The following is a 124,119-nucleotide window of genomic DNA, read 5'->3' as shown; positions in this document are numbered from 1 at the left end:
TGATGTATTAATTTTTTAATTTTATTTTCCTCAAGTAGATAATGATAAAATAAACTTCTCTATAAAATTTTAGAATTTTTGGAGGTCTAGGGAATTTCTGGTGTATTTCTGAAATTAAATTCAGAAATGAGTTTAGGCTGAAATATTAGTGCTAGTTGATTGCTATCAGAAATCAGTCGACTGGTAATACTGTTCATCAAAGATGGAATGACTCTGTGAGGTTGATTCGATGAGGGCAGTCGACTGGGACTATGTCAGTTGACTGAGACAGGTTGAAACTATTTTTAGCAATAGAAAATGACCAAAGGGATGATATACATGTATGTAATCATATGAGGGATTAATACATAATGATTATCATCATTAGAGATATTAGAGTCCAATAATTGAGATATTGTTGGAGCACTTTTTGATGTATGGCAAAGGGGGAGAAGTTTAGATTTAAGTGAGAAATCTAAATACCTTTGTAAGGAATCCTAGCTTAAGGGGGAGCTTAGGTGAAGGGAGAGCCAAGGATTAGGTTCCATTATATATGCATGAGTAGATTGCATATTTATTTATATATGTATTGTTTCTATATTATTTTCCTAATTTAAACGATTGCCAAACATCAAAAAGGTGAAGATTGTCGGAGCAATCGATGTACCCTTAGGTTTTGATGATCGGACAAAGGGTTTAAGTTAGGGTTTGCATCTGTATTTGATATGCACTATTGAGTGTGCATGTGACAAGTGCGAAGGAAAGTCCAAGTGTGATCTTGACAAAGGTGAAGTCCAAGTATGGGAGTCTTGACAGTGTAAGTCCAAGCTTGAGGCTTGGTCATGTAAGTCCAAATATGACTTGGCAAATGAAGACCCGACAATAAGGATAAGCCCAAATGAAGCTCTTGAAGGCAAGGCATGAAGAATAAGGAATTATTTGAGGGATGCAAGGTTGATGGAGGGGCTTAGAAGGCAAGGTCAAGGTTGTGCTAGTAAAGGAATATCTGACAGTGTGAAGTATATAGGATTTTTATCTTGATTTCTCACTACATTCGACCCACTTTTGCATGTATAATTTGAGATAATTTGATTTTATACTATATTTTTCATATTTTATTATTCCTAGATACTGTTTTTATGTATTTTGGATGATAGGAGCGAAGAATGGAGCGTAAAGGAGGGCAAAAAGACCAAGCCAAGGAGTTCTGCCCAGCCACGGGTGACCATGCCCAGTGGCACGGCTCGTGGCAGGTTCGACTGCCTCGCCACGGGCGACCGTGCCTAGTGGCACAGTCTGTGGTGGGCTTTGCTGCCATGTCACGGGTGGTCGTGTTTAGTGGCATCACCCATGGCAGGTTTGGTTTCCACGCCACGAGTGGCCATGCCCAACAGCATGAGTCGTGCCCAACAGCATGGATCATGCCCAATGGATCTGCGCCTCAGCACCCGACATGAGCGATCGTGCCCAGTAGCACGGCCCATGTCGGACATCGTCTTTTGTGCCTATAAAAGGGGAATTTGCCCGATTTGTAAGGGGATCGTGATCTAGGGTAGTCGAAGGACCTCAAGAAGGCAAAGAAGGCGTCTTGAAGATGAGGAGAAGCCATCCATGCACAAAGGAGCAATCAGGAGAGGATAGGAGACAGATTCATCGAGCGATCTAAGCATTTCTTCCTCTTCTCTATTTTCTGTACATTCGTACTATTTGATTGAGATTGTTAATCATGTTGGCTCATATGGGGTAACTTCAATTTGATTGAGATTGTTAATCATGTTGGCTCATATGGGGTAACTTCTATGAAGTTGTTAATCATCTTCTCTATTTTGGATTCTAGGGTTAGGGAGTAACTTCTATGTGATGTAAACACTTTTCTTTGATCTATGCATGCTTCTTATCTTATTTCTATGAAGTTTTGTGATTGTGGTCTAGATCTACTATTTTAACATAATCTTTATGCCAAAAGCATAAGATTTGAATCCTACGAGGGTTTGGGGATGAAATGAAAGGAAAACTCAACTCTCCAACCTATAAAAAACTGAGACATGAAGAATCGGATAGGATAGTGCAATCCGGTTTGCCGCAAGGAACCCTAGGCAATCGTAGAGCTTAATGGATCAATCCTAATTCGTTATAGATAATGGTTAGGATTGATATGCAGTTGTAGAAGTAAAAGTTTATATCGAATATCATAGGATTGTCTACCTACACAAGCTAATATTGAGGATGAGAATTGTGACATAGGTTAAGTGTTTGTTAGCATGGAGGTGAAACCGAAATCCTATGATCATTCTCTCTATCTGTCTTTCCTCTGTCTTCTTGCCCTAATTATGTTCTATCTTCTTGTCTAGATCACATTTTATCTTCTTATTATGCTCTATCTGAATTCTCTCTCTTTCACCCTCTTTGTTTCCCTCTCATCTTTAGATTCTGATTTGCATTCATGACAACTCACACTTTTGATTTGGTCTAGACTGTTAAGTTGATTTGTAGACTAGTAGTCGATCACCAGTCCTTGTGGATTCGATCTTATTATTACTTGACAACATCTCCGTGCATTTACGGATTTTCCCACACATCAGTTCGCCTTTTGATTCTTCCCTGCGTCTCGTGGGATATGAAGATGCACAGTTAGTGTCATAATCATGTATGCTTAATAAGGTTGGATTATGGATCAACATATCATGCAATAAAGACAAACGATTAGATATATAAAAATAGCATAAATAATACATCAGACTACTCCCTCATCCTAGAATTAAGACTACTACTCCATGGAGATGAATTTACAACCAAAAGATTAGAAGAAGACATTCCACAACTCAAAATCAAAGAGAAAAAAAAAGAAGAGAATGCTTAGGCATGTGTGTCGTTGTCTTCGGAAGATCTCCAAACTTTATGGTGGATGGAAACTCCGATAACTCCTTGGAAATGATTCTCCTAGGGTTTCCTATCACGGAGAAACACCTCCTCCCCTAAACAAGCGCCTTTGGGCCTTTTGTAGCCCTCCAAACGTGACCAAATATGTTAGACCCTTCCAAAAATACTGAGGTGTTGGCTACGAGCCATAGTCATGCTGGGAGATAGGGGGGCACGACCATGCTGGTTTTAAAGATATTGCCATGACCAGATTGTGTGTCTTTAGAATTTCTTCTCGGTGATTGCAAGGTGGCACAATCGTGCTAGGGAGCACGACTTGCCTATGAGAGTTGCTGGAGGCTAAGTCGTTGCTCCATTTCACTTCAAATTACACTTGAAAGAATTTGCCAGTGTCATGGGAGATGACCAGAGCATGTTCCTTGCTATGAACTCTCTTTCCAAGGTTTTTACTCCAATTTTGCATCTTGTCATTCAACAAGTGCAAAGAACAGTTCTTCGAATTAAAAGAGTGAAAATAATACAAATGAGATGAAAGCATGCAAAATATGCTCATATGATAAAACAAAATTATGCAAAATAATAACAAAAACTATATATGAAACATACACATCAGAAATCTAAAAGCATGTATTCACCTCTCTAGCTACAACCAATGGTCCTAACAGATAGCAGTTAGTTGATGGATGAGACAATTGTACAATTGATTCAGGTCAAAATGCCAATCAATATAATATTTATATTGAAGGACCAATCTACTAGGCAATCGACAGGTACATCAACAGTTGACTAGAAATTATAATGTCAATTGATTGATGCCAAACTAATAAACCAAAAAGGAGACACTGAGTGGATAAATTTGTAGCAACATTTAAATTCTTAGACACTACAATAGAGCAGTAGACTGATCAATGGATTCTAGACTCAGGTAGAAGCTTATAAAAGCAAGTTTTTAGGAGGTTTCTATAACTGAGGATCCTTGGAAAAGTGTTGTTGCATCTAGAACTTTCAATGAGCAATCCAAAGACAAAGTAAAGCAAGATCTTAGTTATGTAAAGTATATTTGTTTGTATCATTTTATTTTGCTTATATATTTCATTTGAATTGTTATAAGAATATATTATTGTAAGAGATTTTTTCACCTCTAGAACTATCCAAAGAGGAGGAAAGATAATAGCAATTCTGAGAGACGTGATCCACCTATGGATCATAGGAGGTGGAGTAGGAATTGGGAGGTTTCAAACAATGTAAATCCTCATGTGTATGGTATTGCTCTTATTTATGTTTCAGTTTTGAGTTATAATTTACATATTTGAGCGTAAAAACTCAAGTCATAGATGAACATGAAAGCAAAGTCGACAAGCATCTATTCACCCCCTCTACATGCATCTATAGTCCCAACAAGTTGCAAAGATCAAGCCACATTATTATGCAACTAAAATCATGATATATTAGATCTTAGTGCATGATAGATATCATTAAGATAGAAAATCCCATGCTCTCAGAGTTAATTTTATATAGTGTCATTCTAAGAATGAAAATGTAGAATGAGGGAATTGGAGAAAGAGAATTAAGTCTTGAGCTCCAGGGTTGATACTCTAGAGCGTACCATTAGGAAATAACAAAGGGATCTAAGAAATGAAACTTAGGTCTAGGAAGGAAAAAACCATCTAAGGATAATAAAAGTTTGGGACACAAGCCTAAGTCCAAGACGATGTGCCAATCTACCATAGGATTCCCTTTGGCTATGGAAAAAAGTCAACGAAGCCTCTAAGCCTAGGAGTAGCAGCAAAGTTATAAGGAAGGTTTTCCCTAGAGTTAATCTTAATGATACCACAAAGGTCAAGGTTTCCAAAAAGCCTAGAAGGATAATTAGGATGACATTTATCCCTAGTAAGCACCTAATAAACTTAAGGAGATCCAAAGGTATTATATTCCTATGAATTTAATTCCTTCACATTAAATAAGTATAGGATGTGTCAATTAGCATTAGAAGCCTAGTTATCCTAGGCATGGTAAAATTTGCATTTTAGAGTAGTAAACAAGCTTAAAAATTAAACAAACTAATCCTGATGCTTTTATAGTGCATCAAGTGAGTTGAGTGAGTGGTGTACTCAATTTGAGAATAATTGACACACTAGGATTATATCATGCATTTGGATGGATTATAAGCTAGCTAGAAAGGTTTAAGTTTATGGCTAAAAATACATAAAGATAAATCAAGCTTAGGGTTCCATAGGTTATGTCAAAATTTGGGATTTTGGCACACTAGAGCGAGTCAACACTTTGTGTCACATAATTTAGTATTTGACACTTTATTAAAAAAATTAGTGTATACATTGTATTGTTTATGTACCATGTCGTGCTATACATATTTCTATGTGTTTAACTCTTGGCATGCTTCTATGTGCTTACACTACAAAAAAAAAAAAAAAAAAAAAACAACATGTAAATAACGATAAAATTCTCGATTGAATTAAATTCAGTCGATGATTATTGACTGAATAAATATTAGTCGGAAAAATACCGACTAAATTAAATTCAGTCAGTGCTTTCCGACTGAATTAAATTTAGTCAGTATTTACTGACTGAATAAAATATTCAGTCGGCAAATCCTTTAATGGGTTCGGATTGCATTTACAAGTGTTGTTGTTTACCGACGGAATGTTAGTTCCGTCGGTAACTATCGACGGAATGCTAGTTCCGTCGATAACTACCGACGGAATTACCAATTCTAGTCCTTAAAATAAATAATGCCTATATAATTTTTTTAAAAATATATATATATATATAATTATTTGAGTTTATGAATTTGGTTGATCGGTTAAATTGTTCAATTTAAAAACACCGGTTGTTAATTTTCTTGAATTTATCAAAAATATTAATTCTTAGATTTTAAATAGTAATATTATAAGCAATACTTTAATTAAACTTAATATAAATGATATTTGCAAAATTTAGACTTATTCACAATTTAAATTTTTTAATTTAAAATATACGTTAAATATAGTTTAATATATCCTATAAATTATTAAACAATCATTAGTAAAGATTTGTATTTCTAATATTTATTGAATCTTTTAAATATATACTTAAAATATTTTTAGTAAATGAATATAATCGAATAACTACATATTATTGCTTAATTTAAATTTGAAAAGATAAAAGATTTAATTAAATAACCATTTTTGTATAATTTTCTCATATTATTTACACATATAAACAGAATCAAGTATACTTGATCCAAAATGATCCTTTTTTATTTATAGATTGAATTACCTAATATTTATAAATATTTATCTTTCAGATTGCTGTTTATATCTTACATATGCATTTAAAACCTTGCTTATCAATAATTTTTTATTAATAATTTAATTTAAATGTAATTTTTTTAATAATTTTTGAATATGTATGATAATATTATTGAAAGAAATTTAATTTTATTATTCTGTGGAAGATAAAAAAAAATAAGGTGATTTATAATTTATTTATTTTTAATATGAAATTTAGATGAACAATGAATATTTAACTATTTTTATGTAATTTTATTTTAAAATATCAGATATATAAACACACTAAAATATATTTCACTAATTCTATTTAAGATATCTTAATTTAAAATAAAGATAACGTTATCCAAACCCAATGATCCCTATATTCTAGCATACATTTTAGGACCTTTATCCAGCATAATCCGTTTATTAATAGTTAATTAATAATTAGATTTTTTAATTGCATAACTAGACTTTAACTTTAAAAATATAATAAATTCTTTAAAACTTTACAAATAACATTTGATGGAGTTTAAGTAGTTAGAGATATTTACTAGGTCACCTTGTTATATATATATATATATATATGATCGACACAAAGTGTTGTAGCTTTGCTCTTCTTTCTCTTTTTTGATAGAGAAGATTAATATCAACAAAGTGCTGATCGTTGTGTTCTTCGACATCTCTCTTCCTTAAATTGAGTGTGTTTTTTACCCTTAATATACTTCTTCTTCTTCTTTTTTTTCATGTTTTTAATAATTGCACAGTTATTTTCTTTCTTTTTGTTGTTGTTGTTGTTGTTATTTTTTGTTATTGCCATCAGAATCTTGATTTTTTGTAGGGTTTTGTTCTTAATTTTAGTTCACAATTTTTTTTTTATAAATTGATTTTTAGAAGTTGCAGCTTCTGCAAGATCAGTGATTCATCAGTACGTGATGGAAGATTTCAATCCCTCAATGTATTATGATGATTATGATCTAGTGGAAACTTTACAGCTTTGGCAACTCAATGACCAAAGTGCGATCGAAAGAATGGTGAGTTTATCGGATATTCCTCCGGTTCTTGAGAATCAAGTAGCAGGTGTAGGTTTCACTTCTAATGGAGCAGACCTTCACATGGGCATACCTCCACCCTTAGACCGCTCCTTACCTGCAAACTACTTCGATTTTCAGACATCTGACCTGATATCCTATTCGAATCATGATGCATGTAAGGTAAAATTCCAGAAATTGCATGTATCATTTGTTATTTCAGAAACAAATAGCTAGTTTGTTCATTATTTACTTTTTTGTAGGTTTATGCTCAACCTACTGGGCATGAGGGTCTTCTTGATTCGGTATCGGTTGCTATGTCTTATGATTGTGTTGTAGTTTGAGTATAGTTGCAAATAGTTTGTTCATTCTGATTATTGTTTTTTCTTTTTGTAGGAAAATGCAAACCTTCCCGATTCAAATTATGTTCATGACGATCTTCTTGAATTGGTATCGCTTGTTATGTCTTTAGATTGTGTTATAGTTTGTGTATAGTTGTTTTTAATATTTGTTATTTCAAAATCAAATAGTTTGTTCGAACGATGGGGTTTGAAGAATTTCTTGAATCGGTATGCTTGCTCTGTCTTTAGATTGTGTTGTAGTTTGTGTATAATTGTTTTTATATTTGTTATTTCAAAAACAAATAGTTTGTTCATTCTAATTATTGTTTTTTCCTTTTTTAGGATAATGCAATCCTTCCCACTTTAGATTATGTTCAAGCGATGGGGTATGAGGATCTTATTGAACCGGTATCACTTGCGATGTCTTTAGATTGTGTTATAGTTTGTGTATAGTTGTTTTTAATATTTGTTATTTCAAAAACAAATAGTTTGTTCATTCTGATTATTATTTTTTCTTCTTGTAGGATAATGCAATCCTTCCCACTTCAGATTATGTTCAAGCCACGGGGTCTAAGGATCTCCTTGAATCGGTATTGCTAATTGCTACATATGTCTTTAGATTGTGTTGTAATTTATATATAGTTGTTTTTGAAAAAGCTTAAATGTTTGATTGTTGAACAGAAAAATCATGCAATCTCTATGATTATTCCATCGGAAAGGACACAAGATAAAGAAGCCAAGGATGTTATCGATGAAAATCAGGAAAGAAATAATGCTAGTTTGGTGCTAAGTGATCATTCTAAGCCAGTTAAGCTTGTGGCCGTTATCGCTAAGCCACCACCGAGGCAAGTTAAGGCAAAGAATCCACCCTCGGACGGACACAATTGGAGGAAGTATGGGCAGAAACATGTGAAAAACAGCGAGTTCCTGAGGAGCTACTACAGATGCACACATCCAATTTGCAAAGTGACCAAGAAGGTCGAATACTCTACCGAAGGCCATGTCGCGGAAATAATCTATAAGGGCTCACATAAGCACCCTAAAGCTAACCCCTCTTGCAATCATGCAAGTAATTGTTTAACAAAACAAATGGCCATAAATGATTATAGCTCACACAAAAGGTTAGTCACCAACAAATTTTAATATGTGCTTCTTTCTTACTTTGTTCATGGAATTCTTATATGATCTTGTTCAATTGTTTTAGGAACCTTGATAATGTCAAAATGAGCTCATATGCTAGATCCGCTTGCCAACCAAAATATACAATTTTGATAGAAAGTTACGATGAAGTTGCCTTGGATGATGGATTTCATTGGCGAAAGTACGGGCAAAGGTTGTTAAAGGAAACTCAAATCCAAGGTAACTATTTAAGGATTGAGTAAACTAAAAATGTCGTTCTTATATTTCGGCTATGGAAAAGATGATTGATTCTAATTTTGGATGTCGCAGTTCTTATGTTTCGGCTATGGAAAAGATGATTGATTCTAATTTTGGATGTCGCAGGAGTTACTACAGGTGTACTTATCCTGAATGCATGGTGAGGAAGCACATAGAGCGGGCACCGAATGACTAGGGTCGGACCTGAGCACAGTCCCAAGAGTCAACTGTCTCAGGGCCCATCATCTTAGGGGGCCCATTAGTTGGAGCAAAATAGAGGGTCTTTGTAATAATCATGCTACACTTTTCAGGACTTAATTATAATTTTAAAAACTTTATGTAAAAGTGTAAAATGATAAGTTAACCCTATTTCCCCTTCTTCTTCCACAGGTTCTCGATTTTTCATTTCCCCTGCCGCCAGCAACTAACACCGTCAGTCCGCACTGCTGCTGTCGTTCCGCGTCGGTCCGCACTGCTACTGTCGTTCCGCGTCGCCGACTTGCCGTTGTTCCACGAAGCCACCTGTGATGCTTCTCCTCCCCTTACAGCCTTTCTATTGCAGTCTCTTGTCGGTTGTTGCCCTCTATCAAAATTTTTGAACAAGGAAGCATCGATCGAGGCTCAACATTCAACAATTGCTAGTTCGCTACCTAAGTTGTTGAGTGCTGACTTGTTGTTCACATCATTGTTGACATTTCTTTCTTTCCCATTCATCGATTCTAATCATTCAGTGTAACTGTGCTGTCTGTGCAAGGTTCGTATCTTCTCTAGTGACTAGTGGGTTTGAATTTGATGATGTTTCTTTCAATCTGGGGTTTTAATACTATAACCCTATTTCTCTTATTGCAGAAATCAGAATTTGCTTTTGCAGAATTTGTTGTGTTTGGATTAAAGCTTCTAGCACAAAATTAAAGATTAGAGCTTCAATTTCTCTTTACCTAAGGTTCGATAAGGTATGAGACACAAGATTAAAGTTTCCATTTGTAGCTTTCAATGTCGCTGGATTTTTTTTTTTTTTGATTTTGTCTTGGTGATTAAGATTATTAGTAAGAATCGGAATCTTGTTTATATCTTGCATATTTGGTTACAGTTAACTAAGCGGAGCATAATATAGGCAAAAATATCAAATTGGAAATTCTTCCCTTGAGATAGGTTTTTCTTGTAGTTAATATAATTTCTTAGAAAAATTTTGACAACATAAGACTATAAGAGTTTTAATATTTGGATAATTCTTACACATTTTTTAGGTAAAATATATAATTAATGGCTTCCAATACCAAACATCTATCTGGCTATCAGAAAAGAAAGAGAAAGCAAAAGGAAGAAGCATTAATTCAAAGTCAAGCAGGAAATATTGATAAATATGTTTCTAGTAACAAGAGAATGATGGTAGAAGAAACAATTGATAATCCAACGAATGTGGAACAAGAGAATGAAAACAACATTCATGTTGAAGAACTTGATCAATCTTTGGATATAGAATTGATTCAAACCCTCAATGTAAATGAATCGAATGATGAAGATGATGTGGATGTGGTTAATAATCAATCTGAAAATCAAGAGACTTTGTTTCCACTTAATGTTGATGATCCAGCAAATTGGGATAAGATTGATCAAAATATTCGGGATTTTTTAGCTGAAAGGGGTTCAAGTAGAGTTGATGGTGTTTTGTTTCCTAAGGACAATAATGGTAGGCATTTGATGCATCACATTACAAGAGATTACTACCTAATGGCGAAAAAGAAGATAGAAAGTGGCTTGTGTATTCAATTTCTTCCGACAAAGTATTTTGCTTCTGTTGCAAATTATTCAAAACTCAAAGTACCATGTACAAAATTGGTCAATTGGCTAATGAAGGGTACAAAGATTGGCATAGCTTGAGTCGTAGTCTGAAAAATCATGAAGCAAGTAAGGAACATATTGATTGTATGATTAACTGGATTGAATTGGAGAAAAGGTTGGAAAAAAATAAGACAATTGATGATAGTATACAAGTAGAAATCAACAAAGAGAAGGAGCATTGGAGACAACTATTAAAGAGGATAATTGTTATTGTGCATAGATTGGCAAAAAAATAACTTGGCATTTCGAGGAGATTATGAGAAAATTTATGCTGAAAACAATGGTAATTTTTTGCAAATGATTGAAATGATAACGGAGTTTGATCCAATAATGAAAGAACACATTCGTCGGATACAATCAAGTGAAACTCATTATACACATCTTGGTCCTAAAATCCAAAATGAGTTGATACAGATGCTAGCACATGAAGTGAAAAAATCAATCATTGCAAAAGTTAAAAAGGCCAAATATTATGCGGTTATACTAGATTGTACTCCAGATGCAGGTCATAAGGAACAAATGTCCCTTGTAATACGATGATTCAGCAACCTCTGCAGTGATATAAGAATATTGGGTTGAATTTTTGAAGGTAGATGATACATCAAGGCATGGACTTTTTACTGAGTTAAAAATTGTGTTGAAAAATCTTGGACTTAATCTTGATGATATAAGAGGCCAAGGATATGACAATGGATCAAATATGAAAGGAAAACATAATGGAGTGCAGAGAAGATTATTAGATATTAACCCTAGAACATTCTATACTCCTTGTGGATGTCACAGCCTAAATTTGGCATTATGTGATATTGCGAATTGTTGTCCTCAAGCTATGTCATTTTTTGGAGTAATACAACGGATATATAAATTGTTCTCATTTTCTACCAAGCGATGGAAAATTTTCAAATATCACGTGGAAGGTTTAACACTTAAGTCATTGTCACAAACCCGTTGGGAAAGTCACGTTGAAAGTGTGAGACCGATAAAAGAACAAATTTCAAAGATAAGAGATGCTTTACTTGACTTAGCAGACATGAGTGATGATCCAACAGGAAAGAGTGAGGCTGAGTCTTTAGCAACACATGATCTTGAAAATTTTGAATTCTTGGTTGGTTTGGTAATTTGGTATAAGTTGTTGCATTCAGTAAATATTGTAAGCAAGATTCTTCAAGCTGAAGATGTAGATATTGATGTTGCTATTAAACATATAAAGGGTCTTATGTTGAATTTTGAAGAATATAGAGAACATGGATTTGAAAAGGCTGTTAATGAAGCTAAACAAATGGCAAATGAATTGGGAATTGAAGCTTCATTCAAGGAAAAACGTATTATTAGAAGAAAAAATAATTTGATGAAACTATTACAAATGAAGTAACACAATCAGCGGAGGAATCTTTCAGAGTTAACTACTTTCTCTTTTTGATTGATCAAGGGTATTCTTCTCTACAAAGTTGGTTTGAACAATTTAAAAAGTATGAAGAAACTTTTGGGTTTTTATTCAGTTTGGAGAAATTAAAGTGTGTTGATGATGATAATTTGTTAAGATCTTGTGAAAATCTTGAACAATGTTTAAAGCATAATGACAATTCTGATATTGATGGACATGAGTTATTCATGGAGTTAACTCTTTTGAAACATTCTTTACCAACAGAAGCAAAAAAGAGCAATAGATGTGTTGAATCATCTCAAAGATGTGGATGGTTGTTATCCGAATGCTTATTGCTTACAGAATTTTGTTGACTATACCAGTTGTACAGTTGCAACTGCCGAAAGAAGTTTCTCGAAGTTGAAATTAATAAAAAATTATCTTCGATCAACTATGTCACAAGAAAGATTGAACGGGCTGGCCATGCTATCAATTGAGAAGAAAATTGTGGAATATCTTGATTACTCATGCTTAATTGATATTTTTGCATGAAAAATGACAAGACGTGTTATATTTAAGTGAGTATTGGTAATATCTATAATTTATTATTGTTTAACTAAATTACATATATTGTATATACAATTTCAAATTAATATTTTGCTTTGTATTTTGTAGGTCTTAATGAAGAATACTTTTGATTAAGAAAAATTAATTGCAGGGGCCTAATTTTGAAACTTCGACTCAGGCCTACGAAAACTCAGGTGCAGCCCTGTGAATGACAACAAGCAAGTGTTGACAACCTATGAAGGTCGCCATAAGCATGAAATTCCCGCGGCAAGATACAATATGAACAACAATTTGAATCAAGTAGTGACACCTTCCTTGCATTTGGGAGGACCAAGAGTATCGTCGAGCCATCACAATCAAGTGCTAGAGGCAAGAGTTGAGGCACCAACAATGGCAAACCAAGAAAGGTTCACCGGATTTGAATTCCCTAATCTTCTCAACATGACCCCGCGGAGAACATTTAGTGCAGAACAATGGGCTTCGCCTAATGTCTCTTTTGGGTCCACCATTATGCCTTTTGCGGGCCTCCATGGGCCTCCTCTCGTCAATTCAGGGATGGTAATGACCATAATGTCAAAGGTAGAAGGCACTTAAGAGCACGGTGCTTCCTCCTCGATTGCACAATTTTCTTTACAAGCTAATTGACAACAAAAGATAAAATCATCACCGCAATGGCTCTTCCAAAGTGAACCTCCACTGTCTGAAAGGGAGGTATATCAAGAAGGCCCCCCACCTTTACAAGCTAGTATTCCTATAGGTTATCAGTCGATGGTGGCAATGGTGTCATCTCAACCACGTCAAATATAACTTAATTTATCTATAAAAAGTCAGTTTTTTTTAGATTTTAATCAAAATTCTAACCGAGCAAGACACCTATGATTTTAAAATAGCATATCCGAATTATAAGGAATATCATAGAAGCCACAAGTGCTAAATTTGTACCCTACAAATTTTGATTTGTACTAGTTAGAGTATGTAAATAAATTGCGATCCAAACAATAAATGCCCAAGTTTCCGGGGTGCCAACTCTAATTCGATAACTGCTCCACAAAGATTTCCTATGTATATGTGCCAGGACAATTTAGAGATAAACTAGACAAAAAGGGAATCCATTGTTTCTTCATAGGATATGGATCCTTTCAAAAAGATTAATATATATGTTTTAACCCTATTACTAAACAAAATACGCAAAAAAAAATGTTATATTTGTAGAAAATGAATTCTCCTTTGCATATTTAAATAAAGTAGAAGTATCTTCAAAAAAAAAGGAAGCCTAGGAGCTTTGATGAGGCCAATGAATACCTAAGCATGGCGAAAGACAATTCAAGAAGAGCTAGATGCTCTTACCAAAAATAATACTTGGAAAATAACAACCCTTCCTAAGGGAAAGAAGTCAGTGAAGTGCAAATAATAGGTTTGTAAAACAAAGCATAAAAGTGATGATTCAATTGATCGCTATTATAGTTAGATTTGTAGTTAAAGTATTCATCCAAACCTATGGAGTGGAGTACAGAAGGACCTTTGCTAGCATAGCAAAAATGAACACCATAAAGGAAGCTAGTGTCATGCCCCGAGGGAATCTCTGTCCGAAGAAATTTCGACAGCACCTCCCCTGTACGGGTGACAATCTGAAGCACTTCTACAGACATAATATACCTCAACCACATGCGGCTGGAATCATAACAATAAAAGAAAATAAACACCACGCAGTTAATATCAAATTCAGCCTCTGGCTGACACAACCACGCAGTTAAAAGTAAAGCAGCCCACTCGGCTATACCAAAACCAAAACACAACAAAAACTGACAGAAACCAAATACAACCAAACACAAAACTGCTAGTCTGCTAGGCTTACACAACCAACAACATAACACCCGGAAACAAAATCAGAACACAAATCGAAATACAGAAATTTCATACACCAAGATAAAACAACAGAAAGGCAGCGATATGTCTTCTGATGTGACGCGGGGACCAGCAGACAGGATGCTCCAAGCGACACCATAAATAACCTGGTACCTGAAAAGATAGTGTCCACGGGGGTGAGTTCAACAACTCAGCGAATACCAATAGACATGCCTAGTAAGATATATCTAACAACAATAAACATGGAATACAACTTCCGAATAATATATAGGAAATATACAAAACTGAAAAGTAACCAAGGAAGCTGTACTCACCAGGAACTCCTATCCTGAACTAAAGGGTCATCAAATCGATACGCAGTATGTCTCCTGTATGCATGCCAAACAAATGCATCCACAAAAATGCAGCATATAAGTGCAGCAAACACAAACACAAACAAATAAAAGCAATCAATGCATGTGATGACCGTGCACTCTAACATCACTGCTCCTGAACAGTGACCGAGTGGACGGAATGTTGTCGGAGTACTCCTGTCCTGTGACCCCAAATCATAAATGGGGGAGCTCAATGCTCTCATCTCCCGGTACACGATGACGGGGAGGAAATCTCTGCCGGCTACCACGTTGAGTCACCTGACCAACGGAGCCAAACAGAATCCACCATCTGCCGGCTACCACGCTGCTACACTAAATGCCAGCGGAGCCAAACAGAGCGGAACTGACTGCCGGCTACCACACTGAGTCATATGACCAACGGAGCCAAACTGTAAAATACCGGAAATAGGCGAATATGAATAAGGGAATTTTCCGGAATTTTTGGACATTTTTCGGGAATTTTTCGGAGCTTGTACGGACGAGTTAACGGGGATAAAAACGGGGCCCAGAAAAGTCTGTTTGGGTTACCCCATTTAAGTGAGGAAAAGTTGATTTTTACTTTTCTTTTTAAATTCCTTTTCTTTTAATTCTTTTTCCTTTATTCCTCACTTCCTCGCCGAAACCCCCCTGCCCTCATCCGCTCTTCTCCTCTTCTCTGCCGCCGCGCCCACTCTCTGCCCTAACCGTCGGCCGGCGGTTCCACCTCTCCGAGAGCACAAAACGCCGGCCACTTCTTCTCCCTCTCCTCCTCTCCTCTGCTGGAGCCCTAGCACCGCCGCCCGACCGCCTGCCCGAGCCAAACTCCTCTTCTCTGCTTGCCCTAGCCACCCGACGCCGAGCCACTGCCGTCGGCGACGCACAGAGCAGCGCCGGTCATCTTCCTCCTTTCTCCCAAGTCCGACTTCTCTGTGCCCTTCTTCCTCTCTGCCGCGTCTCGGCACAGCGCCGATCGCCTCTCCCTCCGCTCGGAGCAGCGCTGCCGCCGGCCTTCCTCAGCCCTAGAGCTTTCCCTCCGATCGTCGAGCAGAGCTTCTGCCCTAGCCGAGCCCTGCTAAAGTTGTGCCCTTGCACTGCCGGCAGCCGGCCACTTTGCCCTAGATTGCCGGAATTCAGAAGATAGGTAAGGAAATTTAGGTATTTTTGGTTGGAGGCTCAGATTTACAGAGTATTGGGTGCTGCCCTAATTGATATTATAGGGTATTTAATTGTTGTTGTGGATTTTATTTTGATCCTGGTAGTGTGGAGGATTTTTCAGCAGCAAGCAACCTTTCACCGCAGTCATTTGGATTGTGAACTGAGGTAAGGTTTAGGGTTTTACTTTAATCATGTTGTTGCTGATTGATAGATAGGATTAGGTAGTTTGGAATTGATCTAATGGTGGATTGGGGATTAGGTAACTAACCCTAATTTATCGTTAGACTTTATTTAGAGAAGTTGATGATTATTATTTAGGGTTTTGCCCTAAATGGTTTTAAGGGTTTATTTAGCAATTCATTCAAATTTTAGCTAAATAAAAATGTATTTATTGGATACAGGACTTTGACGCGAGACGAGTATCTCGATGTCGGATTTGGACATTCCTATTGGAGGCGGGTACTTTTGACTTATGTCATTTGATATGCTTAGTAATTAAATTAACATGTTGTATTAATTGTGTTTCTTATCTGTTTCGGTTAATCACTACCCAAATCTTACATGCTTGATTGATTGATTGGTTTTGCATCTCAGGTATATTTTACCTGTTTGTACATGCTTATAGGGGGAGTGATATGCCATGCTTGACCATGTTCAGGACCTAGGTTTTTATACCTTCTGTGTACCTTTGATTCGATATGATTCGTTGACCTAGGGTGCACTTTTCTATATATATGGATTAGGTCAGGATGTTTATATGGTTATTGCCATGCATCATTTGCATGATTGCATGCTGTGCGATAGTCCGCTCCATTATTGTTGAGCACATCGCCAGTTACATGGATCTGCACACACCACCACTCATGGGTTAGTGGTCGATTCAGGATGAGTGTGTTGCAGCAGGGACTCTGTTAGGCACCGTTGGTCCGCTCATGGGTAGTGTGACACAACGTGTTATCCGGCAGGGATTCCTCCCCGTCTTTGAGTACCGGGAGTTGAGAGCATTGCGCTCCCCCATCTATGATTTGGGGTAGGAGGATGGAGTAGTGACGACAGAGTGCACGGTTGTCACAGCCCTACCCACTCGGCCTCACTTTTGTATGAGATGATCGATTGGCGTCAGGGGTGACCAGGACGCATCATTGGCATCATATGCATGATGCATTTATTGCTTGTGTTTGTGTTTGTTGCATTTATATGCTGCATATTGTTTGGATACCTATGTTTGACATGCATACAGGATTCCTTATCCCTCGGACTGTTTGACCTTATACTCAGGACCTGGTTAGTACAGTATTCTCCTGTTTATTTCAGATGCATTCTTATCTTTCTTATCAGGAGACTGTACGCATGATTAGTGCTAGGTGTTGTTTCTTTACTTTGCATATCAACTGTACCTGCTGAGTGTTGGACTCACCCCGCCTCCATTGTTGTTATTTTCAGGTTGATGCTGTCAGGAGGGAGTTCCAGTCGCTAGTCCCCACTGCACGTAGTGCTACTCCGCTGCTGGTTTTTGAGTTGTTTCATTTTAGCTTTTCGCTATCAGACTTTATTTTAGTTTTGTTTTGGACTTACATATGGATATTGTATGGAATCTTTCCGTTAGATGGACCTTTGATATGATTTGGATTTTATTCTACTATATGCCTGCCTGACGGCAGAAGAGGTGGGTTCGTCGGTTTTGAGCTTTACGAGTGTAGTGGAGTAGGGTGGATTTCGAGTCAGAGTTTTATTGTTTTGTTTACTATTTTATTAACTGCGTGGTTGTGACAGCCAGAGGCTGAATACTTATATAAACTGCGTGGTGATTGGTTTTATTTACTGTTATTATTCCAGCCGCCTGTGGCTGAGGTATTTATGTATGTAGAAAGTTTCAGATTGTCCGTCGTACAGGGGAGATGCTGCCGAAATTTCTTCGGACAGGGACTCCTCTGGGGCGTGACACAAACAGCAAAACCGCCACACACCTGCCTGATATACCACTAAACCATGAGTGGGGGTGTGTGCAGTACATGTAACTGGCGATGGGCTCAACCATAGTGGAGCCGACAATCGCACAGCATGCAATCATGATGCATGTCACTATACATAGCAAAAACTGATCAACATAACCATATCCATATATATACAAAATGGGTACTGTAAAAGCGATGATCACATACCAAAATCTAGAGTACACAGGTCAGATAGAATATCAAAACATATGTCTCGAACATAACAAGTATGGTATATCCTGATCAGCATAGAAAAATCCATATATATATAATATGGGTACCACAGTATCAATAGGTCAAATCCACGGATCCAGGATATACAAGTCCTCTAAGGTATAACAACCTAGATCCTAAACATATTCCCCTTCCATAACATATGTACCAACTATATACACAGATCAAAGAATCAAGGTCTAGGTACACGAATCATATATGATATACAAATAGAGGTACTCAAATCTGGTATGGCACAAAAACCTAAGTATCAGATAATTTAGATACACATGCCAGAAACAAAAATCCAGAACTTAATCCTAACCTCAGTAAAGCATGGCATGTCACTCTAGAAACTAAGATACTCATGGCAATAAGATACTCATGGCAACAAATCACGAGATATAAGCATGGACACATCACAGGCGACAAACCTAACATGCTATGGATATCAAACAGTGACATACCAAAGGCAAACATGTTCATTGCTTGTAGTTATAAAATACTATGCATATCCAAATGACAATATCATAAAAGATAAGTCAAGAGGTGCCCGCCTCCAATGTAGATCGTGTTGTATGCCCTCAAATTAGAGCTCTTGTCTCAACTCAAAAACCCAAAACAAACATCCAACTTCCTTCCTCACAACCTTGATAGTTGATCCACATCACACAACTCTGCAGAAAAGAACCTTACTGTTGGAATCAACGAATCAAGAACAAGATCAAGCAATGGAATTTATGGATCAAACATCAACCCAACTCACCTTTTGATTTAGCCGGAGAAGTGTTGCCTCAGCCTGTAGCTCCCTGTTGGAGCAAATCTACTGTTGGAGTAAGGTAACTAGCCCTACAAGAAGTTACGGCCAGAACTATGTTGCCGACACTGCAAACAAAACTACCATCAGGGACATCCATCTCAGTCAATACCACATCCATAAGTTCGGAGCTCGTACGAATCAAGAACGCAACCAACTGACTTACCCAATTTCACATGCTTGAATTGTGCCGATGCTAGGACACCGGAGATGCCAACACACAGTGATCTAGAGCTAGATCAGAAAGAGGCGACCCGACGACAACTCTATGACACTATCAGAAGCATGGCTGTCGAGAGCCCCATGGGTACCTGCGGCCAAAAGTGGAAATCCAACAATGGCAACAAGCAGATCAAAGCGAGGATGCGCAAGAAAGAGGAAATCTAGGGCACAGGAGGAAATCGACAACCCTACCTCAACCGGCGGTGTCTCGACCGGAGCAGGCGGCGGTGGAGACAACTAGGGCCCCGGTGCTAGGCAGAGGGGAGGTGGCGCCCGACGACAAGGTGGCGCTCGGTGCCGTCGCTCAGCGAAAAGGAAGAGAAGATGAAGAGGAGGGCTCGGCCGCAGAGGGAAAAGGCGTCGCTAGGGCACGCGAGGAAGGGAAAGAAGGAACTGCCTCGGAGCGATTTTGGGTGCGGCGTCGGGGAGGCATCGGGTAAGAGCACAGCGCAAGGAAGAGAATCCGTGCGGCGCCGGCGGTTAGGGCAGGAGAGTCGAGCGCGAGGAGAGCTCGGGTGCGCAAGTTCGGCGAGAGAGATGAGGGAATCGGCGAGGATGAGAGGAAATAAAGGAAAAAAGAAAAAGGAATATAAAATAAACATTTCCTCGCTTAAATGGGTCGCCTAAACAGGCTTTTCCCGGACCCCGTTTTCATCCCCGTTAACTCGTTCGTACGAGTTCCGAAAAATTCCCGAAAAATTTTCAAAAATTTCGAAAAATTCCCTTATTAATATTTCTCTATTTTCCAGTATTTTACAGCTAGCCTACACACCAGAAGGATGTGAAGAATATCTTCTTATAAGGGGAGCTAGAAGAAGAGATTTATATGCATCTGTCACGAGAACTCCACCGAAGTTAGAAAGGACAAGTGTGTAGGCTAAAGAAACCAATCTATGGACTCAAATAATCCCCTCAAGCATGATACTACATAAAACTTAATTTTGAACTTTTTAATAACAACTTTAAAAGTGCAATAGTGATTCCTCTCTATTCAATAAGATTGATAATGGGAAAATCACTATTGTCCTTATATACGTTGATATCATTTTTTACTAGGAGTGATGTGAACTTAGGGGCGGACTGTGAGGAATATAGAGGATGAGCATAATCACTGTTGCTACAATAGGAGTGATATAAACCATATAGATCAACTTAGGAATTTTCTTAAAGCTAGTTTTGAAGTTAAGGATTTAGGACTACTAATGTATTTTCTAGGAATAGAACTTGACTACTCTCACAAGGGTTGGATTCTATCCCAAAGAAAGTATGCTTGATCTCTTAACAGGAAACGTGTAGACTTGGAGCAGGACCAGCTAGTAGCCCCATGTACATCTAATAAAGGAAAAGATAATGACAAGTTGTTCATAAATTTGCAGAGATACCATAGGCTCATTGGGAGTCTTATTTACCTAACAATTATCAAACCTGAATAGGCATCCTCACTAAAGCCTTGCCAAGGAAAAAATGACTCGACTGTTAGGGTATCTGTAAGGATAGGCTTAGCGCATGTGAGAGGGCCGATTATAAGGACTTCTTTAGATGCCTCGACTGTTAGAGCCAAGTGCAACGACGGGATTGACCATTAGGGAGATTGCAGACACAAGGATGGTCAGATGGTGTGTCCAGTTGACATTGGAAGATATCTAAATGAATTAAGATTGACTAGACAACTAACATTGGTTAAAGTTTAACAGACATTAGTAGACATAGAAATATTAACATGTTAATAGAGTTGACAAAAGAAAAGGTCAAGTGAATCAAGATTGACTAAACATTTAATAGTAAAGAAATTCACCGTTTAGTGAAATGTAAGATTGCATTGCATGACTAGATCGAAGTGGTGAATAGGTGTGTGTGATTTTCTTTTCGTTTGATTTTATTATTCTAACAAATAGATATACTCTAAAAAATCATTAGAGTCCACTCATACTTTATCATGGCCATTTTCCTCAATTTTTAATAAATCCACTGAAGGATGCTATTGGAGCTTCCTAATGCTTTAACGCGACTAAATAATTCAAATTTAAATTTTAGTTAACTTTTGAATGTGAATATAAAATACCTAAATGACAAAAAAGAAGTTCGAGCTAGTTGGAAAAGCCCCTAGACGAACGCAAAGGTACACATGAATAGCACTACAAACCCCCAGAAAAGATTCTGCAATACATTTGGTAGCGCGTGACAAAATCAAAGACAGTGGTAGCCCGATCAAATTGGTCTCTTACGTGGGGTCTTGGGTTCTGCTATGTTTCCAACTTTAAAACCATCACCCCACCTATAAGTAGTTCGGATTTTTTTGTCCCAAAAGATCTTTGTCCTCATGTCCCTTTATCGATCGGACGGTCATGACATCCTTAAGATATGTGTGGTATTCTCGTGATATGTAAAGCATCATTAAGAAGTAATTTATCCCGTCCGATCGACAAGAAGACACAGGGACAGAGATATTTCTGAATAGAGGAACTGAACTCACCTATGAGACATAATAATCAAGGAGCCTCCGAGACGAGTTGCCCCGTTGTTCCATACTACAATAGAATGTACAGTAGTATTTTTGGAGGTGACCGCTTCCTTGATTTTGTTATACACAGTCGAATGTACAGTACATTCTCGTTTGAATATTTAAGGGTGTTTTGAATGATTTTGGGATGTTACTGAGATATAATTCTTTCCTCAGTCGGCTGACTATTATTATTATTATTATTATTATTATTATTATTATTATTATTATTATTATTTTTTGGCCATATTTTTAGCTACTTGAGTCTAGATACATTCATGTCCCTGTGAGATATTCAGTTGATTAGAAAGTGATAAATTTATCACAATGTACAAAGATTAATTCCCGACGGATGCATATCTTTTTAAAAAACTCTTTTAGTTACTTGAGCAATAAGTTATTATTTACCTCTCTTCACACAACGTGAGGACGAATTGTGAAGAACACCTGAGTAAACATAATTGTCTTTTCATACCATACATCTCACAAATACTTAAAATAACTTAACTATATCTTGACTATTTTTTAGTGTATATTTTTAAATACATATACATCGCAATGTAGAAGACTATTAGGTTGAGTTTTGTTAGGGGTAATGTAAAGTCTGTAATGTAATAAAATTTATAATATAATATAATTAATATTACATTAATATGTTGGTGAAAGAGTTGTATACTATATATAATATTTGATTATAATGATGATTATATTCTTTTGTCTTGTTTTCATTATTTTTTTTATAAGTAATGTAATTCATATTATTATAAAATGATAAAAATATACCTTTGTCGTCACCACCGGTGGTTGGTGGCGACAAGCGGCAAGCAGCACCGATGCCTAATGGAAGAGGTGACGACCGACTATCAATTGCCCACAGCCAACAACGGCCGACAGCAGTCGGCAGCAACGATGTCAGCAATCAGTTGGTGTAGGAAATAAACTAGGGATATATTTGATATTTAAATTTTAGTTAAATATTGAGCTTGAAATATAATTGGCTCACATGGTGTTGGCCTTATAATCTAGATTACAAAATTTTACTATCTTTGTAATCCATATTACATTATATTATAACTTTAAAATTTTATCAAATAAAGTAATCAATATTATAATATAATCTTGATTACATTACAAAGTTGATTACCCCTCACTAAATTAAACGCGGCTAAAGTTCAACTTTTATATATTTAAATACTTAGTGATATGATTACATATGTAGTAATTTTGATCCTTGCAAATACATGATTTTTTTTAAAAGAAAATGGTATAGTAATTTTATTCAAAATGATTTTTATTTTATAATTTTTATATTCTTTAATTTATATTTATAGTAGTTTTTAAAAAATTTTAATAAAATTTATATTATGTTATTATTATTTTTAAATATAATTTTTATACATTTTAAATTTATAACTTGTATAAGAATTTTTATAAAAATTACTATATGGGACCTTCTTTCGATCATAAATCAAAAAGTATGCCTTAAAGATGGATACCTTTTTTTATTTATATAAAAATCAAAAGATATTCCAAATTATATAAATAGTTGAAAGGATGTCTCTTTTAAAAAAAATCACTTTCGGAGAATATTTTTATTTTCAATGTTACTGTAGTATCTATGACTAGCTATTATAATGTGTAGCATCTACAAATAATGTTTTAGAGCATCCATATCAGATACTCTATTCAAATATTTTACTTTAAATTTTGGATAAGGTAGCTAAAAATTCTTTGCATCAGCTATCCTATCGATTCCCTAAATTATGTATTTATGAATAGTACTTCTCTAAATTTAGGGAATGTATTTCATTCCCTAAACATTATAGAGGAAAGAGAAAAAATAGGGAAGCTGATATATGATGTATTAAAAAGTGGATATCCAAATTTAATAAAGTAATTTTTTTACCCTAAATTATATATTTTGGATAGAGAAACTGATGTGGATGATCTTAGTAGCTACTCTATACCTAATACAATGTCTAATAATTAATATAATACTGTTGTAGTATTATAATAACTATTTAGTAACTTCTATCATTGTTGTAAAATGATTTTAATCAATTTAAAATGATTTTGATAAATTTTAATAATTTTAACCTAGTTGATAATAAGTATTTTGATATAATAGAATTCAGTGTTTAGAATTTAAGATTTTAAAGTTTAGAATTGAGCTATAACTATATAATTTATGTAATTCTGTAGTAATTGTTTAGTATTTTTTATAATAATAATTTTAAAGTGATTTTGATCAATTTAAAATTATTTTGATAAACTTTAAATAATTTTAGCTAGTTGGTAAATATTATTTTAATATAATAATATTTTGTGTATAATATTTTTGATTAAAATGAAATAATCAAAATTTCCATATTATAATAGTTACATGTTATAGTAACTATTGTGTAGTTGCTACATAGTAACTACCACACTTTCTAGTAATTATCAAGTAGTTATTGCAACGATAAAATAAAGGATATTTTATATATAAAATATTTGATGGAAGTCCTTTTAACTTTTTTTTTTAAAAAAAAACTCTTCTGATTAATTACATAATTTAGAAATCTTTTTTGATTTTTTATGTTGGTGCATTCGTTCTCAGGTCAAGGTTGATCAGTTTGACTAAGCTCGAGTTGATTTGAGCTTGAGTTTCGATGTCTAACAATGTTTGAGAAAAAAGTCAATTAGGTCAAGGGAGGACAGAATACTTGACTGGAAAAATCCTAATTGAAGGTTAGGTAACGAAAAACTCTAACGAAAGGTTATACAACAGAAAATCCTCGAGGTTAGGTAAGATGATGAAAGACCTAGTGGGGCGAAGTAGTGAAAGATTTGGTTGGAAATTAGACAATGGAAGTCCTAGAGAGCTAAATAGTGGAAGACTTAGTTGGGAACTAAACAATGAATGTCCTAGCAGAGAAAAGTTCAAGTGAGTCATGAAAGATCATATACTTGGCACGAGAATGTAAGTCAAAGTAGGTTATAGAGAGTCGGACACTTGGCACGAGAAGTAAAGCCAAGTAGTCCATGGAGGACTGGACACTTGGCACCTGTGGAAGTCCAAGTGGATGGAGGATCAGACACTTGGCATGAGATGGAAAGTGCAAATGGGTCAAAAGTTGACCGGGCACTTGGTGAAGAAGTCCTAACAGATTAAAGTTGATCGGATGCTAGGCAACGAGAAGTCCTAACAAGTCATGGATGACTGGATATCAAACAAAGGAAGTCCTGGTAAGTTGTGGTCAACCGAATACTAGGCAAGATACAAATTCAGTTTGGATAAAGGTTGAAATTAGGGTTAATGATTGCCAGGAAGTGGAATCGATTAAAAAACCCTAAACTCGGAATTTCATGTTTGTATACTCGAATCAATTGGTCTGATCAATTGAGCAATGCTAATCAACTGAGGCAATCGATTGACAGCTATTTTACGAGGTAATAAAAAGTTACTGAATCGATTCAACCTTGTCAATTGATTGGCCTAATTGATTCAACCTTATCAATCGATTAGGCTAATCGATTGACAATGGTTTCTCTGTGAATAGAAGGGTTTTGAATCGATTGAGACAATCGATTGGTAGGAGTTTCGTGAGGAAAGAGAAGCTTGCCGAATCGATTGGTCTAATCAATTAAGCTTTGTCAATCAATTTGGTTAATCGATTAAAGACAGTTTCACGAGATAACAGAAAGCCTTGGAATCAATTGAAACAATCAATTAGAGATTAATATCGGTATAACTCACCAATCGATTGATCAGAAAAATGGTTGATCTGACGTAATAATCGATTAGAGGTAATACCAATCAATTAAGAGACATTTTCCTACTAAAAAGAACCCTAGAAAATGGGAGTTCGTAGACATTTAAAGATGTCGATTCTTGAGAAGTTAGAAGCGAAGTGCTGCTAGATTTCTAACTGATCAAAAGGTATTTCCAAGTAATAAGATAACAAGCTAAGCAAGATCTCATTGTAAAGTGTTTACTTTCATTTTTGCTGTTGTATTTTGTTGTGCTTATTATGTTCTTGTGAGAACAAGTGTACGAGGTTCTTCGTCTCCTGAAAGTTTCCAAGGAGATATTCATAGTGAAATTATGAGTATAAAGAGTGGATCTTTAGATTAACCATCTCAAAAAGATGGATATTAAATAAAGAGCTATGATACACTCAAGGAAAAATCTCAATGAAATGTTCAAGGATAAATAATAAATTCATGACCTACCATTTCACTTTTTATGGACCTCATCATTTTATGTGTCTATCTTTGAGCATATCATTTTTCTTAAATAAAATTCAAATATTAACATTACAAAGGATTCAAGTTTCTACTTACACTCAAAATAAAAAAAAATGAAGCAAACTATTCACCATTCTCTAGCTCATATCCTAACATTTTGCTCATAAATTATTTTTTTCCAAATTTAATTTTAAAACAACATGCTGGAAAATTTTATTATTAAATATAACTATTATTAATTGAATTATGATTTTAATTCATTATACATAATTTTCAAAGCCTCCTAGTTATAGTTTTCAAATATCTTATTCAGTGTGCTCCAGAACATGCTCCATCGATAGGGTTTCAAACCGCGGCGCGGCGGTGAGGCGGAGCTATGTGGTGGAGATCTAGAGCGAAGGCTTCTCTTCTCCGAATATTGATTCGACGACCATCGCCGATCTATTCGACCCAGGTCTGTCTCCAAACCCTGCCTCTGATCCCTCCTCCTCCTCCCTCACCCGCATGGATCCGCCCCGTCGACGCCCGCCTCCCCACGCTCCGATTCTTCTCTTCGGCACAGCAATGTGAAGATGTTGGGAAGGGCTCCTCCGAGCTGGGGATTAAGACAGGCGAGAATAGCGAAGCGGACGAAAGCCTTAACCGTTTGTGGAAAGAGAACATCGACGACGACGATACCTCTGATATTTTCGCGGACGAGAAGTTCGAAGAAGCGGCCGAGAATGAGTGCGACGTCGTTGCTGACGTCGATCTGGAGCAGGTTGAGAAGGTCAGATCCCTTCTTGGTGGTACTTCGCAAGATTCCTTGGAAACAAGATTGGATCAGATTGACGTGAGATTGAGTGCCGAGCTAGTGGCGTTGGTGCTTCAGACGCCGGATGTCGTACCTCAAAATCTGATTAACTTCTTCACATGGGCTTGGAAGAGTGAAGAGTCAGTCAGATCATCAAGGACGGTGGAAATTCTTGTCGACGCTGTCAGTGGTTCTACTGAGCTTAGCAAAATGGATGCGTACAAGTTGTGGGATTTGGTTAAGGAAATCGGGACGAATAAGTCGGTGCTGAATACTTCAATTCTTAATCAATTGATTTCTTTGTTTGGGAGATTGCAGAAACCTAGGGCTGGTCTCGAAGTGTTCAACAAGTTCAGCGACTTTGGTTGTTACCCGGATGGGAATACATACTGCTTGACAATTGCTGCCCTTGGCACACGATCCTTGTTTAACACTGCCTGGCCTGTTTGTGAGAAGATGCTTACCTCTGAAGACCTCCCTGATGGTGAGAATATTGGGAAGATAATTACTTTCCTATGTAAAGGGAAAAAAGCAAAGGAGGCTCATCTGCTTTACCTGATGGCTCGGCAGAAAGAGATGTTACTGCCAAGTTCTTGCTTAGATATTCTGGTCAGGAGTCTTTCCACAAAGGACGAAACGTTGCAAATGGCTCTAGAGTTGCTAAACAACTATCCTAAGGAATATGTAAGGAATGCCAATGCTATTTTTGCTTTAGTAATTAAAGGCTTATGCAGAGCTAAACAACCTCAGGAGGCCAAAAAGTTATTACTTAGGATGGTTCATTCAGGCCCACCACCTGGAACTGCTGTGTTTAATTATGTCATCACTGCTCTTTCAAAGGGAGGAGAAATGGAGGATGCCGTTTCTCTGATGAATTTAATTAAAGAAAGAGGATTGCTACCGGATATATACACTTACAGTGTTATCATGAGTGGCTTTGCAGAAGGTGGCCTGATGGACGAGGCCTATCAAATCTATCGCGAAGCCAAGAAGAAGCATTCTAAGCTTAGTCGTGTCACATATCACATACTTATACGCGGTTATTGCAAGATGGAGGAGTATGAGAAGGCTCTTAAATGCGTGAGGGAAATGAAAGAGGATGGAGTACAACCAAATTCAGACGAGTACAGCAAACTAATACGATCGTTGTGCGTTAAGGCTCTTGATTGGCGCACAGCTGAAAAGCTTCTGGAAGAGATGAAAGAGAGTGGCTTGTTCCTTAAGGATGCAACACGCAGCCTCATTTCTGCAGTCAAGGAATTGGAAGAGGAAGCAAAATCTGAATCTGTCCGCGATGAAGTGTAATTTATTCCTGATCCTTGTTTAGATAATGTAGTACCTAGTTCTGATTTCATCATCAAAGCAATATCAAGTTTTGGCTTGGGAAGGAGACAGTGGAATCTCATAAAATAATAATGCCTTTTCTCTTTATCATATGAGCTGACATACATTACAGACTGAGATTATTGTTTTTGTCATGGTTTGTATTTGAATTTGCATTTCATCCTTGATAAGAGCAATTATTCTGTGAATGTCTCTTCCTGCAGGAAATACTTGTTTAAAACCGTTATTCGAACTTGGTTGGTATTCCTGCATAACATGCCAGGAGCTGGCCTCATCATTTCCATGTAAATGTGCTATTGAAGTGCAGTTATGTGGGTATATTTTTTTGTTATGCACAGGAACACTCCCTACCTAAATTGGTGCTATATAGCGCCCTCTCTTTTTGCATATGTTTGTTAGATCCTAATCGGATTATAGCATCTTTCTCCCAGTCAGTTAGAAGTCAGTTAAGTCGTGGCACAGTTGTTACTGCTAGTCAATGTGCAATGGAGGGAATGCTGGACAGATTAGGTATGTTGACATTTCAGTTGCTAATGTAGTAATGTTAATATGGAGGCTTTACTAAGATATTTAGTCATGTACTTGTTCTCTAACTGCTAATTGGTTCTATGCGCTATGACTTTGTGTTGGCTAAATTGTTTTTTTTTTTCCTTCAGTTTTTAAATCAACCAATTTGCTGCAGGATACCATAGTAAAGTAGTTTTGAAATATCAATTCCAGTGTATACTCTCATTGATTTTTTTTAGTTGGCATTATATTCAACTATGCCGACTAATCCGGAGGATGGCCGGTCTCTCCACGGAAGTTTCGGCTTGATTTTTTATCCCCTAAATGTATTCGAGCCTATGCATGTTTTTTCTTATAATCTCGGTAAGAGACTAATATCCATCAAAAGATTTTTATGTTTTGATCTAGTATTCTTGTAATTGGTTATTTATTTATTTATTTTAATAATTTAATTTTTGAACCAATTAATTCTAGAGATGGTCAGTGTCGTAGTTATATTTACAGTGCGTCGTAGTTAAGATTCTCCGTTTAGATGCTTAGTGAATCATTTAAAGAGTCTAGATGCGGTATCATTTTTTGAGAAAAAAATAATTGTTTTTTTTAAATATATCACAGGTTCGAATCCTGGAAATAGCCTCTTGTAAAAGTAGGATAAGATTGCGTACAATGAATCCTTTTTCGGGATTCCGTTTGATGGGAGCTTCGTGCACCGAGCTACCCTTTTTTACCTTAAAATTTGATGATAATCTGTCGATAGCACATCATCTGTCGGTTAAAAAGTTCTACATGATATGACTACATCCCTCATACCTTAAAATATTTTTGGTCCATAAAATGCTACATTTAAGAAATTTTGATAGTAAAAAATAGTTACATTAATCCCAGATGCTTGTGTCCATCACAGTCTATTTTCAGATTATGTAAAAAGAGGTCACTAAGTGAGAATTTTTGTTCAAAGGTATGTGTTAGTTAGAAATTAATTTATTGTCCCATTATAACAAAGTTGATATTTTTTAGCTAATAGGACATTCCGTGGGATGCCTCTATGATATTCACATGAATACCTCCTTCGTTCGTCTCATGAATGTAGCCTTCAGAGAAGAACTGTCTTTGTGGTGCTAGCCACACAAGATGATTCGACCAAGAGGAGGAAAAAGAAAAATTAAAATTTCTTCTCACGAAAAGAATTCTAAAAGTCTTTGATACTCACCAAAAGAATACCAAAGGTTTGTGTCTTTTGGTCAAATTAATCTTTATTAATATTTATTAATCTAAAATGGTTGGGTTTAGTTTATTGAATTAATCATTAACTTAATAAATCAATTCATATCTATTAACCCAATAAGCATAATCATCTTATAATTGATTCTTAGAGCTAATACTAATAAGTTAGATATCTGGTGCCAATAAAAAAAAATTAAAAATTATTTTGATCCCCCGGGGCTTGGCGCAAGGGTAAGACGGTACCGATGCCCATTAGAAGACCACAATTCGATCCTCTACTAGAGTATGTCAGCGTTGAATTTGCTAGAAAAACTTGGGCTATCGGCCATGGGCTAAGTATCCATCCAAGGAAATAGCTCATTAGTTTGTCTTCACAAGTAGAAATACTCACTTTAGCATCAGAGCGATTTTACAGGGACAGTGAAGACCATGATGATCGGCTCCTGGAGCACTACCATGGCATTTCCAAGATTTATCCTTAGGAATTGGTGAAAAACTTTTGTGAGTCTAGACCGATTTCTTTCAGGACTAGTCAAGTCGTAAGAATGAGAAAATTGGGTTATATAAAAACAATATTTTGTTGGTTTACATTATTCTCATAAAAAACATGTATCGCTACGTTAGTAGCTCTCTCGTGATTGCCCTATGTCATTGAAGAGAGATTTTAACATGAACCTAAATTGACAAGTACATGAGAATATTTAAAGATGATGAAATCCCATGTCAAATTTTGATCTTCCGAACACTATAATTATTATCTCATTTACTTATAGTCTTGGTTTACATGATTCTCGTGATTTAATTTTGGTTGGATAGTAGTCTTCACATGTTGCTGATCACATATAAGAAATTCGGACCTCTTCTTTCTGTTTTAATAATTTTAATATATTTTTTGATCATTTGAAGCGATTTGAATAAGTTTAAATAATTTAATAAATTTATAAAGAACTTTTAATATAAAATATGTATTATATTTTTGATAAATTATATTAATATATTTAATATATTGCAATAATTAGTAATTGTTATAATAATATTTTCAATAAGGATACACTGAGATGAGAAATATATTGATATATTATTTGAACGTTTTTATATAAAAAAGGTGCCTTTTGATCATTTTGATCTCTATAAATTAATCTCATAATTTACAAATCATTTTTTACTACCATTAAAAAAACAAAGCAAAATAGAAGTGTTTTTTTTTAATTGCTTACCAGACTACCTATAAGAGTGCAAGTGCTTTAAGGCTATTGTTACAATAAAATGTGATAATTCTCATCCCATACGATTACAAAGGGAGGTAAATTACATGAGACTTCGTTAATACAGTGATCATTTGCATAGAGTCAAGTGACTTGTGATGTATTTTGCATACATCGAGAATTGATGCATAAACCTATTGTCAACCTATTTAAGATGACATTAATACCTTATATCTTAACCATCACACTGCTCTGAGACGACATTAAACTTATTGTGCAATTGTTGGGTGCCTAATTTTCTTCTTCTACTCAAGTTAATTCAAATAAAATTATATAATAAAATTTATATTTCTTATATAGTTAGAAGAGGAGGAAGGGGCTACTGTGTGACATGATCACATATTTAAATCGTGAAAATAGTTTCTTATAAAATGCAAAAACTGTGTATAATAGATTTAATATGTTCTGATCCTAAATTATTCGTTTTTAATCATTAATAAGTAATAGAGAAATATATAGAAACATATCTGAATCTATAACGATTAATAATCTTTTTGAATCATGCGATTGATTTTCCAGACTTTTTCTCTACGCCCTATCCAATGATGGGATTCATAAGAGAGTAGAAGAGATAACTTTCTTGTTATCTTTTGAATTTCTATTTTAGTCTATCATAAAAATATAAATTACACAAGAATTCTATACATTAAAGGATCGTACCCTGTCAAATACACCAAAGCCCAAATATTCAAACCTTTGTTGATCACTAGTAATTAGGCTTAACCTAATGACAACCCACAATATATAATTATTTCACATATAAGATCACTATTGAATTAAGGATCTAATAATCTCCTACTTGTACTATATGTGTAATCTTATAATTATGTTATACAAAAATAATTGTACAAGCTCAAATTTATTATCATTATTAAAATGTATCTATAATCAATTTGGTCCATCAACCATATCAACATAGGAACAAATCACATTTATCATAACTCAACTCATTAATGGTCACATATGTCGACACAATTGAAAGACATGGATCATGATATGACAGTTTAGTAAGAAAATTTCATGCAATATAATCTTGTCTATTTTCTACAAAAATAAGATTTTTTTTTAGAAAATAACCTAAAAAATATAATAAATTGAAATACCAAAAGAAACTCCATAACAGAAAAGCATTCGAAATTATAAACTCACTAAAATCGAACGTCATCTAAAGACATGACACTTATACGAGCAATGTGCTCATGAAAACTTTGAGTGGCATACCTTTAGTAAGTGAATCCATAATCATGAAGTTTGTTCTGATATACTTTGTAGACTATTGTCAATTCTGAATTCTTTCTTTCGCAACTAACAACTTAATATCTATATGCTTTGATTTCATTGAACTCCTATTATTGTTGGAATATAGAACTGTTGACTTATTATCACAAAAATAACTTAAGTGGTCTATCAATATTATCCACCATGCATAGCTCTGTGATAAAATTTCATAATCATATTCCCTAATTCGATGTTTCATAACATGCTATGAACTCTATTTCTATGGTAGAAAAGATCATAAGAGACTGTTTTACACTCTTGAATTCCAAGATATAGCTCCCCTAGCTGGAAGGTACTGTGCATAGCATAAGATAAATTCCATATTATATTGACATCTAACAAAATCGGAGTCAATATACCCAAAGATGATAAATTTCATATTATCTTGACATCTAACAAAATCAGAGTCAATATACCCAAAGATCTCGAGTTGATTTGACCTTCGATAGGTAAACATGTAATTTTTTGTTCTGTATAAGTATCATAAGATCTGTTTAGTTACTCCAATAGTTTAATCCTGAATTTCTCAAGTATCTATCCAACATCTCTATAATGTACGCAATATTTGTGATGTACAAACTTTAACATACATTAGATTCTCTATTGCTAATGCATAAGGAATTCTTTGCATCTCTTTTTCCTTAAAATCATTCTTAGAGCATTGATTGAAGCTAAATTTATCTCCTTTTGTCATAGAAGTATCACTTGGTTAATAATCCTCCATGTCATATTATTTGAGAACCTTCAATCTTGGTGTATTTGTATTCTTAATACAAAAGAGGCGTCCTCAAGATCTTTCATCTCAAAATTCTTAGTTAGAAATCACTTTGTCATGTGCAATAAGCATATATCATGGTTGACAGGTAAACTGCCATCAACATATAAGACCAAGAAAATATGCTTGTTCCCATAGAACTTATCGTATATACAATCATCAATCAAATTCATCTCAAAATCAAATGATATCATCACTTGATAAAACTTAAAATATCATTGTCAAGATACTTGCTTAAGCCTGTAGGTGAATTTCTTAAGTTTGCAAACTATATTATTTGGATTTCCTGTCATAAAGTTTTTTGGTTCCACCATAGATCGTCTCATTAATGTCGTCATTGAGGAAGTCTTTACATTCATCTGATATGACTTGAGATTAAAATATCTTAAAAGAGTCTTTCAAAGAAATCGATGTGACCGTTTCTCATTATAGTTGTTGTTTTCTTTTTGTGTAAAGCCCTTTGTGATAAAATAAGTCTTGTACCTCTTCACATTGCCTTTAAAATCCCTCTTGGTTTTAAATATTGATTTGCAACAATGGGTTTCTCACCTTCCGGCAATAGGATAAATCCTTGATGTCATTATCTTTCATAGACTTCATCTCTTTATTCATAATATTAATCTACTACTTAGAATTAGAAATTTGCATGACTTGATGAAAATTGATTAGACCATCTTCGATCACTCCAATGTGAACATCATGTTCTTGAAGAAATATAATGTAATCATTTACCACTTCACTTGTTTATTTAGTGGATCTCCTTAGCGGCATAGGTTTTTGAGGTGGTAAAAATTATTCTTCTAGAATAGTTTCTTGAATGGAAGGTTCTCCAATGGTGTCTTGATCTATTATATCTTGCACATGATTAAGAATAGAATGTTGATCGAATTCAATAACACTTCAGTGAAATCAGCATATTAATTTTCATAAACAAAGTCTCTAACCATATCTCCTCCTGTAAACTCAATATTCTCAAAGAACTAAATATTTTCTGACTTAGAATTGACTTAGTAGTGGGATTATAAAACTTTTAGCCCCTTGATCTCTTAGAGTACTCGATAAAACAACAACTCACTGATCTTGAGTCTAATTTCCTTTCATTAGGCTTATAAGGTCGTGCATCAATTGGACATCCCCAAACATGTAAATACTTTAAACTAGACTTTTTGCCCATCCAAAATTCATAAGAGATTTTACTAGTTGTTTTAGTTAGAACCCTATTAAGGATATATGTTACAGTCTTAAGCACTTCTCCCTATAGTGATTATGGTAAGGTAGAGTGACAAATTATGCTCTTCACCATATCTTTAAGCATCCTATTTTGCCTTTTAGTGACATCATTCATAGTGGATGAACTAATATGGTGTACTATGGGATGATATTACATTCCTTTAAGAATTTAGCAAAAGGTCCTAGACATTATTCACATGAACCATAATATCTAACATAATATTTACTATCATGTTCTGATATGATACTTTTGATTCTTTTGTTGAATTGAATATCAACTTAGCCTTATAATTTTTAATATGTCCCTTGATTTTTCATTAATGAGATATAGATAGTCATCTATGAATATTATAAAATATTGTTGATCAGTCTAAGTGGTAAAAGGTGAATACGTTCATCCCCAATGCCCTTGCCAGACTGTCCCAGGACCAACACAGAGGAGGTAAATCACGGTGATTGAGAAGGTAAGTAACAGGTGGGGTGAGTTTACACGGATTGCGGGGATTTACATCTCGCCAATCCTGAGATTTGACCCCAAGACCTCATGTGACAATCAACCTGCCACTTACCAACTCAGCTAAGCCCATGAGGACGTTATTGACCAGTTCAACCAATTATAGAAAATGGTCAATAAATATCTATATGTATAAGTTCTAAGAAATCTGAAGTCTTGTTGACTTCAAATATCTTTTTATTGGTTTCTTTCCCCTTCATATACTTAATATAATCATCTAAATCTGCAAAATTCAACCAATTATAGGAAATGGTCAATAAATATCTATATGTATAAGTTCTAAGAAATCTGAAGTCTTGTTGACTTCAAATATCTTTTTATTGGTTTCTTTCCCCTTCATATAGTTAATATAATCATCTAAATATGCAAAATTCAAGGGGTCTAGAATTTCATCTAACACCAATCTCTTTATTCTCTGTTTGGAGATATGACCAAATTTCTTATGTCATAATGTAGTCGAATTCTCATTGGTTAATTTTCTCTTTATACCTCATGTACTTAATTGTAGGGATTCATTAAATGAAGTAATAATATCAATCAAGTAAAAGTTATCATAAACAGATAAAGAATCGGTTGCGACCAATTTTGAATTATGAAACTAACTAAAATTTTCTTTTTTTAAAATGAATAAGAATAACCAAACTTATCTAAAGTAGATAAAAAAAAAATCAAATTTTGTCAAAAGATGATACAATAAATGTTGCATCAAGGTTCAAATAAAAACCAATCTTATGTTAACAAAAGGTAGCCTAATAACCATAGTCATTTATTTAATAATTTAAGGCTCTCATAATTTAAATGCTCATGCCTCATATGCCAAAGCATTGAATCATTTATAACTTCATATTTTAAAATCAGATTTTCTTTATGAGACATGCACATTGGGACACTCTATTTGATGTCATAGGTACTATAGTTATCGTTTGATCCCTTTCAATGTCAATAATTCTGCATTTATCCCTATCAAATGTGAGCATATAAACATTTCCAACCGTTTGACCCACACTCAACAAGTTTTGAGATAATTCAGGAACATAAAGTATATATTTTCACGATGATATCATCTTATCCTTCCACCTTCACATACTTTCCATCTCTAAGTTTCACTTTAGATTTAAAGGAATCCAAGCAAACAAAATTAGACTTTATACTTGTCATATGATGACATCACCTTTATCAAGGTATAATATGTCTCGATCTTCTTGCGTACTCATGCAAAAGTAGAACAATTGTTTTAGGATTCATCATTTCCAATGAAGTTGGCTTGATTTTTCTACTTCTTTGAGCAATTGCTGCAAAGATGGTCAGATTCTTCAGTCATTACATTATCTAAACCAATAGTCTTTAGTTTCATGATTGCTCTTTTTGCATATGTGACATTATTTGAAATCTTTATTACTAGATTGATTTTTCTTCCCCTCTTTGGCTTTTGATTTGCCTCTTGAATTGGAATTTCGATGATGATACTTTGGCCGTCTTGGTCAGTCTTCATTCTTTCTTTCTATCACATTCATTTTGGATTAGAGAGCCATTCTAATGATTCCTATATATCTAGTCATTCTATTCTCATGAGCTTCAAGGTAATCATTAGTTCATACATGATGAGTTTAGACAAGTCTTTAGATTCCTCAATGACAATAACATGTTGAAATTTTTGTGGTAAAATCTTTAAAATTTTATCAACTATGTTCCTTTATTTTTCTATAGTATCACCACAATTTCTAATCAAATTATCTATCTAAGCAACTTTTGAAAAAAAAAAAATACTGTACCTTTTCAGTTTCTTTTATGGATAAATATTCAAATTGGTATAGAGAGTCCATAGTTTGATGGCAATGATTTTTGTATCTTGAAATTCTTTGTTTAGAACTTCCCAAGCATCCTTGGCCTTTTTTAAGCTAAAAATGATAGGACAAATTGACTAATTGCTCAATCCTGGTTGGATGTATCATTTGCATCCTTTTGACATTCTCTCTATATTAACTTTGTTAAGCATTTGTCCATGAGTTGCTGTTGGTGGTTCCTCCTACTTTGTCCAATTACTTTCCAAAAATTTGAAAAATGTTTCCATTGAAAAATGTTTTCATCTACTTCAATAATCATAGTGCTCTCCATCAAAATTAGAACTTAACTTGGAGAGTATTATAAGAGGATATTGGCCATAGAAAAGGAAACTATATTGAGGCTTTGATATCACTGATAGATTGAAGTAAAGAACAGTAAAAAACATAAAAATAGAAATCAAAATCTAATGGATTATCTCATATTAAGCAAATATGTGACGTAGCCACTACAATCTTATAAATACATTATAAATAATTATAGAATGACATTAATTATTGATCATCATTTACAAGGTTCGTTTTTTTTTTCACACATCCGCTTTAATTCTCATGCATAGGCATTATTAATTCTGAACATGCATGCATATTCATTAATTCTGAAAAGCAACTTTTAACAGTTCTACTGGAAGGACGATTGTTTCCATCCCCCGAATTCTTCCTCCCCAAACTCCAGAGATCGGTTTTCCTGCAGTTGAGAAGTATAGATGAATGATAAATTTGAGTCAGTTATGCTAAAATATTTTGCTTATGATCATACAAGGAATAATCTATTTAGGATATTTTTGTTTGATACGAGGATAATTGAGCAACCACATCATTTGGGCTATATCAAGAACTTAATTATTCTTAAAAAAATTGCAATTTCCGGTCATTTGTTTGCTTTGTTTAAAAAATTTCATTTTATCCATCGGATCATATTTTATTTTATTTTGCCAAACCTATCATCATCATCATCCTCATCAAACCATTAAAGCTACATTTGGTTAGGCATAATATAATCAATCTTGTAATGAAATAAACTTTATAATGTAATGTAATCTTGATTATATTACTATGTTTGATAATGTAATATATGTAATATTTGATTATAAGGATAATTACATTTTTTTGTTTAATGTCTAATATTTTTTATAAGAAATATAATTCGTATTATTATAAAATGATAAAAATATCCCACGACGTTGGTACTAGTAACAGCGACGTTGGTGGTGACTAGCGTCGGCGGTGACAGAAGCGACGTCGGTGACCGATTGACACCGAAAATGGACTAGAGATATATTTGACATTTAAATTTTAGTTAAATGGTAACCTTGTAATGTAATCGGATTTCATGATGTTGACCTTGTAATCTAAATTACAAAACTTTATTACCTTTTATAATCTAGATTATATTACATTACAACTTTAAAATTGTACCAAACAAAGTAATCAATATTGTAATGTAATCTTGATTATATTACAAGGCAGATTATCTCCTACAAAATATAACCTAAGTTATTGAACATAGCCGAGCCGATAACCATATGATAGATTTACAGTAAACCACTAATTTGAGTTTCAAGCCCGTGTGAAAAAGATTACGATTACATTATGTTATGCAAAGAAGGGGGCGACACCTCTCAACCTCTAACGCGCCGAAGAGGAAGAGAGAAAAGAGATCGCGCGGAGCAACAAGACAAAAACACACAAAAGGAGAGCAAACACGAGAAAGGAGAAGAAGATAAAGAAGAAGAGTTACCGTGGTTCAACGGCGTGCCTAATCCAAAAAAAAAGATTGAAGCTTTATTAGAATTCTCTCTATATAAGAGAATCACATTACATAATTCTTGTGATTGTTGTTTTACAATAGGTTTACAATGATGCCTATAAATAATACATAAACTCCATACCCGGTAAAATCATAACAGAATTTTGTTATGAAAAATCGTAACAGAATTCTGTTATATAAAATTATAACAGAATTTTATTATAAAAAATCTTAACAGATTTTTCTTCCATAGCATCCATCGCATTGACTTTCATCCAAATATGAGTCACACGTCAATAATCTCCACCTTGGCGAATATTCACCCCTTCGAAGAACACGAGTATCTGAATACAGCTCCACTTGGATCTCTGGGTCTGGGCTTCCTTCCTCTAGCATTTAGAGATATGAATTACGTTCTAGCAATGCTTGAATTTCTCTGTGGTCACTGGCTTTGTCAGCATGTCTGCAGTATGAACCTTCTCAAGTTGAATTTCCCCAGAAGCAATCAACTCTCTGATCTTGTGAAACCTCATATCAATGTGCTTGGTTCTCGCATGATACATCTGATTCTTCGCCAAATAGATAGCACTCTGACTATCACATAACAACTTGACTCCACCTTGTTGAACACCCAGTTCTCTGACCAACCCTGTAAGCCATAAAGCTTCCTTCACTGCTTCAACTGTTGTCATGTATTCTGACTCCGTAGTAGACAATGCAATAATAGATTGTATCATAGATTTCCAACAAATAGGTCCTCCTACGTGAACACGTATCTTGTAGTAGACCTCCTGTTATCTAAATCTCCTACATAGTCCGCATCTACGTATCCAGCAACTGAAGGATCTTCCGGTTATCTAATGAACATGATGTCATAATCAGTTGTATTTCTCAAGTATCTGAAAATCTACTTTGTTGCATCCCAATGTGGTCGACTAGGATTTGAGAGAAACTTGCTTACCATACTAACTGCTTGCGCCAAATCTGGTCTCGTACAAACCATGGAATACATCAGACAACTAACTACATTGGCATAAGGAACCTTGATATCTCTTGGATCTCGTCATCCGTCTTTGAACACTGTGTACTGGATAACTTGAAGTGACGTGCCAGGGGTGTGCTCACCGACTTTGCATTTTTCATATTAAACTTATCCGGCACCTTCTTCACATAACTACGTTGAGACAACTATAATCTCCCTGCAACTCTATTCATGTGAATTTACATCTCAAGAATCTTCTTGGCCTCTCCCAAATCTTTCATGTCAAATTCCTTGCTCAATAGCCTCTTCAATTTATCAACCTCTTTCATTTTCTTCGCAACAATGAACATATCATCTACATATAGTAGTAAAAAATCAGTGATTCATCTTCAAGGATCTTCACATATATGCAACAATTCTACTTACATCTCCTATATCCGTTTTGAATCATGTATAAATCAAAACATTTGTATCATTGCATAGGAGATTGTTTCAATCCATAGAGTGATTTCTTCAACTTGCAAACTAACTGCTCTTGTCCGGGCTGACTAAATCCATTAGGTTGTGAAATAAAAATCTGCTCCTCCAAATTTCCATGAAGAAATGTCATCTTTACATCCATTTGCTTCAGCTGCAAATCGTGATATGCCACCAAAGCTAACACCGCTCTAATTGACGTATGTCTTACCACTGGAGAGAAAATGTCTTCATAGTTAATCCTCTTTCTCTATGAATACCCCTTTGCTACCAACCGAGCCTTAAACTTCACTTCTTCTCCCTCTGACATTGCTTCTTTCTTCTTGAATATCCACTTGCACCCTATAGCTTTCTCTCCTTCAGGAAGTTCCACTAGATCCCACGTTTGGTTCTTATGCAACGACTCCATCTCCTCTGTTATAGCACCCGTCCACCTATCCTTCTCAGAGCTGTGTATCATCTCCTAAAAATATGTAAGGTCTCCGCTACTAGTGATAAGCGCATAAGATACCAAGTCTTTGAATCCGTATCTAGTAGATGGTTTTATGACTCGTCTCATTCTGCCACCAGCTAAGTGTGATGCTCCGTGTGCGCTGAGCTAGAATCATCGGAGTATGAGTCTCTAGCTCCACCTGCATAACATCTCTCCATGTTACTTTGTGGTGTTTCCTTTCCTTCTTCCTGAGTACGTTGTAGGATAGTTTTCTCGTTAAACACCACATCTCTGCTGATCACCATCTTGTTTGCCTTAGGATCCCAAAGCTTGAAGTTTTTAACTCCTTTTTGATACCCAAGAAAAATGCACTGCTTTGACTTCACATCCAGCTTTAATTTTTTCTCACTAGATATGTGCATATAGGTTAGACATCCAAAAACTCGAAGATGAAAGTAATCTACTTGATTCCCTGTATATACTTCCTCTGATACTTAACCTTTTAGTGTTGTCCTTGGTGATCTATTAATAAGATAACATGTCATGTTAACCGCTCATGCCCAAAAATTCTTTGCAAGCCCCTGCATTCAGTCTGAGACATCTTACCTTCTCAATAATTATCCTGTTCAACCTTTCCGCTACCTTGTTTTGCTGAGGTGTCCTGTGAACCGAGAAATGCCTCATTATCCCATACTGTTCACAAAATTCCTGAAACTTTGAATCTTTGTGCTCAGTCTCATTGTCTGACCTAAAGCATTTGATCTTTCTTCCGGTCTGGTTTTCCACTTCAATTTTCCACAATTTAAACTTTGCAAAAGTTTCTAACATGTGACGCATAAAGCATACCCAGACCTTTCGTAAGAAATCATCAGTAAAACTCACAAAATATCAGTGCCCTTCCACGTGATGCTACACTGGTTGGTCCCGGAGATCCGTATGTATGTAATCCAGAATCCCCTCCGTCTTATTTGTTTCCGTCTTGAATTGCACTTTGCTCTATTTCCCAAGAGCACAGAATTTGCAGAATTCAAGTTTGCATGTCTTGACACCCTTCAACAAATCTCTCTTGTGAAGTTCTAACATCCCACGTTCAGCCATATGTCCTAGCCGCATATGCCACAAGATTGTACTGTCTGATTCAAACTCCACCGAGGCGACTCCACCTACAACTGTAATCCCTATCAACTTGTAGATGTTTCCTACTACCTTTTGTCCTTTTATTATCATCAGAGCTCCCTTGCTGACCTTCATCACCCCGCTCACTGATTTGTAATTACAATCAATATCATCCAGTGTGCCTAGTGAGATCAAGTTCTTCCTTAGCTCTGGTATATATCTGACATTACATAAAGTTCTGATCACACCATCAAACATCTTGATTCTGACGTTCTCTATGCCGATAACTTTGCATGATGCATCATTTCCCATCAACACTAAACCAGAATCCACTTGCCCTCTAGGTGTTAAAGCAATCCTGGTTTGGAGTCACATGATATGAACATGCAGATTCTAAAATCCATGCATCTATCAGCTGCTCCGAACTCGACATAACTGATAGCATATCTACATTACCGTTTTCTGATTTTCTTTTTCAACTATATTTACAGAGTTTGTCAAACTACCTTTATTCTCTGCAACATGTTTCTTTATCTCTGGACAATCTCTCTTGATATAACCTTTGCCTCCACACTTGTAACACGTGATCACCTTCTTCCTTCTCGATTTAGAACGAGCTTTATTATTGTTACCCGATCCATGTCAAGATTTGCTCCTACCACGTTCTTGGTTGCTATTTACCAAAAGTTCTTTTCTCCGAGAAACTTCATCGTTTGTTTTCTTCCTTTGGTGAAAATCTAGCAACACACTTGTGATATCCTCCAATTTAAGAGTTTCCTTATCCCACATCAAAGTAGTAACTAAATTCTCGTACATAGGAGATGAAGGTAGAGAATTCAACAACATCAACGCCTATCCTCGTCTTTGATCTTCACATCAACCTGCTTCAAATCGCTCACAATAATTTGATTGAATATGTTGATGTGTTGCCTCATATCGGTTTCTTTTGTCATCTTCGGTCCGAATAATTTCTGTTTAAGATACAGTTTGTTTGTCAATTACTTTGACATGTACTAGCTTTCCAGCTTTTACCAAACTGCTATCGATGACTCCTCGCCCATGACATGGTACATCACATCATCTGTAAGACAAAACCTGATTGTTGCTACTGCCTTCGCCTGAAGTTCTTCCCAATCTGATCTCTCCATGTTTTCTGATTTCCTTTCTCCTAGTGCATTCATCATGCCTTGTCGCACCAACAAGTCCTTGACTCTTCTTTGTCATAGTCCGAAGTTTCCGGTTTCGTTAAACTTCACCATATCAAACTTCGCAGAAGTCGTCCCCGACATGTTAAAGAAATCCGTCAAAACTTGTAGCTTTGATACTAATTGTTGCACAAAGAAGGAGGCAACACCTCTCAACCTCTAACGTGCCGAAGAAGAGGAAGAGAGAAAAGAGATTGTGTGGAGCAACAAGACAAAAACGCACAAAAGAAGAGCAAACATGAGAAAGGAGAAGAAGAAGAGTTACCGTGGTTCGACGGCATGCCTACTCCCAAAAAAAAAAAACTGAAGTTTTATTAGAATTCTCTCTAGAAAAAGAATCACATTACATGATTCTTGTAATTGTTGTTTTACAATAGGTTTACAATGATCTCTATAAATAATGCATAAACCCCAGACCCGATAAAATAATAACAGAATTTTGTTATGAAAAATCACAACAAAATTCTATTATGAAAAATTGTAACAGAATTCTGTTATATAAAATCGTAATAAAATTTTATTATGAAAAATCTTAACAGATTTTTCTTCAACAGCATCTATCGCATTGATCTTCATCTAAATATGAGTCACCCGTCACCACATTATGCATACACAATTAGTGTTAACATCCATCTGGACCTAAAGTCCACGGCAAATAAATAGGACAAGAATAACTTGATGATGATGATCAAGCCATATATGTTCATTGAGTTCTATGTAAAGTTACATCATTAGTAAAATTCAAATATCCTCGTGGGGTGCCCAGTTGGTTAAAGGGTGGCAGATTTACTATAATGGGACAGAGATCAAATCTCGATAGATGCATGCCCTAGAAAACTCCTCTCACCCACTGACCATTAAAAAAACTCCTCTCACCCCTTAACCACTTAGTGGTCGACTATAAGCTGACTCCGTGATTTTCCTCCCTTCACAAAATCTTATGGGCGGACTCTGAGGGGCGCCTAGTAATCACTTTTTTACTACAATTAGAAAAATTCAAATCAATTAAATAACTTTTATTAACAAAAAAATATTATCGTCTTTCCATACACCCTTCTAATCTAATTCATTCAACTCATTTAATTATATAATGTCGTGGTCGCCTTTATATATATGTTTCGACCAAGTCTTTCATTTTATGGAGCTAAACCTATATTGTATTCTATAATCTCCCACTAAAGTTCTTACACTTTGCTCACTCGATTCCTCTTTCTGGTGAAACTTTAGAGTATAAGTGAACAAGGACTCTGACTCTATGAAGCCAGTTATACATGAAAGGATTAATCAAATGAGCAAAATGAAACTTGGAACAAAATTATGCCCTTCTACTTGAAGTGATGACATCTGTATATTTGACAAGTTTTATGTTCTACAAAACAACTACACAGGAAATGAAGTTGGCAGGGTCTGAAATTTATTACCACTGGGGTGAAAGTGAGCCCGACTTTGATTTGTCCACAATACTCCTGATCTTTGACCACATTGTAAATGGTCGGGGGGATACTTCCTTCGACAAAAACTGGATCCAAGGGAATCCTGGAAAATCACTCAAGAGAAACAAAGGAAACTGAACGAATGACAACTCGTCTGGTTATACAAACATAAAGAGCATATATGGTTCTATAATAAATCATTCCAACCTACTAATAATCATTGAAATTGTCATAGTTTTAAAGCAGTCTTACCTTTTCATTATTTGTTCAACTAGAAAATTACATAGATAAAGAAGACTCACTTTGCTTCTCCTACAAAATCATCACTTGAAAAAGTATCCTTGTCGAAAAGCTTAATGGTAAGGTTGGTGACACTGTCTGAAACAGTAAAAACAAATGTCTCATTCCATTCAGGTTCACTTCCAGCACCTGTATAAACAATTGGAGTCCCAATATTAGTCAAAGAAAATATGAAATGCTAAGAATCAAATTCTGCATAGCTTAGAGATTCATTCAGATTTCACTTGCATGATTTTTAGGTGCAGTTGTTTTACTGCTCCAGCCATATTCCATCACTAAACTACATGTTTCCATATCATGCAGGAGTATACTGGATAACTAGGTGGTGAGATCTATGTTACACATGACCCGAGTACGAGTATTACAATTCCTTGCATCCTACTCAATAGAGCATTCAACATCTAGAGCCCCTAACCTTTGGAGCATGTATATAATGACCAAAAAAGATCTGGTCATTTGGAGTTCAAACGGACTATTTAATCCTCCCTTTTTTCCCTATCTTATTCCAACGCTCCTTGCTCAAACTTATCTCTTTATGGTCTTTAAAATTGTACAAACTTCATCCGTGCCAAAGACATCTTGCATTTGACATACAAGGGCAGACCATTCCTCAAAGGGAAAACAACCTTTATCCATGCGAAGTCATGATTTTCAGTAAGCACTTTAGATATAGGCCTCAACAAAAAGGACAATTCTCACACTTCATGATAAATAAGGTAGGCATGTGCATGTTGAGGGTGTTACCATGGGAGTGGACCTGTTGAATGAATTCTATATTAGCTTGGTTGACACAACCTAACCTAGCAAGGAGAACAAGTATACAGATCCCAAGAAATCAGTTAAATATAAATTCCTTCTAGGACCAATTGCAATTCATTTATGATACTTCTCATTCCTACTAATTAAATCCTAAACCACCCCTGGTTATAGCTTAGTTAATCTATCGCATGTTACTAGATAATAGTAGGTGCATGAATCTTCACACCATGGTGATAGAGCTTTCTACTTCATTTGTGTTAAGCTGATAAGGCAACCACATGCACCAATTAATATTTATTCATATTCCACTTGTAAAAGAAACAAAAACCAAAAATAAAACATTCAGCGGATGGGTCATGGGACTCGTGCCTACTCCTTTAATAGCTGAATTATTTTCCTATAACTGATGAACAAAAATATAATGTTCTCCAGTATAATTTGGGGCATCAAAAGAATCAAAATATTTGAAAAGTTAATTGCATGATCTCATTTAAGAACACGAGAATCTTTTTTAAGGAAGCTTGGCATGTATGAACCAAATCAAATTCTCTTTAGTAGCTGAGCACAAGGATTAAAAATTGGATCATGTTGCATAGACCCAACCACGGGCTAGGTCTGAACCAAACCCGACCTGAACGCTTAATAACGTGTCAGTTGCCCATTGACCCGGGTTGACTTGTTGGGATCCTTTGGATGACTAGAGAGGGGGGAGTGAATAGCCTCCACCAAAATCTTAATCTTTTCACAAAAATTCTAAGCGAGTTTGTTAGCGCAGCGGAAAATAAGCAAACAAAAAGAAATTATACGAGAAAAGAACCAAGCACCACTAACACAAGATATACGAGGTTCGGGGATAACTTGCCCCTACTCCTCGGCGTGTCCGTAAGGTGGACGAGCCCTTGATCTTCGGTAGATCACACCCCGGATGACACCGGCTAATGAAGCTCTCCTTCTCGGTGGAGAAACCTCTCCACAAAATCTTCGAACAGATTTAAAATGAAGCACACAAGACTTACAGATCACAGTGGCTCAAAGAAAATCGAAGTAAGCTCACAGCCATGAAGATGATGAAGACAGAGTCCAAGAACACAGCAAGCTCTCAACCGAAACACACACAGCTTTTCACTTGCTTCACGTTCTTCTTTTTTTCTTTCCAGCATACACTGCTTCTTATGTCTCTGCATTCGATCAGCCTGCACCGGATCGCTGCCAACCTGCACCGAATCCCTGCTGCAAGCTACGGCGTCGCCAATCGCTTCTCTTCCTCTTCTGATTCTCTGAGTTCACACCAATAGAACCACAGTCTTCAGTGGTGCCTCTGAGCTCGAACCAATCGCCGCCTGATCACTGCCAGAAACACAGCCAATCGCAACCTGTAGCCGTTGCTGCTTCAAATGCATTTGACGCAGAGAAAGCAGTGGAAAGATCCTTTGTTTCATTCCTTTGATGAGGCTTAATTTGAAACTAAGCACTGGTATGGTACCTGCAACCTGTATCTCCAAAAGACTCACAGCAGAAGGTTAAACAGAGATGGGCAAAAAGAAGTGCGAATCAGAAAATATCAGAGAAAGCGCATACACAATGAACTTAACTGTGGATCGGTCAGCAGACCGATCACAGACCCTTGGACCGATCAGACAACAGCCTGATCGGTTTGAGGCTGGTCTGATTGGTCGTGGCGACCGATCAGATTGGATGTGGATCGGTCCATAGACCGATCCAACGCCCTTTTTCTTCTGCGACATTTTCTCCTGATCGGTCTACAGACCTATCAGATTGCACTTCACCAGACCGATCAGAAAATTTAGTCTCACTAGATCGGTCTGCGGACCGATCAGTCATCCAAAGTATCACTGGATCGGTCTGTTGACCGATTCAACGCCTATGTGATACTAGGATTGGTCCGAGAACGAGCTACCGAGCCCTCTCTGACCTAATCCGGTGCAGAGAACGAGCTCCCGAGCCCTCTCTGACCTAGTCCGGAGAACGAGCTGCCGAGCCCTCTCCGACTTCGTCTGGTCCAGAGAACGAGCTACCGAGCCCTCTCCGACCTAGTCCGGTCCAGAGAACGAGCTACCGAGCCCTCTCCGACTTCGCGTGCCAAGTTTCCAACTTGGACTTTTCCCTTCCACATGATCAACCTTGATCAGTAATCAATCCAAGTTCAATTAACATCTGATACAAACTTAAATCAGTGTCAACATCAAAACAACAGCCAGGTCAGACTGTATCAACAATCTCCCCCTTTTTGTTATTTGACAACACGATTTAAGTTTAGATCAGAAATGTTCTTATTTTCATAATTTTAGGGGAATCAAGATCCTCCCCCTAAGATGAATACACCACGATGTAAGGATGTCAATAACGGGAATCAAGATCCTCCCCGTTATCTTCTCCCCTAAAATCAAACCTTCATACATCTCTAAACTTAGATATCCTCTCCCCCTTTGTCAAACACCGAAAAGGTGCGAATGGGGTGATAAGACTCAAAAGACTCCCCCTTAACCCATACTGTCTTTTTCTTAATGCACCTAGAATTCCTTCTAAGTGTATTATGAGACAGTAATAAAGAAATAAGAGGCAATCAAGACAAAGCATATGAACAGCATATCAATAGCCAATAGGAAATGACACATAAAGAAAAGGAAAAATAGCAATAGAATGAAATAAGCAAATATCCAGGTCATACAAAAATATCCAACAAAATAGCATCCAAAACACAGACAGTCAAAGTGACAAACAGAATGTATCAATCAATGTCCTCAACACGAGGAACATCATCATCATCTGCGGGAGGCACGTAACCCTGAGGCGGCATGCTGGAGCTCGAAGGTGGATGGCCCGAGAAATGCTGCGGAGGTGGGTAGTTGGCCATCCAGCCCAGAAGCAGCTGCTGCGTCACCTCGATCCGAACGCGCAGTCCATGGAGCTCAGCAGCCAGTAGCTCATCGTGCCGATCGAAGCGGCTCTCCAGCTCCGCAATCTGCCATCGCAGGTCAGGGTCGGCCTCATCAGCAACAGGAGGAGGAGGAGCAACCTGTCGAGGAAGTGCTCGTGGTAACTCTCCCAGACCTCTCCTATCCTTCCATCGAACAGTCCCATTCTGTCCCAAGATACCGGACTTGGAAAATGCCCGTTTCCTAAGTCTGCAATCCTGTCCGACCATCTTCACTATCCTACCCTTAGACACATCTATCAGAAGGGTCTCGAGCCAATCTGTAATTATATGCCTATAAGGCATATAAATAGTGGAGCTGCTAGGCTGAGTATATGAGATGATCGAAGAATAGATGCTCGACATGATATCAAAATCGAGACGCCGACGCAAACCATAAAGCATCAGGCAGTGGTATGGTCGGATCTCTGCTAGAGGTTTGGATGTGATTGGAAGAAGACAGTTTGTGACTATCTTAAAAAGAATATAGTCAGGAGGAGATAGTCTCAGAGCCGCAAAAGTAGGAAACTCGACATCCAACTCATCCAGTCCATTCGGTCTAGGGTGTCCAAAGAAATACTCATAGATAGTGTCAGGTGATACATCAAGTGGAGGAGGTAATGGGTCTGGTAAATCAGGATAAATGGGAAAAGGATCTCCTGAATACATTCGGCAACCTAGATACCCGAAGAATTCTACGACAGAGAAATCGATAGTTCTCTTAGCGATTCTGGTTCTATAAGCACCATCACTGGTCTGATGAAGATTGTTGTAGAATTCAGATACTAGGTCATAGTTGATGTCCCTTTCTAGGTAGACTAACGAGTCAAGTTCATAATATGCCAGGGTTTCGGATACAGAGGGACAAAACTCATCCATGTACTTTCGATCCATAGATCGACATGGGAGTAGCTTGAATGTCCTCTGTAGAAATGTTTGTTCAAACTGTCGGTTCGGGAATCTCGAAGAAAAGGAAGGTTGAGGTCGAGAGGGTGCCTGGGACTAGGATTTCTCAGCAGATGACTTAGAAGTACCCTCACCGGCTGATTTCTTCCTAAATAGGCCAAAAATGGGACATGATCGGGACAAGTGAGAGTGCACGGGAGCCCCAAACAATCAAGAACCGAGACAAGAGACAATATACAGAGATTCAGTGAGAAATGAAACCAAAATGCCAACAATGAACAAATTTCGGAAGGAAAAGGAGTTACCCGCCGTTTAGAGCTTTCGGAGAAGGTGGAGAGAAGAATCGGAACCGAGGAGAGTCTGAGGAGAATGTCTAGGTTCTTTGGCGAAATGAGAGGAGAAAGGTTGGGGAAGTTAAAGAGGGTGATCGAGCATAAGATCGGACGGCTGTCCGATCAGCGCCTCGATCGGTCAGGAGGTCCCGATCGGCGTGGAGACCGATCGGGAGCTTCGATCGGTCCTGACCGATCAGATGTGGATCGCAAGGTCGATGCGCGGTTGTCTCGATCGATCCTCGGATCGATCGGAACCTGCACTCGTGTCGTGATCGATCGATCGTGGAGACCGATCGGCATCGAACAGAGAGGTCAAATGGGTCGGAACTCTCCGACGGCCGTGGAGACCGATCAGTAACCTCTGATCGGTCGGTAGACCGTCAAGGTGTCGATAATATCGAAATTATGATTTCAAGAACTGAAATTTCGAGCCGTTGTCTATCGAGAATTCTGAAAAGTTCAGAACTCAAGAATTCAGAATCTCCCAAATTCATAACCTAGAACCTAAGAATCATCACCCACAAATATATTCAAAAAATGAGCTCTTATGGTCTGAGCTTGTTTAGAGCCCGAAAGTTTCAGACTTTAAAACCAAAAACTCAGACATTTGGAATCTTAGGGTTCCAATCTCAGAAAACCTTATAAAACTATTACCTATAGTGAACCAAGGTATTAATTAAGACTTAGGATTGCTATGATCAGTTTCAAATTTGTTAAAATATATCCAAGTTGCTATTATTTCCTTTAACAACCTATCTTATTATCAATCAAAGTCATGAAATGAATCAAACAACAATATCAATCAACACATCAACCATCAACCATAATTAGATAATTTCTAGGCAAAAGTCCAACCAAGATTCCTTGGTTGGAATATATGAGTAAGATCTAGGAACCAAATACACATGAATTATGTAATGGTCTTCCCCATACTCAATTTATGTCTCTTCAACCTAATTATTCAAGGGATGCATGATACATTTTGAATAATTTGGTTGATCCTAGCATCTCACCCCATTTCTAGCAAACAAAAATATTTTGTTAAACCTTATAGTTTGTGTGAGATGTTCCCAAGTTGTCCAAATTAATTTCCCAATTTCTCTTGTCATTTTAATGGTCCTTATTGATCATGATGTGGTCAAAATGACTTATTGAGCCAAACACATTCCCAATTCCCTCCTTAAATGACTAAATTCATTTTCCGGAAGGGGTTTGGTGAAGATATCGGCTAGGTTTGACTTTGACTCAACATATGTGAGTGCAATGTCTCCCCTAGCTACGTGATCTCTAATGAAGTGATGACGCACTTCAATGTGTTTAGTCCTAGAATGATGGACTGGATTTTTCGTTAGGTTTATTGTGCTAATGTTGTCACACAACACTTGCACTCCCTTATACGAAAGTCCATAATCTTCAAGAGTGTGAATCATCCACAACAATTGTGATACACTCTCTCCCATGGTAATGTATTCAGCCTCGGTCGTGGAGAGAGCAACACAATGTTGCTTCCGACTTGACCAACTAACCAATGATGATCCTAAGAATTGGCAACCCTCACTAGTGCTTTTCCGATCCAATTTGCACCCAGCATAATCGGAGTCGGTATAACCTATCAAATCAAAAGACTCAGTACGAAGGTACCAAAGACCTACTCTAGTTGTGCCTTTAAGGTATCTCAGAATTCTCTGATCGGATGGCTAGAGAGGGGGGACGTGAATAGCCTCCACCAAAATCTTAATCTTTTCACAAAAATTCTAAGCGAGTTTGTTAGCGCAGCGGAAAATAAGCAAACAAAAAGAAATTATACGAGAAAAGAACCAAGCACCACTAACACAAGATATACGAGGTTCGGGGATAACTTGCCCCTACTCCTCGGCGTGTCCGTAAGGTGGACGAGCCCTTGATCTTCGGTAGATCACACCCCGGATGACACCGGCTAATGAAGCTCTCCTTCTCGGTGGAGAAACCTCTCCACAAAGTCTTCGAACAGATTTAAAATGAAGCACACAAGACTTACAGATCACAGTGGCTCAAAGAAAATCGAAGTAAGCTCATAGCCACGAAGATGATGAAGACAGAGTCCAAGAACACAGCAAGCTCTCAACCGAAACACACACAGCTTTTCACTTGCTTCACGTTCTCTTCTTCTTTCCAGCATACACTGCTTCTTATGTCTCTGCATTCGATCAGCCTGCACCGGATCGCTGCCAACCTGCACCGAATCCCTGCTGCAAGCTACGGCGTCGCCAATCGCTTCTCTTCCTCTTCTGATTCTCTGAGCTCACACCAATAGAACCACGGTCTTCACTGGTGCCTCTGAGCTCGAACCAATCACCAGGAGTTAAGTCAATCACCGCCTGATCACTGCCAGAAACACAGCCAATCGCAACCTGTAGCCGTTGCTGCTTCAAATGCATTTGACGCAGAGAAAGCAGTGGAAATATCCTTTGTCTCATTCCTTTGATGAGGCTTAATTTGAAATTAAGCACTGGTATGGTACCTACAACCTGTATCTCCAAAAGACTCACAGCAGAAGGTTAAACAGAGATGGGCAAAAAGAAGTGCGAATCAGAAAATATCAGAGAAAGCGCATGCACAATGAGCTTAACTGTGGATCGGTCAACAGACCGATCACAGACCCTTGGACCGATTAGACAACAGCCTGATCGGTCTGAGGCTGGTCTGATCGGTTGTGGCGACCGATCAGATTGGATGTGGATCGGTCCATAGACCGATCCAACACCCTTTTTCTTCTGCGACATTTTCTCCTGATCGGTCTACAGACCGATCAGTGTGCTACTGAGTGTTTCCTGATCGGTCTACAGACCGATCAGATTACACTCAGTGTGCTACTGAGTGTTTCCTGATCGGTCACCAGACCGATCAGAAAATTTAGTCTCACTAGATCGGTCTGCGGACCGATCAATCATCCAAAGTATCACTGGATCGGTCTGTTAACCGATCCAACGCCTATGTGATACTAGAATTGGTCCGAGAACGAGCTACAGAGCCCTCTCTGACCTAATCCGATCCAGAGAACGAGCTCCCGAGCCCTCTCTGATCTAGTCCGGAGAACGAGCTGCCGAGCCCTCTCCGACTTCGTCTGGTCCAGAGAACGAGCTACCGAGCCCTCTCTGACCTAATCCGGAGAACGAGCTACCGAGCCCTCTCCGACTTCGTCCGGTCCAGAGAACGAGCTACCGAGCCCTCTCTGACCTGGTCCGGAGAACGAGCTACCGAGCCCTCTCCGACCTAGTCCGGAGAACGAGCTACCGAGCCCTCTCCGACCTAGTCCGGTCCAGAGAACGAGCTACTGAGCCCTCTCCGACTTCGCGTGCCAAGATTCCAACTTGGACTTTTCCCTTCCACATGATCAACCTTGATCAGTAATCAATCCGAGTTCAATTAACATCTGATACAAACTTAAATCAGTGTCAACATCAAAACAACAGCCAGGTCAGACTGTATCAACAATCTCCCCCTTTTTGTTGTTTGACAACACGATTTAAGTTTAGATCAGAAATGTTCTTATTTTCATAATTTTAGGGGAATCAAGATCCTCCCCCTAAGATGAATACACCACGATGTAAGGATGTCAATAACGGGAATCAAGATCCTCCCCGTTATCTTCTCCCCTAAAATCAAACCTTCATACATCTCTAAACTTAGATATCCTCTCCCCCTTTGTCAAACACCGAAAAGGTGCGAATGGGGTGATAAGACTCAAAAGACTCCCCCTTAACCCATACTGTCTTTTTCTTAATGCACCTAGAATTCCCTCTAAGTGTATTATGAGACAGTAATAAAGAAATAAGAGGCAGTCAAGACAAAGCATATGAACAGCATATCAATAGCCAATAGGAAATGACACATAAAGAAAAACAGGAAAATGAGCAGCATAAATAGATGAAATAAGCAAATATCCAGGTCATACAAAAATATCCAACAAAATAGCATCCAAAACACAGACAGTCAAAGTGACAAACAGAATGTATCAATCAATGTCCTCAACACGAGGAACATCATCATCATCTGCGGGAGGCACGTAACCCTGAGGCAGCATGCTGGAGCTCGAAGGTGGATGGCCCGAGAAATGCTGCGGAGGTGGGTAGTTGGCCATCCAGCCCAGAAGCAGCTGCTGCGTCACCATCTACTGACTGCGTAGATCATCATAGCGCTGGTCGATCCGAACGCGCAGTCCATGGAGCTCAGCAGCCAGTAGCTCATCGTGCCGATCGAAGCGGCTCTCCAGCTCCGCAATCTGCCATCGCAGGTCAGGGTCGGCCTCATCAGCAATAGGAGGAGGAGCAGCAACCTGTCGAGGAAGTGCCCGTGGTAACTCTCCCAGACCTCTCCCATCCTTCCATCGAACAGTCCCATTCTGTCCCAAGATACCGGACTTGGAAAATGCCTGTTTCCCAAGTCTGCAATCCTGTCTGACCATCTTCACTATCCTACCCTTAGACACATCTATCAGAAGGGTCTCGAGCCAATCTGTAATTATATGCCCATAAGGCATATAAATAGTGGAGCTGCTAGGCTGAGTATATGAGATGATCGAAGAATAGATGCTCGACATGATATCAAAATCGAGACGCCGACGCAAACCATAAAGCATCAGGCAGTGGTATGGTCGGATCTCTGCTAGAGGTTTGGATGTGATTGGAAGAAGACAGTTTGTGACTATCTTAAAAAGAATATAGTCAGGAGGAGATAGTCTCAGAGCCGCAAAAGTAGGAAACTCGACATCCAACTCATCCAGTCCATCCTTCTAGGGTGTCCAAAGAAATACTCATAGATAGTGTCAGGTGATACATCAAGTGAAGGAGGTAATGGGTCTGGTAAATCAGGATAAATGGGAAAAAGATCTCCTGAACACATTCGGCAACCTAGATACCCAAAGAATTCTACGACGGAGAAATCGATAGTTCTCTTAGCGATTCTGGTTCTATAAGCACCATCACTGGTCTAATGAAGATTGTTGTAGAATTCAGATACTAGGTCATAGTTGATGTCCCTTTCTAGGTAGACTAACAAGTCAAGTTTATAATATGCCAGAGTTTCGGATACAGAGGGACAAAACTCATCTATGTACTTTCGATCCACAGATCGACATGGGAGTAGCTTGAATGTCCTCTGTAGAAACGTTTGTTCAAACTGTCGGTTCGGGACATCAACTATGATATAAGGATGTCAATAACGGGAATCAAGATCCTCCCCGTTATCTTCTCCCCTAAAATCAAACCTTCATACATCTCTAAACTTAGATATCCTCTCCCCCTTTGTCAAACACCGAAAATGTGCGAATGGGGTGATAAGACTCAAAAGACTCCCCCTTAACTCATACTGTCTTTTTCTTAATGCACCTAGAATTCCCTCTAAGTGTATTATGAGACAGTAATAAAGAAATAAGAGTCAGTCAAGACAAAGCATATGAACAACATATCAATAGCCAATAGGAAATGACACATAAAGAAAAACAGGAAAATGAGCAACATAAATAGATGAAATAAGCAAATATCCAGGTCATACAAAAATATACAACAAAATAGCATACAAAACACAGACAGTCAAAGTGACAAACAGAATGTATCAATCAATGTCCTCAACACGAGGAACATCATCATCATCTGCGGGAGGCACGTAACCCTAAGGCGGCATGCTTGATCTCGAAGGTGGATCGAACCGACAGTTTGAACAAACGTTTCTACAGAGGACATTCAAGCTACTCCCATGTCGATCTGTGGATCGAAAGTACATGGATGAGTTTTGTCCCTCTGTATCCGAAACTCTGGCATATTATAAACTTGACTCGTTAGTATACCTAGAAAGGGACATCAACTATGACCTAGTATCTGAATTCTACAACAATCTTCATCAGACCAGTGATGGTGCTTATAGAACCAGAATCGCTAAGAGAACTATCGATTTCTCCGTCGTAGAATTCTTTGGGTATCTAGGTTGCCGAATGTGTTCAGGAGATCCTTTTCCCATTTATCCTGATTTACCAGACCCATTACCTCCTCCACTTGATGTATCACCTGACACTATCTATGAGTATTTCTTTGGACACCCTAGACCGGATGGACTGGATGAGTTGGATGTCGAGTTTCCTACTTTTGCGGCTCTGAGACTATCTCCTCCTGACTATATTCTTTATAAGATAATCACAAACTGTCTTCTTCCAATCACATCCAAACCTCTAGCAGAGATCCGACCATACCACTGCCTGATGCTTTATGGTTTGCGTTGGCGTCTCGATTTTGATATCATGTCGAGCATCTATTCTTCGATCATCTCATATACTCAGCTCATTATTTATATGCCTTATGGGCATATAATTACAGATTGGCTCGAGACCCTTCTAATAGATGTGTCCAAGGGTAGGATAGTGAAGATGGTCGGACAGATTGCAGACTTGGGAAACGGGCATTTTCCAAGTCCGTATCTTGGGACAGAATGGGACTATTCGATGGAAGGATGGAGAGGTGGGAGAGTTACCACGGCACTTCCTCGACAGTTCGCTCCTCTTCCATGCGATGAGGCCGACCGACCTGCGATGGCGATGCATGGAGTGAGAGCCGCTTCGATCGGCACGATGAGCCACCGTCACGAGCTCCATGGATCGCTGCTCGGATCGACCGCTTATGATGATCTACGCGCCAGATGGTGACGCATGCCTGGCCGGATGGCCAACTACCCACCTCAGATTTCTGCCATCCACCCGAGCCCAAAGACGCCTGGTTACGTGCCTCCCAGATGATGATGATGTTCTCGTGTTGAGGACATTGATTGATACATTCTGTTTGTCACTTTGACTGTCTGTGTTTTGGATGCTATTTTGTTGGATATTTTTGTATGACCTGGATATTTGCTTATTTCATCTATTTATGTTGCTCATTTTCCTGTTTTTCTTTATGTGTCATTTCCTATAGGCTATTGATATGCTGTTCATGCCTCTTATTTCTTTATTACTGTCTCATAATACACTTAGAGGGAATTCTAGGTGCATTAAGAAAAAGACAGTATGGGTTAAGGGGGAGTCTTTTGAGTCTTATCACCCCATTCGCACCTTTTCGGTGTTTGACAAAGGGGGAGAGGATATCTAAGTTTAGAGATGTATGAAGGTCTGATTTTAGGGGAGAAGATAACGGGGAGGATCTTGATTCCCGTTATTGACATCCTTACATCGTGGTGTATTCATCTTAGGGGGAGGATCTTGATTCCCCTAAAATTATGAAAAAGAACATTTTGATCTAAACTTAAATCGTGTTGTCAAACAAAAAGGGAAGATTGATGATACACCGACCGGTCGTTGTTTGATGTTGACACCGATTTAAGTTTGGATCGATGTTAATTGAACTCGGATGATTCGATCAAGGTTGATCGTGGAAGGAAAAGTCCAAGTTGGAAACTTGGCACGCGGAGTCGGAGAGGGCTCGGCCGGACTAGGCCGAGAGGGGAGCTCGCTCTCCGGTCGGAGAGGGCTCGGTAGCTCGTTCTCCGAACCGGAGAGGGCTCGTGCTCTCTGGACGGACTCGGAGAGGGCGGCCTGCTCTGACTAGGTCGAGAGGGCTCGGAGCTCGTTCTCGGACGGATTAGTCGAGAGGGCTCGGTAGCTCGTTCTCGACCATTCTAGTATCACGTAGGCGTTGGATCGGTTAATGACCGATCCGGATACTGATGATTGATCGGTCCGCACCGATCTAGTGAGACTAAATTTCTCGATCGGTGCGGTGACCGATCGCATGCGAGTAATCTGATCGATGCGCAGACCGATCGGAAACACCGCAGCACATCGAGTAACTGAGGTCTGACCAACCGTGAGAAAATGTCGCGAGAAGAAAAGGGCGTTGATCGGTCTACGGACCGATCCACATCCAATCTGATCGGTCGCCACGACTAATCGGACCAGCCTCGGACCGATCAGGCTGTTGCTTGATCGTCTGTTGACCGATCCACAGTTAAGTTCATTGTGCATGCGCTTTCTCTGATATTTTCTGATTCGCACTTCTTTTTGCCCATCTTTGTTTAACCTTCTGCTGTGAGTCTTTTGGAGATACAGGTTGCAGGTACCATACCAGTGCTTAGTTTCAAATTAAGCCTCATCAAAGGAATGAGACAAAGGATCTTTCCACTGCTTTCTCTGCGTCAAATGCATTTGAAGCAGCAACGGCTACAGGTTGCGATTGGCTGTGTTTCTGGCAGTGATCAGGCGGCGATTGGCTTAACTCTTGGTGATTGGTGTGAGCTCAGAGAATCAGAAGAGGAAGAGAAGCGATTGGCGACGCCGTAGCTTGCAGCAGGGATTCGGTGCAGGTTGGCAGCGATCCGGTGCAGGCTAATCGAATGCAGAGACATAAGAAGCAGTGTATGCTGGAAAGAAGAAGAGAACGTGAAGCAAGTGAAAAGCTGTGTGTGTTTCGGTTGAGAGCTTGCTGTGTTCTTGGACTCTGTCTTCATCATCTTCGTGGCTGTGAGCTTCCTTCGATTTTCTTTGAGCCACTGTAATCTGTAAGTCTTGTGTGCTTCATTTTAAATCTGTTCGAAGACTTTGTGGAGAGGTTTCTCCACCGAGAAGGAGAGCTTCATTAGCCGGTGTCATCCGGGGTGTGATCTACCGAAGATCAAGGGCTCGTCCACCTTACGGACACGCCGAGGAGTAGGGGCAAGTTATCCCCGAACCTCGTATATCTTGTGTTAGTGGTGCTTGGTTCTTTTCTCGTATAATTTTTTTTTGTTTGCTTATTTTCCGCTGCGCTAACAAACTCGCTTAGAATTTTTGTGAAAAGATTAAGATTTTGGTGGAGGCTATTCACTCCCCCCCTCTCTAGCCATCCAAAGGATCCCAACAAAAATCATATATGGCCCATCGATAGACAAGTTGATTACAATTTCAATAAAAAAAAATGTGACCCACTAAAAAAAATGTGAATCAGTGGTTCCAACCATTGAAACCGTCAATTTTACTTCTTATTTTTTTAATGATTTGGATTATTTGACCTTTTCTTATTAAAAGCTATGAATATTATTTCCTAAACTTATAAATACACTAGTCCATTTTATTTATTTTACATGTACTCCTCTACTCTTGTTCTTAATTTTCAAATCTCAATCATTTTCACCTTCAATCAAATGGAAGATTCAACTTCATCTCGCAAGGGCAAGGAGAAGGATAAGGTTAAAGGTTGAAATTTTTCGAACCATTGAGCTGCCAATGCCCTGTAACTAGCAGTTCTGAACCATATTCCAAACCATAACTAGCAGTTCTGAACCAAACCATTAATGATCCGGAAGCCGAATTGTGACCAACAGTTTTAAATTGTGAACATAACCGGCTTCAACGATTAACGTTAAAGGTCCATAATTTTTTATCCATTAGTCAGTTCTAGTTGTATATCTAGATATATATGTATCAAAGACATGCAATTAAAAGTACTCAATTGTCTTTAAAGAATCTAGGCAAATCAATGAGAAAAAATGATGTTTTATAAGAACTGCAAATTTATAGTTAATTTCAACAATACAAAGATTTTCCAAATTTTACAGTGTTGGAGTTGCCGGTCCAAGGGACAAATATATTTATATTATCTGTTATTGTTATAGACCTAGGGACAAATATAAATAGGATATACTTGTAATTTTTATTCATTGAAAAACTAATGTACATAAGCAAAGGGCACTAGCTAAGGTAATTGACTTCTTATTTTGTTGCTATCTCATAAATTGCTTGTTTCTCTTCGATTTTTTACTATTCTGTTTCCCCTTGATTCCATGTATTGTCTTTTAAGGTACTTGTTCTTGTTTTGTCCACACTATCTCCGAACAAAAATATACGATCACCCAAAGTGGCCAAGTATATCTTCCTTGGCTATTCTTGGTTACGAAAGGGTGTTAGTGCTACTCTTGTAAGTCATGTGCATTTATCTATGTTGATGTCACCTTTTTATACTCATCATGTACTTTTTGAGGTTGTACTGAGGTGCTTCTAGATTCTATACCTTTGTTTATTCATTACCTTCTCCTATAGAATAGCCAACACTAACGTCCATTATTGAAGACCTCCAATAGATGACCACGACATTCCATTACTCACTAAGCACAACTGTTTGCTTCCTTTTTCTGGAAAGCTAATTGCACTTGTTCTATCCCTCATTCCAATTTTTTTTTTTAGCTTATCTTGTATTATCACTTGGCTATTTTTACATTACACTTCTTTAGTTTCATATTTTGTTTCTAAGACTATCTCAAAGATGCTTTCACATTTAAGATGGAGACAAACTATAGTCGAGGAGAAGTAATCTTATATTCTTATTTTACATAGGAGTCGATATCTCTCTCTTATCAAGCCTATAATAAGTTACAAATCACTATTCATAGTGAAGATATCATTAACATGTATTATGAATTAGTTGAATGCTTGATTGGTGGTGAAAGGATATACTCAGCTATGGGATGGATTAACTAAACACCTTTTCACCAATGGAAAGGTTGTTTCAATCCAACTATTTCTTCCTTGGCAACTTTATTCATATGACCCCTTTCTTAGGATATCAAGAATGCTTGCTTCCAAGGTGATCAAATGGAAGAAATATAGATGATGCAACCTCCAAGATTTGTTTCTTAGGCGGAGACTAGTTTGATTTATAATAATAGCAAAAACCTACAATAAAGGATGTAACTATTCACTATCATGGAAGAAAATAGAAGTAATCCATGAAACAAATCACTAGACAAGCTTAGCTGAGAAGCTATAAGTGGTTGCTACAAAAATAGAATAATCTAGCAAGGTGAGAAAGGCATGAATCTCAAGGTTGGTATTTAAGTTGTACTCTCCAATGCAAAAGTAGATTGTACCATCGCTAAAGAAAACTAGTAGGCTATGTTGTCTCATTCAATGTTTTTACATTATAGTAACTAAATAGTAAGGAGCAAGTCGTGGATGAAGGTGTTTACAATCTTTCATTTGCAATGGTGAGCAAGAGAGCTTTGTACTTCCATAAAGTTAAATTTTCATGATATCTTTGACCTAGTTGAGGAAGAGTGTTATGGACCGAAAGACTTAAATATAAATACCATATAATACTAGAGACCTAGTAGTCTCAAATAGGTTGGGTCATGAGTGGCCTAGCTTAGAATACCCACGCTCATCTTGGCACAACATGTGTGAGTTGTGCCAAGCACAGCCCAAGCCTAAATGCAACCAATACCTCTATGACTCATAGACTACCCAAGCCTACATGGTGTTGTGCTCAACCTAACACGTGCTTATAACCATTTCCACCATTTCCCACTTGAAACTGTGAAAAATTAATTAAACTCATGAGGGCATTTCGGTATTTTAGTTCTATAAATCTTTTTAAAAAAAATACTAAAAAATAAAGATCCAAACAATTCATAATTTTTCAATTTTAGTTTTTAAAATTGGAAGATTTTTTAATTTATGATTTTTTAAGTTTTTAAAAAAAACTATGGTTTTAAAAAAAGCTTAATTAAAAATATAAATACTAAAGGACCGACCATGACCCTACTAAGCCAATGTTGGACCAAGATCTGCGACTTCGCATATCAATTCACACTATGCCCAACCTAGAATAAGGTAACCGAGGCAATGTAATTCTCAGTTATTACATTAATCAATAATAATAATAATAATGTATAGGTAGAGAGGACCACCTTCGCTAATTAACTTCAATCTTCCATTTTGTAATTCTTTTAGAGGTGGAATAGGTACACATCTTTTCCTCAAAAGTTGAACCTTATTCAACCAATTCTAGATAGGCCTAACCGCCCAAAGTCAATTTGCAAATATTAAATATGTTCCTCAATTGGTGTAATTATGATATATGAACAAAACATACAATTGATGTACAAACTCTTTTAAGATTAAACAATGAGGACAAGCAATGAAATCTTGCAGAATATACGAGAAAGTAATAACATGGCAGGATGAAAATGCACCTGAGGCAGTACTGCTTTTCTTTTCCTGATTACGACAAATAAGGATGGCATAAGGATCCATTTTGCCTGCTCATCAGTTATAATAAATGTTACTCAATAGACACTAATGATATGACAAACTGGCAGATGTATGTACATATAATTTTAGATATGTATTAAATATTTGTGAGTGCATCAAGCAATTCAGGATGGTAAGCATGAAACTGAAAGCTGAAATATGCAATTGAGGCATATAAGTCAATCTGGGTGAAATGTTTACAAGTAGAAAATTTATCTACAAAGTTCTACAGATCTCATTAGCCTGCATAAAAATAGAACTTTTTTAGACACCATGAATTGTTGAGTTCGAGAAACATTACATTCAAGGGCTACAGAAACCAACCATTTGGAAAATATGATCTTGATCTAAGAGCATGAAAAAAAAAAAATTAACCTCTGTATCTTCTGCATGAATTTAGAATGAGATAATTCAAATTAAAAGTTCACATTGTCATAATTGACTAAAAATTTGTGGCATGTGCTTTCACTACACGCGAAAAAACAGGGAACTAACCTCCAATCTAAGCAAAAATATGAAGCAAGATTTGGAATGTTTTCAGATCTTAAAATAAGACCCTTGCAATCACCAGAGGCATTGGAATCGCGAAGGCTAGAATTCATCTGCAATTCCAAGGTACAAGATTTGGCCCCCCAAAACGGCAGTTCCTTGGAAGAGCAAAATCGCTTTGAAACAGAAAACTTATCAAAATGGTCGTAATGTATAATCTCATTCGTAAGAACAAAGAGGATCCGTAATAACAGAAACACAGAGAAGGAACTCGATGATTTAGTGATTCGATGAACGTGATTGGGAATTCTAAATTATAATCTCCATAAGAACTTGTGAAGCTTAACCCAGCACGAATCGCGCAACAAGACATAACATTTCACTTCTCACCGTTGAATAATCCCGATTTGGCAGATCAAGTAAAAGGAAGGAAAAGGATCGGAAGAAGGGGCGTTTGCGTGAGATCGAAGGCGATCGACGGGGAACGCTAAAACCTACCCAAGACATCGGCGTCATGGAGGCCCTTGGCGCTGACCAGCAGCACATGAAGCGTCCCACGAGCCATCCTCGATCGCGGATTTGCTATCGCAGATTCGTCTGTTAGTGGTGAATGGGGAACCTGCGTCTTAAGAAAAAATAGAGTAGAGGATGAAAGAGGAAAAAAATCATCATTCGAAGATCCACCTCTATTAATAAAGTAATTTGATTAGTTAAAATTGAATCACCTATTTTAAAAGAGTAAAGAATAATAAATTTAATGACGTATTTTAAATTATAATATTTTGAAAACAAAAATGATATTGAAAGTAATAGTTATTTAAAAGTTAATATAATTTTTTTTTCTTTTTCTTTATATGATTTACATAAAATATCTTTTTTTTTTTTTTTTTTGCATCAATTGAACTTCCTTCTATGAATTCCTTTTTAAGTTAGAAAAATTCATTTGATGATAAAGTGTATTGTATTGGATCTTTATTAGAAGTTTATAAGCCTGTCAATACTTTCTTTTCTTTGCTTAGCTTTGGTTGAGTTCTCATCGAGTTATAAAAGTATGACAATGTTGCTGACGATGGCAAAGCATTATGGCTTTAAGGATCAAAGTGGAGATTGTTGTTGATGAAATAACTTCAATTATGAGTGTTGTGATTATTGAGATAAATCAATTCTTCTTATTAATGTCAAAATTCAACTCCTCGCATACATTATTTTTATAATTTTTCCAAAATTCAAATGAAAATAATATTCACAATATTGGTATGCATTCATGTTCATGAATAAGCACACTACAATAATAACATATTGAGTAAAGAAGCCTTGAAATCTAAAACTCACTATTGAGTGCAAATTGTATTAGATAATTGAGCATATATTTTGTTATTTGTTTAATAATATGTTAAATAAAATTTTGTCAAGATTGATCTAACTCAGTGAGAGAGTCTAAACAAGTCAAGGGTGACTGAATGCATTAGAGTATGGGCGGAACCACCCATGGGCTAAGGTGGGCTCCAGCCCCACCTAATTTTTACTTATCATTTGTTAAATTTTTTATCCAGCCCCAATAATTTATGGATTATTTCTATTAACTCTCTCCCCTTTTCAATCCCCTTTTCAATTTCCAACGGATTACCATCCAAAAAAATTATTGAAAAAAGTTTGAATTAAAATATTTAGTAAGAAATGGTGAAAAACAAAACTTAATTCGTGTAGGTCATAAGTGAGTCATTCTCCTTCGATTTTAATCATTTTGTCAACGATTTTTTAGAATTTGGGTCATATGCGTGACCACTTTATTATAACCCAAATCGATTTTACTTTATTTTTTGAAGAGTTTTCACCTTGATTTTTTATCCTTGGTTTGAGTTTTCAACAGACGATTGTTAAAAATTTTCCCTACTCAATTTAACTGATTTTGAGAGTTTTGAATATTGATTCCAGCTTGTATTGTTCGATTTATGGGTTGTCTTGAGTGAAAATTTTATCCGTTTGATTTATTTTGATTTTCAACTTATGTATCGAGCAAATATTGTTTATTGATTAGTTTATTATTATAAGTTCTAAAATTATATAATTTTAAAGTAAAATATGATAACTCTAAAATTATGCCGAATGCTGCTAGTGATGTTTTTAGGATTTTTCTGAAATGTTTATGATTTTGGAGCTGCCGGAATAGTAGTTTACACCTAATGTTCCAAATTTCAAATTGCAACGTGCGACTTCTATTTTAAAGGAGTTTTGCCTGATTGGAAGATTTGAGCGCTATGAGAAAATATGAATGTGATTCCTTAAACTGACATAAAAATCTGTCATTTGATACATCATCATCTCAAAATAAAACACCCGGACAGGTGCAGTGGTTTGGCCGGCAGATTAGACAATCAGAGTTTGAAATGTATTGTCGATAAATAACAGATCCAAAAATAACTGTCAAGATGGGACTCTACACATACTTTTTAAAATTTATCCTAATATTCTATAATAAATTTTCATAATATCACTCAAAATTAGTAAGAGAAAATTCAATATTAACTGAAATAGTTAATTCGGTCAATTCAATTTTAATAAAACTTTGATTTGATTTGATTAGTCAATACTAAATTGATTTTTAATTAATTTATAGATCGAATTAACCGAATGTTCACCCCAGCTCAAACCAATTTCAATCTCAATCAAAAACCATATTTAATATAAAATAATTAAAAATATATTAAAATATTTAATATTAACAGCATACAGCATAAGATTTTTCCATTTAAACTGTGCCGTGCCGAGCACAATCCCACATTGGTCCAGACAAAGTTGACCCATGTGAGACCGGGAACGGCCAGTAGGCTGCAAAACTGTTACCTGGCTCGGGCCCTTTACTGGGCTTGGTTACAGTGGCTGAGTCCAGTTGCAATCTCTAGACACACAGAACTAAATAATACTAAATAGATAGGAAATCAACACTCAGCATCCAAAACAAGTTCCAGAATCTAAATTTACATGATGAAGTTGAATGCATCCGTGTTACAACTTAAGCTAATTCAACATAATTAGACAACTAAAACAACACTAGCACATTAAAAAAAGATTTAAGAAGTTTGATACCAAGGCGTGCTCAAAAACAGGGGAATCTAATGCTTCGGTTGTAGCCTTTTAAGTGGCAATATGAGCAGGTAGGTCCTTTTCAGTTCCTCCCGATGTAGGAGTGTGCGTGTGTTTCAGTTAAACTTTGGTCTCTTCCCAGGGACTCCCTTGGGGACACTTCTTTCCAGACCACGGGACTTCCCGAGAGCTTTCACCTTCCTCCTCCGCTTCTCCTCTTCACTATCAGATTCATCACCCTTCTCCCTGTCAGCATTGCTCGCCTCCCGTTCCAACTCCTCCCATGTCTTCCCTTTCTCCTCCTCTGAGTCCTCGTCCGATTCCTCGTCCTCGTCGGATTCCACCAATGATGCACTGTCTTTGTCTTCATCTTCGGAAGCGGACTCTGGCTCGACATCAGATGGCTCATACCCTTTGTCTGATTCCTCAGTATTATCAGAATCTGATTCACTGGCCTCCATGTTCAAAAACTCCCATCCGCCATCTTCGATGAACTTCTCAGGGTCCTCGACTATGGTTTTCAGAATTGGCCGCCAGTTGAGATTCAGTCTGCTCTCGTAATACTTTAGATCTGTAGTGTCGAGCCATTCCTTAATTCCATCAACGGAGGAGGATGGAATAGAATCTATGCGGAGGACATCCCTTTTGAAATCCTTAAACACAATAGTCATGTCGAAATTCTTCTGCCCGAAACCAACTCTTTCAAGATTAACTATCTCGATCTCACCTAAGGTAACCACCAGGAAGGGTGTTTCAATGAGTTCGACCAAACAGGTTGAGGTTGGAACAATGAAGGCCGACGACTTGTGAGGGACTCCATGGAACCCAAGCTCCCGTAATGGCATATCAAACTCCAAATCAAGACCTTTAAACTGTGGTTGCGCCCAGATATCATGCACCTTGTTGACAAAGCTCTGAAATTCCATATTTATCTTATTTTTCCGATCCCTTTCACGTTGCTCTTCCTCAATCTCATCAGGATCAAGAGCTGATCTTCTTCCACCACCCAAAGTCTGTACAACATCCATAACTTCAACATAAAACTGAACATCCTTTGTCTTCTTGTTGCCCACCATGATATGATTGTGAAGGTGAAAGTGCACCAGTGTAATCATCTCTCTCTCTGCAGGCTGGAAGAAGGCATGCTTGATGTTCGCAAACATGATTTCCACTCGCTCATCAGGTCTCGATGTAGCATACCGAAACCCATTTACATGAGCCTCCAAACTTCCTGTGAGCTTCCTTCCACGACCACCGAATGAAGGGCGTATCCACAAGTCTGGTAGCTTGACTGATTTCATTCGGTTTCCAGCAAGCTGCAGTTTCTCTTGGGTAACCAAAGTGGCCCTTTCAGCTCTCTCAGACTCCCTTGATGTGACATGTCTCCGAAGTGTTTTGATTAGCTGAACCACTTCACTGGTATGCCGGGGATCCTTAGACCGAAAAGTAATCTCTTTGACATAGATTGCACCTTGAAACTTGAGGGTATTGGCATCATGGGGATTGAATGGTGTGCCAGGCACATTGAAAATAATTCGGATGGTGCAAGTCCCATGGTCCTGATGAGAGGTCACACTCTTCACTGTAGAGATATGGAAGGGGATCATGCTTCCATAAATTGGTAAAAGAATAGCCTCGTTCTTCTGATCTACTTGTATAGCTAGCTGTTTCGCAAAGGGTATATCATTTACGTTTTTGTAAGCAACTAGATCACTAGATGTTTTGGCCGGGCCTCGGCCATCACCACTTGCAGACCTACCAACAGCCAGCCGCCTAGCAGTTTCTTCATTCTTCTGTCGAGCAAGCTCTGCCTGGTGCTGTCTTCTCAACTCTTCCTTGGACATCTCCTGGTTATCCGATCTCAGAGTTGCTTTGGACGCAAGCACCCCCTTGTTGTTAAGAACAGCCTTTACACTAGGCAGCTCTTCCTCCTCTTCCTCATTAAATGAGTAAGCAACATCCTTAACCGCCTTGGAACAGCTTGCAGTCAAGACCTCAGGAGGTTTCTCGCTAACTATAACAGTATCAGCCAGCAACAATGAGTATATCTCAGTCTTAGGATTTTTAGTCTGAGCCTGGAGATTCTGGAAACCAAGAGACAAGTTGAAAACCATTCCGGGTTTCAACAAACGGTCATTTTTTGAATTTAAACTCAATCCAGACTCACGAAACTCAAGCCCTATTCCAGTTCCAGCAGACTTGGTAAGATTTGACAGCAGCTCTGGAGCTTCCTTCTGAACTACTGCTATGGCAGCTTGATAGGCAGCACCAACGGTATTTCCAGGTTTCAAAGAACCAATCACAGCATCGTGAGCTTTAACCAACACATCATAGGCCTTAATCTGGGTCGCAGTTGCATCAATCAAAAATGTCCTTGCAACATTTGAGCAATAACTGTTATAGCGTGAGCCAATAGCACAGATGATAACGCTAGTAGAATCATAATACAGATTATCATCATTGCTGGATGCACTGGGTCTGAGATCAAAATGCCCTCCACTTTGGAAGATGGGAGGATAGCATATATCGACATTTTCTGCCTTCAATTTAACCTTCACCTTTGTAGGGTTGAGTATTGCCTTTTCTGCATCATCCATCAATGAAGAATGGGAAACTTTCTTTTCCTCGTCAATGGCCCGCTCAAGCTTTGGAACCACAAAATTTTTCATCACTGATGAAGTTAGATAGGCAGCTTTCTTGATGCAGGTAAGTTCTGTGCCATCTTTTACAGAAAAGAGATCAGAGAAACCATTTGTAACATCAATAAGTTGTAAGGTCGAGTTCCCAAGCTTCTCAGACCAAGTTTCTAGAAGCTTCCCTTCTGGTGCCTCCTTTGAAATGTATCCAACAATAGGGGACTCTGATTTTGACTGTGCACGAATAGCACGAATAGTATCCTCCATCAGGGCTGTCCCATCATCATCCTTTGCCTTAACATGTATTATAAGATCAAGTCCAGCAGCCTCACGAGCAGATTTTTTTACAGTGTCAAGTAGTTTGGCCTTCTTTTGACTACATATGAAATGAATCTGCTTGTCCATGAAAACCATGATGGTTTCTGGAAACTCATAACCAAGTAACCATATATTCAAAGCTGAGGATTTAAGGTACCGAAGATCTTCAGAAGTAGGTGGCGTAGCAATTGCAATGGCATCTGCAGAACCCCAAAGATTGGGTTTATGATCACTCCAATGAGTGTAAAATCCTTTTAGCCGCATGCTGAAGTTATCAAGATTGATAGTATAAGCAGCAGCAGCAGCAGAGGCTGGTGGTTTTGCACCTCCATTCTGATGATTGGCCATTAGAAATCACCAATAGAAACTCATAAGACGTACAAAAGTGCAAACAACCTGAAAAGGAAAAAAACGAAACAAGTACAGATGAAAATCTAAATTTTGAAAATATCTAAAACACAGAAAGAGATTGCATAAAATAATAGGACAAACAAACTTATTGAGTAAGTGGATAAACAATCATAAAACAATGTTCACTGAACAATAATTTTTATAGCAAAGATCAAAAGCAGAAAGATTGATGCCGTATGACAAGTATGGACTAGACCAAAGAATTTCTTATTTTTCAGCAATGGAAACTAAAAATTCAACAACAAATGATCCGTCTTGAACTATCAATCAATAGGATTGCAAAATTCAAGCATTAGGAAATGAGACAAAAGTTTTATTATTAAAATGAGAACTTCAGGGTACATGCAAAACTAAAACACACGCATAAAAAATTCAACATTACAATAATGCCAAAACAATAGGATCATTAGCTAGCTAACACATATGTCGTTACTAGAAAAGTTAACATTAGTCCATGCTATCAAATTGCAAAAGCTTATGGTGTCGAAGTAATGACTACACTTCAAAAAAGTACTAATTGCCTTGCGTCTCTGGTGTACAACTATTATATTCAATTAAGGTTCCAAAAACAGATAGTAGTAAAATAATTGACATTTTTTATGGTGAAACTACCAACTACCTCACAACAATATAAGCATGTAACTTACCTTCCATCTCTCTAAGGCTGTCTTCTTCTCTCCTATCCCAATGTAGTTTTTTAAAGAAATCCAATCTCTCTCTTGTTATATATTCATCTAAATGAACTACTGCAAACTCTTCTGCACAATATGGTTCTAATAAATACTGAACCTAGCGTGAAATTACCAATTTCCCTCAAATTACCGAGATTAAATAAGTAGCAATAACACTAGGAATCACAGGATCTGAAGTTCATAGCACGCAAGCAAAGGCCTCGAGCAATCTACTAGAACGCAATTTTTTTTTAATTTGAAAATACTCAGATCCAAGATCAAAATAAGCAATTGGAAAGTGCGTTAGGGTTCCTACGTCCTATTATTTACCCGAACACTGCAACCAAATCCCTAATCTGGAGCAACAATAAGAGAAACGGTGGAAAAAAATAGTAAAAATTGATGCAATAACTGGAAAAAATATGGCGAAAATCAACCGCTCAAAGTGACCAATAGAAAGAAAAGGGCCGATTAAGACCTAAAAACGAATGAAAAAAAATACTATTGTTCTCGAGTCGTGAAAACCCTCGAGAACGGCAACGAGGAGAACAAGTTCTTACCTCAACAAAGGATTTCGCGTCGCGCACAGGATCGAAGCTCCAAATGAGGAAGGAGGCGATTAGGTCATCGGGACTTCGTTCATATAGCCACTTCGCCAGAGCGCAAGCGGAAGCCCCTCTCTCTCTCTCTCTCTCAAAGAAAATTCCATTTCACCCTAGAAATTACGTAATTTTCAAAATATTACCATATACTTTAAATATTATCACAATACGTCAAAATTTTCAGACCCTGAAAAGCACTTGGAAAGAACGTGTAAATTTTGGGGTTGATATGAAATTTTCCCTTAAAACAGCTCGGCTCCAAACCTTTTTGTACTGAAAATTACCCGCATGTTTACCCGCCTTGACTTGGGTTCAAACAAGCCACTATGGAGCGGGCCCCAAAGTGGAAAACACTACGTGGTCCACTGGAGACGAGTGCTGACCTGTCGCTTAATCATTGTGCAAAAAGATGGGTCCCGTCGCCCAGCGGCCCTAGGCCTGGCCCCACAGGAATTAGGAGGAGGTAAATCAGCAAATATGATTGATGTGTCGCTTAATCAGCAAAGAATTGAAAAACAAACTGGCAGCCCAACTGAATTTTGTAGCTTATTGACATTCTTTAATAAAAATTATTAAAAAATATATTTTTTATCCATAATTAATTTTTAAAATATCTTCTTTTTCTCCCCTTTAAAATCATTGTAATCAAAATTATATTAATTTAATTAAAATTGTTGATACCTTACAGTAGTTTCAATCTAATTTTGATCAAACTATAGCATCTTTAATTAAAATTGCTTTAAAATAATATAATTTTGATTTTAAATAGTATAATTTTGATTTTAAATAGTATAATTTTAATTAAAAGTTACTTTAAAATGAAGCACAAAAGTGTCTTTGAATATTGAATTATGGATAAATTAGTATTTTAATTTTTTTTTAAAAAAGTTTTGTTTTTATGATCATTTACTTATTACTAGTTGAGACTAAATTCAGAATAATGATCAAATATATAAGACCTAGAACATTCAATGAAATCATCTCCACGAATATGAGAAATCTTATGGACAAAAGTAAATTATAGTTAAGATGATACGAACAAACAAAGCCAAGAATAGATGTCCTAGACCAATTATCCACAATATCTATATTAGCCCTAAAGTATATTAAAAATATATCTACCGGTTTTAATTAACCTATATAGGACAAAAAATAAAAAAGAGCTTTTTTTATTGGAATAGTCATAAGGGAGATTTTTTTTTTGATTTATTAGTAAAAGGACACACAATCCAAGTTAGTACGTTTTTTTCCCAAAACTACTTTTATTTATTTGTATTGTTGTAGTAACTACGGATTTATAACTAATATAATATGAACATTTTAATTTTGATCAATACTAATAAAATATGTTATAGTACTTGTAGTTTATAGTTACTATAATATAGATATTTTATCTTTGATCAAGGCCAACATTATATTATGATAGTACTTTTACTTTGATCAACATTAATAATACTATGTTATAGCAACTACAGTTCATAACTCTTTTAATATAAAAATTTCATCTCGGATCATTATTGATCAATATTGGTCAACACATATCAACATCATGATATAGTGCTCCGAATCATAACTACTACAATATAAATAATTTATTTCTAATCAATATCAGTCAATATTATATTGTATTAGTTACGGAATTAATAACTATAAAATTATAATTGCTATAATTGTACGGTGTTATATACTATTATAATAATATTACAAATAAAGACAATTTTTAAAAAGTAAGATGGAATAAATGAAAAAAATCCTTTTAACTATCCTAATAAAAAGAAATTGTCTTTTACTTTTAAAGGAAGATTAGCACCAACGTCTGTACTATTTGGCACACGATGTTATGATACTTTTGTAAGATTAACATCAACGTCCGTGCCACTTATCACATGACCATAACTTCTTGTGAGTCTCAAAAATAAAGTTGGAGGGCATATATATACATTATATATACTCACCCCTTCTATCTCATGCCAAAATTTTAAAAATCCAAGGCCTATCTCAATCATGGGTTTCAATAAAAAACTATTGATGGTTTAGAGAATTATGATCGGAACTATTTCAAGTCCTATGGGTTCATATGGATCACAAGAGTCTGAATATGCCCTTCTTTACTCTTCTTAGACCTTTCTAGCGTTGTTTCAAATGATTTGCATCTTTATGCACATTGTGGTGCTGGTCTAAGAAGATTAACATCATGTTGGTACTAATTTTTTGAAACCAACGCCAAACTTAGTGATCGGAAGCCAAAGCCACGTTGGTATTATATTTTCAAGACCATCACCAATGTGGTGTTGCTTTTGCAACACCAACACCACGTTGGTGCTGCTTTTGCAAGATCAATATCAGCGTTCGTGTCGCTTAGCATGTAGTCATAGATTCTTGTGTGAGTTTTAGAACTATAGTTAAAGGGCATGTATATATTCTATACACTTACCCTTTCTATCTCATACCAAAATTTTAGAAATTCAAGGCCCCTAGCTCAATTAATGGGTTTTGTTCAAAATCCATTGATGAGCCTAGATGACTTTGATCGGACTCATTTTAAGTCCTATGAGTTCATATGGATCATAGGAGTTTGAATATGACCTCCTTTACTCTTCTTGTGGTAAAAAGGTGATTCGCTCACCCCAGCGCCCTCGCCAACCCGTCCCTAGGCCAACACGGAGGAAGTAAATCACGGGTGGCTACTAGCCATTAATGCAAATGGCCAAGACATGGGGGAGGTTATACTCGGTCACGCTGAGTTTCGACCCCAAGACCTCATGTGACAACACCCCATGCCTTAACCATCGCACCGCCCCGAGGGGACTCCTTTACTCTTCTTAAACCTTCCCAGCGTTGTTTCAAATGACTTGAAATGAGTTTGATTAGAGTTCTCTAAGTCCATCAATGGGCTTTGATTGAAACCCATTGATTTACCTAGGGGCATTGGATTTCTAAAATTTTGGTATGAGATGGAAAAGAAGAGTATATTGAATGTATATATGCCCTCCAACCATGATTCTGAGACTCACACAAGAAGTTATGGTTGCGTGTCAAGTGGCTCGGATGTTGGTGTTGATCTTAAAAAAGCAGCACCATGTTGGTGTTGCTCTTATAAAAGTAGCACTAACATGGCCTTGGCTTTTGATCACCAAACTTGGTGTTGGTTTCTGAAGATAAGTACCAATGTGGTGTTGATACAAATAATTTGAATAAAGATACAAATAATTTGGAACAATGCTAGGAAGGTCTAAGAAGAGTAAAGGAGAGCATATTCAGACTCTTGTGATCCATATGAACCCATAGGACTTGAAATGAGTCCGATCAGAGTCCTCTAGGTCTATCAATAAGTTTTGACCGAAACCTATTAATTGTCTTAGGGGCCTTGCATTTCTGAAATTTTGATATAGGATGGAAATGGATAAATGTATAGAATGTATATATGCCCTCCAATCATGGTTCTAAGATTCACACAAGAAGTTATGGTCGCACGCCAAGTGGCACAGACGTTGGTGTTGATCTTGTAAAAGCAGCACCACGTTGGTGATGTTCTTGCAAAAGCAACACCAAAGTTGCCTTGACTTTCGATCATCAACCTTGGTTATGGTTTCCTAAGATCAGCACCAACGTGGTGTTGATCTTCTCAAACTAGCACCACAATGTACATAAAGGTTCAAATTGTTTGGAACAATGTTAGAAAGGTCTAAGAAGAGAAAAGGAGAGCATATTTAAACTTCTGTGATACATATGAATCCAAAGGGGTTTGAAATATCCAATTAGAGTCTTCTAGATCCATTAATGAATTTTAACTGAAACTCATTAATAGAGCTAGGTGCCTTAGATTTATGCAATTTTAGTATAAAATGGAAGGGGTGAGTATATAGAATATATATATGTCCTCCAACCATGGTTCTGAGATTCGAACAAGAAGTCATGGCCATATGCCAAATGACACGAATATTGATATTGATCTTGCAAAAGCAGCACCACGTTGGTGATATTCTTGCAGAAGTACTACCAATGCTTGGCTTCCGATCACCAACCTTGCTATTGGTTTTCGAAGATCAACGTCAATAGGTACATAATGATGCAAATCGTTTGGAATAATACTAGGAAGGATTTATAAGGGAAATATATCTCTATTGGTATGAAATCTTTTAGGTATAACCTAAAAATAAAATTATGAAAATTTAGACTCAATATATGATGCATATATTTAAATCCTTTTAGTCCTAACACTTTTGTTCCAACTCGGATCATCAAGTCTCTAATCTAGGTCTGAATTATACTAAACTTAGTTGGCTCATACGAACGTGACCAATACCTAATTTGTCAAAGAAAAAATTAGCCATGTAACAGGCCTGTGTTTTACCACTCAATTATTTGGCATACATATTAATAATGATTCCATTGTTTTTTTATATTTGTTCCAATTCAAATATCAATATTTTGACTTAACTTAATTCATTGGCACCTCTATACCTAATGGTTATTTGAAATCTACATATTAAGAGTGTTGTTTACATGAAAGGATAAGATTTAATACTTAAAACAAGTGTATCATTACATTTGCTAGTGCAAATGATACTAAAAATATAAATCATCAATCCATTCCATTTGGTAATAGAACATGATTAGTACCTTTTGATATGTGATTTAGTGCAGTGGAACACGATTAAGTACATCTTAAACCAGTATACCTGGTAGTGGAACATGATTATTGTCTCTTAATCCATTGTGTTTGTGACTTGATCCATGTAAACAAGCTAAATCAAGTAGAAAATGTAGAATAATTAGTTTATAAATACCATCGCCATTGTATGCCACTTGTTGGAGGATGCCCACTCTCACATTTGATGTTATTTGGTTTATCATTTTTTTTTCTATTGAAAGATGTTCACTCTAATTTGGGTAAAAATGCAAACTCTTAGCTAATAAAGTAGAAATAAAAACTGTGGTTAAATATAGAAATAAAATTAAACACATAATTCGAGCACTGTAAATATAGAAATATAAATGTAGCCTTTGATTGTTTGAATCTCAAGTTAAATTGTCATATTATATATAATTTCTAAAATTTATTTTATTCAAGATATATCTAAATAACAAATACATATTTATTATTATAAATTTGATAAATTTACTATTTGAGCCAGATCGGCAAGGAATGAACTAAACAGGCACAGTTGTTCGTCGAGCGATCTAAATGGGCCGAGTGTCATTCTTTGTCGGCCCACTTGGCTCAGAATTCACTGCTGTAAAATTCAAATAACCTGTCTTCGTGTGGCAAAGGTCGGGGCGACGAAGCCGCACGGCGAGGTGCCATTCCATCCCTTCCAGTCCACTCCCAACGACAAGCGACCTGCATCCGTCCCCAGGAGGGCGTCCTTTGCCAACGGCAAGGAGAACCGCAGAGCCGGCGTACGCGGGGAAGTCCTCATCGCGCGTCCCAAGCTCGAGGAGAACTCAGCGGCTATCGCCGGCGTACGGTTATCCACATCGTCTTTTCCGAGAGGTAAGCCCTCCGAACCCTCCGATATGGCGTCTGAACTCCGCGGCAAACGCCGCCTCCCTAGGGTTTCCACGTCCGGACAACTGGGAATAGCTTCCGGGAGGGATCCGGAAGCACAGGCCGGAGGTCGGAGGAGTTTCGGCGGAATTAGAGTTTCGGATACTTTTCTGCCAGGGAAGGGGCTTTGTGACCAGAGTTTGAAGAAAAATGCTGAGAGATTGGATACGTTTCTCCGGAACCCTGAACCTAAAGGAGATGCAGAATCCCTGGATCTGATCGCAGAGAAACTAGGTCGCAAGAATGGTGATGATTCAAATTCAAATGCGAAAGGATCATCAAGTTCCTTGAAACCTAAAAAGGAAGCTCCTTTGCTAGAGAAGAAAGCAAGGAGTTTGAAGGAAAGTGCATCTCTGCAAACTAGTAAAAGAGCTTTCTTGTCTCAAGTTCAAACTCCATCGATTCAGAGGTCACAAAAGTTGTTCCCAGTGGATTGAAGGACACAAATTGTGCAGTATCTCCAAATCCTGAGGGTCAAACCGGTGAAATTGTTTGTTCATACTACATTAAATGATAAGAAGAAAGATTGTTCAAAAGTGCAAATAGAGACTTCAAAAGAAGTAGAATTTGATGCTAAGATCAAGGGTATTCTGTGCCCATGGATCATCCGTGAACATTACGATCTGTTTGGGAGGAAGTGAGGGAAGGATTAGTAAAGAGAAGGTGACATTTACCCTTGTTTGGGAAGAAGGTGAGGGAAGGAGGTGAGGGGAGGGAGGGGGGACTTTTACCCTCCCTTACCCCTCAAATGAACTATTAACTTACACCTCAAATTGGGGTGTAAGGAAGTTACCCTCCCTTCCCATTCCTTTCCTTCCCTTCCTTTTCCATTAATGAACCTCCCCTCAATGTTGCTCGAATTGCATCTAAGTACTCCGGTAAGCTGCATGAGAAGCTGACAATGTTGGAAGGGGAAAGTTCAAAAAATAGCACCGTTGGAGAAAGTCGAATATGTGGAATTGAGAAAGTCATTGCTGATGCAGTTCGTGGTACTACATCTAAGCAGGGCTCCTCTAAAGTCATGAAAGCTAACTGCCAGGATAAAAACAAGTTTGTATCAGGTCATAATGATCCAATAAGCATTCCAAGTTATACAGTTGGAGAGTTAAAAAAGGAAGTGGTAGAAGCAAGGTTCTTTCTGCATGATAAGTTACAAAGAGACGTGATCTCATCTGGCATTTTGGAAGGTCATAGCTCAGATCGCAGTGACTCATATTTTGAAGATGAGTCACTGGGTTCAATTGACGAAAATTCCATTGCAGTGAAGTTCCTGGCTTCTCTAGATCTCGAGCAAGGTGAGCCTCGCAATAATGTTGTGACTTTGGCATCTGAGCATGCGACAGTAGAGGCAACTGGTTTTGGGGAAAGCACATCTGTAGCAGTATATGCTTTAAAAAAGATGGTCAGTGGACTTTCCAAAAGGGAAACTGAACTCATGTTCGATGAAATACTTGAAGAATGTTTCAACATGGAGAAAAAAACCTGCATTGATGTTGCATGAACAAACTGAGGGACTTTGCAAAGATCAGTTATGTGAGATAGGACAGAAGGCTTTGACTGGTGGATGGTTTGTTTCAGAAGAAGCTGTTCTTCTTGCCCACCATAATGGATCCTGTTCGTACTACGACATAACTAATTATGCGATGAAACTTCAAACTTTTAATATTTATAGACATCTTTTATTACTAGATTTTCTGGTATATACTAATATACTTTTCCATGTATTAGTTCAAGGCTGAATAGAAACCACCATTGGGTGCGTCGAACAATTTGTGGGGTGATTGTTTGATAATCCGTGCACCGGGTATAGATGGTTACTTGGGGAAATTTGTTGTTGTAGGTTCAGCTGGGAATGCTACTGAATCTGGATTTTGTTCTTGGGATTATTATACAAGAGATATACAAGCATTTTGCATGGGAGATACAACGAATAGTTCCCCATTGCCGTGTTCATCTATGATGCCTCTTGGTTCGCTAAGTAATGCTGGCTTAAGGATGAGTAATTCGTGTGCGACATCAACTGTTGAACAACAACAGTGGTGGTACAAGTCTTGTGTCCTCTCCTACTCTTTACAGCTACCAGGCAGAAATCTGTCATTGCTTATGATATTCGTGATGATGAATTTGTGTCGAAGTGGGAGACTAGCAATCCTGTGACGAGGATGGACTACTCGAGCCCTTTGCAATGGCGAAGTAGAGGAAAGGTGATTAGCAGGAACCGAAGCCATTAGCCTTTGGGATGTCAATTCTCGAAACCCTCAGTCCCTACTGTCAGTTTCCAGTGCTGGAAAAAGAATCTATTCCCTTCATGTAAACAACACTGATAACTGAACATAGCGGTGGCACTCGATAAAGGTTATTTTCTTCTCTTGTCAATTCTCATATCGAAATGTTATGCTAATCCTTTACATCTATCTAACTGCAGAGTGAGTTTCGTCAGAGATGGAGGGCAATATCCAAGTGATTAGAGCGAATGTGATTAGGGCGAATATCCACTATGTTAGTTTGATCTTTAGTTGTTCTATAAGTGTTTTATTTCGAATGTTTCCATATGCAAGTGGGCTGATATGCCTAGATCTAATTCCCTCATTCACTCATTACAACTGATACTCCTATTTCCACCATGGTGGTGCATCAATTTTAAACTCTGTATTTAAAAAATCAATATTATAATAATGTGGATTTTTGAAATGCAGTGGTGTGATTCTTTATAATTCAACCCATAGTAGTGTTGCTGTTCTTGAAGCACAGTGTCACAGTGGGTGGTGGGAGGTGTGGAGGGGCATGCACTTGTTTTTAGAATTTTTAAACTTATGGTCACTTGAGGGGAACAATCAAAATAATTTGATAAATTAAAATTGAATTTATTATTTCCTTCAAAAACTTTAAAAGATAAGAATGCTTTCTCTAGTACAACACTCATGTTCAACCCAACCCATGGTCTGAGCCATCCTTGCCTGGCTCAAGCTCAAACTGCCGACTTGGTTAGGCCCAAACACAGCCTAGAATAGATAATGATGGTAGAGTTTAGCTACAACACATCATATTTATGAGACATTTCACAATATATTCTTGCCTTTAAGCAACAGAGGAAAAAGGAAGAGATATATCACTAGTCAGCGACATTACATAAACAATCATTAATGGCCTCTTAAAGACAAAGAAAGAAAAAAAACATTAGCAGTAAACAGACGAGCACTAGTAATGCAGATTGATACTTTACAAAATACAGTACAAAAACCCTGGCGTGGATCGAGAAATAGCATCTGGCAGGCAAGGGAGGTCGCATTTTGTTTCCGAAAACGGTAGCTCAATCTGTTTATGTTCCAAATATGTGTCTATGTATGGGCGCGTCAAAGTTCCTGGCAACATCCAGCCACTGCTTGCCCATCAGCAGGAGAGAATTATCCGATAAATGTCCAACGAATAAGGCAGGGTCTTTGAATACAAAAAAATCAAAGTTCTTAGTATTGGAAGACTTCTGTTCATGAGATTTTCTCTTCCTCTTTGCCCAGTTAGTTTTATTACGTTCATTTTTGTCTGATGATGGATCTAAACCGATCTGGACTTTCTCTTCTTGAACGATCGGCATTCCAAAGTCAATCAAGCACATCGCCCTGAAAAAGAAAAAGATCACATCAATGTAATCAACAACATGTGCAATATATTGCACTTATGTACTACCACAAATGCCAGATTATTTAAGAATGGAATAAGGGCATACCTTGAGCTATATATGATGACTGATAAAGAGGAAGGCAAAAAGGAAAGACCAATTATTTCTCCTGGAAATTCTTGAAATCTTCGAGGAAGGTGGTTTGTGTTCTGTTTTGACCACTCGCCTAACTGTTTTGCTTCTAGATCGAAGATGAAGACTTCGTTGCTAGACGTTGTGACAACAAATACATTACTGTTCTTTGGAGGAAAATCCGCAGCAGTGATGGAAGCATCATTCATCCTAGAAATGAACCAATGTTGCCTGCCAAACGAAATTGAAATTTTGAGTCAGAACAAGAAAAGTGGGAAAGCCATCGCCCAACATACATGTTATTGAATTAACAAAGTGGCAAGCTGAAAGAGGCATGCAAGATATTGATGCCAATAACAAAAGGCACCTCACAACATTTGCATATCCTCAAGACATAATGTTTCCAGGTTGAACATAAGATTTTGCTTAGCAGAAAAGATTTAGAAGAATTTTTCAGCACTAATATCTAGCAAAATTATCAAATAGAAGTTAAAAGGTCAATTAACATCCAATTACCTGTTTATCTCCAAGTTAAAAATATAGATGTCACCAAAACAATTGATGGCGGCCAACCACTGCCCGTCTGCACTTGTACACATTCTAGTCATAGGAGGTTCATCCGGTTGTAAATTCGTGCTATCCAACTTCCTCTGTGGAACAAATGTGTCTACAAGCTCCAAACCTTTTATATCAACCACCTGTCAACCCATGAAAAGATCAAACTAATAATGTCATATGTAATCCATAAGAAGTAAATAAGGAAACTTAACTGAAAATGCCAATTGAATTCAAGCATAGAGAGCAGAACATGATTGCAATTGATAGTAGAAACATACATATATTTTTCTATCATGCCCAGCTAGCATAAGGTATGAGGAGTCAGCACTGAAAATAATAGAGTGTGCATATGGCAGTCTCTTAGGCAACTGTATTTTGTTGATGATCCACTTGCTTTTCCCGACTTCTGCCTTTTTGAGTTCAAAAAGGCAAGGCTTTTTCTGGTCAGAGTATGCAAAGAGCATTCCAGAACTAGATATGGCACTGCATATGATTTTACTGGATCCCTTGCTTTTCACTCGAGCAAGAAGCTGTGTCACTACCTTCTTACCAATTAACTTGACCTGTAAAACATCTATCCAGCCAGAGGATTGTTGAACAAGCATCATTGAATCCCCATCGGAAACTGTATCATTCACGAGTTTTATTAATGGTCGTTGAGGTGCTGGGCATATATCATGAGGTGAGAATTGAGTAAACTCTCTAGCAGAGTAGGCAATCAACTTGGCATCATCACCTCCAGAAATGAGCATTGGAACTCCTAAATGTGCCCATTTGTGATAACTAAATTCGACAGGTTTCTCTTGGCGACGTACCTTGACTATCTTTTCCTCAGGTGATATATCTATCAAAGAGATAAAAAAAATCATCTAAGAAAAAGATATGGCAAGTTTGGAGCGCAAGATGAGAGAAGATTAGGATCCACTGTTTTTAATTGTATTAGCAAACCTTCTCTGCTAATTGGTACTGTCATTGCCAAGGCCCTTACATCATGAGTGTGAGCTCTTATATATCCAACATAGATCCACTTAAACAGTTTTTCTTGACAAATCCCCTTTTCTTCTGATATGCTCATCTCTTCAGTGAGCTTATAAAGAATAACCTGGACAACCATTAGAAAAGGAGTGAAAATCAGTGAAGTAACAAAGACTGATGCAGATATACTTTTGCAATAACAAAAAACTCCAGGTACCATGACTACACATTGCTCTATACAATGTAAGATACCCAACTTGTAATTATAGATGGAGTGCTGTTGGCATGAGCGATAGAGAAATTGTTTGAACCAAGAACAAGGTTGTCAATCTCAGCAGATCTAGATAGATCAGATCTCAGCAGATCTCGATAGATCAGCCAAGTCGGATTAGGATCAGCAAGGTCCAATCTGATTCTTGTCGATATCTCTTTGTCATGTATTTGAGTATCAACCAAATGTTAAAGAGAAAATCTTATCTCACAAACATCTCTCTGAAATTAAATGAACAAGTGGGAAATCAGTTGATTAATTTAAATCAAGTGAGGGAGAAATCAGCCAATCAATTACCAATCTCATTTTAACTGAACAACTCTCACAGCAAGGAGACCTTGAACCAGAGAAATGGGGTTGCAATACTGGTCAACCATTTAGTTTGTGCCCGAGATGTTGGATTGCCAGAGAGAAATGACTTAATTGTGTGGCGGAAGCCTCTTTCCAATGTTAGAGGTTCATCTCCTTGACGACGAAAGAGAGACAACTTGAAAGAAAAGGAAGCATCAAGGAGAAAAAGAAATAATCCAGCTTTTGCTGCTTCCCATCTTCAAAAGAGGAATTGAAGATGAAATAGATGATTCATGCAGGAGAGTTTTATGAGTAATAAAGTATATGGCCATAGAAATTTAACTGGTATTACTGTAATATTCTTATATTAGGGTCTTTGATAGCTAAGTTTATCATAAAATATATATTAGGGATTGGATAATATCTAATGAAGAGGAGCTTTGGCACAATGGTAAAGTTGTTGTCATATGACATATAGATCACAAGTTCAAATAGCAAAAGCAGCCTCTTGCTGCGTACAATAAACTCTTCCCTAGAATACCCTATTGGCGGAAACTTCGTGCATCGAACTGCTCTTTCTATTGGATAATATCTAATATGGTGGGACGCTTGGGGCTATAAGCGTAAATGTAACCTATTATTGTTGGCAATATTAGATAACATTAGGCATCACCTAATTCCTAATAAATATAAATCATTAATATAGGTAATAGAAGATTGTTGATATTAATAATAATAAAACTGATATTAATAATTTAATATAAGAAATGTTAATAAGGCATTTATTAGTTGTTATCAAATAATATTAGATTATTATTAATATTATTGATCATAATAATTTAATCTTGTTAAGTTAATTATTTAGCTGAAAAATTATCTTAAAATTAATGTCTGAAGAACTATTAACAATAGTGTATAAATAATAATTTAACAATCCTATTGATAAAAATTCAATAATAACAGTAATACTAATATACATATCATAATATGTTAAATGTTACATATCATCCTAATTCTAATATTAACAAAGTATTTATAATGATGTAGCAAACCAAATTGATGTAGCATGGAATCGTTGTGATACCAAATGACATAACACAAGAATGCTTTGATGCAAAATTAATGTGGCCCAAACTTAGAATCTCGAATCGCACAGATAACTCTGGGATAAATTTTACAAAGGGATAATTATCGCACATAGAGAAGAAAATCTCACACCAAAAATCAAAAGGAAATTTCTTTCTTAACTGAAAATTGAATATTATATAAAATCACTAACATTGTATAGACTCAATACCAACTAATTTAGGAATAAAATAATGTAACGTTTAAAAAATTTAACACCATTAAACTCAATAAACTTGTACCAACTTGAAAGATATCAACTTTTTGCCACTGAAAATAGGCTAATTATCAAAAATCAAATACAATAGGACGTATAACAGCGATAATTATCAAAATTTTGCCCCCATGGGTTGGTGCAGATAGTTCATGAAGGGGTCTTGCTAAAGATAAGCCCGGGGTCGATTCCTAGCGGGTACAGAATTCTCCGTTGTTTGCCTCACCCCTGCTTGCATACACTAAGTGAGCCCTCATGATTTACCCCTTCCAGAAAGTGTGGAACCAGGAGGAGCTACCAAGATGACAATTTCACATTTTGCCATGTATAATTATCAAAATTTTATTGAAATTTAAATCAAAGCCTTTCCTTTGTTTGCATTAGATTTGTTTACTATGTTGTTTGGCAATGGTTGATCAATAAATAACAGCCGTAAGAAGTATATCTGCCTTTTAAATAATTTGATATTTATTGTAGATTCTAATAAATAATCATGGTTAAGTTGATTGTATAACAACTTATCTTAGAAGTTTAAAATGTTACAAAAGGCATAAATTTATATATTTGTATACCTGACCTTTCATGTGCGGGAAAGGTACTTGACTTGATTGGCCCATAGCCAACATATGAATTGATGAATTTTTTTTTACATGGGTGGAATTCAAACCTCTAACCCCCTACTACCTCCTACTTTGATATCATGCCAATGTAAGGTTGATTGGTTACTCATTCCAAAAGCTCGAGCAATTAGGAAAAGAACCAATGTATATATTTACATTGTTAACAATTATAATGTTGGAATATGCTATAATAAATCCTAATAACTACCAACTTTATTTAAAATTTTGTCTGTATTTTTCCATTATATATATAAATTTCTAGAATATCTAATACAGATATCAATTTTGACAGCCATGGTACTAAGTTAATCTTTAAAAATAAAGAAAAATGTATTGCCCACTTAATTGTGAATCCCTAAAATTGCAACTACCTCTGAATGATATTATTATTATTTTTTTGTAGATTTAAGAAAGAAAGATAATGAAGTCTTAGAAGACTCCTAAACAACATTGTAAATGACAGTAAGCGGTAGGCATTGGCGAGGGGGTCAGTAACTGCCTATCGCCTCGATTGCGGCAGTGCCTAGGTGGTTAATTTTTTTTACTATTTTTTATACACAATAATGTAAATAATCATTATTCTTTATAATATTTACTTTTAATAAAATATATTAATTAAAATAAAAACTTAATCTATATATATATATATGATAATTTTATTAGGTTTTAATTAAGTCTATTTAAATTATCTCAATCGTAGCCCGAAGTTAATTAAAATTATTAACATAAAATAATTTAATTAAGTTCTAACTTAAAAACTTACTCGTGTACCTTGTTTCAGCAAGGTGAGGAGTTCGACGCGTCGCCGAGACTGCATGACAAGTTCAGACGCCTCATCGGGCTTGGGCAACACGACGCGTTTGAGCCTGTCGTCGGGTCAAGACGCCTCTGGGTCCAAGAGATGCGTCTGGCTTGCACGAGGCGTCCGGACGCATCACAGGGCTAGGCGACAAGTTTAGACTTGTTGTTGGGCCCAAGCAATGCATTCAAACGTGTTACGGTGGCGAAACAGTGAGAGCAATGACGAAAGTGGCGGGTCCAGGCATAGCGGTGGCGGAAGAATGTGAGTTACTGCCTAAAGCACCACCTCATCACGAGGCAGTGCAATTGATGCCCGCCTCCTGCCTAGGTGGTACCTAAGCGACGTCCTCGACCACCATTTAAAACACTGCCCCTAAATGATGCTACAATAGGGGTTATCAAGAGCACAAATAAAAATCACTAAAAACGAAGTCATGGAATGTTTTGATTCTATATTGAAACTAATGAATTAGACTAATTTTGTTTCTGTGATAAATGGCAGGGACCAACACACTTCAAGAAACAAGACATATGCCTAACACCCTTAGCAACACCTCAATAGCTTGAGAGCATGGCTAGCACTAAACATTCAAAAATACATAACTCTTTCTGCATGCCCCCACAGCTACCTAGTCATTAATGAAAATATAGCAAAGGATCTATCAAAGAACAATAGCAAGTCATCTGATCCTCTCATACCACTTCCCTCACATGCTGACTCAGAGTTAGTCTAGCTTCCCCCTCCTGAATCAAAATTATATCTACAAATGTGATTTCATTATACCTAATCATTAACATACACGCATGATTGGCCAGATTAAGAAAGAATTTGTTCTGGTTGACGTAAGCAACCTAAATGAACTCCTACCTGCCACAAGCTAATGAGCTGACATGGCGCAAGTGTGGGATTTACATCAAAACATTGAGATAAACCTTTTAGTGCTTCATCAGCTACAGACTCCAAACTCACCAGGTCAATGCATATTGGCACTCATGCATAGAAGAATCAAAACTATATTACTGCATCTATATTAAATAATCAGTAATATAACCTCTACTTGCTCTTGAAATCCTAAATCCTTGTTTTAATCATGCTTCTATGACTCCCCCTATTTTGAACATGGGGGATTCACAATAATTGAACAAAAACTCACTGGAAAGGAAATTAGCATGTTAGTATGGCACAATGGGTGAGTATTTGGTTAAAACTGAACCGAATTAACCGAAATCGAATAAACCGAATTTTTTAAGGGAAATTGACTAAACCGAACCAATAAAATATCGGTTAATTCAATTTTTGACCGAATTAACTAAGATTTTATACAATCAATGGGAATCCAACAAGAAACTTCGTCGATTTCAGAATCCTTACCCAAACAAGCAAGAAACAATTCCCAGAGCTTCAGTCTTGGTCGGAGAAGTAATTCGAAGAGGAGGAAGAATTTAGGAAATGAAGACTCAGTAACAATCAATGGGACTCAAACAAGAAGTTTCGCCAATTTCAGAATCCTCACGAAGCAAGCAAGAAACAACTCATAGGAGCTTTGGTCTTGGTCAGAGAAGTAATCCGAAGAGGAAGAGGAGTTCAGGAAGAGAAGACACAGTGGTGCTGCTGCCAAAGCGAAAAACAGAAGAGATGAGCTTCCTAGTGCTGGAGACAAGGCCAAGGAGCCGACTAGGGCTCCTAGCGGGAGGTGGAGGCGCCGGAAGAGCCAGACGAGGAGGGTGGTTATGCGTACGCAGTGTCAGAGACGAGGCCAAGGAGGCAACTAGGGCTCCCAGCGGGTGGATTGCCCGACTTCCTCTCCGATCGCGGAGGGGTCTTCCGGCCAATCTATCCTCCTCGTGTCATGCAGCGAGCCCTAAACAGGACGCCATCATAGAGGAAAACGGAGTGAAAGCAGAGAGCGAAGGGTCGGCAAGCGTCGGGACTGAGAAGTAGTGGATCAATTTAGGTAAAAGATGAGGAGCTGTGTGAGGAGAGAAGTTGCATGAGGAGAGAACCGCGTGAGGGATTTATTCGGTTTTGGAAAAAAATGGTTTATTCGGTTTAACCGAATTTCAACTTTTAAAACCGAAACAAAACCGATATAACTGATATTTAAAAAAAATGAATTTCTGAATTAGCCGAACCGAATTGTTAAATTCGGTCGGTTTGATCGGTTAATTTGATTTAATCGAACTTTTTCTCAGCCCTATGACACATTATCATGGAAAAATAATTAGGCAGAAAAGGCACATTATTAATATAAGATGGATTCATGAAAAGGCAACAAAAAAAATTATAAGGAGAGCTCGAGACAAGAAACTCCCGCCAATGCAGGGTCCCGGGAAAGGTCGGATTTCAAAAAAAGTTAAGTTCAGTGAGAGTTGCTCCTGACTATCTACTCATACAGTGCTTCAAAACAACAGCTTCTAAAAGGATGAAAAATTTTTAAACTTAATTTGTTGATTGTGTTCAGTGCTTAAGTTGGTTGGATATTCAAAATGATAAACCAAACATAACTAAACAAGATGGCAAGAACTTGTAGCGAGATGGTCCATTAAGTGATAAGTGTCATTTAAAATTCTAGAATTTTTGTTATGAGCAAATATTAATTTAATTCTAACATTCTGTTATGTGTGAAATTTATTTTATTCTTCTTTAGTCAGTACCTGTCCATCTGAACCAGCAGAAAACACTCGGTTTTGACTAGGAATAGTGGCTAAAGCATTCACATCACCCTTATGGTAGGCATGAGCTTGCATAAGAGTCCCATAGTTACCATCCCAGAACTGAACACTCCCAGTACTATCTCCACTGACAAGGGTGCCAGACCTTTAAAACAACAGTTAGTGAATGAGAACTAATAGAGAATGAAGAGTTCCATCCAATAACAATTTGAAAATTTGTTGCAAGTACCTTAAGAAGAGCAATGACCATATGCAAAGTTCAGGGCCACTGCCCAAGCCTCCAAGCCCAGCAGTAATGCGATATTTTTCATGGAAAGATGCAGCATCCCAACACCTTATTAGCCTGCATGTTGCCAATGATGGTCATTAATTAGTAAAAGTGGCAGGTGATGAGACATCACAAGTGACAAGTATTCCCACTATAGAACACCATGGAAGGCAATCTATAAAAGATATATTGACAAAAATATAAAAGAAATTACCCATCACTACTACCGGAAAATACAAACTTTGCATCATGGCTCCATGTAATACTTAAAATGCGCCCTGTGGCCATAGCAACAAAAGTTATTAAAACAGTAAGAAATAGGTAATGAGAACTAACTAAGGTTAACAGTCTGACCACTAACTCGGGGGAAACTTCTGCTGTAAATAAACCCATCTTTATCAGAGATCTTATACATACGAATACAACCATCATCACAAGCAAGAACCAATCGTTGACCATCAGTTTTTGTGGTTGGATGATCAAGTTCATCATATTCATCGTCACCATCATTAAGGCAAGATTCACAATCACTTGGGGCATCATGACTGGTGTGACCATTTGCTACAAGCTTGGAATCAGTCACATCTGGATGCATAAAATCAACAGATGGTTCAGCTGATATCTGCCAAATTGACACTCCGATGGAATCTAAAATGACCTAGAAGAACATACAAATCAAAATTAAAGGCTTCATACTCCCTAGAGGTACCATGATAAAATAAATCAGAGAGAAAATGATCAGAGCCTATTGAATTTAGCAATAACTAACACCAGAGTGTAAAAATAAATTTTGCACTTCCTCTTAGACTCAATTACATTAGTTAATTCAGTAATTGCAACTATCAGAAAAATACAAATGTGTCAAACTCCATCCAGCTAGCAATGACTAAAATGGGTTGCTATTTAAAAAAAAAACTAATGGAAGAGTTAAATAGAACCTTTTTAAGGCTGGTCTTATCAGATTTAGCTCCATTGTGTGGTGATCAACTCAATAGTGTAAAAGTAAAATTTTGCACCTCCTCTTAAAACATAATTACGTTAATTCCCATGTTGTTAAAATTAGTTAATTTAGAATAAATATAAGATAAATTGCAACTTTCAGCACAACGCAAATGTACTGAATTCCATTCCAGCCGACAATGACCAAAATGGGCTTTCATCTACTAAAAAATGACAATAATAAAGGTTAAAAATTGAACCTTTTGATTTAGCGAGTACAAATCCCATTCTGATATCGTCCCATCTATGTTCGAAGATAGCAAACGTCCAGCGCCTTCGCTCTTCAAACTCGAACAGCACCAGACCAATGACGAAACTCTCGAGGAAGGAACTCCTTGGACCGTCTTTAAAATAGATAAGAAAAAACTATTCAGCAAAAGTTACGGGGGAAAAAACACAAAGGGAATCCCTAAAATATAAACAACTATTTCAACATAGCATGATCCATACAAGCTGGCAATGCCATCCGACGGAGCCAGGGGAAACGAGCCATATCTCCACGGAACCATCCTCCCGCGCCGCCGCCACTCGCAAGCCGTCGGCGCTGGTGGCGAGTGCCACCACCGCGGAAGGCTTCCATTCCACAGAGCTGTTCCAGTGGATCCGAAGCTTCTCCATGAGGCAGGCGAAGTAGCTACGATCTCCAGTATCAAAAATCTCTAGTGTGTATTCGAGGAGAGCGGCGGCGGGGACGGCGGCTTGGACGGCGGCGGGGTTTTCTGAGGTTAGATGAACAAGGAATAATTTTGTTCGGTGAGGTTAGACGAATAAACCTAATTTAAATTGAAGCAATAATTTAACCCGGTTCGGTTCGGTTCAGAGTCATACCGATTCGCTTTTGTTATATTATGGGCTTAGGCCATTGGCCCATTATGATGGGCAATAATGTGAGATAATTAATAAAATAATGAGATAATGAATAATTCTGGTCAATCCAAAAATTGCATCTCTAAAATCAAGTATAATATTGCAGTTGATTCATCATTAATATAAAGATATTGTTGTAAATTCATATTTACTCAGATATGTAAATATCTACTTATCTTCTAGAATAATGACGTAAATATATTCAATAAGGAGAAGTAGGTCATCTAACGAACTAACTCGTCTAAATCTATCTATATATTTTTGGTTTTTTATCAAATAAATTAAAAGTATTAAACTAAAATTATTTTAATGCCCTTTTCCCTCTCTTTATACCAACAGTTTCCGTGCACTCGCATCGCCCTCTTCAATATCATGATCCATCGATGAAGCACATTCCTCGAGACCAATTATTCGCGGCTCATGATTGTCCTTATCAGCATTAATCGTGCTCCGGAGGATCACTGCACCGTGCGTCTCCTTTACCCTCCTTCCTTCCCTTGAGGACACCTCACTCACCCACTCGCCCTCGCTCCTTCACTTGTCTCTCCTTCAGCTGGGCCGTTTCAGCGCGAGGGAGGGTAGAGGAAATGGGCGGTCCGCTGGGGGCGATCATTGGGAGGTACCCGGCGGCGGCTGGGGTGGACGCGGAAGGACAGATCGGAGGAGGAGGAGGAAGTGGTAGTGACGGCGGGATCATCAGACACAACAGGAAGTGCAGAGATTTGGTGTTCCTCGTCATCTTTATTGCATTCTGGGTGGCTATGATCGTTAATTCCAGCTTCGGGTTCAACCAGGGCAACCCGCTCCGGTAAATTACGTGACTTTTCTCCTCCTTTTTTCAGCTTTGAGCCTCTCGCACGGTCATTTTTTTTTTTTTTTTTATCAAAAAGATGCCAGCTTTTGCGCTCTTTATATTTTATCCGTCATTTTCATTTTATAAAAATGCGTTTTTTTTCTCGAAAGTTTCGTTTTGGGCTAAAATCGTCGCTTCCATGGCTTCTTAGATGTTCCTTTTTGCCCTGCAAATGGTTTTTTTTAGCTGCATTATCTTTTTTTTTCGTCATATTTAAGTGTGAAACCTGTGTCGAGAATGTTTAAGATGATAACATGTCGATTGAACAAAACTGATGCAGACTTACTTATAGTCTGGATTACAAAGGAAATGTCTGCGGGAACAGGCATGCGGATCCTGATTTGCGCGAACTGGACGTTAGGTATTGGCTTGATCCTAATCAGGTTTACTTGAGTGGTGTTAAGGACAGTCGGTTTGATCTAGCTGATGCAAGGAGCATATGCTTGATGGAATGCCCTATTCCTTCAGAAGATGGTCTCAACTGGGTTTGCGATTACCCAGAGGGGGACATTCGCCTCTCTGTGGATGATTGGATTAACAGGGACTATGACTACTATGAATTTCTAACACCAGAAATGAGGAATACTTCTCTTCAGCTCCAAGGTCCATGCTATCCTGTCATATTTCCAAGTGTGAATGGTAAGCAAGCTAGTTAATATCAAGCTTAAATTTTTATCTTTCATTGAGAGTCTATCTACTGTGATAGGAAATAAAGAAGTGGTTCCTTTCACCTTTTCTGGCCTTTGTTTCTTGTGCATTGTATTAGATTTCTGTGAACTGAGTTGAAAATTAGTGATCCATCTCTGCCACATCATTTGTCATCACCAGCAGTATATTAGATGTCCTTTTAATTATTTTATGTTGCAATTGCATGGTTTCTTTCTCTAAATACTGTCATCAAATGACTTGATCTTGGTTTACGCATAGGGCTATAATTTAACAGAACATTGGTGAACAAGTTTGGTGCTCAGTTTGATGAGAGTTCATTAGTGAGCTTGGTTTGTTGATGCTCATCAACATACTCATGAACACTTTACAAATAAACTTATGTATTAACTTATCTAAATCTTTATTATGAATTTGTTTCTCTATTTTATTCAAATAAATAAACATATGGTAATCTATATTTTTTCACAATTTTAAATTGTCAATAATATGGAAAAGATTACAAAATAATATAAGGTTCACAAACTAGATCAATCTAATGTTGTTAGTTGAGCTTGATAAAAAGCTCTTTAATAAACAAACTTGAACAGTCTCAATAAGAAAATGAATAAAGTGGAACGTGTTCAACCTTAGTGTGGGTTGGCTTGTTTAGATGCTCATTTACCCATCATGACCAATAATTTGTATGCTGCAGATTCAATTTTATCACTGCCATGATTACATGAAGACATCACTTTTGTGTATTTGTCCACTGAATTATTTTTTTATGACTTCAGTGCACTGGAGCTGTCAGTTTATCGTACGTGCATCAAATGTTTCATTGAAGCATTGGCAGCAGATGGGCGGTGTTAACATTGATGAGAACATAATTATAGATAAAACTATTCACAAAACAATCAATTCCCCATCATCTGTTTTAAAGGTTGGTGAGATAGCAATAACTTTGTATCTATACTTTTCAAATATTCCTTAAGTTCTGAGTTTTTGTAATTGATCAATAAATAAGAATATCCTTACTGGATAAATGTTGTTCTATAATCATTCTAACTTTGTTACAGTTGCGGTTTCTTAAAATTGTTTTGATCTGTTGTACATGCCATAAGATAATGTTGTATTTGAATGCTCCTGTTGCTTGCTTAGAAATTACTTTGATTTCTATATGATGGTTAAACCATGATGTGTTCTGTAAATAGAGATTTCCTTTCAGAAGTGAGATTCAACAATTATATTAGGTTGCATTCATATTGGATGTCGATGCCTTTTCATTGTCTTATAACCAAAATTACTTTGGTAGCCTATTGACATCAGTGCCCATGAATATTTATTATATGCAGAGATATGTTGCAGATATAGGGAAAGCATGGCCCGTGTTAATTGTTTGTGGAGGAATTGTTCCACTCTTCTTGTCTGTTATCTGGCTACTGATGATACGCCATTTTGTTGCGGGAATGACTTGGATAACAGTGATTCTCTTCAATGCTCTTGTAATATCAGTTACAATGTTGTACTATGCAAAAGGTCAGATATACAGTCTGGTCATGTTTGTTTTTGTATTGTGGGATGCTTGATCATGTAGAACTGGAGTCATAGAGATCAAATATGTCTAATGCAGACGTATTTGGCCCAAGCTGTCTACCATTGTCAAGAATCAAAATCTTGGAATTTATTTTCTTTATTTCATCTAGGCTATGATAATACATATACATGCCACATTTACTCATATTGCAAAAGGTGAATTTTGTCATGACCAATAAGCAAGAGACACTACTAATATTTAACTTTTTCAGCTGGATGGATTGGTGATGATGCCTTATCAGTTGTTATTGGCGAAAGTGATCCCTACATCCGCATAAGTGGCCGGGTTAGTCTCAGTCACTTAGAACTAATGTTTTGACAATTATCTTCTAATTTCTCTAACTTACTGAGTTAATGCAGGAAATAAATCATCTTCGTGTAGTAGCTATTCTTATGACGATAGTAATGATTATTGCCTTCCTATCTTCGATTGCAATTGTTCGCCGAATACTTATAGCAACATCTGTTTTGAAGGTATGCTGTTTCTCATAGATATAATTGAAATCTCATTTGGCAGTCTTTTCCTTTTGGTAATTTAGCTAGACATAGAATTATAATTTTGAGGGCACCTAAATTCCAACTATTTCTGTATAAATACTTCTGTAACCGTGTTAGTAGATAATAAACTTTTGAAATGAACTCACACAGCCTGGTTTTATTTGCACAACTTTTTTAGCTTCTATTACTCTAATAGAGAATTTTTCTGTTCACATTTTCTCCTTGCATCTCTAATACTTTGTCCTGAAAAATCTAATGTTTTGAGTTTATTTAGGTTGCAGCAAAAGTTATTGGGGAAGTTCAGGCTCTTATAATCTTCCCAATACTTCCATATGTTGTTCTTGCTATATTCTATATGTTCTGGTTTTCTGCTGCTCTTCATCTTTTCAGCTCGGGTCAGATACTCAAAAATGACTGTAGTGGCAATTGCTGTGCATTTGACCTAAAGTCCAACAAGGTCAATTGTGATAATTGCTGTGGCTATAGCATCCATTACACCCCACACATTGGACTTTCTATTCTTTTTCACTTATTTGGATGCTACTGGGCAACACAGTTTATCATTGCCTGTTCATCTACAGTCATTGCTGGATCAGTTGCCTCTTACTACTGGGCTCGTGGTGAGATATCGGTAAGTAAGCTCACATTTGAAGCTATTGGATGCTTAGGGTTCATATAGAATCTATGTAGGCTGTTTTTAAGCTTCCAGATTCCTTGGCTCTAAAATTTACTCGTCATAAGCTCACATTTTGAAGCTATTTGATGCTTAGGGTTGATATATAATTTATATAGCCTGTTTTTAAGATTCCAGATTCCTTAACTCTAAAATTTACTGGCCATGCACTCTTAATTTATCAGCCTGAATGTACTAAGATCGTGTAACCTTGATTTGCATGTTAAAAGTCTAGTGAGGAATGGAAATGATCATTGCCATCTTGGTTTATTTCTTTTTCTTCATCCATCGTGAATGGATAGTCCTCAAATAACATGATACCCGGTACTGATAGATTGTAGTTATTATCATCATCGTGAAGTTGTATCTGCCCTAGCTAATTGGGGTTGGCTACATGGATATTGTTCATCCATTCAGTTCTATACAAGTTTATATTAATATTTAAACAATAACTTATTATTTTATTACATTAACTAAATTTTTCTTTGGTTTTCCTCTTTCATCCTCTCTCTAAAAGTTTCTAACTATAAAATATATTGGCTATGTTTGAATATATCCATTCCAGCTTGACCTTTCGTATCATTTTAACCATTTCCCCCTTATTTTATTATCTTTACGCCTAATTAGTCTTGGATATTAACACTTTTTAATATATCCTTTAATTTTACATTGTAGCATTCTTAGTATTTGCCACCTTACTTTTTTTCTGTACTCATTACCTTGTACTGTAGTAACTAAAAACATAAAATAAGTAAAGTATGGTGGGGTACGATGAGTTGTATGATAGTGGATAATTTTATCCTGATATAATAATAATTTCCACTTAACAACTCAAACATTTTAGAATATTTTTGCTGTTTTTGTATTTATTTATACTAGAGAATGCAGTTTCTTTTCTATCTAATTTTTTGGTTAGGGAGCAAGCATATAATTAATTTGTAACGACCCACCTTCTGGGTACTATACTAGGCTGTAAGGCCGATCGCTACAGTTATGCTGTGCTATACTGTGCGGAAAGCTGAGCTAATTAAAATTTTACTCTACTAATGACAGATACAACTAATAAGAAAGGTCTAAAGACCTTCTTTGCTGGTATACATATACTAAGGAGGGGAACCTGAACATCCCAACTGAGCTAGGGACTAGAAACTAAACTTCCCAACTACCTACAGACCTGCCGATCGATCCACAGACCGATCGGAGCTGCGGTCGTTCTGTTCCCAACTGGATCGGTCGGCAGACCGATCCAGGTATGTCTGGATCGGTCGGCTGACCGATCCAGGCACCCGAAACACCTGGAACTCGCTACTGTATCGTGCTGGATCGGTCGGCTGACCGATCCAGGAGGATACAGTAGCATACTGTATCTGTCCGGATCGGTCGGCTGATCGATCCGGCGGCACAATCTACACTCTGATCGGTCTGTAGACCGATCAGAGTTCTGATTTTAGCCCTGAACTCTGATTTCAGCACTTTGACGTGCCAAAATCTCACACAACAATTCTAAAATCAATGGAAATACATTCTAACAACTATTAACCAGCATTCTAACATAATTACTAACAAACTAAACCTGGCATACTACATAGTGCATGGGTTACTATTTCATAACACTTAACAACCAAAACTGAATAATGAAACTAAAAACGCAAAGTGCTAATACTGAAGTACAACTGTTTAGATCCCAAAGATCTTTATTCCAACTCCTGCCCACACACATCTTAATAGCATTGCCCTCCAGCCTCCGCTACTGATCCACTTTTCCTTTACCTTTATCTGCAGTATAAGAAAAGTAGTATCTATAAGTTAAAAAGCTTAGTAAGAAACCATCTACCTCACAAAACATGCAACGATGCATATATGATTTCAAATCATGTTGTTTAAAACATATGCTGGATATACTGAATAAACTAAACATGGCATGACATATAAGCATACAATCATGGCATATCTAAAGCTGAACATAAAGTCATCATGCATATTCACAGGGAAAAACTAAGCTGATACTAAGAACTGAGCTACGCTAATACTGAGCTACTGCTAGAACTGTACTGAATTCACGAACTAATTTGTGAAAGGTTGAAAACCATATACATATAATAAGTGAAAGTACTAAACATGCTGCTGAGGGGCCCGGCAACTGTACGTGCTATGCGCGCATCTCTAACTAGACCCGGGGTTGCAAGTCCCGAATTTAGTAGAGCTACTAGGTTATCTAAACCTAGGGACCGACTATGGGAGCCCAGCCCAATGGATATCTAATCCAGTACAGTAAAATACTGAGTATAGCTAAACTGTTCTAAATTGCTCTTTCTAGGTTATCTGAACTTAGAGCTAGGTTGTCTGAACCTAGAGGCGACTGTGGGAGCCCACCCATTGGACCGTAGTCCCATATAAGCTAGAATAAACTGATTTACTAATTTAGATGCTTCTAATGCATTCAACCGTGCTAATAAAAATGCCTAAGTTGCATTCTTTTCTAAGCTGGTTATTTAATCGAACACCTAGTGCGCTTTAACTCCCCTCTCTATTAGGGAGACTACCTTTAGGCACCCAACAACATCTAAACCTCCAACTGAAGGAGAAAAGATGTGTCCGGCCCATCTAAAGGTACTCACTAAATCCCTAAACCTGCGAGGAGGGTTAAATACACCCTATGTGTCGAAGACATACGCATATAACTAAACTAATGCACAGAAAAATCACACGGTAGCTATTATACTGCAGGTGAGGGGTTTCTTACATCCTGCGCGTAGTTTCTTACGAATTGGATCGCTAGTTTTCCGTAGGAAACGATCCTCTCGACGATCCACTTGCGTCTTCGCGTTCCTCTCGCGGAGAAGAACCTTTTTCGTGTTGGAGTCGTCGCCGGAAAATGAACCTATGGACCTTGGGGCTAGGGCGCCGAGAGAGAAGGAGAGGGAGAGGCGGCGGTGAGGTTTCGGTGGTGAGGGTTGAGAATGTGCCGAACCCAAAAATAAACCAAAACCTACTTAAGTTTTTAATTTATATTAAGTGGGTAACTAGGCCCAACTCCAATATAAATTTTATTGGTTCCCTTTCCTTTCAGCACGGCCCTGCTGGGTTCAACCGGTTACTAACATTATCCCTAAACCATAGGTCTCGGGTTCGATTCCCGCCTAAGCTATTTTGCAGTTCTATTTATTTTTGCTGCTTCCGCTACTCGGAAAATTCCGGAAAAATATCTAAAAATTCCAGAAAAATCGTAGAATATTTATAATGCAGTTTCGAGAATTACAATCCCCATATCTTATAAAAGTTCGTCCTCGAACTTAGAACAATTCTGGGACTAGCTTCCATCTCCCAAGTTGCCTCTTCTTCCAAATGACTTTGTCTAATGGTACTTCCTTGTTCATGATTTCTTAACCGCCGGCCTATTATCCGAATATTTCACTATCATAGCCGATGTCTTCGGATCTGCACTGATCGGGCTCAATCACCGGTGGCATTTGGGGTATGCTTCTTGATAGAGACATGAAATACGTTATGGACAGTGACATTTCCTGGGGTAGCTCTAGCTTATATGCTACCTTGCCCACTCTTCTGCGATAAGGTATGGTCCCACATATCCGGGACTTAACGCCTTCTTCCCAAAACGCATTACTCCTTCATGGGAGCTAAGGAACACCGAATCCCCAATCGAAAACTCTAAGGGTCGACGTCGTGTATTTTCTGTCTGAGCTGTCTCTATCCTCTGGCGGATCTGCTGTATAGCTGCTGTGGTATCTGCTACTAGATCTGTCTGAAGCTCTAGTTCCTTCTGTTCACCACTCTCATACCAGCAGATTGGAGATCTACACCTCCGCCCATAGAGAGCCTCATAAGGTGCCATGCCGATAGTGGCCTGATAGCTGTTGTTGTATGCAAATTCTGCTAAGCTCAGATATTTGCACCAACTTCCCTTGAAGTCTAGGGCACACGCTCGGAGCATATCTTCGAGTACCTGGTTTACTCGCTCCGTCTGACCATCTGTCTGAGGATGGAATGCTGTGCTGAACTTTAACTTAGTGCCCAACGCTGACTGTACACACTCCCAGAAGTGTGATGTGAATCTGCTGTCTCTGTCTGAAATGATGGTTCGTGGGACTCCATGTAGTCTGACGATCTCCTGGAGATACAACTGAGCTAGCTTCTCCATGGAGTAGGATATCTTGATAGCTAAGAAGTGGGCTGATTTAGTCAACCTGTCAACCTGTCGACTATTACTCAGATGACGTCAAAACCATTCGTGGTTCTGGGCAGTCCCACTATGAAATCCATAGAGATATCCTCCCACTTCCATTCTGGAATCTGTATAGGCTGCAGAACTCCTCCTGGTCGCTGATGTTCTGCCTTGACCCTCTGACAGGTGAGGCAGATACTAACATATCTGGTGATGTCTCGCTTCATCCCGGGCCACCAAAAACGTTTCTTCAGGTCTTGATACATTTTGGTGGAACCTGGATGCATCGCATAGGGAGTCCTGTGAGCCTCATCTAAAATCTTTCTCCGTAGTTCCTCCTGATCTGGAACACAGAGTCTGTCACCAAAATACAACACCCCTCTATCGGACACTCTGAATTCTCTACTTTCTGGTTCTGCTAGCTCTTGCTTGATTTTCTGAATTTCAGGGTCCTGCTCCTGAGCTGACTGAATATCACCAAATAAGGTAGACTCTAAGGTCATAGTAGAGAGCTGTCCAACGATGAGTTCGAGACCGAAATCTACGATCTCCTTCTGTAGGGGCGGTGACATGGCTGTAAGAGCTAATAAGGTAGCACTGGATTTTCTGCTAAGTGCGTCGGCTACCTTATTAGCTTTCCCTGGATGGTAGAGGATGTCTATATCGTAGTCTTTGATCAGTTCTTGCGCTGTCGCGTATTCAGATCCTTCGGTGAAGAAGTACTTCAAACTCGATGATCCGTATACACTCTGCACCGAGCTCCATATAAGTAATGCCTCCAAATTTTGAGAGCGAACACTCTGCAAGCTCAAGGTCGTGAGTAGGGTAATTCTTCTCATAATCCTTGAGTTGTCTGAGGCATAGGCGATCACCTTGCCTTCTTCAACACTGCTCCTAGTCCCAACTTAGAGGCATCACTATAGATGTCAAAGCTGGTGTTGTCTGGTAGAGCCAAATGGGAGCACTGGTCAATCTCCTTTTGAGCTCAATTCTCACCCTCCGTCACCGAAATTTTGTTCTTTTGGTGAGAGTCGTGGGAGGCTATCCGGAGAAGTCCTCTCAAATTTTCGTAATATCCTGCTAATCCCAGCTCCTGATTACATTGGCGTTCTTAGGTCTCTTCCATTTACTTCTTGTTGGGATCTACCATAATACCATCCTTTGAGATGATGTGACCTAGGAAGGACACTGATCTAATCAAAATTCACATTTCGTGAACTTGGCGTATATCTGGTTTCTGAAGGGTCTGCAATATTAGTTTCGGTGCTCAATGTTCTTCCTGAGTTCTGAATAGATAAGAATGTCATCGATAAACACAATAACAAACTTATCTAAATACTCCCGGAATACTCTGTCATGAGATCCATGAATGTAGTTGGAGCATCGTCACGCTAAAGGGCATGACTACGAACTCGTAGTGTCCGTATCCGGTTCGAATCTGTCTTGGGTATATCCTTCTTTAACCTTCACCGATGATAACGATCCGAGATCTATCTTGAGAACACCTGCTCCTTCACCGGTCGAACATGTCATCGATTCTGGGAAGGGATACGTTCTTGATCGTGACTTGGTTCGGTGATATGTAGTCTATGCGCACGCTTCCATCCTTCTTCTTCACGAACAATACAGCGCTCCCCATGTGAGTGACTCGGGCATATGAAACCCTTGTCGAGCAGCTCATGAGTTGCTCACGAAGTTCCTTCTGCTGGAGTCATGCGATAAGGCGCTTGGAGATAGGATTTGTGCCAGGAGCTCTATCTCAAAGTCAATCTCCCTGTGCTACTCTTCAGGGAAGACTGCAGGGTAGTCACATACGACTCGAACCTCAGTTAGCTGTCCTGGATGGCGTTGACTACGTGTGCTAGGAATCCTGTACATCCCGAATCCAGTAGCTTCTTTCATAGATGAGAGAAACTTCTTGGCCTTTCTCTTTGGTTCCCACTGTATTCAAATTGCACTGCCGCTTGAAGATAACTTTCGCTTACGGACTCTATGGTAGCACCGTATCGATCGAAAGTCCATTCCAAAGATAACGTCATAGTCGGTCATTTCTAGCACTATCGGATCACAAAAGAGCTCTCTGCGCTATGATGACCGACCGCCTAAGCCGGTGTGTCATGACTTCTCCCGAAGGTAGTGCGTCAAAAATTGACCACCGAGTACCTCGAGGGTATTTCTAATTTTTCGGAGAACATCCGGCTATATATGAATGGGTTGCCCCAGAAAGTAGCATTACACCGAAAAATGCTAATCGACCTGTGACAACTGCCGAGGCATTGCTACGCCTCTCTCGTGAGTGAGTAGATCCTCGCATTCGCCATGGAGGGGCTTCTAATCGCCTGGCCGATAAGTGGACCTTCTAGAGCGGCTGCATATGATATAACTGGCATGCTGAATCTGCTGTGGCCGAGGAAGACCGGTCTTGTTCGGGATGCCCTTCTTGTCCACATTCAAAGCATCCTCGTGTGTCCTTGCGACAAACCCCTGGGTGGAATTTCCCACAAGTAGCACACTTTGGATAACTGGGTCGCTTGCTAGATGGTCCTCCTTTTGGGTCACTCCCTGATTTGCGCTTGCCGTTGGAGTTCCCTTTCCAGTTAGAGCTGTGGTAATACTGAAGTACAACTGTTTAGATCCCAAAGATCTTTATTCCAACTCCTGTCCACACACATCTTGATAGCATTGCCCTCCAGTCTTCGCTACTGATCCACTTTTCCTTTACCTTTATCTGCAGTATAAGAAAAGTAGTATCTATAAGCTAAAAAGCTTAGTAAGAAACCATCTACCTCACAAAACATGCAACGATGCATATATGATTTCAAATCATGCTGTTTAAAACATATGCTGGATATACTGAATAAACTAAACATGGCATGACATATAAGCATACAATCATGGCATATCTAAAGCTGAACATAAAGTCATCATGCATATTCACAGGGAAAAACTAAGTTGATACTAAGAACTGAGCTACGCTAATACTGAGCTACTGCTAGAACTGTACTAAATTCACGAACTAATTTGTGAAAGGTTGAAAACCATATACATATAATAAGTGAAAGTACTAAACATGCTGCTGAGGGGCTCGGCAACTGTACGTGCTGTGCGCGCATCTCTAACTAGACCCGGGGTTGCAAGTCCCGAATTTAGTAGAGCTACTAGGTTATCTAAACCTAGGGACCGACTATGGGAGCCCAGCCCAATGGATACAGTGCCAACTGAAAAGTAAAATACTGAGTATAGCTAAACTGTTCTAAATTGCTCTTTCTAGGTTATCTGAACCTAGAGCTAGGTTGTCTGAACCTAGAGGCGACTGTGGGAGCCCACCCATTGGACCGTAGTCCCATATAAGCTAGAATAAACTGATTTACTAATTTAGATGCTTCTAATGCATTCAACCGTGCTAATAAAAATGCCTAAGTTGCATTCTTTTCTAAGCTGGTTATTTAATCGAACACCTAGTGCGCTTTAACTCCCCTCTCTATTAGGGAGACTACCTTTAGGCACCCAACAACATCTAAACCTCCAACTGAAGGAGAAAAGATGTGTCCGGCCCATCTAAAGGTACTCACTAAATCCCTAAACCTGCGAGGAGGGTTAAATACACCCTATGTGTCGAAGACATACGCATATAACTAAACTAATGCACAGAAAAATCACACGGTAGCTATTATACTGCAGGTGAGGGGTTTCTTACATCCTGCGCGTAGTTTCTTACGAATTGGATCGCTAGTAATTCCGTAGGAAACGATCCTCTCGACGATCCACTTGCGTCTTCGCGTTCCTCTCGCGGAGAAGAACCTTTTTCGTATTGGAGTCGTCGCCGGAAAATGAACCTATGGACCTTGGGGCTAGGGCGCCGAGAGAGAAGGAGAGGGAGAGGCGGCGGTGAGGTTTCGGTGGTGAGGGTTGAGAAGGTGCCGAACCCAAAAATAAACCAAAACCTACTTAAGTTTTTAATTTATATTAAGTGGGTAACTAGGCCCAACTCCAATATAAATTTTATTGGTTCCCTTTCCTTTCAGCACGGCCCTGCTGGGTTCAACCGGTTACTAACATTATCCCTAAACCATAGGTCTCGGGTTCGATTCTCGTCTAAGCTATTTTGTGGTTCTATTTATTTTTGCTGCTTCCGCTACTCGGAAAATTCCGGAAAAATATCTAAAAATTCCAGAAAAATAGTAGAATATTTATAATGCAGTTTCGAGAATTTTCGGGCGTTACATAATTTGTGAAGCTCACTCATTTACCCGAAATGCTTAAGCCCCTATTAACAATAGTCATCCATGATTAAATTTCATTGGTCCACAATTTTCCATGTCATACTAAACTAGGATTTCACAATCTCCTACATTTTAAACTTGACATAGACCTCATCCTCAACCCTTCAAGTCGCTAGACAGTTTCATGTGATAATCAGTGATGGTCAACAACGCAGTTACTTTTACAAATTGGAACACTTCATCGTTTTTGAGACCGAGCATAATCACTTGTTAAATCAGAGAACTGACAATTAATGGTACTTCACTCACAAGCCTGGTAAACTCCCCTTGTTAATAGACTAAACTGGCATGTCTATGGATTTGTTAACTGTTTTTCCTGCCTTGGATAAATCTGAATATCGATTAATTTTTTTATTGTTTTATTGTTTCCCATTCTTCTGTAATCCAATTCATTAAAATTGGATGCAGCCAGAGATTCCATTTCTTCCTGTATTTTCTTCTATGAAGCGGCTCTTGCGATACAGTCTAGGATCGGTGGCACTTGGCTCCGTCATTGTATCCGTTGTCGAATGGATCCGGTTTATACTTGAGGCTTTTCGGCGTAGGTTAAGACATACTGATCCTGCTCCAGCAACCTTCTTTGGAAAGTTCATGTCCTCTTCTTCACACTATTGCTTAGGATGCATCGATTGGACCATCAGGTCTGTGAATCGCAATGCATACATTATGGTAAGTTATGAGATAACTGCCTGAATCTTTTAACATGCATTCATGTGACATTAGCTTTGTTTGCTGGACGTTGGACTAGTTTGGTTCATTCTGTTTCTAAAGTTAGCCTATTTTGACTCAGCATTTTTTTGATAATCACATAATCACTAGACTTTTATTTTATTTTATTGGACTGAAGGTTTTGTTCTATTATTTTCTTCTATATTTTTGGAAATAATGTATTTCTGAGGTGCATCTATTAGCTACCATTACCAGAATAATTAGCTGTATTTGTTTTTTTCCTTAAAGTATGTTTTAAGATTCCTCTTCCTAGGCCTAGACTCTCATGAGCCTTTAAGTTATATAATCAAATGTCATCTGTGTGCGAAAGACATTATTTTTTTTTGCCCTCCATATATTTGGCTTAGGTATTACAAATCACATTGATCTAAAGTGACATGCCGTCTGTTTTCGTCCTCAAACAAAGATATATTAGGGTTCATAGTAGTGGAGTACCTGTCCAAGTAACAGAAAAGACTTAGGATTATGTAGTTTAAGACGACATAAATTTAAATATGAAGATTATTTGAAGTAAATTAAAGATATTTAACAATTGATGGATTCTTAGCTTTTTAATATACATTTTTATGTACTATTCTCTCTCTCTCACACGCGCGAGAGGTGCATTCCTTGTCTGAGGTGGGGGTGACGACAAGCTTAAACTCTCCCACTAGCGCCGTTATACAGAATATAAGTGCTGGTAGTTTTCTTGATCATGAATTCTAATATTGAAATTCTAGCAACCTTATGAACTTGAAAGAGAATCATGTACAGGATTTAGTTAACATCAGATTTTACAGAAGAAATAAATTAAATGAAAATAGATGATGAACAAAATTAAATGTGGCTTGAATGCAACGGAATCACCATCGTCTCAGTGTTGTCCATGAAATCCGATCTTGAGAAGAAGAACACTAAGCCCCTGACCTTTAGTTGGAAGCTCTTTGATCTAGCTTGCTTACTACTAGATCGAGCAATTGATAGATTATTATATGGTTAGTTGACAGGTGTTGAGTTTGAATCCTTGTCTTGACAAATTCTTTTTTTGACAAACAAATTCAACCAATTTAGGGGAATAATATATGGAGTCTAATTTAAATAAAATGGGAGGGGTATTAATTTGCTTCCTGTCAAGATTTCTGTTCAAATATTTTTCATTTATAAGAAGCAAAAGTAAATCATGGAGGTGCCAAATTTTGAGAATACTCCAATTCTTAGCTAGAACTCCTTAGGTACCTTATAATCCATAATATATTCAGCATTTTGATCTCTAATCGTAACATCATGTTTGGTGAAATCTTCCATTGTGGCAGTACACACTGGTAAGTCTTAACATGTCCGATAAAGTTTCAAGTTTCTTTCCACGTATTGCTAACCTTTTTACTTCTATCACAGATTGCTATCACAGGAAAAGGATTTAGCAGAGCTTCGGTGATTGCCACTGGTTTGATCATGAATAACATTTTACGCATAGGAAAGGTCAATGTCATTGGAGATGTCATTCTTTACCTCGGAAAGTTATGTGTTAGCCTCTTCTGTGCATTATTTGCATTCCTTATGCTGGATACCTACAAATACAAATCTGCTCATAACAAGATCTCATCCCCTCTATTCCCTGTTCTGGTAAGGTTTTAATAAAATGTCTTTCCTTCTGAAATTTTACTCATGTTTCTTTGCCTTTTGTCGAGAGAAAGGGGAGTTTTGTGGTCACGGATTCAAGTCACGAAAACAGTCTTTCACAATGTAGGATAAGACTGCGTACAAAAGATCCAATGTGATCTGACCTTTCAAGAACTCGTTGTACCGGACTGTTATTTTCTTTGCCTTTTATCGAGAGAAACTACACTGGTTTTTTTTTTTTGTGTGTGTAAATTCTTTCTTATCAATGCAACTCCATAGATCCCAGGCCTACTTTGGACATGATTGCATTTTTCATGCAGGTAACTTGGGGACTTGGTTACATAGTAGCAACCCTCTTTTTTGCGGTCGTCGAGATGTCGATAGATACTATCATACTCTCCTTCTGCCAAGATACAGAAGAACATCAAGGAACTGCTCAGTGCGCGCCACTTCTGCTCATAGAAACACTAGATGGCCAAGGAGAAATGCAGAGACTAACACAAGGCCCTTAAGTGACTCTCTCTCCCTCCCTCTTCTGTGTACCGAAAAGCATCAATAGTTTCTGATGCTTACTCTAATTTTGTTGTTACCGCGACATTTCATTAATGTTATCGATGTGTGTTCTGTGATAAGCCGATAACATGTTTGTATCAATCATCCAAGGGATGTGGTTTTGCAGCTCTAAAACAACTGAGTCTTTTGCTAGAGTTTATGATGATTACAAACAACTTTATGTTATATTCTCATCCAATTATTCCTCTGTAGTTTGTTAATATTTCACTTAACTCTATGTTTTTTTTAAGATTTCATTTGAGTTCATCGAATGACATTTAATACCAGTAGAGTATGTATATGATTTTTTTTTTTTTTTAATAATTTAGGTGTTTAGATTTCGTTGGATGAATCTCGAAAATAGACTACCTTCTCTCTCATTTGTTTCATGGTTTGTTTATTACAAGTGTTGTCAAAATTGAGAATTTAGGTAAAATTATTAGAGTAATCATAAAATTGGATCGTAAAATCATAAAATTTTACATCATATTTTAAATTAATTTTAAAAGAAACATGATATATTTTTTTAATTGATCATTAAATATTTTAATTTAAATTATAACATAAATTTATATATAGAACATTTTAATTCATATAATCATACACTACTCATATTAAACTTTTAAACAGTCAAATACTTACTATGAAAATAAAACATAAACATAAATTCAAATCTAAAGATAAATAAAACACAAGATAACAAATTAATATAAATCATTCATAGAAAACTGCAAATTTAAAATTGTCCCAAAACGATATCATTTTATCTAAAGAGGAATGATATTTGCCGCGACAGATTACCGCGAGAATTTGTCGCGACCGAGTTGGTAGTCCGCGTGGCCGTATCCACCTCAACCCTCTCTCTCTCCGCTTCGCGAATGCAGTCCGCGTTAAAATGTGTGATTTTTTTCGCGTGCCCTAACGCTCTACCCTCTTCCCCCATGCGAAGCTTTGCAGCTTCGCAACTTTTGCTTCCCCTTCTCCTTCTCCTGCCATTCTCTCTTCTCCCTCTGCCACAGTCCTTATTTCTCCATTGTAGTTCTCAGATCTCCCTCTTTTGCCATTTTCTCTTCTCCCTCCCCTGCCCTAATCCTCCTCCCAGCGAAATTAGTGTCGTGCCCTAACTTCTTCAAAAGTGCCGCCGCGTCTTCTCCTTCCGCGACAGATTCCTCCTCCCAGCAAGCCTCGTCTTCCTCCTCTTAGCATTTTTGAAGAGCAAGGAGCAGTGACTTTGAGTATTCTTTGAGGTAACATTTTCTTTTGCTCCTCCTTCTTTTTGTTCTGCTTCAGTTAACGTTTTCTTGAATGGTTCTTGGTTATTTTCCCTTTAGCTTAAGTTGTTGTGGTAGATGTATTGAGTACTCTTTGAGGTAACATTTTCTTTTGCTCCTCCTTCTTTTTCTTCTGTTCTTCTGCTTCAGTTAACATTTTCTTCAATGGTTTTTGGTTATTTTCCCTTTAGCTAAGTTGTTGTGGTAGATGTATTCTATTTTAGTGTTTCTTAGGTATACTGATTTTCCCTCGTAGGAGCTTCTGTTGCTTTCTCTTTAATTTATATATTTTGTTACTTATGACATTTCTATTTCCGTTGGAGCTGGCCAACATGATCAAGTCATATATATTTGATTCTCATATTGAAAAATTATTTAGCAGGAATGAAGTGACCCCTTTTTTGATTCTGTTCACTACATATCTTTTGCCTGCCAATGTACGATGTCACATAATTTGTTTTCCCTCGAGTCGTTTAACACTATGTTTCAGTTTTAGGATATATTTCCTCTGTTTTGTGCAGACTTATTGTTCACTTTTCAGGATCCATTCTCTGTTTCTTTTCTGATTTATGTTGTTAACTTTTCTCTTAATAAATGTAGGTGAAGAAAGAAAAATGGAAGAAGGAAAAATTGATTTGAATGAGATGAAGGATAACACCGACCATGTGGATCAAGACCCATCTCCATCTACTGTCGAAGAAGTCAAGCTACCTGAGGTTGGAATGATATTTTCCTCTGAAGAAGAAGTTCGTACTTTTTATAATTCCTATGCTACCAATGTTGGTTTCGGTATTTCGAAATTAGGTGGTAGGAATGGAGATGATGGAAAACAAAAATATTTTTCTATTGGATGTGCCAAATATCGTAAGAAGGTATCTCAAGCTAAAAATGTTTTGCACCCTCGGCCTTCTAGTAAGACAAATTGCAAAGCTAAAATTAATGTAGCTGTTCGAAATGATGGGAACTTTGTGATAACTAGTGTATACATTGAGCATAATCATATTTTGAGCCCTGAAAAGTCACGACATTTTAGATGTAATAAAGTATTGAATTCAGCTACAAAGAGAAAATTAGAATTAAATGATCAAGCTGGAATAACTTTAAGCAAAAGTTTTCACTCTTGTGTAATTGAGGCTGGAGGTTATGAGAATTTATCATTGGATGAGAGAAAATGTAGAAATTATATTTCAGAAGCTAGAAGGTTGAGATTAGGGGAAGGAGATGCTGAAGCTTTGAGTAATTATTTTTGTCGCATGCAAAGTAGGAACCCAAACTTTTTTTATGTGCTGGATTTAGATGGTGAATCTCGAATAAAAAATATTTTTTGGGCAGATGCAAGATGTAGGGCTGCATATGATTACTTTTGTGATGTTGTGACTTTTGATACAACCTATTTGACTAATAGTTATGACATGCCTTTTACTCCATTTGTTGGGGTGAATCATCATGCGCAATCTATCTTATTGGGATGTGGATTAATATCAAGTGAAGACTTAGCAACATTCACATGGTTGTTCAACTCGTGGTTGACATGTATGCACGGATCTGCTCCAAAGGCTATAATCACGGACCAATGTCATGCCATGGCAATCGCAATTGAAAAGATATTTCCGAATTCTCATCATCGTCTATGTCTTTGGCATATTATGAAAAAACTGCCAGTGAAGTTAGGTGGTCATGTTCATTACAAAGATAAAGAAACAATTGAAGACCATTGTTTATAACTCGCTCACAGTTGATGAGTGTGATGAAAACTGGCTAAAAATGATTGAGGAGTTTAAGTTAGAGAACAATGATTGGTTGAAATCTTTGTATAAGGAACGAAATAGATAGATGCCTGTGTATGTTAAAGATCACTTTTGGGCTGGTATGTCTACAACTCAAAGAAGTGAAAGTATGAATGCATTTTTTGATGACTATGTTCATTCTAAAACATCTTTGAAGCAATTTGTTGAGCAGTATAATAGTGCATTGAAGAAGAATATTGAGAATGAAAAAAAATTAGATTTTGTTTCTTTTAATTCTATCATGCCAGTTATTCTTGGTCATCCGATTGAAAGACAATTCCAAAATGCCTACACTAACAATATATTTAAGTTGTTCCAAGATGAAATAAGAGGGTTGATGTTTTGCGATGCCTCTTTGTTGAGGGAAGAAGGGACAACTTTAATATTTGAAGTAGTAGAAAATATGTTGGGACAGAATGGACAACCTGGAAGAGAAGTTTCCTTTAGGGTAAATTATATCGAGTTAGATTGCCAATTGAAGTGTGTGTGTCGTTTGTTTGAGTTCCGAGGAATTTTATGTAGGCATATGATCAAAGTGTTGATGAGAATGAAAGTTATTGAAGTTCCAATGAGTTATATTATGGACAGATGGCGCAAAGATATTAAGTGTGGGTATCAAAGCATCAGTAACATATATGATGATTATGATTGTGGTGGAAAAAGACTTCGGTATAATACTCTCACCCCATTGATGCAAGAGGTTCAACAACTTGGAGCCGAAAGCGACGACATTTGTTCTATTTTGGTGGAAATCATGAAAGACACTAAGGAAAAACTTATTATTGCTATAGAGAATGGGCAATCAAGGGCTGAACAACTTGAAGAAGTATCTACATCCGGGACAAAAGCGATACACTCTCCATTGAAAGTAAGAACCAAAGGTCGTCCACCCACAAAGAGAAAACAATCTAAGGTTGAACAAATTGTGAAGAAATCATTTGCAAAGGCCCGAAAGAAGGTATGTGATGTTACTATTTTGTACAAGTATATTCATGTGGTTTTAGCTAGTTTAAAGTTTGTTTATAATCTATCTTGCAGCTATGAGTACTGGTTTTTTGGCTGACGATGGAATGAAAATTCAGGTTAGTTAATGAAAATGCTTGATATCATTATCTTTTTGATTTACAATTAAGGAAACAATTTTATAGGCTTTGCTTTTGTTTTCCATTTCCATGCCATCAGGTAGAAATTGCAAGTATAATGGTATAAGGCTTTGTTTTCCATTTCCATGCAATTTGTGGTTTATTCCAGTGCAACTTTAAAGTGTAGATATTGAAGCAGTGTAAGTTTGTTGCAATCCAAGTTTCCTTTGTCTAAATCGTTCCTTTTAACATCTTCGTTCCTTTTAACATCTTCTTTTGTTTTATTTATCATTTTATTGGAGCAGATCATGCCTTCTCTAAAGACTTTTGAAAGAACATGGATCATTTTTTGCCTCTGTTACATTGGACGATATATCTGAAGTTGCGGCTTCTGAAGTTGCTGGTTTGGAAGAATATGGATTTTTGTTAAAATGCTAGTTCTAAAGTTGAAATGGACTTTTGGAAGGAGATGAAATTTCTATTAGCACTATTAAATTGTTATTAGCAATGTTATTGAATTTGTGTATCCTATATTAGCTGGGAGTTTTGTAGACTTGTGTGAATCAAGAATCAATTGTTGATGACTGCAAGAAATATCTTATCAAAATCTTCTTGTTTCCCTTTATCAAATATGCTCTGCAAGGAGCGGCAGTGATTCTGATCCTTAGCTAACAAATGCAACTAATCAATGATATTTGTCTAATGAATAACTTCTAAAATGCAGCGATGAAGATTTCATTTTCTGATTGGAATTATGAAGAAAGGAACTTCGATTTTTAGAATATCCAAGTTTAGAGCATGATTATTCTGAAATTGGGTCAATTGACTGCATCCACTAGAACTAGATTCAGAAAATAGAGATGAATTCCCTCCATGTAATTTTATTAGAAAATTTTCAGGAAATTTTTGTTCACCAAATCTGCCCAGAACTACATGTCCATTGGAACTTATGCCATCACTATATAGGAAACATGATGGTTCGTTCATCCCGTTTGGAAGCATAAAGTTGTCACACTGACCAGAATATCCATTAAGATGGTATCTACCAAGGTTAACACTTCTAAGTAATGAAGGATTCAACTGATTATTTCTTCCATTGACCATAAAAACATTTTGACAAGGATCTAAACTACCATGTCCAGCTTGAAGAGGAATGGACATGTAAACTCCTGGTAGTGGCTCATTGCCAGACAAAAGCCAACTTTCCATGTTTGCTCCTCTTTCAGAATGTCCATCGTGACTCTGAACTCCTGGTAGTGGCTCATTGCCAGACAAAAGCCAAGAACTCAACATTTCAATTAAACATTTCAATTAAACAATATTTCTATTCGAATACTGCAATTTAAACATTTAATTAAATATTCAGAAATTTCTCGAACAGTGTTTAACCATATAAACTAACAAACCAAGTTTACGTCCAGAATTACAAATATTTAACAAATTACATTAGAACACCAACATTACTTAACTCTAACTAACCAGATGAACTAACAACACAATCAGGATTATGGCTAGAAGAATCAAGTTCACCATCACTGATATCCAAATGACTTTTGGTACATTGATTATTCCTCCACGAGAAACATTCTGTTCACTTTTAATTTTGCCAGATAAAGCAGTATCGGACGTCACCCACTTTTGCCATCCATATTGCCCACATTTGTAATATTATCTTCCGGGATTCTTGGTTGATCTAGAAACACAAACTATTATTCTTTGTCCGCAGTCCCTACATGTTACATCTTGAAATCTCGTATTGTCAATGCTGCTATAATTTGATGATGCCATGAAGTACCTAATAATCAAATTTTCATTACTTAGATTAAAAAAAATCTGTCATTCTTCACAAAAATAAATCTATAAAAGGGCAAATCAATAATGTCTTTCGCGGACTGCCAATGGGGAGTTGGCCAAGTTAATAACATAAATCAGAAAAGAAATAGAGAATGGATCCTGAAAAGTGAACAATAAGTCTGCACAAAATTGAACTAGAATGCGAAATTGAGGATGCATATAGGATTCACAGAAATCAGGAAAGAAAGTCCCACCACAGAGGAAATATATCCTGAAACTAAAACATAGTGTTAAATGACTCGAGGGAAAACAAATTATGTGACATCATACATTGGCAGGCAAAGGATATCTAGTGAACAGAATCAAAAAAGGGGTCACTTCATTCCTGCTAAATAATTTTCCAATATGAGAATCAAATATATATGACTTGATCATGTTGGCCAGCTCCAACGGAAATAGAAATGTCATAAGTAACAGAATATATAAATTACAGAGAGAGCAACAGAAGCTCCTACGAGGGAAAATCAGTATACCTAAGAAACACTAAAATAGAATACATCTACCACAACAACTTAGCTAAAGGGAAAATAACCAAGAACCATTGAAGAAAATGTTAACTGAAGCAGAAGAACAGAAGAAAAAGAAGGAGGAGCAAAAGAAAATGTTACCTCAAAGAGTACTCAATACATCTACCACAACAACTTAAGCTAAAGGGAAAATAACCAAGAACCATTCAAGAAAACATTAACTGAAGCAGAACAAAAAGAAGGAGCAGAAGAAAATGTTACCTCAAAGAATACTCAAAGTCACTGCTCCTTGCTCTTCGAAAATGCTAGGAGGAGGAAGACGAGGCTTGCTGGGAGGAGGAATCTGTCGCGGAAGGAGAAGACGTGGCGGCGCTTTTGAAGAAGTTAGGGCACGACACTAATTTCGCTGGGAGGAGAATTAGGGCAGGGGAGGGAGAAGAGAAAATGGCAAGGAGGGAGATCTGAGAACTACAATGGAGAAATAAGGACTGTGGCAGAGGGAGAAGAGAGAATGGCAGGGGAAGGAGAAGGGGAAGCAAAAGTTGCGAAGCTGCAAAGCTTCGCAAGGGGGAAGAGGGTAAAGCGTTAGGGCACGCGAAAAAAATCACACATTTTAACGCGGACTGCATTCGCGAAGCGGAGAGAGAGAGGGTTGAGGTGGATATGGCCACGCGGACTGCCAACTCAGTCGCCACAAATTCTCGCGGTAATCTGTCGCGGCGAATATCATTCCTCCTATCTAAAATAGTTCCCTTTTATTTACGACACAAAATCGATAAAATTATTTTAAAAATCATGTTTTTACATGTTTAAATATGATTTTACGATTTTGCTCCGATTTTACGATTTTGTTCCGATTTTACTTTAATTCACGATTTTATCATAATTTCACTCGATTTTCATAAGTAAACTTGTGATTTTGTACGATTTTCATAAGGAAATTCGTTATTTTCATATCATAATGATAATATTTTAATAAAATATAAATAAATAATTTAAAAAATAAAAATAAATTAAAAGAATATAAAAATAATAATCATGCAAAATATCATAAATATAATAAATTAAGTTCATTAATATTATATTTTACTCTACGAGACTTCTAATCAAACTAATCTATTATGAATTCAACACCTAAATTAGTTAGAAAATATTTGGACTTTTAAAATTTGGATTAAATTTAAAGTCTTGAGAAGAGAACATATTGAGCTAATTAAAAAATTTATAATCAGGCTTAATATTTAGACTAGATAATATACGCTATAAGGAGGGGGCTTGCCTCCTATACTTCGCCTCTGAGTCAACCAAACTTAGCAGCTAAGAAAATAAATTTTCTTTCAAGAATTCATTTCATTTTTAATTTCTGTTTACTTGAAGAAAAATTGATATTTTAAAATTATAAAGATTATTAATTGTAGCCATTTTAAGTTTTCTAACACCATTTTAAATAAAAAAAAATAAAATTAATAAATTCAATTATGTCCCTTTTTACCATTTTCATTCCCACGACGTTAACACGTAGGGAGGGGTGCCTAAATCGTTACTAACCACTAATTGATTTCTGACACGTAGAGCCTAACTAGTCCACTATTATGTTTCACCTCTGCACCTAGGCTAGTCCTTCTTAAGTTTCACCTCTTCAAAACTAGAACGCTTTGTATTATGAGCTAACTTTCAAATGTCCCTTTCGTCCTCTTCGATCTTTTTCAATTTCATTTTTTTCTATTGCTGTATAACTGATTACTCAGACTGAGTAACATCAAGTTTAGGTGTCGGTTCTATGAAAATTTTTCATCGATCATTAAAATAAATCGAGAAGTATTCGTAATTCAGGAGCCCAACATCCTTTAGTTGTGTGTCCCATTTAGAGAAAAAATTTCTATAAATATATCATAACCAGGACTCGAACCGTAGATATTTGAGTATCAATTTGAATATCCTACTACTACACCATAGATCCGGGGCTTCTATTGCTATACAGCTGATTGGATTGATTGTAGACTATTTTCATGATCGCTTTCCCTTATAGTTTGTCAACCGTTATATCATCAGATTGATGGATCTGCTATAGCTCCTAGCTCATTGGATTTTTTTGCACTTTTTCGACGCAACTTTGTGATATCAATGATTATTTTTAGCTTTTCTAGTTGAGCATTATCCGAGTAGAATTTTCTTACTCCAAATTAGTTGATTGTCCAAATGATTATTAAAACATTATGTTCAATAGTTTAGTTTGAGTTAACTCCTTAACCAATTACTTATCGATTGATTAGAATCATCTTCAATCGACTTGAGGTTAACTATAATCATTCTAATAATTGAGTGTTTTTATTTAAGTTGTGATCTATCTTTTTTGAGGAATATAAGTCTCAACTTTTATAATTCACACACGAGCTTACGTTCCACCACTTCACTTTACCACTAAGATCATCTCCACCATAAAAAGAACCTGGGATTACTGACGGATTTATCGACGGAATGTATTTATGTTGGTATCCTTTGACGGAATTTATTTTCGTTGGAGATCTCTGACGAAAGTTGAAATCCGTTGGGAAGGCTTCAATCCGATGATTCTTATTGAGGACACAGAAAGAAATACAATTTCGTTGGAAAAGAGATTCCCAACGGATTGTTATTTCCATCGGGAAAGAAGTATCCACGGATAGAAATAACCTTCTTTCGGAAGGGGGTTACCGACAGACTACTATTTTCTCGTCGGTAATCCCTGACAAACCTTAAATTTCCACAGGATCATCGATGGAATTCCAATTCCGTCGGAATTTATTAGTGGAATATCAATTCCGTTCGTGATTCATAGTGAAAAATCTAGGGTACAACCCCAATTTTCAATCATGTGCATGTCTTCCCTAATCTCCTGAGCCCTGCCTCTCCAGCTTAGCTGACGATCTTCGATAAGATTTCTCTGCCCTAATCTCTCCCTCTTCTCGATTCTGGCAGCAGCTAGTGGCTTTGTTGACTGCTAGCACATCATTTTTTCTTTGTCGGCCGCCAGCTGTGGCTTTGCCAACACGTGGATGGTGGCTGGCACCTTGGCCGATAGCCAGAATGCAATCGATAGCTTGGTTGACGACCAGAATGTGGTCGGCCGCTTGGCCGGCCGTAGGTTGGGCGACCGCTAGCTATTGGTCACGACTGGCGGTGTGGTTGGCCTTTATAACGTGGGCAGAAGCCAGCTCACAGCCAGAATCATGGGCGGCCGCAACTTGGCTGGCCACCAGCCGTTGGCCGCGGGCTTGGCCACGACTGGCAAGTTGGCCACGATTGGAAGCATGGTTGCCCGCTAGCACACGACCGACAGCTTATCCGAGCGCCAGCTTGATCCTGTCATGAATTTATCCTACCTTGTCATTTTTTGTGATTAATTTTAGTTATTATTTTATTTTGTAAGTTACTTTGCTGCTCTTTTCCGGCTAGACTATTCATTTTTAGGTATAATTTATTAAACAGTACCTATGTTAAGTAAGTATTTGAATCTATAATATGATATAGTCATTTTGTTATTTTAGTATTGATATATTTACATTTAAGATAATTTTAGACCTTATTATCCTTGGTTGGAACATGAAAGATAGTATAGTTTCTTATTTTGTGAAACCCATATACTTTGTAATAAATTATATTATCATTAGGTGATAGTGTCTATAAACAAAATTTGAATGTACAATCGATTACAAATTTATTTATTAGAGATGATTTTATTGCAGAAGTTGAACAGTTTGTGAACTTTGCTAAAAGTTATCTAGAATGTATGAATAGTGTCAAGTTACTTTGTTCATGTAATAATTCCAAATGCAGAAATAGAGCCTTCAGTGATAAGGATACCGTGAAAGTACAAATATGTAGAAATAATTTTGTGTCAAATTACTACAATTGGTACTGTCACAGAGAGCCTTATTTATATAAACCAATTGGGCCTTCTGGTGGTTCGTCATATGACACAACTATTGTTAGAGAATCATCAACTAATGATATTGCAATGCAATCAATGGTTCACGATACGATGAATGTAGTTGATTATTCCAATATGGATGAAATATCGATACCTGAATATTAACAACTATATGAAATGTTAAAGGCTAGTGAAAGAGAAGTATGAGAAGACATTTCTTCTAGTCATTCCCAACTATCAACTACTACAAGGTTATTAAATATGAAAACAGAATATCATTTTTCAGAAAGATATTACGATGACAAATGTCAATTAATATCAGAGTTGCTCCCTACTGATAACATACTGACTGATAGCTTCTACAGTACGAAAAATTTAGTTAGAGATTTAGGGTTGCCTGTAGAGAAATTGAGTGGACCCAGGAGATGGCGTGGTAGTCAAAGTCAATAAAGAAGGACATCTTCCCACTTGGCTCTGATTGGTTGCCCAATGTTAAGGCTCACTAAATTGGTTGGTCGGATTCCGAACTGGGCAGAAAAATGGCCGACCGACCCTCGGGCCGGTCGAATGTAAGGGGTGCAATGCATTGCTCTTGAACTAAGGAGATAGTGTACTTGATCACTCAATAGCTGACCTAGTTTAAGGCCAGCTATCCTTGTGGGTTGGCCTAAATGGCCTACCTAACTCACATTCAACCAGTCCTAGACTCAGTCGAAGGAAGGGTTGAATGCCTTACTCTGTATGAGCCCCTGTACATATGCCTGGTCAACCCAATTATCGCTCAGCCTTACGAGTATTCGTCCAATAATAGAACCAAAAGGGCTTATATGACTACATGCCCATCTATCACATGCATAAGGGTAAGATAACTTTATAAATCCGGTTAAAACGCCAAGTGCGCCTCACCTACAAATTATTATATACTGGCCGGATAAAGGACCACTCGAGCCTAAGATGCCTTGGCTTAAAACACCGACCGAACCTCTCAGAATATAGTTTCATTTCTCCAGAGTCCAAGTATACACCCAAACAAAAAAAATACTGATCAGGCCTAAGACACCTATTTTCATATTGCAGCCCGGGTAGATCTATAGCCCACACTGTTGGACCCCATGGTTATTTTGGCGTGATCAACAAAGTTAAGTTAGGTCCTGTTTTGGTTTGATTCATATGTCTAAATGTGCAGGAGCTTAGGAGCACACGAAGTTGAGCGAAAGACGCAGCTAACGAGAAGGATGACATGGGAAGGGAGCCGACGGGCTCGATGTATCCGAGGGAGAGGTACTGTAGAAACTGGTGGACAAGAAGAATGTACGCAACGTTCAAGGGACGAGAAGTCGGAGTGGAAGCTTGCTCGAGGAGAAGGCCAGAAATTAGGTTCGAGTGAGCCCTATTTCGGTTGGCCGTAATCACCCAGGCTATCGGAGTAGCAGAAGAGCGAAAGAAGCTGATGAAGACTGCTGGAGGAGCCCTTAACAGGAGTTGAAGGTGCCTCCAAGGCGCTTGTGTGCCTCTGCCACCTTCAGGCAGAAGGCGCCTCCCATGAGCATGGAAGGCACCCTCCGTAAGCATGGAAGGCGCCCTCCATGAGCATGGAAGGTACCTTCGACCAGGAAAACTGACCGTTGCCAAGGGATAAAACTATATCCCTTGGCACCTCGCTGGAGGCGGCTTTCAAGTCCTTTGGAGGCACCCTCAAGCTATGGATAGGATTTCCAGGAGCTATAAAAAGACCCCTAAAGCTAGGAAATAAGACAACAACTTATGTAATCACTTTCCTAGTTATTTCTAAGCTTTCAGTTTGTGTAAAAGGCTTCTCTGCCTTCAGAGAAGGAGATTCTTAGTGAGCTTTTCAACTGCCTTGGATTAACAACCAACTATGTTGTAACCAAGTAAATAGTGACCTTTTACTTATTTCTTTAAGTTGTTAATTCTGTTTTTAAATGTGTTTCTAGTCTAAGTCTAAGGATCGGGAAGATATTTTATTTTTCTATTTCAGGCAATTCACCCCCCTCTTGCTTGCCCCACTGTGCCAACAAGTGGTATCAGAGTCCAACCGCCTTAGAAGGACTAACTGTCGACTGAAGCATCAAGCTCAAGACGATGGCCGGACCAATGATCTATCCACCAAAATTCGAAGGAGAATTTGTGTCATGGAAAATCGCATGGAGGTATTCTTCAAAACTGACTTCGAAATTCTATTAATAATTAAATATGGTTTTGTAACTCTAACCCCCGCCCCCACCCCCCCACCCCCCAAGAAGAAGAAAATAAGAATATTAGTGGATCAAGAAGAAAAGGAAAAGTACAAAAGACCAATATCCTCCAAACACAATAACCTGAAGGCCACATGAGATGAATCATCATCCTATGAGTCCGAGGTTGAGACCTTCTCAGGACTAGCCCTAATGGCCAACCATCAAGTAGAAGATGAAATCAGCTTAGAGATGAGCATCGATGAAGGGGAGGGTCATCAAAAGAAAACAGTGATGAAGGGGGAGTATCAAAAAATAAGGTAAGGTACATGCTCTATCTCTTAAGTAGCCCTTTAATTTTATTAAAATTCTTTCTAAAGATTTAGTAAGATTAGAAAAGGAAAATGCTGAGTTAAAATTGAACTTAACAAAAACATGTTCCTTAGAATTATTTAACAATTTAAAGTTAGAAAATGATAAATTGAAAATGTAAATCGAAAGTTTGAAAAAAAGATGCATGTTTAAAACCAAATAACTTTCAAAAATCAAAACTTAGAATTTATGAAAGGTTAAATTGGTATATTAGAAAATATCAGGGAGCCAATAGGAAGGAACCTATATTAGGTTCTAAAATCATGCTTAGATTAACATTTTTTTTAATCCAAGGCTTTTCAGAAAAGTTAAATATTTAAATTCTTTAAGAGGCTTTGTCTAGAAGTGGTTGATGATCTAATAACCAAGAAAGTCTAGTGCCTCACTATAGTCTGGAAGTCAATTACTGAATTGAATATTCAATTGACCAACTAATAAGCTTGTGAAATTAATAAAATATTTTCAATCTTTGTCAATTATTTGAAAAACTTCATAACTTAGAAATTGTTTTAAATTTTTAAGTCAAGTTATTTTCTTATTGTACCATATTTTTTTAATCTGATCAAAAGGGGAGGAATATGTATAAGTTTAGGGAGAGTAGAATTTTTAAGTTTAAAGGGAGTTAGAATTTTTTTTACTGTCTTTTATCAAATGTTGCCAATTCTTTTATTTGCAACTTTATGCTTAAAATGTTTATTTTGCAAAATTCTTTTATTGCATCTTGTTCGTTATTACCCTAATTTGAACTTGGGTTGTTGCACATCAAAAAGGAGAAGATTGTTGGACCCCGTGGTTACTTTAGTGTGATCAGCGAAGTTAAGTTAGGTCTTGTTTTGGTTTGATCCCTATATCTAAGTGTGCAGGAGCTTAGGAGCACAGGAAGTCAAGCGGAAGACGTAGCTAGAGAGAAGGATGACACGGGAAGGGAGCTGACATGCTCAGTGCATCCGAGGGACAAGGTACTACGGAAAAGTACACCGGTGGACAAGAAGAATGTACACGACATTCAAGGGACGAGAAGCCAGAGCGGAAGCCTGCTCGAGGAGAACTCAAAAAATTGGGTTCGGGTGAGTCGTATTTTGGTTAGCTGCAATCACCCAAGCGATCGGAGCAGCAGAAGAGCGAAAGAAGCTGATGAAGACTGCTGGAGGCACCCTCAATAGGAGTTGAAGGTGCCTCCAAGGTGCCCGCACGCCTCTGGAACTTTTAGGCAGAAGGCGCCACCCATGAGCATGGAAGGCGCCCTCCTAAGCATGGAAGGCGCCCTCCATGAGCATGGAAGGTGCCATCGACTAGGAAAACTGACCGTTGCCAAGGGATAAAACTCTATCCCTTGGCACCTCGCTAGAGGCGCCTTCCAAGCCCTTTGGAGGCACCCTCAAGATACGATAGGATTTTCAGGAGTTATAAAAAGACCCCTGGAGCTAGGAAATAGGACAATAACTTCTGTAATCACTTTTCTAGTTATTTCTAAGCTTTCAATGTGTGTAAAAGACTTCTCCGCCTTCAGAGAAAGAGATTCTTAGTGAGTTTTTCAATCGCCTTGGATTAACAACCAACTAGGTTGTAACCAAGTAAATAATGACCTTTTACTTATTTCTTTAAGTTGTTAATTTTGTTTTTATTTGTGTTTCTAGTCTAAGTCCAAGGATCAAAAAGGGATTTTATTTTATATTTCAGGCAATTCATCCCCCTCTTGCCAGCCCCGTTGCACCAACACACAAAAGTTCTCAAATGGATTTCCAGGACACATGGTGATCCTGCCCGAGTGCTGAGATGACGGTCGCTGGGGACGTGGCGCTCCCTGCTGGCTTCACGCAGACTCCGGGATGGTGTAGACCTCTGTCGAGAACCTGCAAGCACAAAATCGAGCCAGGAAGGGGTTCCCGGCGACGACCCTCCGACGCTCAAGTCAGTTCCTGGTGGTGAGAAATAGAAGCAGAGTAACGAGCACTGTAGCTACAGTGGTGAATAGCGCATACCTTCGTTGAAGTATGGGGTCCTTATATAGGGCTCCCTGAAGGTGCGGGCACGCTTACCAAGATGTGCATGCTTCCCAAATCATACCTGTAATGAGTGTGTCAGAAAAGCGTGTCTGACGCCATACTTTAACAGACCGGGCATATCCCTGACATGATAGTGGAGGCTTCCACCGTGAGATCCTCTGCCTGACCATGCCGCCAACTATGCCGTTTGTCAGTGACACCTGCCCCGAGGAAGATATCCCCTCCTGCTCATCTGGTCGTTTACAAGACTGAGCTGGGGATCCGTTCGGTTGCACCCCCATACTGCTGAGGGAGTGACCGAGCCGAGTGGGAGGCCTGCTCGTCCCCTAGTGCCTCATCCTACTTTTGCCTCGCCACACGCGGTCGGGCAGTGTCCACCGTCCGGCCGAGCGGGGACTCCGCTCGACCCCTGAGTGTCGGAAACCCAGCGTTGAACTGAGTTGTTGCATCGCCGCCCGGGCAGTACACTGGCCGCTCGGTCGAGCCCGAGCTGTAGGCCGTGCTGACTCTAACCCCCACGTGTCCTTGGCTCCTCTACCATCCAGGTCCCACTTTACCCCCGGATCACATGCCTCCTCTTCAAGTCTAGTCGAAGGAGGCTGTAAGTCCGACTGACTGGACAAATTGATTAGTGCTTTGCCGGCCACTCGGTCGTGATGATGAAATGTTTGAGGTGGGCATGGGCGATCCGCTCGGCCGAATCTTCGTCGGCCACTCGGCGGGGAGTGCGCTGGTACTTGTTAATTTTATTGCTCCATGTCCGGGTCTGCTTGCGGTCAAAGCTGTCGTCATCAAAATCCCCTCGGAATATGTGTAAATCCCTGTCATCAAAGCCGAGCACACGGCCACGCCAATTGATGGCCTCCATTAAATGTCGCCGTGTAACCTGGCGCCACCGTCGTCATCGTACGGCAGGGGCGTCAGCTCCGATGGGACATGCGGCGGTTTGAATTTCACGACCAGATGCAAGCCTCGATCCCTGTGACCTAGATCAGACGACCCTGGTTGGCCGAGCTCAATTTCTATAAAACCCCGAGGCTGACTTCTGTTCCATTGTTGCTGCCTTCATGCTTTGACGACTTCTTTCGTGCCAGTGCTTCGGTGACTCGCTCCTTTGGCGTTCCGATGAACTCTCAACACACTTCTTCTTTGCATTTCACTTTCTAGTAAGCTTCTTCGTTGCTTTACCTTGTCGTAGCATTCCTTTGTGCTTTGGCTTTTCTTTTTGTGCGCTATTTCTGCCCCTGTCGGCCTTTTCCCGTTGATCCGTCGACGAAACCACCGGGCTTTTCGTTTCTCGGTCATGGCCAATTCCTCTGACCCTTCTCCCAACCTTTGGTATCACAACATGAAGAGTCGGTTCGACTTGGGTGACGCCGCCAACCTGATAGGTGCTTTCAACCTTTCCCCTGACTACGAGATAGTTTTAGCCGAGCCCTCCGCTTGGCCTCACGACCCGCCGGCTAGCACTGTCACCTTTTTCCGAGATCAATTCGTAGCTGGCCTTAGATTTCCCATTCACCCTTTCATAATAGAAGTCTGCAACTACTTCCGAATCCGCTAGCCGGGGGGGGGTGAATAGCTTGTCGCGATCTCGTGCTTGTCATTGCTTTTTTCTTGTGATGATGTGTAGCGGAAAATACAAGAAACAACACACTACAATGCTAACATATAGATTTACTTGGTATCCACCTCAAGAAGAGGTGAGTAGTCCAAAGATCCACACACTCACACATCCTCCACTATGAAAACCCTCCTTTATGGTAACTACCAAAGACGGAGAAGCCTTACAAGCTCACAATACAACAATAAGAAAGAAAGAAGCAAAATACAAGTGAATCTTACAAGATTACTACGAAACTCTAGCTTCTTCTTCTTCTTATTGTAACTCGCCTCTTGACTTTGACGTGCCTCTAAGAACCTTCAAGATCTGGCGGTGAGAGTGGATAAAATCGCCCTAAGCTGTAGCTGCAATCGTGTGTCGAAGAGGATCTAAGAAGTGCTGAGAAAAACGCTCGCCAACGTCTTTATCTGCGCCAACGGTCGAATCCCAATCGATTGGATTGCTCCCAATTGATTAGGGAGGCTTTATATTGATCATCCGATCGATCCAGAGCGCCTCTGTGCTCTCTGGAATCGCCCTAAATCGATTGCCCGATCGATTCAAGGCTTCTCGAGCGATTTCTAGTGCTCCAATCGATCGGCCGATCGATTGGAGGTTTTAATTGATCAACTGATTGATTCAGAAGCTTACTGTTTGCTCAGAAACTCTCCCAATCGATTGACCAATAGATTAGGGAAGTTTTGATCGATTACCCAATCGATGCAGAGCTTTTCTGCACAAACTCACGTCAACCAATCGATTGAACCCCCAATCGATTGACCAATCGATTGAAATCTAGAAAACTGTGTAGAGCTTGAAATTAGCTTTGTTTTGCATCTGAGATCACCTCGTTCCAATATCCGAGTCAAAAGTTATGGCCTTCGGAAGTTTACTACGTCCGAACTTCCTAGTTCCATGTCAACTCCCTATTGGACTTACGACCGCTAAGAGTTCGGTCAACTTTTGACCCATCTGGACTTTCTCTTTGCCAACTTTTCGTTGGACTTCTAATCACCAAGTATGGTCCTCCGTGACCCACTTAGATTTACCGTCTCATGCTAAGTGTCCGGTCCTCCATGACTCATTTGGACTTTCACCAGATGTCCTGTCATCCTTGAACCATCTGGATTTTTCGTGCCTGGCTTCACTCACCAGGACTTTAACTTCTGCCTAGCTTCACTCACTAGGACTTTCCTGACTGCTTGACTTCACTCACCAGGACTTTCCATCTACTTGGCTTCTCACCAGGACTTCCCAATTGCCTGGCTACTCACCAGGACTTTCTCCTTTGCCAAGATCACACTTGGACTTTCAGTTACCTGGCTCCTCACCAGGACTTCCCAAATGCTTGGCTCCTCACCAGGACTTTCTCCTTTGTCAAGATCACACTTGGACTTTCCAATTTGCCTAACCTCCAGTTAGGACTTCCATACGCCTAACTTCTAGTTAGGACTTCCATACGCCTAACCCCCAGTTAGGACTTCCACCACTGCCTAAACTCTAGTTAGGACTTCCATAGTCAAGTCTCCTATCATCCCTAACCTACTTGACTTGTATTCTCATCAACTTGGTCAACCATTTGACCATCTCCACAACCGGACGATTGCTTCAACAATCTCCTTATATTGTCAAACATCAAAACTCAACTCCTGACTCAATCTTGACTCAACTCAAGCTTAATCAAACTGGTCAAACTTGACCAAGGGAAATTGCCCCAACACTACTTCCGCATTCCGCTCACCTAACTCGTTCCCAACTCCTTTCGGCTGCTATGCGGCGTAGTTGTGCTTTTCCGAGTGCACGACATTCCCCTAAGGCCTCAAGTTTTTCATTATTTTTATTATCTGAAATAGGTACCTTTTTGTTTCAGTCTCATATCAACCTTGTCTTTTTTTGATAAAATGTCCTCTTCCAATAAGCATTGGAAGGATTACTTTTTCTATTTGCGTTTCCCCGAATGACCTCCCTTTTGGACCAAGTGGCAGACCACCCTGCCAACTTCGCCCGACCTGAAGAAATATAGGACCGAGTCGGCCTACCTCCACGCAACCAACCTGTTGGCCGGGCTGAAGATGGATATCCATAAGCTGCTCTCCAAAGGAATGATGTATATGTTCGGCTTAAGTCTGACCCGAACGAGGCTTCCGGGCGGCCCTGGTAAGAAATAACTCTCTCTCCTTTTCTTTGGGTCTAATTGATTTCTTTTCTCTTTCTTGCAGCTACCACCATGATGAAGTCGGTGGTGCTCAGCATGATAAAATGCAAGGCTGCCGAGATAGAGGCAGCTGCAACGCAGGAGGCAGAGAGACTCGACATCGCTCCGGTCGGCTCTTATGAAGGCGAGAGCGAAGAGGCACAGACGGCGGGCGATGCATCTGCCGCTCGGACTGCCACTACCGATGCAGCAGGAGAGACCACTCCGTCTGGTACTCAACCAGCCATTTAAGCCGAGGAAGACGGGTCTTCCGGTGATGAACTTCCGCTGGCTGGACTCAAACGACGCCGAACGGGCACACCCACCCACTCGACCACCTCAGCCGTGCGTGTGTCCGAGCAAACGGGCGTTCCTTCTCCGTTGGCTCCCACGACGGTGGAAGCGCTATCATCCGACCGGACCCCTTCTCAAGGTGATTGGCCTTCTGACCCCATCGTTGTCCAACCCCTTAGCTCACTCCCTCTCGTTTAGCGAAAAATCAAGCGATCTCTTATCCGCTCTGATCCGATTGGCCAGTCCTCTGCCCCTTCAGCCTCTGCTCAATCTACCCCGGGTGGGGGCAGGATTATCAAGGCCATACTCTATCTACCGACGGAGGAAAATCTGCAGGCGACCGACCGGCAGGCAGGCCCCGAACACCAAATAACCATCCAGGGACCCCTGGCGAAGGTCTGGGAGGACGCCCGGGTGCGCATTGCTTTGATACCCCCAGGGCTTCTCGGCAACAACCACATACAACAGACCACCGGGGTAACACTCATCATAACCTTCACTTTTATTTCCGTTCGACACTGATTTCCCCTCGAATCTTGTTGCAGTATTGGGTGGAAAGTATCGCAGTGAGCAACCGCCTGGCGCTCCTAGAAGAGGAGTTCAAGAAGCTCAAGGTTTCTGGTGGGCTCCCTCTTAAGGCCCCTCCTATGCTGAGTTGAAGGTGGACCTTGACAAGACCAAGAGACTACTGGAGGCCAAGCAGCACAGATCTTCTGGCTTGCAGACCATGGTGGATCGGCTCAAGGCCGAGGTTAAGACGTATGACAAAAAGATCGAGCAGGCCAACACCAGAAAGAACACGACTATCTCCGATATGGAGATAAAGAACACTGAGGCTTGGACCCTTGCGTGGAGGGTCCAGGAGTTGGCGGACCTGCTGA

The 124,119-nt window shown here is 38.1% G+C and overlaps 7 protein-coding genes, 1 long non-coding RNA gene and 1 pseudogene across 10 annotated transcripts; 5 read left to right on the top strand and 4 right to left on the bottom strand.

Moving 5' to 3' along the window:
- The first annotated feature begins 26,307 nt into the window (after positions 1–26,307).
- Positions 26,308–28,324, top strand: LOC121971514 (pentatricopeptide repeat-containing protein At3g02650, mitochondrial-like). Its single transcript, XM_042522822.1, has one exon. It carries the CDS (start codon positions 26,376–26,378, stop codon positions 28,095–28,097), a length of 1,722 nt encoding a protein of 573 aa, XP_042378756.1. The 5' UTR covers positions 26,308–26,375; the 3' UTR covers positions 28,098–28,324.
- An 8,842-nt stretch (positions 28,325–37,166) lies between these two features.
- Positions 37,167–62,573, bottom strand: LOC121971513 (elicitor-responsive protein 3-like). Of its 2 annotated transcripts, none has more exons than XM_042522820.1 (5): positions 62,408–62,573; positions 61,363–61,428; positions 44,469–44,595; positions 44,155–44,269; positions 37,167–37,458 (listed from the first exon to the last, which is right to left on the bottom strand). In XM_042522820.1, exons 1-5 carry the CDS (start codon positions 62,472–62,474, stop codon positions 37,393–37,395), a joined length of 441 nt encoding a protein of 146 aa, XP_042378754.1. In that variant the 5' UTR covers positions 62,475–62,573; the 3' UTR covers positions 37,167–37,392. The 2 variants fall into 2 exon arrangements, with proteins under 2 accessions (XP_042378754.1, XP_042378755.1); XM_042522821.1 differs by having other exon boundaries at positions 62,300–62,438.
- A 2,250-nt stretch (positions 62,574–64,823) lies between these two features.
- On the bottom strand, positions 64,824–69,727 carry LOC121971512 (FACT complex subunit SPT16-like). Its single transcript, XM_042522819.1, has 2 exons — positions 69,590–69,727; positions 64,824–68,343 (listed from the first exon to the last, which is right to left on the bottom strand). Exon 2 carries the CDS (start codon positions 68,293–68,295, stop codon positions 65,110–65,112), a length of 3,186 nt encoding a protein of 1,061 aa, XP_042378753.1. The 5' UTR covers positions 68,296–68,343; positions 69,590–69,727; the 3' UTR covers positions 64,824–65,109.
- Positions 69,728–76,083: 6,356 nt separating this feature from the next.
- LOC121971510 lies at positions 76,084–76,943 on the top strand. Its single transcript, XM_042522818.1, has one exon. The coding sequence runs from the start codon at positions 76,084–76,086 to the stop codon at positions 76,681–76,683; it is 600 nt and encodes a 199-aa protein (XP_042378752.1). The 3' UTR covers positions 76,684–76,943.
- LOC121972857 lies at positions 76,788–77,601 on the top strand (annotated as a pseudogene).
- Positions 77,602–78,228: 627 nt separating this feature from the next.
- Positions 78,229–88,474, bottom strand: LOC121971509 (WD repeat-containing protein PCN-like). The gene is made up of 11 exons (XM_042522817.1): positions 88,176–88,474; positions 87,926–88,069; positions 87,081–87,384; positions 86,941–87,004; positions 86,688–86,801; positions 86,441–86,603; positions 80,437–80,590; positions 79,767–80,332; positions 79,447–79,628; positions 78,907–79,161; positions 78,229–78,799 (listed from the first exon to the last, which is right to left on the bottom strand). The coding sequence occupies exons 1-11, from the start codon at positions 88,341–88,343 to the stop codon at positions 78,502–78,504; spliced, it is 2,412 nt and encodes an 803-aa protein (XP_042378751.1). The 5' UTR covers positions 88,344–88,474; the 3' UTR covers positions 78,229–78,501.
- A 623-nt stretch (positions 88,475–89,097) lies between these two features.
- Positions 89,098–104,389, top strand: LOC121971508 (choline transporter protein 1-like). The gene is made up of 10 exons (XM_042522816.1): positions 89,098–89,400; positions 89,726–90,084; positions 90,888–91,033; positions 91,446–91,629; positions 91,899–91,972; positions 92,047–92,160; positions 92,459–92,815; positions 101,732–101,992; positions 103,427–103,654; positions 103,972–104,389. The coding sequence occupies exons 1-10, from the start codon at positions 89,180–89,182 to the stop codon at positions 104,161–104,163; spliced, it is 2,136 nt and encodes a 711-aa protein (XP_042378750.1). The 5' UTR covers positions 89,098–89,179; the 3' UTR covers positions 104,164–104,389.
- Positions 104,390–106,622: 2,233 nt separating this feature from the next.
- On the top strand, positions 106,623–108,881 carry LOC121973735 (protein FAR-RED IMPAIRED RESPONSE 1-like). 2 transcript variants are annotated; one of them, XR_006109731.1, is made up of 4 exons: positions 106,623–108,219; positions 108,300–108,343; positions 108,444–108,543; positions 108,649–108,881. XR_006109731.1 is itself a non-coding variant. In XM_042525109.1 (3 exons), exons 1-2 carry the CDS (start codon positions 107,308–107,310, stop codon positions 108,303–108,305), a joined length of 918 nt encoding a protein of 305 aa, XP_042381043.1. In that variant the 5' UTR covers positions 106,623–107,307; the 3' UTR covers positions 108,306–108,343; positions 108,444–108,881. The 2 variants fall into 2 exon arrangements, 1 of the variants encoding a protein (XP_042381043.1); XM_042525109.1 differs by having other exon boundaries at positions 108,444–108,881.
- Positions 108,882–109,676: 795 nt separating this feature from the next.
- On the bottom strand, positions 109,677–111,353 carry LOC121973734. The gene is made up of 2 exons (XR_006109730.1): positions 110,926–111,353; positions 109,677–110,138 (listed from the first exon to the last, which is right to left on the bottom strand). It is a non-coding gene; the product is annotated as an uncharacterized LOC121973734 (long non-coding RNA).
- Positions 111,354–124,119: the final 12,766 nt, after the last annotated feature.

Source organism: Zingiber officinale, chromosome 4A, assembly GCF_018446385.1.
Source record: "Zingiber officinale cultivar Zhangliang chromosome 4A, Zo_v1.1, whole genome shotgun sequence".
Lineage (NCBI taxonomy): Eukaryota > Viridiplantae > Streptophyta > Magnoliopsida > Zingiberales > Zingiberaceae > Zingiber > Zingiber officinale.
Note: the sequence above shows the minus strand (reverse complement) of the source record. Positions and strands in the feature narration are given on the sequence as shown.

Excerpts from the sequence above, each read along its gene's own strand:
- LOC121971514 (XM_042522822.1), top strand. The coding sequence starts at position 26,376 with ATGTGGTGGAGATCTAGAGCGAAGGCTTCTCTTCTCCGAATATTGATT.
- LOC121971513 (XM_042522820.1), bottom strand. The coding sequence starts at position 62,474 with ATGGCTCGTGGGACGCTTCATGTGCTGCTGGTCAGCGCCAAGGGCCTC. Across the intron at positions 44,270-44,468 it reads GATTTTGTAGGAGAAGCAAA|GATTCCCTTGGATCCAGTTT; the intron begins GTGAGTCTTCTT and ends GTGATTTTCCAG. Across the intron at positions 37,459-44,154 it reads GGCTCACTTTCACCCCAGTG|GAAAACCGATCTCTGGAGTT; the intron begins GTAATAAATTTC and ends TCTCAACTGCAG.
- LOC121971512 (XM_042522819.1), bottom strand. The coding sequence starts at position 68,295 with ATGGCCAATCATCAGAATGGAGGTGCAAAACCACCAGCCTCTGCTGCT.
- LOC121971510 (XM_042522818.1), top strand. The coding sequence starts at position 76,084 with ATGTTGGAAGGGGAAAGTTCAAAAAATAGCACCGTTGGAGAAAGTCGA.
- LOC121971509 (XM_042522817.1), bottom strand. The coding sequence starts at position 88,343 with ATGGAGAAGCTTCGGATCCACTGGAACAGCTCTGTGGAATGGAAGCCT. Across the intron at positions 86,604-86,687 it reads TGGTCATTGCTCTTCTTAAG|GTCTGGCACCCTTGTCAGTG; the intron begins GTACTTGCAACA and ends GTTGTTTTAAAG. Across the intron at positions 79,629-79,766 it reads GGCATGATAGAAAAATATAT|GTGGTTGATATAAAAGGTTT; the intron begins GTATGTTTCTAC and ends ATGGGTTGACAG.
- LOC121971508 (XM_042522816.1), top strand. The coding sequence starts at position 89,180 with ATGGGCGGTCCGCTGGGGGCGATCATTGGGAGGTACCCGGCGGCGGCT. Across the intron at positions 101,993-103,426 it reads ATCGCAATGCATACATTATG|ATTGCTATCACAGGAAAAGG; the intron begins GTAAGTTATGAG and ends CTTCTATCACAG. Across the intron at positions 103,655-103,971 it reads CCCCTCTATTCCCTGTTCTG|GTAACTTGGGGACTTGGTTA; the intron begins GTAAGGTTTTAA and ends TTTTTCATGCAG.
- LOC121973735 (XM_042525109.1), top strand. The coding sequence starts at position 107,308 with ATGCCTGTGTATGTTAAAGATCACTTTTGGGCTGGTATGTCTACAACT.